At 38.9% G+C, this 144,179-nt stretch overlaps 1 protein-coding gene across 1 annotated transcript; it reads right to left on the reverse strand.

Moving 5' to 3' along the window:
• Nucleotides 1-10,979: 10,979 nt before the first annotated feature.
• LOC149255938 (guard cell S-type anion channel SLAC1-like) lies at nucleotides 10,980-66,015 on the reverse strand. The gene is made up of 6 exons (XM_089455157.1): nucleotides 65,909-66,015; nucleotides 59,483-59,537; nucleotides 56,623-57,396; nucleotides 56,497-56,528; nucleotides 39,406-39,631; nucleotides 10,980-11,180 (listed from the first exon to the last, which is right to left on the reverse strand). Exons 1-6 carry the CDS (start codon nucleotides 66,013-66,015, stop codon nucleotides 10,980-10,982), a joined length of 1,395 nt encoding a protein of 464 aa, XP_089311283.1.
• Between the last annotated feature and the right edge of the window lie 78,164 nt (nucleotides 66,016-144,179).

Here is a 144,179-nt window from a genome sequence, read left to right on the forward strand (position 1 = left end):
GTGGTTGACTCTTCCTCGGGAATATCTCTTTAATGACAGTCCTCTGAATCGAGAGATCATCCAACAGCGATGGGTGAATCCTTATCTTTTTTGTGAGTTGCTTGTGGAGTGTTTTTCGATGTTTGCTTTTCTTCTCGCAAAGTCTCCTAGCTCTGGCCCACAACTCAAGATCTCACACAGGTTCAACCTCATTTCTTTGCAATATTGAAATTTGTTCCAATACATTGTTTTGTCTCTGCCATGATTATGTGTTTATTTGCTAGGCTCGCAGAGGAGGTTTTGATATTTTTCACTTCGAAGGAGCAGCCTTTTGGCTGCAACCCTAGCCAGGTACAGGGTTTCATGGTTTAGCTTTGAATATCATAAATCTATAGTTTTTGTTTTGCTATTGTATTGCTAAACTGTTCTTGTGGTTTGCTAGGTTTCGTCAGAGGTTTTTTACTACTTGAGTATGGTTGTTCGAGAGCGAGGCTTCCTCTCGGAATCCAGTCCTAGGGTCACAAACCTATTCCTCTTCTAGCCTCCGGGTAATGTGGAAACTGTGTTCTGAAATCTCTTGGATAATGGGTCTTCGAACCATCTCGCTATATTGCTCTTAAATGGGTCTAAGTTTATTTTTGATAGGGCGTACTTCTTTTTTGACTGTGTAAGAGATCCTTGAGGCTAAATCCTCTTAGGTTCAGGTCATGGAGCCTCCATGCCTGTCATTTCAGGTTCTAGGTGTGCGATTAAACATGTGTTTGTAATTTTTCCGATATAAACAGTTCCAAACTGATATGATATCGTTTATGAGTTGTAAATGTTTTATATGGAAATTTCCTTCCTATTTTAAGAACTCTGTCTTAAAGATTTTATGTCAGGAATGTTTAATATCTATATGGATTTTCACATAAGGAAGAAGATCGGTTCTTTTTTTCTGCTTTGCACAATTCCAGATTTATATATATACATATTCATTACAGAGATATAATGCCCAGATTTACAGGTTCCTTCCTCTTGTTTTCTTCTTGGAAGGCGTAATCTGACTTTTCCTATTTAGTTGGTTTGATGTATGTTACTGTCATTTTAGTTTTATTCTCTACAAGGAGATATGGGAATTCGACCCGCATCCTTACATGGACTAAACTTGCTTGGTAATATTACTTTGCAGCAATATCTTGCTTGTTGGGGTTTAGAATTTCTGGGTTCGGCTTTCCCTAAATTTTAGTTAGCAATTGTTTTGCATATGTGACAGATTCGTTCTTATTTCATTCTTCGATTCCTTTCTATTTCAAATATTTTAAAGGACATGGTTGGCCTCCGAATTCAGTGTATCTTCCAATGCTTGATTTCCCCTATTTTGTTCATTCTATAATAGTTGTCTGTTAGTATTATTACACAATATTTTTCCAGAACTATAATTCCTCGGGTTGAAGAGTTCCTCGACCGTTCCGGAACAATTCCTATTCTTTTTTTTTTTTTTCTTCCTTCTTAAGGGTTTTCCTGCTTTGTAACCCTAGAAGAAGAATTTCTCCTAAGAACTCTGTTTTCCTAATTAACAGAACATACAGAGTTATTCTTTATAACCTTCAGATTATGAATTTCTTCTAGTGAGCATTTGGCCTTTACTAAACTGGTTCAGTTAACCCTTTTTCAACAGTATACACATTTATGTTCCAACAATACAATTAATCAGCATCATACATGTTTATGTTTCAAGAATACATTTAATCAACTGTAGCATACATATTTTTGTTTCAATAGAACAATTAACCTTTAGGAAGTGATAAATACTTATCTGACTTCGGTAATTAATCATTGTCGACTATTTGGATCAAATCAACTATATGATGCCGAATTTACCTCCCAACCTTGAGACCTGCTTCCAAGCCTGAGTCTCCCCCTAAGTTGTTGCTCACATGCAGTAAGACTAACAGTCTTTTTATCACAGCTATCTGGTCTTAACCAGACTTAGCTTATAAACCTCGTCTGACATCTCAGCACGGAAGCCTTTGTGTCATTCTTTTCTTTTCTTTTGTCTCAGGTATGCATACCCTCTTGATCTCTTCCTTGAGAATAAATCTTCAAGGAAGTAGTTAGGGATAGGTAACTGCCTACCCTAACTACCTAACATGTGAGAGTTACATGTTTGTCATCAAAACATTTGCCTCATGCACAATTAATCAAAATAATAAATATATAAACTTAAATAGTAATATCCAGTTTGTTTAACTGCAGTAATTAAATATTTACAATTACTGGGGACATCACATATTCCCCCCCTAAGATTAAACATCATCCCGATATTTCTCTACTGGAAAAAGATCTAAACAAGTCTCCCTCATAACTTGTTTACCCTCCCAGGTGGCCTCCTCTAGCCCAAAGTGTTGCCATTGCACTTTAACTTGGGTGATAACTCATCTTCGCAGCATTACTTCTCTCTTATCGAGTATAACCAGGGGTTCGACCGAGAACTCGCCTTCCAGTTTGACATACAAAAAAAAAAAATAGTGAGTTCTTTTCCCTTGGCATTTTGCCTTGCCAATATTCATAATACACTATGTCCTTTATTTAAGATCTAATTACATGTATATCTTGCCAATTGATTATATGTTTGGGATCGTATATATATATTTTTAACACAGAAACATGGAAAACATTGTGTACACGTATGTGGCTGGGGAAAGCAAGCTGGTAGGACACCGGTCCGATTCGAGCCAGGATTTGGAAGGGACCGAAAAATCAAGGTGCTAATTTAGCACACCCACTCCAATGAAGGGTACTCTTCTTGGCTTGTACACGAACGTAAACATGATCTCCAACTTGAAACTCCCAAAAACTTCTCTTCTAGTCAGCAAAATTTTTCTACCGATCTTGTGCAGTTTTTAAATTGGAGCACACCTTTTTAACCATGTCTTCCATCTCTTTTAACATGTCAGGACCTAGCATTAGTTTATCCTCTGGTCCACCCCAACTCGAGGGTGTCCTGCACCTACGCCCGTATAACACTTCAAAGGGACTCATTTTCAAGGAGGTATGGTAACTGTTGTTGTAGGAAAATTCCACCAAGTGTATATAATCCTCCCATTTAGAGGGTTGTTGCATTACGTAAGTCCGCAACATATCTTCCACTATTTGATTCACTTGCTTGGTCTGCTCATCCGTCTGAGGATGATAGGTAGTACTAAAGTGCAGTTGTGTGCCTAAACCTCCAAACAAGGCTTTCCAAAAAGTTGATGTAAATTTTACGTCACGGTCAGAAATTATAACCCTTGGTATTGTGTAGTCTAAAGATATTCTGCATGAATATATTAGCAATTTGAACGGCCTTAAAAGTAGATTGTATTGGTACAAAGTGAGTAGACTTGCTCAGCTTGTCTACTACCACCATTATTGAATCATTCTACTTTTTAGACTTAGGTAGCCCCGTAATAAAATCAATGGAAATAGTTTCCCATTTCCATTCCGGAATAGGCAATGGGTGGAGTAATCCGGCTGGGTGTTGGTGTTTTGCTTTCACTTGTTGACACTCTAAATAGCGAGCCAAGTATTCAGCCACTTCTTTCTTCATACCAAGCCAGAAGTAATCCTTTCTGAGTGTGGTGATTAATTTCTGATATCCGGGATGGCCTGCACAAGGGATTTTATGGTATTCGTCTAAAATTATTTGTTTAATATTTTTCTGATTTGGAACATACATTCTCCCCCTGTAAATCAACATCCCTTCTTGATTTACTTCATATCCTAGTTGTTGTTTGTTGTTGTCTGAATTTTTAGCTTGTTGCCATAAAGTTTTATATTCAGGATCTTACATTGTCGCTTCTTTAATCTGCTCTTTAAAAGTGGTATGCACCTCACTAAATGAGACTTCATAAATGCAGTTCACTTTCCGACTTAAGGCATCTGCAACTCGGTTTTCTTTTCCTTTTAAGTGTTTGATGTCAAAGTCAAATTCACTCAGGAAATCGACCCAACAGGCTTGTCTAACATTCATAGTAGGTTGTTTGAAATAGTTAGTTAAACTATGATGATTTGTCATTAATAAAAACTTCTTACCCAATAAGTAATGTCGCCACATTTTTAGTGTGTGGATTACCGCTGTCAGCTCCAAATCGTAAGCCGAATATTTTTGTTCATGCTCTTTAAGTTTCTGAGACTCATAAGCGATAACTCTACCCTCTTGCATTAACACACTGCCAACTCCTTCCTTGCTGGCATCTGTACAAACAATGTATTCCTTATTTGGGTCTGCAATACTTAGAATAGGTGCGGTAGTAAGTAAGTGTTTTAGCTGGTCAAAACTTTTTTGACAGTCCATAGTCCAAATGAAAGTTTTTCCTTTCTTTTGCAATGAGGTAATGGGGTATGCCACCCTGGAGAATCCTTCAACAAATCTCCTATAGTACCCAGCCAGGCCCATGAATGATCTTATATCCACTACATTCTTTGGTACTGGCCATTCCATTATGGTTTTTATTTTCTCTGGGTCCACCGCAATCCCATCCTTGGTAATGATGTGTCCCAAATATTGAATTTGTTCCTTAAAGAAATCACATTTGTTGTACTTGGTGTAAAGTTGATGCTCCCTCAAGGTTTATAAGACAATTCTTCATTAAGCACATAAAATTTTCAGGAGCGTTAGTTAGCCCAAAGGGTATCACAATGAACTCGTAATGCCCATAGCGAGTTCTAAAAGTTGTTTTGGCTATATCTTCCTCCTTTATCCTAATTTGATGGTACCTTGAGCGAAGATCAATTTTCGAAAATACGGTCGCTCCCTTTACCTGGTCAAACAGTTCATCAATACGAGGCAAAGGGTATCTATTCTTAACTGTCATCTTGTTTAGCTATCGGTAATCCATACACATCTGTAAGGTTCCATCTTTATTTTTGACGAAAAGTACAGGAGCTCCCCAAGGTGAGACACTAGGGCGTATATAATTTTTATCAAGCAGTTCTTGTAACTACATTTTCAATTCAGTTAGTTCAGGTACACTCATATGATAAGGGGCTCGGGATACCAAGGCAACCCCAGGGATCAACTCAATAGTGAAGTCTATATTCCTCCTTGGAGGCAGTCCCAGAATCTCTTTGGGAAACACATCTGGAAATTCCTGTACCACAGGTATATTTTCTAAAGTACCATATTTTTCTGTTGAGTTAATATACCCCACCTGTATAGCATAAATATGACATCCTTTTCATATACATTTTGCTAACTGAGAGGTTGTTACAGGTCTTATTTTCAGTGGTCTTCGTATACCTTGTATTTCTTGTCTCATACCCTCTTCATCCATGTAATTAATAGTTTTGTCTTTATAATTAATGAGGGACCAACGCTTCTCTAACCAGTCCATACCTATTAGAACATCATATGATCCTAATGGTAGGACATTCAGATCTACCATAATAGGCTGACCTGCTAGTTTCAGAGGGAAATTGTTGACTTTAGCCAGCACCCTTCTCTTTTCTCTTATGGCAAGTTGTACTAGCCAAGGGTTTTTAAATTTAACAGATTGTAAATGACATTTCTCAACCACTTTTGGGCTTATATAACTCAAAGTAGCTCCCGGATCAATCAAAATAGATATAGTTTGGTCGAAGACCTTACCTTCGAATTCCACCATTGTTGGTTGGTACTCTGCCTGATGATCTTCAAGAGCAGCATTGATTTTAGGAATACTCCTTGCTACTTCTCCCACAGTTGATGCTTCTTGAATCTGCGCCACTTGATCTGTTCCCTTGTGGTATGAACAGTTTTTAACATAATGTGGTCCTCCACATCCCCAACATTGTACTGGTGGTCTAGCTGCTATTTCTACTTCTATTTTTCCAGATTGTTCATTTGTTTTGGACTCACTTGGAAATTTGAATCTGGGTTGATTTTTGTTCATATTTCTGATGGGTTGACCTTTATGGGGTCCTTTGTTAATAGCAATTTTATTTCCCTTGCTGCCAGAAGCAAACTTAATTCCTTTCTTATCAGACCACCTTTTTCCTCCATCACCCTTTGGTCGATTTTTCTGATAGCATATACGAGCCTTTTGTATAACTTCATCCATGGTCTTTGGGTTGTCAAATTCAAGACGTTCTTTCATAAATAGTGGCAAATTGTTGATAAATATTTGCACCTTTTCTTTCTCTTCTCGTATGTAGGGGACATATCGCAACAAGGATGTGAATTTCGTTATAAATTCATCTATAGACAATTGACCCAATCGAAGGTCATGAAACTCTTTTTCCTTCTCATCGTAGAATCTTTCAGTTAAGTATTTTTCCTTAAAATACTTTTGAAACTTCTCCCAAGTTATGTTCTGCTCATTAACTCCACGTACCGTCTTCACCTCTTCCCACCACAAGGTGGCTTTTCCTTGCAACTGATAGATGGCTAAGCGAGCTTTCAGATTGTGATCATATTCATACAACTGAAAATACTTATTCATGTTGATAAGCTAAGCTTCAGCAGCTTCCTCCTGTTCACCATCAAAGAGGGGAGGTTTAATTTTTCGAAACTCTCCTTGCAATTCAATTTTCTATCATTTTTTCTTTTTGTGATCTGATACATTATCAAATTCTTCCTCTCGATTCTCTTTGCCCCCTTCTGTTTTCGAATTTTCATTTCTGAATTCCTACTCTCCAGTCATGTTTCCATGCTCGGGACTGGGAATTGGTTGTCGTTGATTCTGTCTGTCAGACAAACTTTTCATGATTTTCTCATGTTCTTGCATCAACCTTTCGTTGTCTACCCGCAACCTAGCCATTTCATCCTTTAACTCTTGTACAGTTTCAAAGATGGTGGCGTTGGTATTGCGTGATTCCTCTCCCAATTGTACCCATACCTCGGGATTGCCTTCCAGAAAGGATGTTGGTCCTATTTTTGTCACAGGTCTGTGTGGTGTAAGTCCAACCCTTCTCATGCTAGTGGCTTTTCTTCCTCTCTGCACACATCAAAAATATTGTTATTCATTCATTCCAGAGGTCTCAATTTTGCAACCTGAGCGCTCTGATACCACTTGTCACATCTCTAAACATTAATATTGTAAAAATAAAATTAAAAATTACAATGAATATAGTATATTTACACTTATGTAAATATATATGCATCATATTTAATACAATCAATACACTTGTCATATATGCATTGATGGCTTTTACACTGAGTACATAAATTAAGATACATTGATATTCACTTAAGGAATTATTTGATAGTCTTCATTGTACATTAATGCAATAATCCTCTATCTAAGTACAAGGTTATTAAGTTAATTCCTAATACAACGGACCTGGCTACCCGTGAGTTGGCAGGAGTAGGGTTCTAGGTTCTTCTGTTTGCTTTACAGCTATTGACTCCTCCTCGGGAATATCTCTTCATCGACGGTCCTCTGAATCGAGAGATCATCCAATGATGATGGGTGAATCCTTATCTCTTTTGTCAGTTGCTTGTGGAGTGTTTTTTGACGTTTGCTTTTCTTCTGGCAGAGTCTCCTAGCTCTGACCCACAGCTCCAGATTTCACACAGGTTCAACCTCATTTCTTTGCAATACTGAAATTTGTTCCAATACATTGTTTTGCCTCTGCCATGATTATGTGTTTATCTGCTAGGCTCGCAGAGGAGGTTTTGATAGTTTTCTCTTCGAAGGAGTAGCCTTTTGGCCGCAACCCTAGCCAAGTACAGGGTTTCATGGTTTAGCTTTGAATATCATAAATCTATAGTTTTTGTTTTGCTATTGTATTGCTAAATTGTTCTTGTGGTTTGCTAGGTTTCGCCGGAGGTTTCTTACTGCTCGAATATGGTTGTTCAAGAGCGAGGCTTCCTCCTGGAATCCAATCCTAGGGTCGCAGTCCTGTTCCTCTTCCAGCCTCCAGGTAATGTGGAAACCATGTGCTAAAATATCTTGGATATTGGGTCTTCGTGCCATCTCGCTATATTGCTTTTAAATGGATCTAAGTTTATTTATGATAGGGCTTACTTCTTTTTTTTACTATGTAAGAGATCCTTGAGGTAAATCCTCTTAGGTTCAGGTCACGGAGCCTCCATGCATGTCATCTCAAGTTCTGGGTGCACAATTAAACTTGTGTTTGTATTTTTTCTGATATAAACAGTTCCAAACTTATCTGATATTGTTTATGAGTTGTAAATGTTTTATATGGAAATTTCCTTCCTATTTTAAGAACTCTACCTTAAACATTTTATGTCAGGAATGCTTAATACCTATCTGGATTTTCACATAAGGAAGAAGGTCGGTTATTTTTTTTCTTCTTTTTCACAGTTCGAAATTTATATATACATATTCATTACAGAGATATAATGCCCAGATTTATAGTTTCCTTCCTCTTGTTTTTTTCTTGGAAGGCGTAATCCGACTTTTCCTATTCAGTTGGTTTGATGTATGCTACTATCATTTTAGTTTTATTCTCTGCAAGGAGATATGGGAATTTGATCTGCATCCTTACATGGACTAAACTTGCTTGGTAATATTACTTTGCAGCAATATCTTTCTTGTTGGGGTTTAGAATTTCTAGGTTCGACTTTCCCTAAATTTTAGTTAGCAATTTTTTTGCATATGTGACAGATTTGTTCTCATTGCATTCTTAGAGTCCTTTCTATTTCAAATATTTTAAAGGACATGGTTGGCCTTCGAATTTAGTGTATCTTCCAATGCTTGATTTCCCCTATTTTGTTTGTTCTGTAATAGTTGTTTGTTAGTATTATTACACAATACTTTTCCAGAACTGTAATTCCTTGGGTTGAAGAGTTCCTAGACAGTTCCGGAACAATTCCTATTCTTTTTTTTTAATTTTTCTACTTTCTTAAGGGTTTTCCTGCTTTGTAACCCTAGAAGAAGAATTTCTCCTAAGAACTTTTTTTTCCTAATTAACAGAACATACAGAGTTATTCTTTGTAACCTTCAGATTATGAATTTCTTCTAGTGAGCATTTGGCCTTTACTAAACTGGTTCAGTTAACCCTTTTTCAATAGTATACACATTTCTGTTCCAAGAATACAATTAATCAACAACATACATATTTTTGTTTCAAGAATACATTTAATCAACAACATACATATTTATGTTTCAACAGAACAATTAACCTTTAGGAAGTGATAAATACTTATCTGACTTCGGTAATTAATAATTGTCGACTATTTGGATTAAATCAACTATATGTTGTCGAATTTACCTCCCAACCTTGAGACCCGCTTCCAAGCCTGAGTCTCCCCCCGAGTTGTTTCTCACATGCAGTAACACTAACAGTCCTTTTATAAGCCCCGTATGCAGTCAGACTAATAGTCCTTTTATCACAGCTATCTGGTCTTAACCAGTCTTAGCTTATAAACCTCGTCTGACATCACAATACGGAAGCCTTTGTGTCTTTCTTTTCTTTTCTTTTGTCTTAGATATGCATACCCTCTTGATCTCTTCCTTGAGAATACATCTTCAAGGAAGTAGTTAGGGAAAAGTAATCGCCTACCCTAACTACCTGACATGTGAGAGTTACATGTTTGTCATCAAAACATTTGCCTCATGCATAATTTATCAAAATAATAAATATATAAGCTTAAATAGTAATATCCAATTTGTTTAACTGTAGTAATTAAATATTTACAATTACTGGGGATATCACAAAAAGTATCAAAATCATATACATAATCATCATATGCAATCTCAATCCCTAATTTCTTCACATACTCATTGAAGTTTATAAAAATATTCAGTGACTTTGTGAAAAAATTAGAGATTGAGATTGCATATCATAATCATCATATGCAATTTCAATCCCTATTCTTCACGGATTCATTTAATATTTTAAAAATATTCAACGAATCTACCAAGAAGTTAGGGATTGAGATTGCATAAGATGATTACATATATTTCAGAGTAGAAAAGCTAAAGTGAAATAATTATATAAGTAATGACTATATAGGTATTTGAACATACTACAATATAATATTTGAGTAGATATTTTAGAAATTTACAATTGATATAAAAATACAATAAGACATCTTTATCTAGATTAGGAAATTTGGAAATATCTCGCGTTGTTATCTTGTAAATTTGATCCAGCTCGTCGTCACTTTCTTCATAGTCGCGGACTGGTTTAGTATAGTGTGCTCCTTCTGCAGGATCCAGTGGCACTATAACCCGAAGCGATTTTATTTCAAATGACATTGTCCTTTTCTTCAAATTAATGATGACATTCATATCAATAGCCCAGTCGATTCCTAGGAGCGCGGGGTAAGGATTACTGTCATCGACAATTTCTATAACTTCAAAGTCTACTACTGCACTCACACCTTCAATATCAACTATTACTCCATATAACCGTCCCATGGGGATGATTTTCTGTTGATTCTCCATCCTGAGCTAAATCGGAGACCACTACAACATATGTCTCCCCATCCTTTCCCATGTCTGTTTCAGTAGAATATTTGCATCGGACCAAAGATCCAAAATGACCTGATCCATTTCACAATCACCTATCTGCGCTGTTAGCCGCATCTCTCGCCCTGTTTGTGCCTTATGCTTACCAATCTTTCTGACTGCACGGTGTTCATCAAGGGCATTTTCTTTACTGGTGCATTTATTTATTAATTCCTATAGTCCTTCCACGGCCTTTCTATCGCGCAGCAGCTTCATGCAGGTATCTAAAAAACGTAGTGAGTACAGAAGGATCAACCTCTGTTGGTGCACTGATTTCTTACATCTTGACCTAACTTCCTAAGCTAGAGACCTCATTGAAGCTCTTGTTGGCTTTCATAAATGTTTCCTTAGTGTGATTCAGATCAAAGTCGGCTTATTTCTCTAAAGCTTTGCGGACCCATCCATCTTCTTCAGGTTGTTTACCTTTATCAATGCTAGTCGGCATTCCACTTCTCAGTGCAATATTAACGCTTTGATCTTCCTCGTAGGGCTTCGCCCTCGTCATTTGTAAATTCTACGCGAGTTACTGAGGTTGTGTCTTCGTCTCTTGCATCTTAGCTACTAACACCAGACATTCTTCTATGGTATGGTCGAACTGTCTGCAATACTTATATGACAGGTGCGTAGGATTCTGGCAATCTCACGCAAAGTGCCCCGGCTGTCCGTAGATGTAGCAGATAATCTGATTGCGACCTCTGTCAGGTCCTCCTCCTTGGCCCCATCCCCGATGGTAAAAACCTCCGCACGCTCCTCCGGCACCTTGATCTGGAGGTCGAGTCTCTGCTTGCATATGGTAAGTAGGGTTTCTTTCCATCATCAACTCATAGCTTCGACAGTGGCGCTCATCGTGGCCCATAGATTTGCAAAAATTACAGAACAACTGTTGAGGTGTTTGAACAAACTTCTGAAGCAAGTGGTAGTTATCTGTCGCATGTTGCCTAGTAACTTGACAAATGGCACACCATAGCATAGCCCCCATACTTGGCCCTGCTGGGGCTTTTGGCTTCAGGGGAATTGGCTCCCCCTATAATTCACGAACATGGGATAATGATCCTTATCATGCCTGTGGCCCTTGCACTTCAAACACCAAACTTTTGTGCGCATGTCAGGCTTAGTCTCCTTGTCTTTCTTCAAACTCTGTAATTCTAGGTGTATGCTTGCTAATTGTGAGTGGATCTACTGCACCCCTAGGTTCATGTCCTGAATAAGTGATGCATGCAACCTCATCGCGATCTCCAAGGCTTCTGCCTGTGTATCTATCTTCTGTTGTGATAGAGAAATTCTCAAATGGGGCAAAAGCGATGCTATAAACTAGTCGTGATGCTAGCTATCTGAGATCTGCATGTTAGCCTGTTTGATCTGGCACTTCAACCTCTGATCAAAATCCCAAGGTGTCTCCTCAACCTTCATCATGATCTCTTTAAATTCAATCACCGATTGTGAGTCAGATTTGGGTTTACTAAACTCTTTGTTCAAAGTCGTCTGAGTTTCTGCTAGCGATGCATGAGGATTGTCAGTACAATACTTAATGTACCAGGTTAGCACGCGATCCTACAAGGCGGTAACCAGTTGAGCCTTCTTTATATTGTCATCGTTGATTTACCGCAGTGTCCATACAGTGTTCACAACAAACCAAAACTGCTCTAGATCTTCACTTCCTATGCCCTTGAAGATCGACATCTTCATTGCATTCGCCATGTTGAATGGTGGCAATGGAGGTGGAGGTGTGGGTGAAGGTGTATGTGGTGGAGGTGGAGGTGGAGGTGGAGTGGATGGATGGTGTGTCCTAGGAATACCCTGAGTTATTATCTAAACAGCACTTCGCAGCATAGTCTGCATCACTCCTTCGTCGTTGCTTGAGGGAGGTCCAACCAATGGGCTATACTCTGGTCCTGATCCTACGCGATTTCTAAAGAATCTTCCACTTCGTGTAGCTCCAAACATCAAGGTAATGGCATTACCCGTTTTTCACATAATAGAATTTTAATCCAAGTATTCAATGATCTTAAATACTTACCTCGCGGTCCTTTGAAGAATCTTCGCTATAGTTGACTGAGGTATCAACTGCAAATTCTGTAACAAATCCTCCCAAAATTCGATCGAGCCAATGATCAACAGCCCACGCGATCTTGTTTTTAGAGGCTTCTAGTCATCGCACTAATTCTGGAGTCCACACTATGGGACTATCGAGCTTCCACCTTCCTTGATTGTCTGTCAATTTAGCTAACCACTTGTACAGTTCAATTGGGAAGGTGTAGAAGAAGATTTCGTGTATCTATGTATACAGATATATATTCAACCAATATTCCTTTGACAGGTGCAGATTCCTGTTTTCTTGCGCCGCGAACTCTTGAACCTTCCAATCCAACCACTTTTCAATTTCTTTCTTGGCCGGGTGCGAATGATTCGACATCATACATCTCTTTTAAGCAGATCTCGATCCGTGCAACAGAACCATTTGTTGTCTTAGGGGGTCCTGACCCAGGTTCAAATTTAGTTGTACCAACCAACAAAACCCCACACTACTGGCCCTTTCGGAAATACCCTACGTAGCGCAAGCTGCAGTCTCACTCGAAGCAGTATAGGGGGATGCAAGAACCAAGTTTCTACATCTAGAGACTAGTGTGATGTCTTCCAGCGCCTTGGATCTGCCTCCGCGCAGATCGCTAAACTTCTAGGGCATGTCACTGAAAATCAATCAAAGTGGCCTTTAAACCTTCGCAAAGGTCTACGATCAGTCCTTGTGGACCTTTAACAGTCAATTTACCTACTTCACGCAGCAAAAAGTAACCCTAGATTGGAGTTCGTGTAGATCTACCTTATTCTTCAAAAAACATAAGAGAAATGATCTGAAACCTCGCAAAAGTGGCTAAGAATTCATTTCATACATTATTAAGACAGATTAAATAAATTCGCTTAGCATTCAATCATTATTTTATAAAACATGTCATTCATCAGTAGCATATAACATAATCAGGTATAAATGGAAATATTCAGTAATTCTTTGGAAAATTGTCTTTATTGATCTTCAATTCACTGATTACATACTCAAACTACCCTGCACACATAGATGCAGGGGTCTGCGCACTTAGTTTTGGACTCTACCTAGGCCTCTGCACACTCAGCTATGGATCCTTCCCTTCTCTACCTAAGCACAAGAAGCAAATCCTTCCTACCTTAGCTCCTGCCCAAAACTCTTTAATGAACCCAATTATCTATCAAACTTTTTTCCTAAGACTCGCTAATACTCGACTATTTATAAACTTTTCCATACAATGCCATGGTCCGCATACCATGGGTGAATCTCAAAACTAACTCAAAACTTTTCTTAAAACAAGGGGTTGAGCCCCTTTGACTCTTGTTCATCTACGTGCTCCGCTTCCATATATCGCGGAGACTTTACATCTTTCACAAAACTGCAAAAAAAATTTGGGTTAACTAACCCCAAGCTGACCCAGGGGACCCCATCCCAACAACCCTAGAGGAGGAAGCATTTGAAGCTTCCACCTTCTTGTCATTTTTCTTATCCCTTTTTGGCACCAACTAGTGTCGATGTAGGCATTGCTTGTTGTGGGGTGTTATTCTGAGGAGGGGATATAGGAATTATGCTTGTGAATGTGATACCTGAGTTTGTCAAAATGGCCTAAGGGGAAAAAACCAAATCGGTATTGGCAGAGTCATATTGGGAAATGTGAGTGTTTCAATGACTTATTGTGAGACAAAACTAGGTGGAGGGAATAGAAGGGTGTTTGGGTGATAGCATATGGTAAGAATGAAGGATCATAAACTACATTGTTGTTGGTATCTGGAACTGGTTCTTGATCTTGATGTGTGTTTGACGAAATCATCATGCACACTGAGGCTCCTGTGGCCAAAGGAGTATCCTCTATCATAGGTGGGTCTCCTGGGTATGTCACAAGGAGCGTTGATGATTTAAATCATCCAGTGTCGAATTCAGTGTAAGTTGTGATCAACTCAAGAGAATATTGATAAAAGGTAACACACCATTAGGGGCATTTAATGTCTTCTTCTCATAGTATGTGATTTGGTCAATTGTAATAATTTTCCCATCATGGGGAACATCATTACCCTGAACACGAAGATGCTACTACTAACATTTCATACATATAACTTTGACCAAGAAGGATATTATAATCAAACTGTGTGTCCAACACTTAGATGTCTATGAGCATAGTTTTATTGGAAAGTTGTACTGGAAAGCCTTGGTATAGGCCTACGGGAATAAAAGGGTGTTCTTCGTATGCTCTAAGCGTGATGTCAGATGGTTTGAGTTCAGGAGATCTAATTTTTTTCCAAATTGTTTTGGACATGATACATGTGGATGCTCCCTCATCAACTATGCAGCAGTGGATGGTGATATTCTGGACTGAGACCGAAATTTGAAAAGTGACAATTGATGGAAGATGTGGGGTGGATTTATCTAAGTCAAATACCATTTAAAAAGAATTAATAGGATTGATCGCTCCTAACGTGGAAAGTAAGCCTTTCCATTAGGTTTGGCATGATTACGAAATTTCCAATGCTGACATAGCTAAAGGAGTTTTAGCTAAGTCATCGACTATGTTATTGTTAGAAAAATATTATATATGACAGAGAAATGCAAGACATATAATATTCGGAAAAACACAAACACGTAAACTAGAGAGACACAAATATACGTGGTTCACCCAGTTTGGGCTATGTCCACCCCGAACATCCAGTCCTTCCTTTCTATTATCCAGCAAAATGAAGAGACACATCCTACAGCAGATTTGTAGTAATATCCCATGTTTTCTCTCACAGTGTCACATCTCTGTTTCTTGCTCTGACAATACACATCTATATCACAGCCTCAATACAATGCCCTCATACAACGAGAGGGTTTTCCTTCTAGGGCAAAAAAAAACCCTAAACTAAACATAAATTCTACCGTCAGATCATCCGCCTAATGAACGGCCCAGATTGACTAGAAATTACTATACTTTTACAAGGCAATTTTACATCTGTTTTTAGCTTCGGGGGCGCTGCCCCCGAAACCCCCGCCGGGGGACCGCTGGCCCTCGGAACCCCACCAGGGGGACAAGTCCCCCCCGCACCCCCCCCCCCGCGTGGAGGGGTGCACAATCTTCCTGGGGTATACATCCGACTGAAACAAAGACCTCTAAATAATCATGCTCCGCACTCAACAATCTCCCACTTGGAGAATGATTGTAGCAACTCCACCGCTACTTCATTTGCTGGACAATGACTCCTCTTTGTACCTGGTTGTTTCTCATCTTCATCGTCATCCTTGAAGACAATTTGAAACTAAGCATATTCTTAGTTTCTCCCAGGTTACAACTTTTGTTAGCATATATGCAGGATTATGTCTAGTGTGTATCTTTTCCAGCTTCAACTCTCCATCTTCCAACACTGATCGTATGAAATGGTACTTGAGCTGTATGTGTTTAGTCCTGGAATGAAATGCTGACTTCTTTGCAAGATGAATGGCACTTTGGCTATCACTGTATAATGTGCCCATACCATGCTTCTTACCCAATTCATCCATAAACCTTTGTAACCAAATCATTTCTTTACTAGCCTCTGTAGTAGCAACATACTCTGCTTCTGTTGTTGAAAGTGAAACAACACTTTGAATTTTTGAAACCCAACTGACAGTTATTCCACCTACAGTAAATACATATCCTATAGTGCTCCTCCTGTTATCTCTGTCACCTGCCATATTTGCATCAACATATCCCTATAGAGAAATGTTTGAACCACCAAGCATAATGCTTGATTTGCAGTACCTCTCAAATATCTGAGAATCCATTTCACTGCCATCCAATGTTCTTTTCCTGGATTGTTCATGTACCTGCTTACAACTCCCACTGTATGTGCAATATCAGGCCTTGTGCAAACCATTGCATACATTAAGCTTCCAACTGCTGATGCATATGGAACTTTAGACATATAATCCCTGTCTTCATGCGTCTTTGGGCACATCTCCTTACTAAGTTTGAAATAGCTAGCAAAAGGTGTACTAACTGGTTTTGCATTGTGCATATTAAATCTTTTCAACACCTTTTGTATGTACTCATTCTGAGACAATGTTAATTTGTGATTTTTCATGTCTCTAGTTATTCTCATACCAAGGATCTGTTTTGCAACTCCCAAATCCTTCATTACAAATGAATTTGCCAATTTTCTTTTGAGAACATTTATTTCCTGCATGTTAGACCCTGCAACAAGCATGTCATCTACATACAATAACAACTCCGACTGTATGTGCAATATCAGGCCTTGTGCAAACCATTGCATACATTAAGCTTCCAACTGTTGATGCATATGGAACTTTAGACATATAATCCCTGTCTTCATGGGTCTTTGGGCACATCTCCTTACTAAGTTTGAAATAGCTAGCAAAAACTGTACTAACTGGTTTTGCATTGTGCATATTAAATCTTTTCAACACCTTTTGTATGTACTCATTCTGAGACAATGTTAATTTGTGATTTTTCTTGTCTCTAGTTATTCTCATACCAAGGATTTGTTTTGCAACTCCCAAAACCTTCTTTGCAAATGAATTTGCCAATTTTCTTTTGAGCACATTTATTTCCTGCATGTTAGACCCTACAACAAGCATGTCATCTACATACAATAATAATATAATATAGCTGCCATCATTTTTCTTTTTCAGATAAACACAATGATCAGAGTGACATCTAGTATAACCTTGTTCAGACATAAACTTGTCAAATTTTAGATACCACTGTCTTGGAGCCTGTTTTAAGCCATACAAGCTCTTCTTCAACCTGCACACTAGTTTTTCCTTCCCTTTTACCTCATATCCTTGTGGTTGTTGCATATATATCTCTTCCTCCAAATCCCCATGGAGAAAGGTTGTCCTTACATCTAACTGCTCAAGATGAAAATCTTCAACTGCTACTAGACTTAAAATAGTTCTGATTGAAGTCATTTTAACAATAGGAGAAAATATTTCATCAAAATCAATACCTTTCTTCTGTGCAAACCCCTTCACCACAAGTCTAGCTTTGCACCTCTATTTTCCTCCATCTTCTTCCTTCAGCTTGTAAACCCATTTATTCTGCATTGTAGTTTCACCTGCAGGCAACCTAACTAAGTCCCAAGTCTGGTTATGCATTAAGGAGTCCATCTCTTCTTCCATGGCTAGCTCCCACTTCTTCCTGCTTTCAACCTGCATTGCTTCTTCATAACATTCGGGTTCACCAGAATCAGCCAATAATAAATAATATAATGAAGGAGTGTCGTTCAGGGGGTATACTTATCTTGGTAGATCTTCTAACACCGCTTTCAGGTGTTTGGGGTGCCTGTTACTGTTGTGGTGGTTGTTATTGTTGTGGTTGTTGATTATTATTATTTCCAGGCACCTTTACTTTTTGAACGATCTCATCAAGAACTGTGTATTCCTTCTTTTCCTTTTCATGTTTCTTTTCCTGCAACGGATTCTTATACAAGACCTTTTCATTGAATATTACATCTCTGCTCCTAATGATTTTGTGATTTTCATAATCATATAAGAAATAACCAAAATCATTAACACCATATCCAACAAAGATACATTTCTTTGATTTTGCCTCAAGCTTTGTTCTATTTTCTTTATTAATATGGAAAAAGGCCTCACAACCAAAAGGCTTTAAAAATGAGTAGTTTACCTTTTTACCTATCCATGCTTCCTCTGGAATGCCACCATCCAAGGAACTTGAAGGCCCTCTATTTATTAGATAAATAGCAGTATCTACATCATCTGCCCAAAATTGTAAAGGCAATCCTGCATGCAATCTCATGCACCTTGCACGCTCCATGATTGTTCTAGTCATCCTTTCTGACACACCATTTTCTTGTGGTGTTCTTGGAACTGTCTTCTCTCTGCGAATTCCATGCTCTGAACAGTACCTATTAAACTCTTGCTGCAATATTCACCTCCATTGTCTGATCTGAGACACTTCTTTCCTGTCTCAATCTCAACCAAAGCTTTCCATTTCTTGAAAGTATCAAATACATCAGATTTATTCTGAATACAATAAATCCAAGTTTTTCTAGTTGCATCATCAATAAAAGTAACATAATAATGAGAGCCACCAAGAGATGATACCTGAGCAGGTCCCCATACATCTGTATGCACAAGCTCTAATTTTTCGCTCTTCTTTTCTTTCCCAACTCTGAGAAATCTAACTCTCTTCTATTTTCCATAAATGCAATTCTCACAGAAGTCCAAATCAACATTCTTCAAACCTAGCAACAAATTCCTTGAGTGAAGAATCTTCATCCCCTTCTCACTCATGTGTCTGAGCCTATGATGCCATAATGTTGCATCTGCTCCTTTGGAAGTTAAAGCATTAACATAGTTAGAAATACCATTGCATAAATACAATGTACCAACCTTTTCACCTTTTTCTATTACCAGGGCTCCTTTGGTGACCTTCCAAGCTTTATCTGTGAAAGTTGTCACACAACCTTCACTGCCTAACTGCCCTGTTGAAATCAGATTTTTCTTCAGATCTGGAACATGCCTTACCTCCATTAGTAGCCATTGGTTTCCATTTTGTTGTTTTACAAGAACCTTACCCATTCCAATAATTTTACAGCATTTATCATCACCCAAAAGGACTTGTCCAAAATCTCCTTAAACATAGCCATGAAAATATTTCTTATCAGTGGCATGGAATGAGGCCCCTGAATCTACCACCCAAGAATCAGTAATATTTTCGAAAGAAAGAATCAAAGCATCTTGTAACACCTCATCTGTCACATTTGCTTCATGATTGTTTTCTTGTTGTGCATCTCCTTCTTTTCCCTTCCAAGATCTATAGTCTTTCTTTAGGTGTCCTTTCTTTCCGCATTTCCAGCACACTATCCCCAATCTGGACTTGGATCTACCTTTCCTTGATTTACTGTGATATCCTGAGCTCTTTCCTCTTTCCATTCTTCTTCCCCTAGACTCTACACTAAAATCATTACCCGATGTCTCACCGGAACTTTTTTGTTGCATTTCCTTGCTACGGATAGCACCGACAACATCATCAAACTTTAAAGTACTAGATCCAGAAACAGAGTTACTAATGGCCATTACTAAACCATTCCAACTTTCTGGCAATGAGCACAAGAATAACAGGGCTCTAACTTCGTCATCAAAGTTTAGCCCTACAGAACTTAACTGACTTGTAACTGTATTAAAATCATTTAAATGGTCGGCAACAGATACACCTTCCGACATCTTCATATTAAATAACCATTTCATAAGAAATACCTTGTTTGAGGCCGAGGGTTTTTCATATAGTTTCGCCAATGCCTGAATCAAACCCTATGTTGTTGTTTACTTCGAAATGTTGAAGGCGACAGACGCTGCGAGGCACAAACGTACTATTCCGAGTGCCTTTCTATCAAGAATGTTCCATTCTGCATCTGTCATAGCCGTCGGCTTCTTTGCTTTTCCGCTCAATGGTAGGTACATATCTTTCTGATACAGATAATATTCCATCTGCATCTTCCACAGCGGGAAGTTTTGGCCGTTAAATTTCTCGACCCTAAACTTACCATCTTCCACCATTTCTCCCACTCGAACGAGGAACCCTTCTTTCCTACGAGTTTATCATCCAAATAGACCTTCAGCTCTGATACCAGTTGTTAGAAAAATATTATATATGACAGAGAAATGCAAGACATATAATATGCAGAAAAACACAAACACATAAAACCAGAGAGACACAGATATACGTGGTTCACCCAGTTTGGGCTACGTCCACCTCGAACAGCTAGTCCTTCCTTTCTATTATCCAGCAAAATGAAGAGACACAACCTACAGCAGATCCATTGTAATATCCTTTGTTTTCTCTCACAGTCTCACCTCTCTGTTTCTCGCTCTGAGAATACACATCTATCTCACAGCCTCAATACAATGCCCTCATACAAAGAGAGGGGTTGCCTTCTAGGGCAAAAAAAAACCCTAAAATAAACATAAATTCTACCATCAGATCATCCGCCTAATGAACGGCCAAATTACTATACTTTTACAAGGTAATTTTACATCTGTTTTTAGCTTCGGGGGTGCTGCCCCCAAAACCCCCGTCAGGGGACCTCTGGCCCCCGAACCCCCACGGGGGGGACAAGTCTCCCCCCCCCCCCCCCCGCACCCCCCCGCATGGAGGGATGTACAATCTTCCTAGGGTATACATCCGGCTGAAACAAAGACCTTTAAATAATCATGCTCCACACCCAACAATCTCCCAGTTGGAGAATGATTGTAGCAACTCCACAGCTGCTTCATTTGCTGGACAATGACTACTCTTTGGACCTATTTGTTTCTCATCTTCATCGTCATCCTTGAAGACCAATTGAAACTGAGCATATTCTCAGTTTCTCCCTGGTTACAACTTTTGTTAGCATATCTGCAAGATTCTGGCTAGTGTGTATCTTTTCTAGCTTCAACTCTCCATCTTCCAACACTGATCGTATGAAATGGTACTTGAGCTGTATGTGTTTAGTCCTGGAATGAAATGTTGAGTTCTTTGCAAGATGAATGGCACTTTGTATATCACTGTATAACGTGCCCATATCATGCTTCTTACCCAATTCATCCATAAATCTTTGTAACCAAATCATTTCTTTACTAGCCTCTGTAGCAGCAACATACTCTGCTTTTGTTGTTGAAAGTGCAACAACACTTTGGATTTTTGAAACCCAACTGACAGTTGTTCCACCTATATTAAATATATATCGTGTAGTGCTCCTCCTGTTATCTCTTTCACCTGCCATATCTGCATCAACATATCCCTGTAGAGAAATGTTTGAACCACCAAAGCCTAATGCTTGATTTGTGGTACCTCTCAAATATCTGAGAATCTATTTCACAACCATCCAATGTTCTTTTTTTGGATTTTTCATGTACCTGCTTACAACTCCCACTGTATGTGCAATATCAGGCCTTGTGCAAACTATTGCATACATTAAGCTTCCAACTGTTGATGCATATGGAACTATAGACATATTATCCCTGTCTTCATGGGTCTTTGGGCACATCTCCTTACTAAGTTTGAAATGGCTAGCAAAAGGTGTACTAACTGGTTTTGCATTGTGCATATTAAATCTTTTCAACACCTTTTGTATGTACTCATTCTGAGACAATGTTAATTTGTGATTTTTCCTGTCTCTAGTTATTCTCATACCAAGGATTTGTTTTGCAACTCCCAAATCCTTCATTGCAAATGAATTTGCCAATTTTCTTTTGAGCACATTTATTTCCTGCATGTTAGACCCTACAACAAGCATGTCATCTACATACAATAACAATATAATATAGCTGCCATCATTTTTCTTTTTCAGATAAACACAATGATCAAAGTGACATCTAGTATAACCTTGTTCACACATTAACTTGTCAAATTTTAGATACCACTGCCTTGGAGCCTGTTTTAAGCCATACAAGCTCTTCTTCAACCTGCACACTATTTTCTCCTTCCCTTTTACCTCATATCCTTGTGGTTGCTGCATATATATCTCTTCCTCCAAATCCCCATGGAGAAAGGTTGTATTTACATCTAACTGTTCAAGATGCAAATATTCAACTGCTACTAGACTTAAAATAGTTTTGATTGAAGTCATTTTAACAACAGGAGAAAATATTTCATCAAAATCAATACCTTTCTTCTGTGCAAACCCCTTCACCACAAGTCTAGCTTTGTACCTCTGTTTTCCTCCATCTTCTTCCTTCAGCCTGTAAACCCATTTATTCTGCGTTGTAGTTTTACTTGCAGGCAACCTGACTAAGTCCCAAGTCTGGTTATGCATTAAGGAGTCCATCTCTTCTTCCATGGCTAGCTCCCACTTCTTCATGCTTTCAACCTGCATTGCTTCTTCATAACATTCGAGTTCACCAGAATCAGTAAATAATAAATAATATAATGAAGGAGAGTATCGTTCAGGGGGTATACTTATCCTAGTAGATCTTCTAACACCACTTTCAGGTGTTTGGGGTGCTTGTTTCTGTTGTGGTCATTGCTATTGTTGTGGTTGTTGATTATTATTATTTTCAAACACCTTTACTTTTTCAGTGATCTCATCAAGAACTGTGTATTCCTTGTTTTCCTTTTCATGTTTCTTTTCCTGCAACTGATTCTTATACAAGACTTTTTCATTGAATATTACATCTCTGCTCCTAATGATTTTGTGATTTTCATAATCATATAAGCGATAACCAAAATCATTAACACCATATCCAATAAAGGTACATTTCTTTGATTTTGCCTCAAGCTTTGTTCTATTTTCTTTATTAATATGGACAAAGGCCTCACAACCAAAAGGCTTTAAAAATGAGTAGTTTACCTTTTTACCTGTCCATGCTTCCTCTGGAATACCACCATCCAAAGAACTTGAAGGCCCTCTTTTTATTAGATAAACAACAGTATCTACAGCATCTGCACAAAATTGTAAAGGCAATCCTGCATGCAATCTCATGCACCTTGCACGCTCCATGATTCTTCTGTTCATCCTTTCTGACACACCATTTTCTTGTGGTGTTCTTGCAACTGTCTTCTCTCTGTGAATTCCTTGCTCTGAACAGTACCTATCAAACTCTTTGCTGCAATATTCACCTTCATTGTCTGATCTGGGACACTTCAATTTCTTTACTGTCTCAATCTCAACCAAAGCTTTCCATTTCTTGAAAGTATCAAATACATCAGATTTATTCTGAATACAATAAATCCAAGTATTTCTAGTTGCATCATCAATAAAAGTAACATAATAATGAGAGCCACCAAGAGATGATACCTGAGAAGGTCCCCATACATCTGTATGCACAAGCTCTAATTTTTCACTCTTCTTTTCTTTCCCAACTCTGAGAAATCTGACTCTCTTCTGTTTTCCATAAATGCAATTCTCACAGAAGTCCAAATCAACATTCGTCAAACCTCGCAACAAATTCCTTGAGTGAAGAATCTTCATCCCCTTCTCACTCATGTGTCCAAGCCTATGATGCCATAATGCTGCATCTACTCCTGTGTAAGTTAAAGCATTAACAGAGTTAGAAATACCATTGCATAAATACAATGTACCAACCTTTTCACCTTTTGCTATTACCAGGGCTCCTTTGGTGACCTTCCAAGCTTTATCTGTGAAAGTTGTCACACAACCTTCACTGCCTAACTGCCCTGTTGAAATCAAATTTTTCTTCAGATCTGGAACATGCCTTACCTCCTTTAGTAGCCATTGGTTTCCATTCTGCTGTTTTACAAGAACCTTACCCATTCCAATAATTTTACAGGGTTTATCATCACCCAAACGGACTTGTCCAAAATCTCCTTGAACATAGTCATGAAAATATTTCTTATCAGGTGTGGCATGGAATGAGGCCCCTGAATCTACCACCCAGAAATCAGTAATATTTTCGAAAGAAAGAATCAAAGCATCTTGTAACACCTCACCTGTCACATTTTCTTCATGATTGTTTTCTTGTTGTGCATCTCCTTCTTTTCCCTTCCGAGATCTACAGTCTTTCTTTAGGTGTCCTTTCTTTCTACATTTCTAGCACACTATCCCCAATCTGGACTTGGATCTACCTTTCCTTGATTTACTGTGATATCCTGAGCTCTTTCCTCTTTCCATTCTTCTTCCCCTAGACTCTACACTAAAATCATTACCCGATGTCTCACCGGAGCTTTTCCATTGCATTTCCTCACTAAGGATAGCACCGACAACATCATCAAACTTTAAAGTACTAGATCCAGAAACAGAGTTACTAATGGACATTACTAAACCATTCCAACTTTCTGGCAATAAGCACAAGAATAACAGGGCTCTAACTTCATCCTCAAAGTTTACCCCTACAAAACTTAACTGACTTGTAATTGTACTAAAATCATTTAAATGATCTGCAACAGATCCACCTTCTGACATCTTCATATTAAATAACCGTTTCATAAGAAATACCTTGTTTGAGGCCGAGGGTTTTTCATATAGTTTCGCCAACGCCTGAATCAAACCCTCTGTCGTTGTTTCCTTCGAAATGTTGAAGGCGACCGACGCTGCGAGGCACAACCGTACTGTTCCGAGTGCCTTTCTATCGAGAATGTTCCATTCTGCATCTGTCATAGCCATCAGCTTCTTTGCTTTTCCGCTCAATGGTAGGTACAGATCTTTCTAATACAGATAATCTTCCATCTGCATCTTCCACAGCGGGAAGTTTTGGCCATTAAATTTCTCGACCCTAAACTTACCATCTTCCGCCATTTCTCCCACTTGAACGAGGAACCCTTCTTTCCTGCGAGTTTATCAGCCAAATAGACCTTCGACTCTAATACTAATTGTTAGAAAAATATTATATATGACAGAGAAATGCAAGACATATAATGTGTGGAAAAACACAAACACATAAAACCAGAGAGACACAAATAGACGTCATTCACCCAGTTTGGGCTACGTCCACCCCGAACAGCCAGTCCTTCCTTTTTATTATCGAGCAAAATGAAGAGACACAACCTACAGTAGATCCGCTGTAATATCCTTTGTTTTCTCTCACAGCCTCACCTCTCTGTTTCTCGCTATGAGAATACACATCTATATCACAGCCTCAATGCAATGCCCTCATACAAAGAGAGGGGTTGCCTTCTAGGGAAAAAAAAACCCTAAACTAAACATAAATTCTACAGTCAGATCATCCACCTAATGAACGGCCCAGATTGACTAGAAATTACTATACTTTTACAAGGAAATTTTACATCTGTTTTTAGCTTCGGGGGTGCTACCCCCGAAACCCCCGCCGAGGGACTGCTGGCCCCCGCACCCCCCGTGTGGAGGGGTGTACAATCTTCCTGGGGTATACATCCGGCTGAAACAAATACCTCTAAATAATCATGCTCCACACCTAAAAGTTATAGCTATGAGAAACATTTTAGTTTTATTCAGCTCATCGTAAAGTACCTTTAACCATCTTTTAGATGTGTTCCATGGTGTATCAAGGGATTGTTAAAGGCGTCGTAGGAGTTGTGGTAGTCAAGGTGGAAGGGTTGGTTTCTGGTGGAGTTTTGTACTCCCAGTTGTGCGTTTGCAAGAGAACTTCTTCTCCTGCCATGAAAATGTTGTGACTTGAGGTACTTTGGGAATTTCCTCCAGGAGTATTTTGATAGTGTTGTTGGGAGGGTTCCTACTAGGTATTTACCACTCCTTGATGGGGGAAGGGATGTTGCATTACTACAGGTTGTTGGTTTTTCCCCCCCTTTCCCCCCACTTTCTTTCATCCTCTTCAACTTAGCGAGTTGTGGGCAATGATGGATGTAATGAACGTATTCCCCGCAAATGGCACAAGCGTGATTAGTATATAGACTGGAGTTCTTATTTTTCCTTGGTGAGTTTTTATTGGTATATCCCTAGTTTTGTTTCCTATTGGGGTTTCCCCCAGCTGGTGCATGTGGAGGTTGTTTTTGATTGTTTCCCCCTTGGCCATGCTCTCCCTTTGGCTTGCTCTTTTATTTTTTCTTAGCATTGTTAGGTGGGTTAGGTGTGTTAAGTTGTTTAAATGATTGTTGTTGTTAAGCGAGAGAGGGTTGCACTAGATTAACCCTTGGATTAGCTTGTGCTAGTGGGTTTTTTTATTGGGGTGTAGGGAAAGGGAAATATTGATTCCCTTGTCCCTGACTGGCATATGAGTTTTGGGAAGGGGGAATTGCTTCCACATTCCTAGAGGGGTATTTATTTCCCTGTGGGGGAGGATATGGGCCACCCTGTGTGGGAGGGTATTGGCCACCCTACATGGGTTGGTATTGGTTGACCTATATAGCAGGATTCTACATAGGCATAGGTTGACCAGTGTAATATCCTGTGTGGTGTGGTGGTGGTGTTGCATGCGTAGCACTGAATGGTTGGTCACTAAAAGTGTATCTAGGGTATTGGAAGGTGTTTTTGGGTTTGTTTTGGGCTATGTTCCGAATCAATCCATCCGCAACATTGGATGCACTTGGTGTCTCTTGTTTATAAGTTTACAGGCGGGGGCATATGGAAGAACATGATAGAGGTATCCAGACTATGTTTATGATCTCTAATTATTGAGCTTTTCCAATGGCCTTTTCCTCATTTTATGGGAATTAATTGGCCACATTTTTTGGGATTTATGATGTGAGGGATCTCAAAAACAGGTCGAGGAGGAGTTTTTCTTCCAAATGTGCTTTGCACAAGCTATAATGTTTCTACCATTCATGGATGTGATCTGATATGTGTGTAGCAGGTGTTTGTTTGAAATGGGTAAGGATTTCCAGGCCCAAGTCCTGATGGACTAGGAGCTGGAATAATGTAAGGAATGTTGTGGCTAGGGAACTAAAGTTCCCATGTGACCCAAAAGGTTGGCCTATGTACCATTTTTCTTCAGGCCCTATGAGGGTGCATTGAAACGGCCGCAATCGAATAGTATCACTTGTGATACTATTGGATGATCACCAAAGGTGAAAGGTCATGACATGATTTCCTAGTTATTCTCCTTGTTTGCCTTCGAATTTTGGAACATCCAAAGGGAGCTTGGTGGGCATGGGTGGCCAATTTTGGTCATGTGCAATAGGGTCATTAGTTAAATTTCTTAAATCGAGGAGATTTAAAGAAGCTAAAAATAGGATTTGTAAGTGGTCCTTCATCGCAAAATGATTTTGAATAGTTGTATTTAAACGGGTTCCCTGATAAGAATGGTTACCTTAGTGAGAATCGAGTGGACTCTTGGGAGGGGAGTTTTGTGGGATCCCCTGAGGGGTTTCATGAGGGGTCCCTTAGGGGTAGTGACTGGGATGCTTTGACGAGGAGGAGTCCCAATAAAAGTTGAACCAATAAAGGAATATCTTATAACGGTGGTTATGTGGTGTCTTTTACGCCTAAATGGTGAGAGACCTAGCACACCTCCTGACGATGGGGGGAGGTTTTGAAAATGTCTAGATTGATGTAGAGCCATGGGGCCCCCTATGGTGTCGAGTAGAGTGTATGTTACTTTTTGTGATTGAGGGAAGTAGATAAATATCAAATCAAGTAAATCACATACATAAAATAAAGTGAAACTAAAATGATTACATTCCCTTTAACTTAGACTATGTGATCAATGAAAAAAATAGTTTTTGCTTGTTTTTTCATATGATAAAAGATCCTATAAATACCTATTCATCCTAGCAACTCTCAAAGTAACTGGGCCTTGTGGATATATCTTCTATTGGGTACTGGGGAAATGTCCCAAAAGAACTAGCAATGCTTTCCAGCAGTCTAAGAATCAACCAAGGTAACGAATGAGGCTTTAGTATTTCCCGCACCTCCACTTATAAGGATGGATTCCCTAATTTTGGCCACCAAAGTACCTTCGTCCCATGTGAGTATTCGAGTCTATATATTCTTGGTATTCAATTACCAGTATCGAGCACTTGATGGGTCGAGTAGCCCTAAATAGTACCACACACACTAGACCTAAGTTGAAACGCCTCTAAATCAGGTCTCTGTTATGCTCGGGTATTCTTTTCCATGGGATGATTAAAGGATTTTAAGCACCCTAAAAGTCAACTTCTATGTTTCAAATATGTAACATGACCATGGTGGCTTATGGGATGCCTACCCCCAATGGTCCTAACCTGAACTATTAATTCTTTTGTGGCCCCTATGGGGAATTTAGTTGGTTCAAGTTATGGTTGCTTTTAAGAGTCTTGATTTTCTTAGGGTGTGATATGTAAGCCAAAACAAGCTAAGTACAAAAAACTTTGGAAATTGGATGCCTTCTTATACAAATCTTATAGAAGCTTAGTGTGTGATGTGTAATTGTGTGCAAGTGGGCAAGTGAACATACAAAGTGTGATAAGATGTGGATATGTGATGATCCTTTTCAATATCCTCCTAATTACACTAAGTTTTGATTGTTCCTTGCATGAAAAAGAAATAATCAATGGACAATGGGCCACTTACTCTTTTTCCTATTACACCATGTGATTTTCACAACGGGATATGGAAACTTAAGTGCTTTAAGAAAGTTTTCATATGCAAGCCTAGGTTCTTCTAGAAGACACAAGGGAAGCAGAGATTACTTACTTTATGTAATAACACTTAATCCTAGTCCCAAAAATGAAGAAAAATGTATGTTTTTCTTAGTAACAAGATTTGTGGATCATGGGCCACTTGCTCCTTTACAAATTAAGTTGTGTAAGAAATGTAAAAAAAAAAACAAAGATAATATAATTCGCCTACTAATTGTGATTAGTAAAGAAATTAAGTAATCTAAAATAACTAGAAAAAAATTGCAAAGGTGAAGGAAATTCACTAAAGACTCCCAATCACCTGAGAAAAGTGAAACTACAATCATTTTTATGCTCTTTGGAAGCTGCACGAGTTTTACTGTGCACAGACACACTTGCACGTCTGCCTGAATAAAAGTAGCATCTGCACGTCTGTCTAAACGAAAGCCACACAGTAGACAAAAAAGAATGAACAGTCAAAATTTTCGGTTGACTACAAGTCCAACAGGTCCTGTAAAAATTCTAAAGAGATGTTGAACGCCCAATGAGGTGATAATGTAGAGAGAGGGTCCTAAAAACACAACTATTAGAGTAAAGAAAAGAAACTAGTGGAGTCACCAATTTTGTATTGTTTTTGTAGAAATGGGGTACCAAAAGACACCTCATTAGTAGTTGGTTGTTCCCTGAAAAGAAATACAGACAGTTTGGTTGTTGTTATAAACTAAAACAAAGAGATAAACACATAAATAATGCTTAATGAATCAATCAAGTCAACAAAATTATGGAAAATGACTCCCTTTATTGACTATTGGTGGTAGAAGATGAATATAATAGTTGAATACTAAACACTAGAAGAGAATTCTTTGAGCTATGGTGCTCAAAAATCCTCAAAAAAGGAGGTTCCTTTCTTCACTTTCTTTGCAATCTTCTCCTCTCTCTCAAGAAGTATCAAGGCTCTCTCAATGGTGAAATCCTCTCCACACTAGAATGATGGACTGCTAAGAAGAAACTCTACCAACATAATAGTGCTCTACTTCTTCTCAACAATGAGATAAATGATTGTTTGAGAACAATTTTTCCAACATAACATTGTCTCCTCTTTGGCTCTCCAATGCCTGTTTATATAGAATTTTTTGAACCCCTCTTCCCATTTTGGTTCATGAATGAAAGTGACTTATGAGTAGGACAAGAAGATTCCTTTGAGGGTTGTGTATCTTCAAGGTGACTCAAATTTGATTGTCCTTGACTGGAACATGTCAGGGAATCATCTTCCAAGTGTGGGAAGTGGTCCTAAAATTGTTGAGTCGAACTTTTCTTTGACCGTGTGACTTTCAAATAAAAATCCACGCAATTGTAATTTATTCCTGAGGGTAAGTTGCGTAGTCCAATTTTACACATAAGACCTTAGGAAAAATTAAATTTTTTGAACTTGATAATGTCTTCAGCTGGAAAATATTCACTTGTACGTTTCGTTGGATGACTTTGGGCGTCTTTTGGATTGTACAAATATGTGTATGATTTTCTGGTGTTAGCAAGTTCCTTTGCATATTCTATTATTAACTAAATAAATAGGTGAAAAAGAGAAAAGTTTCCTATGCAGAGAGGTGAAACAAGCAAATTCACTGGGGTACTGAATAGGCCTACTGGAAGTGAAGCGATGTTTGTGATTCCTTTATGTGGCTCCATTAGGATACTGAACAGGCTCACTGGAAGTAGAGAAACATTGGGGAATGTGCTTAACATCTGATTATGAAAAGCTCGGTACATTATTACCCTTTCTTAATTGCAATATTTGAGGTTTGACAAGTCTTTGAATGTGTTTAAGCCAATCAAGGAATAGGAAAACCCATGTTAAATTGGGTAAGTGGTGAAGCTAGGCTGATCATTACGATGAGTCAATACTTCATAAAGGGCTAGACTCTTTTCTGAAAGGTAGACCTAAACAAAGAAGTTGAAGTTCGTTCAGTGTTTTCGCCAAGTGTTGTCACTACTACAACACCCTCCAAAAAAATTTCTATATCTAAATTTTGGAGCCTACCCTCCATCATGTGAAGTGTCACTTTTGTTATTCAAGTGTCCATGCCCCTTCCTAAGTGTCATGGGATCATTAAGAGTAACTATAGCACATTTTTGAGTCATAGTGCACATGTTAGGCATAAAACGACACTTATGTGTAGCAACTATGCATGCTTTTCTTGTTGCACTTGGAGAATGCTTTTAAACTGGTGTTTTGATGTATATTTCTTAGTAGTGGGTACTTCTTGAGTTGTAGTGATGAGTTGAGAAGATAAAATGATTGATCATACCCCTAACTTATTGCGTTTTTCCATGTTTCACCCTTCGATACTTAGTATTTTTGTTGACTTTGCAACCTTTTCTCTGGGCTAGGAAAAGCGCATTTCACACTTCTAGAGCCTAGCAATTACCCTCCTTGTCAGCTAGAAATTTTCCCTACGCCATTATGAACCTCATTTCTCTCCCCTGCACACTGTGCAATTCTAGTAAGCAAGGCCCCTTTCCTTCTTGCTTACTCTTCCTTCCTACGCTAGTCCTGCCTCTGCATCCTAGTGTAGTGCACTGCACACTTCCAATGAGTAGTGATTCCCCTCTCATGCCTAGGAACTGCGCCCTACACCCTCCTTTTGGCACTATATTTCCTCCCTAGCACATGGCGTAGTCCTAATGAAGAGTCACTGCAGCCTTTCCTCTTGGAATCGCGCCATGTGCTCACCTTGCCTCCTCCTCTTCTAGAGATATGCATGGTGTAGTCTCAGTGGGAATTCCCTACCCCCCCATCTCTTGCAAGTGCTCTCTACACCCAAAAGGCCCCTCTCTCCCCCTTGTGCACTATTGATCCACAGTCAGTACATTGCATAAATCATCATAGAGTAGGAGATTTTCAGCATAATGTTTGTTTTTCTTGAGTAATCCATACTTGCAGCTATTCTCAATAAGCATGGAAAAATATGTTCAAGATATTTTTCAAGAGAAGTTGTCTAGGGAGGCATTTTGAAGACAAAGGCACAAAGGAACCATGTTGCAACAATTGAAGGAATGATGGATTGTGATGATAAAATTGACCCATGAAGACTCCATAATCTCTCTGGGCCCTTTGAACGGTAGAAGGCAACTACAATGCAATATATGTTACAAGTATTGAAGACATAGTGGCAATTTCATCACTTTTCATAGAACTTCATGTTACAAGTCACTAGGGTCCAAGTCATCAATGGAAATGACTTGCCTTGTTATTGTCACATGATGCTGTGGAAATGATGATGTAATTTTGGAAAATATTGTAAATGTAAATATGTGTAAGTCCAAGAGTCACATATGACAAAAGATTCATTAGGAAAAGTCCAAAGGTATTATGGAATTCCAAAGGTCATATTAGAAGTCCAAAAGTCATGAGGGTAGTCCAAACTACATGGGGATATGAAAGGTAATCTCTCTTGTAATAATAGGAGCCTCATTACTCAAGAGAAATTTTCACTTTGGCTTCTCTGACTAGGAATTAGAGAGAATATTGTTCTTTTAAGAAGAAAGTAGTGGCTTAATGCTCCACTATTGGAGCTAGTGGTGCCTCATTGTAACCATGTATCTTGGAACTTTTGCTTAATGATAGAAGCTCATTGAGCCAACATAATTTCATTCATATATCGTGAATGTTGTAAGATTATTCTTAGATTTTTGTGGTACGTGTTTATGTTCTTATGTGCTAAATAAATTGAGCTACTTAATTGGATTTGGTTCTCACCTTGTTGAATGTGTATTGTAATTGTTTTAATGATCGTTATGTCTATGTGAAATAATTCACTAGATGATTAGTGATTATTTCATAAGGATGTGTGTGTGCCTTTATTAGAATAATACTATTACTTTTCTTCTAAAGACTCACTTTCTCTTCCCTTTCGGTGAAAGAACCTTGATACACATTGCAATTGAACATTTCACAAAGACTACTTACTTTCTCAATCGAAAGTACATGAGTGTTGCTTTCTTATGCTAACTATTGAAGCCAAGACAAATCTTTAAGATAATGGTAGCCAAGCCATATTTTGGATGGGGTTCCTACACCAAATGGTGTGAGGTCCGATTGGGACTTCATATCGGGGAGATGCCTTGTGTGTTGACAGTTTCTAGCACCATCAACACAATGGCTACAACCAGACAATCTGATTGTTGTTGTCCTTTTTATTGAATAAATTTTATTATTTTATCTTTTAAAAGGGCTCATTATACTCTTGTTCCTTTTGAGAAAGTGATTTTTAAGAAAATTTCACAAGATATACAAAAACCATCTTCAAGCTAATACCACTCAATTAATTATAAATGATAGGATATATTTACAATTATTTGTTTTAGAATATTATTGATTTCTTGAAAATTTCACGAGATATACAACATCCATCTTCAAGTTAATACCCCTCCATTAATTGTAAATGATGGATAGATTTACAATTATTTGTTATAAACTATTATTGATTTCCTCTAAGATTAAACTAAGGATGTAACAATGACCTTGCAATAGTGGATCACATGATAATAAGCATTGATATTGAAATTATTTCACATCTTCAACACCTTCATTTAAGCTATGAAAATGGATGGCCATCGTTTTCAAATTATTTCAATTCATTATAATTCATAAATAATTAAACAATTTTTTTAAACCTTGTAAATGTTGATATTGAGTGAATTTGTTTCTATTTTATTAGTTTGCATTCACCCTTATTTATTTTTTTGATAACATGAGGAAAAAAAATCCCTTGTCTAGTAAGCGAGTTATGCATATATCACTTGTGCAATATAATTATGCAAATGATAATTCTAATAAGAATTAAATGTATCATATCTTTAAATGGGATATTTTGAATTTATGTATCCATTTTAAATTCAAATTTATAGAAGGTTGAGTAATATGATATTCTATGCTAATCTTGCGATGTGATGTTTCATAAATTAAATCTGTTAGTTTTGATGTGTAGGATATGCCGCTCATCCTCAACAGTAAGAACTCTCATCCACATGTAAGTTCAGAAGGAATATAGAAGCCTTTAAATTTTTGTTATTATCTTTTCGAGCCAATAATAAGATTCGAGTTATGTGTGATTCATCTCAACTTCATTGGTCTTCCTTTTGAAAATTATGTTATGTACTAATATTTTGGATTGAGAACAAATCTTCTAGTGCATGTCATATTAATTGCAAACAATAGAAAAAATGTGATTCTAGTCTAAATTAGAATTGGTATTTTACCATGCCCAAGGACATTACTAGGTCTCCTAGTCAACAGATAACACTGAGGTTTTGTTTTGAAAAATCCTATGGAAGGATATCTTAAATATCATTTCCCTATATATCATCCACTTTCTACTTAATAGCAAACCACTTCTAAGCATCTCACTAAGTGAAATGCTACTTGTTTCTTTCTAATGACTTACTATGATTAATAAACATCAATAAGACTCACTAGTAAGCATAATGAAAGATAGGGAGTATTGACATATTATTCCCATTTGACAGAAGGTTGAACATTACAGGTTGAACCATGACCTTATGTCAAGGTTTAGAAGCTAGATGAATCAAAATAATAGGTGGACTAGAGAAGGCTAAATCGAGCCTCTGCACTGAAATACGAAACAAGGTATAATTGAATTCTAAAGCCACATTTTGATAGAAATGTTTTTTATGAAATTCATTGTCACAACTTTGCTTTTGATTATGCTCGTGCAAACAATTTTGAGTTGTTGATAATCCACATGAACCATGTTAAGGAAATTACCTTTACTTTTGGTCTGTATAAAAAGCATAAAGCATTACAGTGGATCTTTGCAAGAGATTTTCCTCCAAATAACATATGGTATTGTTATATTCCTTATATTATTTAAGGACTCATATGCATATCACTAAAAAACAGGATCTATAGGTACGCACTTACTACCTTTGCAGCCTAAAACCAATTAAAGAAAGTGTTGCACCTATAAAATTTGTGCCTAAATTTTTGTTTCTTCTTCTCTAATATGCAATTTTAGGTATATTTTTCAAATTTCGTTATTGATATGTAAGACAAGTTGATCTATGGAAAGATTTTGCTATCATCTCAATCATTGCTTCAAGAATCAAGAAAAAAATCAAGAATGGGGGACTAGAAAAGCACAAATGAAAATGATTTTGAATGATCGAAAATACATATATTACTTATTCACTGAGTTAAAGTGTTGATTTCAATATTGACATAAGGCAGATTTAGGAATAGGGTTTTGGTGTCAGTAGAGTTAAGAGGAGACCTTGTGAATGCGTGAAGATGAGAACAAACATCAGGCCGAGAATCAGATATAGGTATTGTCATTTTCTTACCATGTGGAATTAACACCAACATATATATCCTATCATGTAATTGTTGTATTTCTAACATCTACATGGCTACATCTATATGTAGGTGTTATCACTTAGATTTAACCCAGACTATGAAAGGGAAAAACTAAGGTAACCTCAAACCACTTTAGAGTCTACAAGCTAGCCCTTCTAAACTCATAGAGGATCTCTCATTAACATCTCAATCAAAATGAAAGGTTGTGTTCTTAGGCTCAAAGGCTAGATCTTCAGTAAAATGGGGGATTTTTAAAAAAGGATTTTGGTTGGAGTATGGGAAAATACCCTTGGGCATGGAATCAAAGATGAATATGATCTAGCAAATCTCAAGACTGGTGGTATGAAATATGTTTTCCAGAGGCGAGACATATAATTCTCCACTTGGACATAGTTTGCAGTGTGGTGATTGTTAGCAACAACACATTAATTAAAACAGAGCCCCAATTATGGTGAATTTTGCAATAATATCATATATACTTATGAAGAAATATGAACACGATGGACAAAGCATCAATGATGAAAAAATTTGTAACCATGGAACCAAAGCATCCAAGAGATGAATTTTGTTTTTATAATGCTCATTCAGATCTAAAAAAATACAAATATAAAATACAAAAAAAAAACAACACTAGAAAAATATCATAACATGAATTTTTGAAGACAATATATCAAAATTTCTACTTGAAACTGCTTCCATTAATATTCATAAAATATTATATAATTGCAGTTTCTCCCTCTATAATTGCAGTTTTCTCCCTCTAGAGACCAACCTCTTCAAATTACAAAATTCTTAAATAATAAAGATAATATCAAACAGTATTCCTAATTTTTCCCGAAATAAAATCTCACCAATCAAACTAATACTAAAAATAAAACACATAAAATCATAAGAGATTAATTTAAATCTGGTTGCAATAGGTGTCGAGTAGCTGAGGTTGATGAATGTCAAATCCTGTGGACTTGAAATGCTAATTAGAAGCCATGAAATCTGGGCTAGATATGATCCTTTGCTGCCTTCAAAAATAGTATTTTCCCGAGTGCTGATGGATAAATGGGTGTGCATCATGTCAATGGATGTTATCCCGGGTGATTGGGAGGGTTTAATAATAACATTTCTATCTGAGTTCAATAACTGTTTCAATATGATTGTTGACGTTAAATGACACAACTATATGTAACATGATGTTAGTTGTAATATGATGTAAATGATGGGACTTATGATCCACACTTCTTCCAAGGGTCGAGTTAATAAAACCCTTTTTAAAAAAAACTGCTTTGCATCATATTGGAGGAAAACTGGGAACTGTTGACGGATTAAATGTCAGTGTTGTCTCAAAACCTAGCAAAATTTGTGCAGACAATTTAACTGTCAGCGCTCATCCAAAATCAAACGAAAATAATGTTGACAGATTAACTCTCCCCACTCGATCAAAATGTTTCCAAAATACCGCGTGAATATACTTGCCATTTATTTGGTTGACTAATGAATTGGCACCATTTTATTGCTTTGTAGGTAATCTCCTCAATTTGGCAGCCCTTTTTTATTTGTTTACATGATATAAATCCCACATTTGCCCTATTAACTATATTTGAAATATTTATAATGAAACGGCTTACAAAGGCAATTTGTCTGTAGAGTAATGGAATTGGCGCCTGTGGACTTTTACTTTGCAACATATGGGGCTTGTCCATTCGACTTGATGTTTGGCCAAACGTGTAGTATCAAGGTTACAACTTGGCAGCTCGTGGATTTGGGGATTTGGCAATGAAACATAAGATTGGGACTCCGGCCTATTAACTTCTAATAAAAATAAACCATGCAATGAAACATAAGATTGGGACTCCGGCCTTTTAATTTTTAATAAAAATAAACCATGCATAAATCCAAGAGCCAAATTGGCTTTAAAAATCAATTCTATTTTTTATTTTGCAAACTCGTATATTATTGCCCCCAAATCCTTTATTGGCAAAATTGGTTTATTTTCCAAACTTGTATATTATTGCCTCCAAATTTTTTATTGGCAAAATTGGTTTATTTTCCAAACTTGTATATTATTGCCTCTAAATTTTTTATTGGCAAAATTGGTTTATTTTCCAAACTTGTATATTATTGACCCAAATTTTACTGGTATATTATTGCTCCCAAATTTTTTATTGGCAAAATTGACTTATTTTCCAAACTTGTATATTATTGACCCAAATTTTATTTAATTTTTATTGGCAAAATTAGCACCAACAACTAGTTTCAAGCACTACAAAATGGCCAAAACTTCAGGGGTTATGAAATAATTTGGCAGCACCAATAAGCTTACATAAATTTTATAATTTTATATAGTACTGACAACAGGCTCAGATAATTTTGAGGTAGATTGAACTCCAAAAGAGATTAAAGCAATTGATGAGCCACTAAAGGATCAACTAGTTCTCTCGCTCAATCGAAGGAATCATTGAATAAGTCTATACGCCTCCCAAAGTCGTTAAATTGTATGCCTCCCGTCACCCCGATAACTCTAGACTATATCCCTTCCTGCTTTTAGCTCAAGTAATTTTTCTTGTTCATCTCATGAAGGCATTTCAGACAACATAATACTTCTATAAATTTTAGTTAACTTCAGTTACTAGAATATAATATAATCTAAAGGCTCTTTATATTTGCAAAACAAAGCCCTAGTTTTTGCAATTCAACTTGATATCACTAAAAGCAATGATCTTTCACTGTGATACCTTAGTTACATATCGAGTTTTCCTTTTTTTTTAATGGGCTAAAAGCCATTTTATTTTTAAATAAATATTTTTTTTAATATTAAGATCATTGAAAAATTATAACGAAATAGATAAAAAAAAATCTTTGATCTCACACCCATATCTACCTACCCCAGACCATAGAGCACTTTGTTTCTTTGGAAAATCACCAACAACCATAACCTTTTAAATGAAATAATCAATTAAATTTTAGAGGGCTCCAAGATGCTAGAAGTCTAATGGATACTCACATTTTTTAGTTTGGCTTGTTGAGTGTGAGGTCGCTTGGCTAGAGGGCATACAACCTCTCTAAGCAATCTTCTCAATAGTATCTCAGTGACTGAGTTCACTTTCCTGGGAAGCAAACTTGCTAAGTTTGAAGGATTCTTGGCTTCCAAGGTTCAAAATGATATTTCCGGGACTTCCCGTCATTTATTAGAGAAGATAAAATCTAGATTGTTAACTTGGGGTGTCTCTTACGGTACAGTATCAATTGTTATGTCTCACCAATAGTACAGCCTCGGTATCCTTATCTTATTCTGGTGTGTTACCAGTAACATATATCGGTGCAATATTATTTGCAAATAGATTTATTCTCTTCAAAGAACCATCAATGCCACCAATGCATCGAAAAAATAATGTTGGGATGTCATCACTTCCAAGAAAGGCAGATCCATCAACGAATGATTACCATAGGTCCATCTACCATAAATCCATCCTTCCTCTTCCTCGCCCCACTTGACTTACTTTTATTTTCAGGGCCTTGCAAAGTTAACAGCTTGCATCCTTTCTCCCTCATTTTGTTTGTTCTACAAGCATTGTCTCTAGTCCAGGTAGTATCCGGCCATCTATCTTAACTGACCAACCTTCCTTTTGTTAAGTTCAAGTCTTCAATTGACATTTACAGAGACATTCTACTTCGCAACTCCTCTTATTAATGCTTTTCTAAAAAACAAAATCTCTTAAACAAATTTCCCAATAATTATGCCCCGAAGCAAACAAATGCAACCTTTGAAAGTGTAGAACATTAAAATTTAAATAATTCGGATGCATTTTTTATAAAACCATTTTCAAATATTTACCAAACCCTTTGAAACAATCAATGGCAATTTCATTGAATGAATATTTATCAAACCTTTAAAATAACGGTTCAATCGAATGTCATTAGAAAGTAACTCATCTAGCGAGAGGAACCCAAGATGAGGACACTCTTTATCAGCGAAGGGTGGCCATGGGAGCTCCGTATAAATAGTGGTAGCTGTTGTCCTCAGCAAAATACAATGAACAACTACTTTCCTTCAGCTAACGACTTAATGGGAGGATCTATACACAAATAAGGTTGCATGTGTTTTCCTTACGACCTCGAATCTAAACTTTTGATCCACATATATTTTTCTTCTTCACGAGTTACTCATACAGTCTTGTTTCTACACTAATACCATATTAAAACTCATAAGCAATAACAATAATGAAACTAATTGAAAACTAATGGGACATTGCATATCCTTCTTACGATTAAATAGAGTTTACAACATAATTTTATAGAATTATCTAGGTGTAATAGTTTCTAAGAGATATCGAGGACTAATAGCTTCTCAATCACTTCTAGTAATACTTTTTTTTTAATATTTATAACTCAATTAATTGCTTAAGCAGCTTAAGTAATAAAGAGATTATTAAGTCGAGATGTTCATTCTATGGCCCAGTATGATGTGTAATTCTGTTCGTCTGTCATCAAAGTTGAAATTTTACTCATGTTGGCCCAAACAAAAATTTAAAAAAATAATAATAATAAACCATACAAAATATTTAAATAACATTGGTTCATAAAAAAAATTGCATGTGAAGAAATTGGATCCCTCTCAGTTCATGTTAGATCTGTATTCAAGATGGATCTATGCTGGTACTTTAACAATTATTGCGATGGCCATGTCGTTGGGGAAGAGAGTTTTCCAAACGAAGGCATGCAAGAGAGTTATGACGAAAATACTGAAGACAGTAATAGAGGAAATTATAGAAAAAAGTATAGCCAAGACATGTGTGAAAAAATGGGGTACTTGCTCTGAGTATCTTATTGTAGCTATTGATGTCAATGTCATGGGATAGGTGTATGCCCACCACGAAATAGAGAACCTACAAAAAGACAACCATGGCATTCATTAGTGCAAATAGAAAAAAGTTTTGCAACACATCAAACAAATAAATTCCAACTAAAAGTGTAGAATCTAAAAGTATTTGAGCAAATGAAACAAAAAAAAGGTTTTGGAATAAATGTAATTAGGATAGATCCATCTTAACCCACTTTTCATTAAGCGTCGAGATAGATGGAATCTCTTGAGGTAAGCAAATCTATTTTAAAGCACAAAGCTTGAAAAAAAGTTTACACTTCAAGGGATTTGACACCTATGGGTGCTTGTATATATATATATATATATATATATATATATATATACCAGGGAAAATTTTAAGAACCCCCCTAAATTTATAAATATAATAAATGGGCGAATCTCCATGGTATATAGGAAACATGGAAGGCGATTTTATCAATAATATAATATGTATATATAATTTTTTGGCGAATCTCTCACGAGGCATGGCGAATATTTTACTCAATTATAAAATCTTGTAAGATCTTGGCAAGTCTTTCACTAAATAATAAAACTTTGTAAAGTCCTAGTGAATCTTAGCATAGGCTACATGCTGGTTTAATTCCCCCATTTAAATAGGCTACATTCCAGGTGAATACCATGGGTCAATACCATGTGCCATTTTGGTGAATACCATGGGTCAATACCATGTGCCATTTTTATTTTTATTAATTCTAATATTAGGGTTAATAATGGTTTTTTGCATGGTATTAATAACAATCTAGTCCATGGTATTTGTCCCATAGTATTTTGGTCATAGGTTTCACCTAAATATAACCCATTTTTTGAGTGTTCGTAAATATAAGGTGACTTATGGAGTAAATATAAAAAAATGTTTTATTTGTTTACCATACCTCTCGTTTATTTATATTTTTATTAATTTACCATACCTCTTTTACAAATATGGTATTTGGCCCATAGGATTCACTTAAATAAAATCTCTTTCTTGAGCCTTCATAAATAGAACGAGGGTTATGGACTAAATATAAAAAGAGGTTTTATTTATTTATGATACGTCTAGTTTATTTATATTTTTATTTATTTACCATACGTTTTGAGTAAGTATAAAAAGATGTTTTATTTATTTACCATACCTCCACTTTACTTATATTTTTATTTGTTTACACCCTTACATGTATATAAGGTGACTTATGGAGTAAATATAAAAAATGTTTTATTTATTTACCATACCTTTCATTTATTTATATTTTTATTAATTTACCATATCTCTTTTATAAATATGGTATTTGGCCCATAGGATTCACTTAAATAAAACCTATTCTTGAAAATGGGCGAATGGATTCACTTAAATAAAACCTATTCTTGAAAATGGGCGAATGGAAGGTTGTAAGTCCTAATTTCAAGGGCTAAATTTACCTTTTTTACCCTCTCCCTTAAAATAAGGTGGGCTATTTGAGGTGATTTGTAAAAATGTACTATGATACAAAATATTCGCCCACTAAAAATTTAAAACCCCTTAATTTCGCCAAAGGGCGAACATTCGCCCCTAAAATTATCCTTGATATATACACATTCCATGATGGGTATATTTATTTTATTTTTTTATTGTTTAAATTGCATTTTTAAATGTACAAACACATTTATCTCTCTAAGAATCCCCTTGAACACTATTGTGTAGATAACATAGCCTAAACATGCAATTCTAACAAATCTATACGAAATTTTGAACAAAATTCACTATGTGGAAAAGGTCAAATTGTATAATAATTAGACTCTTTGAAATATTTTTAATAGTAAAAAAAATAGTGTGTTATGTAATATATAGACTTGAAATTAAAATATTTAAAACAATATAGACATTGAAATATTTTAATTTCAATTTTTATATATAAAAAATCATAATGAAATATTCAACATAAGCATTGAAATATATTATTTATTAATCACATTTTTCACATTAAAACGTCTTTTTATTATTAACATTTATTATTCATAGTAACATTGAAATATTTTTGTAAGTTTGTTTCTATATATACATATATGATGTTGACATTAAAATATATTAGTTAACGTAAATATCTAAATATTTTATTTAAGGTTTCCATTAATTTTTTTCTAAAAAGTAAAATAATAACACATACTCCATATACTAAAAAGTGAAAATATAATTATTATTTTTCAACTCTATGTTCAGTAGGAAGGGAATTACATACCTCTTTTTTTTTAAGTAAAGAATAGCACATACTCTTCACACTAAAAAATGATAATATGATTTTTTTTTTTAACTATATATTAAGCATGAAAGGAATAAAATAAATTATTCAAACTAAAATTATTTAGGTTTTTAAACGCTTTTAATTAAAACTATAATCAAATATGTATACTCATTTTTGTTTTATATTATAACTAATATTTGTTTTTCATTCAATGAAGATTTTTTTTATTTTAAAAGGGACATGTGTCTAATTCTAATTTGAACCTGGAAAAAATCACACTAGAATGCACCTCTCTACACAATAACAAATTAACATTAAAATTTTATAAAAAGAAATATCTCAAGCCATGAAAAAATTAACTTTAGTTAAGCTAAGTTACAACTTATATATGGAGGAGTAAGATACTTAAAAAATGGGGAAAATTAAAATATTTAAAAGGTTTTGGCAAACATGTAGAGAAGGGTAAATAATGTAAAATTATAAAAGTAACATAGTAATATGTAAGAGTGTGGATTATTTTGAGGTGTTCAAACCTCTTTTAAAGTTTATATAGCTCAAGTGATTTGGTCTCTCTTAGCAATTCATACATTAAAATGGATCTACATGGGTTCTTAATTTTAGCAACACTTATACACAAACATATACATATATATCAACTCCACCAGCATGGAAGGAATTGCACATCTCCTTCATTTTAACCAATACACCAATAAAATGTTATAGTGATACAATTCTTAATAAGATTTTAATTTTTGATGTGTAAATTGCATTTTTGAATGCATAAATGGATTTAACTCCTTGAAAATCCCATTGAATATTCAAATTATGTAGACTACTTAGCTTCAACTTGCAATTGCAACAAATTTTCACTAAATTTCAACTAAAAATATATGTGGAAAGGCCAAAGTATAGAAAAGTTCGACTAATAATTTTTAAGGAAATTTTGTATTTTCAATTACTTTGTATAATATATATAGTTGACATTAAAATATTTTAATCAGCAAGCCAATTAAATACTTTATTCATCATGCATTGAAATATTTTATTTATTATTACTAAAATGTCTTGTTATTATTGATATATTTTATTTATAGTTAATATGAAAATATTTTTTTCTCCTGATCAGGATTCAATACGTTGTCAGAGGCGACAGGCTGGGATGTGATATGGGTTGTACAAAGGTCATAACAACCATCGTCCCCCACATGCTCAAGGCAGGGGGTGTAGTGTCCTTTGATATGAATGCATGGACGGTGGGTTGGCAAGGTGGCGGAGGAAGGAATAAGGAAGGGTGGCGAAGAAGGTTAAGGCATTCGACGTGCAGGGTAAGAAAGACCAATAGTGGAGACGGGAGGCAACTTAGAGTTGGGGAGGGGTGAAGGCAAGAAAGAAACCTTGATTGAGGATAAGAAACAGTCTCCTGGTATGTAATTTGGTCCCGCTCCTGTATCAATTCCATGATCTAGTTGGGGTTTTGTTGGGGGAAAGGGAGGGGCAAGATGTCGTCTCAATGGGGAGTAGCGTTGTATGGGAGGAACTGGGGGAGGAAAGGGAGTGCCATGGCCTGGTTCTGTTTTATGTTTTTATCCCATTCGAACCAGAATCTTGGTAATGGCATTGGCAATTGCGGGTTGAGAAGATATGCGGGCCTATATCTAGTTGTTCAGACCAGGGGAATAGGGGATAGTGGGTTTGCCATTCCTGGGGGGTTGGGTGCTAAAGGGAGAGGCACGATAAAGCTGAGGGCAAGGGGCCAGGATTTCAGCCACAACAGTAGAACACTAAGAAAACCCTGGGCAACTAGGCACCTGCATGGCATTAAGAGCATAGCTAGGGACCCTGGGCGGCATTCTAGACAGAGGGGCAAGCAAAACCATGGCTAGCATCTACTGGCTGAGGGTGCTGAAAGCGGGTATAAATGCAAGTGTCGAGCTAGGCTTCGGACGAGCCTGAGGGCTTGGTTCCAGATGAAGCGGGACGACCGGCAATTGAACCATAGTGAGGGGGAGGGGTACTATGAGGAGCCCCAGGAGACGAGTTAGAAACCCAATTCCCTTGGCCACCTGTGGGCTCTAGGCTACCTTAACTCTCAGATGGTGAAGCATGGAAGAGAGGCATTGTATGAACAGCAACGATGGGATGATGCGCACAGGTTGACGGGCCTAACTTTGTTTGACTGTCCATGGGGCATCACTGCTGATCCAGGTGGATGTTGGTGGCCACCCACCTATCCCATTTGGACCCCCACAACTATCTTTTTTAGTTTTTCAGTTTCCTTAATTATAGCGCAGTTTACTATTTTTAGCAGTTTTTCGGGTTCTAAACTTCCGGAGCCGTTTTGAGGCCCTAAATGAAGTTTTTTGGGAAATCTACCGCCAGCGATTCTTTTATTAAAAAATCTTCTTTTCCGTCGTAGTCCTCGGAGAGATCTTTCCAACGGGCTATCATGCGCGTCAAACGGAGATAATATGACCAATTCGCGACCCCGAGAAGTTGGTTGTCCAACTCACCCCAAAACGGGGCCCACAATTTGGCGTTTCATCTTCTAGGGTTAGGTTTTGGAATGTGAAGGTTTTCCATTGTTTCTCAATAATAAATAGGCCTTCGAGCCTCATTGTAACACAGTTCAGAGGTATGTAGCCGCCACATCTCTTCTCAGAGATAAGCTACCATCGCTCTAGTTGGTTTATTTCTATTTCCGGTTGTAAGCATATTTCAGTATTTTCCATTAATGAAATGAAGTATTATTTCCGTTGCATCTTTGTGTATATGGTTATCTCTGTATTTTGTTGCGTCCCTGTTTAAATCCAGATCAGTCGGTTTTAATAAAAAGTTTCTTTGTGATTTTGTTTATTGGGCATTCTCCTATTTTTCTTCTGGCAATTCAAGCTTTCAGATCTTCGGGTCCTTTCCCCCAAGATCCATTGCAAGTTTTCAGATCTTGGGGGTCTCTCCTCCCAAGATCCATTTCAATCTTTTAGATCTTGGGGGCCTCCTCCCAAGATCCGGATCAATTGCACAGATTATGGCTTGAGCAGCGAGAGGGCATGGTCGAGGAAGGAGAGGCCCGACCCATCGGGCAGACAAGGGGTCGAGCACGTCGGAAGCTCGCAGGGGCCATAAACCTGTCGAGCACCTCATAGCAGAGGCAGCAGCGGCATACCGAGATGAGATGGATGTGGGAATTCAGAAGCTGATTGAAGATTGGGAAGCAGAGATAAAGCAGGAAAGTGAACCAGAGGAAGAGATCGACAATTGGAGGACGATGGTCCCAGATCCAGGGAATACCCGTGGTAGAATTATTCAATTTAAACACACCCTTTACTTGTATTTCTTAATGAAAAGTCTTCTTGGCAAAGCAATGGAACAAATCTCTGTGGGGATGGCGGTAACAGTGCAGGGCCTGCCAAGTTATAAAAAAGACATGGAAAAAATCCTCTTTTAGTTGCACAAACAGGACATCAGGATGGATCGAATCGACCGCCACATCCCTTGCATCCTGGAGTTGTATGGAATGTCAGGGGCAACTGCTAAAGATCCTACTCCTGTAGCCTCTGTCTCCGATGAGCAGAAAGAGCAGAAAGACTAGATTCCTCATGCTTAGTTTTTGTTTATGCAGTTAGCTTTTAAGTTTCCTGTTGCATATGCTAGCTTTTACAGTTATGTAGTATTTGGACATGAGATTGAGACTTATCTAGCTTGGCTAGAAAGACTGAAGCAATTAGTTTCCTGTGTCATATGCTAATTTTTACAGTTATGTAGTATTTGGACATGAGATTGAGACTTATCTTGCTTGGCTAAAAACACTGAAGCAATTTTCTTTTTGGATGGCATATAACGCTGACCGATGGCCAACAGACTTGGTTTCCCCTTTGGGCAAGTTGAGGTCATTCGGTCAATCTGTGTGGTGTAAATTTGCCTAATATATAATAGAAAATGGATGGATCTGTCAAGCTTAACAACACCAACAAAAAATATAAAAATATTTTTTTATAAATATGGAATTAATGTTGAAATATATTATTTAAAACTATTAAGATTTACAATTAAATATTTTAAAAATAAAAGAGTAAAAACAAATCAACTATATATTAACTATATAAAAAATTTACACATTCATTTTTAATATGAAAAAAAATTGAAAACAATATTATTAATGTAGTAAAATCATTAAATAAATATTTTAATTTAATTTTAAAAAAGATATTTGTCTATACACTTGAATAGAAAAAATTACCTATCTTCTTCTTATAATAATAATATAAAATATAATTATTTACACAATAAAATCTACAAACAAAATTATAAATCCCTGTTTAAAATAATGTGAAATATACTTATATAACCACACAATAAAATCTATTAACAAAATTACAAATCCCCTCTTAAAATAATGTGAAATGTAATTATGTAATCGCATAATAAAATCTATTAACGCAATAAATCTATTAATATATTTAAGAAAAAAAACACAACAGTGAAGAAATTACATATCCTTTCTTATAATGATACAAAATGTATTCATTCACACAATAAAAACCTATTAATAAAATTACGAATCCCCTCTTAAGATGTACTTATTCGCACAATAAAATTTATTAACAAAAATAAATGGAAGGAAAAGGTAGTTTCACAACATTGAAGTCACTTTTACGTGCACATTGTTTTATTTCGCTTAAAGTATCATATACATTGTATACAGTTTGGGTTGTGTTTATTAGTCCCTGCCATCTGGCAATGGCCAGGGACTATAGTAATTCATATGCGATGCTATAGCATTAATTCGAAGCGCTATGTTATTAATTTACGCGGATTATTGTGCGGTGACCAAAGTTTTCAAATGTGACGGTGTTTGCCATTGTCGGGATAACCAAAGTTTTGAAAAGTGACCATATTTGCCATCTTATTTGGCCTCTTCCCGAGGCGAAAGAGGCTGGACCATAGGTTTACCTTTTGCAGTTGGGGTTACCGTCATAATGAACGTTGGTCGTTGACCTGGAAATAGATGGTTTTGAAATACAATTACCCGATGGTTCCCTACCACTTATCCTTTGAGCATGTAGACCTATCGGAACTCTGTTGATCTGGAGCAGGTGCATTGTAGGTCGTCGGTTTCTCAGATATTTACTGGAGAATTTTCGAAAATTCAAATACTTTATTTATCTATCCATAATCCCACCTTGCATAACCCATCAATAAAAATATCACAAGTGATGCCATTTGAAGCTTCTCTCCATGTTGTTGAAGACTTCCACGACTGATATGCCTTTTGAGTAAGCTTTAAAAGCTGAGAGGAACTAGCTTTGTGGGCATGGGCATTGTTTGACTTGGATTTGCATAAGAATGTTATCAATCGATACTCTTTGGGAAGTGTTCTCATTAAGCATGCTTTACACACAGCTCTTTCATGGGCAGTCACTTTCTTTGCTTCATCCAAAACATTATTAATGTAATGAGAGCCAACACTTTCTTTAACGAGTGGTTTAGCTCTAGCTATCCATTTTGGTCCTTTTTTAATTTTTGAATGTTTTTAGATCTCGTCAAATCCTATAACATAGTTTTTATTTTTCTGGAACTCCCACTAGTCTTTTGGCCATCATATCATGCTCACTTTAGGGCACGTTCACTTTATGATGTTATGTCATGTGATCAATTAATAACAACATAATTCCGCGTTGAATATCGGCTTTAATTCGGATGTTTATCAATTTTTTTACTAGAGGTGCAGCGCTGGAAAAATGCAGATGACTGGGAAATCGGAGATAATAATCCAAGCTTATTCCACCCTTCTTATCTTGTTGCTAGAGTCAAGAACATTCAGAAAGTTTGTTCCATGGCTCTCAAAACAGACTAATTTATGAGTTGTATCTATATAAACTGTTGCAGCGTATAATGTTCTTTTACATGCGTTGAGAGATTGTGGATACTTCTCATACTTCCTGCTCAAGGCAGGGACTAGTACATTTTGCAATTGAGGTTTATCTTTTCAGTACATTTCAATCAATTTTCAAATCCATACAAAAAAAAATTTCGAAACAAGAAGCACCAATGATGTTGTTTCGAAATGTTGTCAGAAGAAAAGAACATGGATCACTACGCACTTGCAAATCCACCTTCATTACAGCCGTCACTTCAAACAGAGTACTTGCAGACCTGAGCAAACTAACTGTGTCAACAACAAAGGTTGTTTCATAGTCCACAAAATATAAATTCTAATTCTTTATTTGTTGTTCTCCTAAATTATGCTCCTTCATTTAACGTCCTCCTAGCATTTTTTATTACATATCTAACGCTAAAATTGTACTGAAACATGAACCAGGTTAAAGGAATGTTGACGATAGCAAATATACGTGCAGAACCTTTTGTTACAATCTGCAACAATTGCTCTCTTCCCGCAGATACATTTGGAACAGTTTTCACGGATCAACTTAATTGTTCCACATGCGAAGAGTTAACCACAGTTTACAATTGCATTGCATTATCCAAACAGAGGCAAATGTTCAGTACAAGTGCATTCTAAAAGACAATTTGCTACTAGAACTTTGTCCATCTTTAACAAATCTGACATATGAAAAATATCTAGAAGACGTTGCTGATGTTGTACAAAGTAGCTTTCTGTTGGATAGTTCGGATGTCATTGTGCATACAGATTGACATATTTTACCCTCTGTAGGATTTGACTTTTTCAGTTTTCATGGTGTATTTCTCTCTAATCTGAAGTACACTCTAGGAGTGCCTCATCTCCTAGATGGCTTCATAAACACAGTTGATGTATAGAGTGACTTTCAGATGCACATTTAAGGGTTACAACTAATGTTCTTGTTCTTGTAATAATTAGGCTCTCTTGTAAAGATGTTTTACTGGCAGCAACTTTGTTTTCACTATCAAAAGACAAACTAGGTGAATGGTAGCAATGACTTGATTGTTGCATTGTTGAGATATCATGCTGTGAGGGTCATGGTAAAATTCCCTTGTTACAGTTGCATGTTTTCGTTTTGATTCCTGTAGCTGAAACCATAAGGGATAGGTAAACAAGAAATCACAGGCATATAATCATCATTTGGTTGAATGACTTAGTAGTTAATTAATTGATTCGACAAAAAGGCAGGAGAAGCAAGGGTATATGAACCAGTGGCCCTTTTCATAGCTTAGATAGCCACGTTACCTTTTTGAAAGTGTTTCAATGCAAGATCAAAGCTCTCTTATATCTGAAAAACACTTATATCTTATCTGTGTTACTGGTAGCCTGCTCCATCAACATATGATGAAGTTTCTAAGAACATGTTTGACTACATAGACCGCTTATTTTTAATAGTGAGGCCAAGGAAGCTTTTGTACATGGCAATTGGTAATTGAGTTAGTTACCTTAAGTACTCCACCTTTAATATTTGACATTAAATATTTAATGTTCACATCTTTTGGTAAACTTTTACTGAGCACTGACTTTCTGTAACTGTACATGGTGTTGCACAACGTTTTTGTGTTGCAAAAGATGTAGCTGAAGCAATAAGTTTGTCTGCTATTGAAGAACTACTTCATACCCCTTCAAAGCAAGTTGTCTTAAATAAGATTCAAGTAGAAATTCAACGTTTCTGATTTACATTGTGCATTTTTCAGAGTACAGAAGAAGAAAGATTGAGAAAAGAGTTTGAGGCAGAAGGTAAAGTTATGGCCTTAAAAGAGAAATCAGAAGTCCATGACTCAAATGTCATTACCCCTAGGACAAAATTTATGGCCACACTGTCTATAGCTATGTAGTACTATGTACATTTAAGATTAAACAATGACCTGGGATGGCAGAAAATAAAGGTTTGCATTATCCTTCATTTCCCAAGGCAGTATTGATATGTTACCGCATAATCTTAAAAGTAACTTTCATCTTTTTTAGGAAGCTAGAATTGTTGATGTCTTGTAATCTTGTTTGCCTTTCATGACTAATTCATATAATTGTGATTCGTTTCTACATTTCATCTCTGATGTGTGTTGAACTGCTTTTTTTAATTCAATCTTGAAGGTTATAGTGTCTGATGCAAATGTTCCTGGTGAGGGGGAACACAAAGTCATGTCCTATATTCGTCTCCAAAGAAACCTCCCTGGTTTCAATCCAAATATGTGTCACTGCTTGTATGGATTAGTAAGTGCTCTGATTTCTAAAAAGAATGGCGTTGCTTGAACCTAACATGTGGTATTTTAGGTTAATTGCTTGATATTTTACTAAGACTTATGGTATCTCTTCATTTAGCTAATGATGATTTTATTTGATAACATACATTAACTTTTGTGTATAATCTGTATGATTTTAAAAGTTGCTTTTGCAACTCCAGGACGCAGATTTAATTATGCTGGCATTGGCAACTCATGAAATCCACTTCTCAATTATAAGAGAGGTTGTTGACTTCTTTGCAACACAAACACTGATATTTTGTTTCCGGATATTCTGGGATTACTATGTAAGAGATAGCTCTGCCTCTGAGTATATACCTGTGGTGATGATACAGGTCATCACTTTCCCTGGTCAGCAAGAAAAATGCTACCTTTGTGGTCAGGTTGGTCATTTGACAGCTAATTGTGAAGGAAATCCAGGAGAATTGGATGAGGACGGCAATGAACAGAGTCCTGTTCCTAAAAAACCCTATCAGGTTTACTAGAAAGATTGAAACTTACAAATTGCTATATTTACTATATATTTTGAACAGTAGACATTCTTTCACCCATAGGATAGGGATTTCATTACAGTAAGTCTACTGCCATATGCCATTATGCTAATAATTGAGCAGTTTCTCAACATCTGGACCTTGCGAGAGTACTTGGAGTGTGACATGAAGTTTTTGTGGGGAATGATTTCCTTCCGCACATGCCTACATTAGAAATTCGTGAGGTTTGTACATGATTTCTGGCATTCCTGTAGTGCTTTTCTTTTATTGACAAATCACAAAAAAGCCTTTACTACTGGCTTTGTTATACTGGTGTTTCCCCTTTAACTGGTCATCATTATTTGATTGGGAAATTATATTCCTTGTTATGAAATGAATTTTACAGAAAGTGCTAGTGTGGTTGTATTGTATTAAAGAGGATGCAGTGAAAGACCAGAAATTAATTCAAATTTCTGTCAGGGTGCAATCAACTTGCTGATGGTTGTATGCCAATTTCAGAACCAGTCCCAGCGGCTCTCACATCACTATCTTGCCCGCCCTTCGCTCAGTAAAATATATAGTCCCACTTGACTAAGAAAAGATGGCAGTGGTATTTTGAACTCTGGTATCAAAACTGTGCATTGGATGTTAACTGACATAAGCAGTCTCAGCAGCTCAGTAGACAGTTGCAGTCCCAAAGGTACACACAATCACTTCCTGTTCTATATCCATTTTCATTGTTCAACTTGCTATTATGATTCTGTGACTTGTAGTTGCATTGCATCACTAAACATAATATTGAACTCTGGTATCAAAACTGTGCATTGGATGTTAACTGACAGCTCAGCTCAGTAGACCTTCGCAGTCCCAAAGGTACACATAATCACTTCCTGTTCTATATCCTGTTATAAGTGACAATGGTATTACCAATTTTACAAAGTCTACAAAGTCAAGCACATTCTCTGTTTCACAATTAATTTGTTCTGCAACTCTAAATCTTCACATGATTACAAACAATAACTCTCTGTTTCAAATGACATGCTCTGTTTCAATATCTGATTTATATATGATCATATTCTAACTATGACTTCATAATATGATTTATAGGAATCTCCTTGGATCCTCAAACGATAAGAACACCTGGAGACAATACTTCCTCGTTGAGGAAATACAAAGAAAATTTATATGCCTGAGAAAATTGTTTAAACATTATCCTGTTCAGTCAACCTTCAATCGACTGGGGATAACCATAAAGGCGTTCTCTGCTTGGCAGTGGTATTTTGAAGTCTGGTATCAAAAAAGCTAGCATGCAGGAGTGGCACCTTCACTTTCTCTGCAAAAGTGTTCCCAATTCAGTATGACAGAATATAGTCCCACTTGACTGAGAAAAGTACAGCTCTATTTTATTAAGTCTTTAGAGTCCAAGAAGGCAATGGCAGCAAAAAAACTCCAAGACCTAGCACTTAGTTAGCTACAGTGGTACAGTGGACTGATATTCTTGATCATTAGTTTGATTATGCAGTATTGGGCATTTGGATTGCAGAACTTGGCCATACTTAATATCATAATAACAAGCCTAGGTTAAGTTGTCTTTGATTGGTCAGTGGATTGATATACATTTACAATGACTGATCCTAACGTACAACAGGTTCTTTTTTATCTTGGCAGTGGTATTTTGAACTCTGGTGTCAACACTGTGCATTCGATGTTAACTGACATAAGCAGTCTGAGCAGCTCAGTAGACATATTATGATTCTGTGACTTGTAGTTGCATTGCATCACTAAACATAATATTGCATCGAACACTTAGTCGTCATCATGTTTCCTATGTCTGAGAAATTCTTTTTTATCTTGGCAGTCGTATTTTGAACTCTGGTATCAAAACTGTGCATTGGATGTTAACTGAGCCTACTCAATGCAGGTGCATTCTCAAGTGCATTCTCAGGCTGAACCTACTCAATGCAGGCACTTAAATCTGCTCAGGAAGCAACTGTGGCAAGGCCGGCTAGGTTTTGCATTGGATCTTAACTGAGCCTACTCAATGCAGGTGCATTTGACCGAATGAAAGCACCAGTAGCATCCCCAGGACCAGTCACAAAGCTATCAGCTAGAAGCAACTGTGGCAAGGCCGGCTAGGTTTTACAGGATGACCAATTCAGTTTGACAGAATCAACATCTAGTTCGGTTCTCAATGCAGGGACTTGCTGCCTCGCAGCCTCCCTGGCAAGGCCGGCTAGGTTTTGCAGGATGACCAATTCAGTTTGACAGAATCAGCGTCTAGTTCGGTTCTCAATGCAGGGACTTGCTGCCTCGCAGCCTCCCTTGTTTATGTTTTGTTATTCCTTTAAATTTAGTTTTATAGTTTCATATACATAATTTGTACATTATTCTTCAAATCGCACCCTAGGGTGAAAAAAAAAAAACGTAGAGGGATGATTTAAGGGTAATGTGTAAAGCCAAGTAAATTTATGACAAAGTATAGATTTAGTATTTTTTCAGTGAAAAGATTGTTGGAAGGCTAGCTTTTTTCTTCCGAAGGTGGCAAAACCTATCAAACTCAGGTGTCAAACCAACAGTGAGGACAACCATCTCTCGCTGCTATCCGCGAATGTCGATTTGACTCATCACCGTTATCAAGGAAAACCACGCCACCTGTAATAACCCGCTGGTGGTCCGTAAGGGAGCAGGCTTTCACTCCTGCCAGATGCCTCTGGGTCTTGGGCCGTTAACCTGTTTCCTTACGTCCGAGGAAGACGAGCTCTTAGCCAAGCAGAAGCAGTTTTACGTTTGGAAGGCTAGCTTATTATCAATTTAACTCAGGAAAAAATTAAATTATAAAAAAAATTGAAAACAGAAAACTAATAATTTCATAGACTATTTTATTCTCATAAACTTTAAAATATCATTTCATTTTACCATTCTACTGTAATATGCAGAGCCAGATAAATTAATGACCAAGCACAGAGATATCATTTCATTTTACCATTCTACTGTAATATGCAGAGCCAGATAAATTAATGACAAAGCACAGAGATATTTTAGACACTATTTTTCATATCGTTTTAATTCCGAGAAAAGTAGTGATCAAGTACAGCCAGCTGTCGTGGTGATCCAGCACAGCCAGCTGACGTAGTAATCAAGCACACGCCATATTTTTATCCTGGAATATACTCGAAGATAGCATCAACATTTAACATAGTGTAAAGAACAATATTAAAATAATTGATCCCTTTGAATTTAAGAAAAATTGAAAATAAGAAATTATATTTTATTCCAAATTTGTTGACTTATCTTAAAGTCTTTGCAGAATTGTGACTATTTTGTTTTTCTTGATGGTCATGCATTCATATAAATTAAATACAGTTGGTAAATGTGTATAATTATTGATTCATAATAAATATTAATTAATTAATTAACAATATTTTAATTATGTATATCAATTTTTTTATTATAAATATTTTTAATTTATAAATCAATTTTTACTATGGAATATTATTACTATAATTTATTTATGTGTACTACTAAAAATATTATTAAAAAAAATGGGTAAAATCACTCTTCAAAAATAAACATACTTATTCAAATAATAAAAACCCAACTTATGTGTACTACTAAAAATATTATTAAAAAAAATAGGTAAAATCACTCTTCAAAAATAAACATACTTATTCAAATAATAAAAACCCAACTTATTCAAATAATAAAACCCAACTTCTTGCTGGAAAAAAAAATAAAACCCAACTTTAATAACTCAAGGAATGTTGAAAATGGCAGGCATGAAGAGTCTCATCATTTTTAGCTTTCACAGAATAAGGTTCGAAGTCGCCACCACAAGGGCCGAAGGATGTTGGTGGCTATACCTGAGGTCCAAATTTCATTAAATGGCAGTCCTGCTAATGTCTTTTCATCGCTGCCAGGTTTTTATTTTCGCAGAGGGCAGCTTATCATAGAGGCTGGGAATGATGTTCCGAGGCAGATAGTGGAAGGTGTTCGAATGGAGCTTCACTCATGTTATAACATAGAAGTTCATTAGACTAGTTGTCGAAAAGAATGAACAACCTGTTCATTCCGCGTATGGAAGCTTTTGCGAAGTTGCTCACAAAATGTTTGTAGAATTGTCTGAACAAGATAAGTGCGGTATCAATGGTACTGCTCTAGATTTGTTTGTCAAAATGCATCAATGGGATGAGGAGGGCAGTCCTTCATCTGTCCAACACTTCTTGAGGCCCTCATGTGGAGCTTGGTCCCGCAGAAAGAACTTGTAAATCAAAGAGCTTTGGTTTCATAACCACCTTACTTCTCAATATTTGTAAAATCTTTTTCTCGAGGAACCCTTTGTATCATTATATCTGCTGCTAACTCGGTAGCAATGCTCATTGCCAAAATACAAGAATGTACAAGGAATTCCAACTCTTTTTTCAAGGCTTCTTTACAAATCCAGGAAACTCAAGGAGGATTTCCTTCTAAAAGACTATGGCATTAACAATGAGGGTTCAATCTCCCTCATTGCAGGGCTTAAAGGGGGAGCTAGGGCAGGGTGGGCTCCTTCCGCTACTAAGACCGTATTTTTAAAAGATGTCTTTAAGGTTAAACCCGGCTTCAACTCGCTGCCTGTCAAGGATCTTTCAGCCCTGGGCTTTGTGGTGGAACATACCATGCCTTTTTTGAAGTGATAGATGTTGATACCAATATTAAGGCTGTTGAATTCCTAGAAAAGGCAATCATATGTCGTTTCAATGGACTGTGGCTCTCCTCATTTGCCCTTAGAGATTGGTTTTACAAAACTGGACTCTAAATTTGGAGTTGATATTATGTTCTAAAGGGTTTTTTTTGTCGTGGCCTTCAAAGATCTTAAGGAAATGTAGAGAAACCTTGACTAAGGTCCATGGTTTTGGGGACAGTGGAGTGGGTTTTAGTGGAGTGGGTTCCTAGGCTTTGACCCTTTTACTATGTTGGCAATGTTTATTCCCGTATGGGTAAAGGTTGTCCAACTTTTTCATTCACTTTACCCATTCAAAGTTCTGAGAAAAGATGGGTAACTTAATTGGGTGATTCATCAAAATAGAAGGAGAAAGGTTATCACAAGAAATTTTCACCTATGTCTGCATATGTGTTGAATTTGATCTTCGTAAAGGTTTGCCCAATAAAATAGAGCTCTAATGGATGGGAAATGTGTTTTCTTAGCCCCTGTACTATGAAAACACAGCTTTCTGATGTAAGAATTGCCAACAGGCTAGTAACCTTCAGAATGTATGTCCTTTTCCCAAAGGAGCTGCCTCCTCGCAGCTACATAAGAATTTGAGTTGTGGTTGGAGAGATCTTAAAGAAGGACGTGGATTTAAAGAATCTATTGGTCAAAGAAGAGACAAGTTGCAACATCCAAAAACAGCTTCAGGGACACCATCATCCCCAAGGGCACCGCCTCATTCTACAGCAGGGGTGAACCAGATAAGGAAAGATCAGGATAGAGATTCAACCATTGTTGTGGCTAGAACAAGTGGACAGAAAATAACCCATGGTTCGGGTTTTGTGACAGCAACAAAGAAATGACAAACGAGGATGATTCCATGGCATTGGAATTATTTAATGGCAATGAAACCATTGATTCATTGCAGCAAGGTGGGTTGATATAATGGCTTGGATCAATGTTCTATGGAGGAAAAAACAAAAACAAAAAACAAACCAAAAAATTCAGGTAGGATTGCAGGATCAGTAGTTGGTTATACAAGGATTTCTCAGATGAGCATTTTGCTATAGGGCCTCTGAGAACTAGATAATGGGATTTCTATGACGATTTCTGATTGCGATATGAAGCTCTTGGGCATATGGTAATGAAAAATTCACCCTAAAAAGAATTGTATAAAAAGCCATGTATTCTTGTTTTCTGTTGGAATAGAATTGTTAAAATTTATTTTATATATATATATATAAAACCCATCGTCATTTTAATGGATGCACGGACCTATTATAATTGTAACGAAACTGGTTTCTTTTAATTAGTATGGCAGTTTTCATTTTAGTGGCAGCATTGAGATGATTACCTGAAGCCTCGGAACAACTTGATGCGCACAACCTGCATCATAAAACAGAAAAGATAGTTGGCATTTAAGAAGTTTAAACACACATCTAGATTTAGTAACGAAAATGATCTATCTATTTATACTTACCAGAGATGTGTAGATGAAGAGTGCAACAAAATACATGATGCGAGAAACTGTGTCAAATACTCCGAAAATTGTCTCCCAGGCCCAGCTTGCGGTGGCGGGAGCAGCCAAGACCAGAAAGAATACAGGATGAAGTTCCTTGGGCAGCGTTTCACTGGTAGGCAATCTCTGGTAGAGTGTCACGAATAATACTAAGTAATGGGCCAGCCCTACGGCCCACAAGAATATTGCAACCTCCTTCCAGTCCAAGCGAGCCGCTAATAGAGATCCTACAAAGTTTCCCACCACAGACAAGTTTGTAGACGGGTTGGCTACCTTTGATAATCTCTTCTCTCCTCCAGACAGCCATTGACCATATATCTTCAGCTCCAAAATCAGCAAAGGAGCCATGAAAATGCACCACAGCGATGGATGGATGGACTCTGATATTGCTGGAGGTACTGCTATAGTTAGCATCATACAGGCAATCCATGGTGCAAAGAAGAAGTTCACCCTCACTGGATGGCAAAACTCCCTCTTGACAGCCTCGAAATGGTAAATAGTTTTGAAAAAATAAGTGCAGAAAACGATGATGAGTGTGCACACTGCAAGTAACCAGAGAACTAAATTTATCTGCAGTGGGATATGGAGGAACTTAAAACCGGGAGAGGTGGAGAGAGCCTTCCATAACGATGCTTGGGTTGCCAACCCCATGCACATTCCGAAGCATGCATTCGGAAATCTCAGAAGAAAAGGCCATTTTTTATCCACGGGAGGAAGTGCAGCTTTCTCACCGTCCTGAAAGCAAAGAAAGGAAAAACATCAAAATATAACTAGTAACATACCTCTAGGTCACATATAGATCAATAGATGGGTATTCTATCTGATGTTTATATTAATAGGTGGGTTATTCTATCTAATTTCAAGAAATCGGAAATCACGAAATCTACAGAATTGGTGGTCCGGAAATCACGAAATCTACCGAATTGGTGGTGTTTAAAGACAATTGCATGGGATTTTAATGGCTACGAAACACTAATTTACTTGAATATCATGGGACAATATATTGATTTATTATATATCTGGAGCTCGAAAACAGCTAGTAACTTAACTTAGTCAAGATTAAGTGAACCACCCTAACAATCTTCTCCTTAAACTTGACTTGGGAAGATGAACCCTGTTCTAATCATTCATCAACCATCTCACCCTAGAGCATACCAGTACATCTGTCACCTTGGTACCTATCCAAGTGTCCATTCCACAACTTGATGACTCCATGCACCACTACTCTACATGTATGCCTGATCAAAGTCTTAAGACCTTACAACAATGTGTATTCCCCAGCAACATGTATGCCTGAACAACAGGTCTTACAACTTCATAGGAAATACACCTGCCTTGGACCAAAACCCTTAGGTTGTTCACACACCACTGAGGCTCTCATCACACACTCGCTCCCATCACACACCCACTCCTTCACTATCCTCAAATCATTGACTTCATCTTTGTTTTCTCGTCCATAATGACCACTCTCTGGCTACATTTATATATCTATGCCAATCGATACTTTGACTTGGCCTTTATCACAACTCTTGAAATTATTGCACATTTACCTCCTTGATTGCCGAACACACATAGTCTACAAGGCCATCCATGCTCAACTCCAACCCTGATATTCCCCATGCTCTAACACCAGTTATGAGGATCACGAAACCAAGAAAAATGGTGGTGTAAGACATCATTGTTTGCCAATAGTCAATTTGCCTCTAATCTTTCTGCCTTAAATAACTATATTCCATATGAATACCATGGATTATCATAAAAATAGAACTGAAAAAATACTAATAACTTGATCTTATCTTGACCCAAATATATACTAACCACTACCCATGCTTAACACATTGACAAATAAAACTTGAAAATAAGAACTTCTCAATATATAACGCTATACACCTATATAAACATCACTTTCACTTCTCCGGACTCAAATGTACATAATCATCATATGCTATCTCAATCCCTAATCTCTTCAAAGACTCGTTGAAACTCCTCTCGTCGCCTTAGGGAGGTTATCTCATTAATTTCAACATCTGTCAAATGGATTATTTGTGTGAACTTGATGGGTTATTTGTGTGAACTTGAAATACACATAATACCTTCAAATCTGCAGGTTATTTCATAAATTCTAAATATTAGAAGTGGGTTATTTGTATGATCTTGAAAGCTATTTTAGACTCTGCAATTAACTTATCTATTGGATAAAGTAGAATCTTTGTCAACCCCTCATATGAGATGGCTAAAATTCTTAGTGCCACTTTAATTTTTCTATAGATTTCATATCAGGAAACCATATATTCATTAGATTTCATATCATGAAACTATATATTCATTATATAATTGCTCCCTATCCTAGAAGTACAAGATTAATTATCTGTATAAAGCTTAAACATGAGAGCTACATCCTGAAGTTCCATGACCTGCAGGTAGGGATGAGACAAATACTATACATAAACACACAGTGAACCTATATGCAAAGAATTCATAGATCACCTGCTCCATACAAACTGTAGAATGCACTATACTTCTCTAATTTCTAAAATACAATTCAACCTCCTGAAAGTTTTCTATCTCAGCTACACTATTACCTCACAGACAATTACTATGCCAAATATTTCGATATCTCAGGGGCTCTGGATATCTCACAAGAAACTACTACCTCCAAAGATTTTGATACCTAACATCACAAATCAAAATTAAAATAAAGATAAATATCAGAAACATGGATCCTGAACAATTTCTGTATCACTACACAAATAAACAAATATAACCTGAATTTATTGATCTACTAATAATATGATGAAACATATAACCATAGTCTTCTCACCCTTAGAACTTCAAGCCCGGGCCCCTCCAATGCTTCAAAGTATCTCGCTGCAGGATGTTGAAATATTAATTTCAACCGCACGTTTATTGCAGCGTGGTTTGGTAAAACCACCCAGACTTCCCCGCACCACCATTCGCAAAAAGTTGTTTCCGTAAGGAGGGCTCCGACACAATCAGCATGAGACACGCGTCCAGTGTACAACCATGAAACCACCAACTCCCCGGACGTTAAAAGTCGTTTGAGTTGTGTGAGGTTGGTGTGCGAATTGCGTCCGATCAGGTCAACGCATATGGATTCACTCCAACCTGCCAGAACGTTAATTTTACTTTTACCGCTGGCTTTTATTTAATGTATTTAATGCACTGTCATAGTCATAGGTAAAAGTTGGTAAACGTTTTTAATTTTATTGTTTTTTAAATTTACGGAAGTATGGGTAAGGTATCGTAAGTGATATGTTTTGGTTTTGAAGTGTTGACTTGGTAACTTGGAAAAACACACGAGGATGAAGGAGAGTTTCAGCTGCAGCAAATAACAAAACCAGGAGAGCACAGTAGTGCGAACAAAAAAAAGATTGTAAAGCATATGCATTGAAATGATATGTATGGTGCTAGCGCAAATTTTTTTTAATTGAATATGTAATGTGAATGATCAGGCGCTTCAATGTAATGAAAATTTCACACAGGGGTGAATGTGAAGGATTTCTTTTATAGCAGTAAATCCATGTAAATTTATTCTACAGTAGTAAATGTAAAAGCTCCTTTTACAGCAGTAAAAGTGTATGAAGATTTTACACAACAGTGTAAAAATCATTTGTAAAAGAGGCAGAGTATTTATTTTTGGTGAATCCCTCTGAGAGAGAGGAAGAAAATTGTATTAAGCAGTTTATAAATTAATACAAGTTTGTTTTGGCTTAGAAACTCTGTCTTGCTCAATTTTTTTTGGGGGCTTCCCTGTGCAAAAGATCCTGAGGAGAAAAACAGAGCATTGCTCTGTGTTCAGTTTATTTGTGTGTTTTTGGGATTTTATCAGAAAAATCCCCAACAGTGGTATCAGAGCAGGCTTAGGCTCTTTGAAGGTGTTCAAGAAGCTGAAGGGAGGAGTCTTTTGTTGCAGCAGTAAATCTTCTCCAGCAAAGTGAAGTCTCAGGCAAAAGATTCAGGTATTCCTCAAAGTTTTCTTTTTGTTACTGCTGAAACAGTCAGTGTTTTAAATATACAGTCAAGGATTTAGAAGCACATCTGAGAATGCAAGGAATAGCTAGCACCAGCACTAGCATGGGTATGTTTAACACCCAGTTCCCACAGTTTAATGGGAAGAACTATGACTACTGGTCAATAACCATGAGAGCTTTATTTATCTCTCAAGATTTATGGGAATTAGTTGAAAATGGGTTTGAAGAACCAGCAGATGAAAATGAGTTCAATGCATTAACTCAGGGAGAGAGAGATCTGCTGAAGAGCAATAGGAAGAAGGATGCAAAAGCCATTGTATTGTTGTATCAAGCAGTGGACCAGAGTGTGTTTCCAAGGATAGCAGCAGCTAAGACATCCAATGAAGCATGGCAAACCCTGAAAACAGCCTATCAAGGCATGGAGAAAGTAAAGACAGCAAAACTACAATTGCTGAGGAGAGATTTTGAAAATCTGAGCATGAAGGAGTCAGACACCATTGACTCATTTTTCACACATGTAATTGGTCTGGTCACACAGATAAGGACTCAGGGAGAAACCCTTGAAGAAAGGAGGATTGTGGAGAAACTATTGAGGGTCCTACCCTCAAAGTTTGATGTGATTGTCACCACCATAGAAGAGACAAAGGATCTGTCAAACTTTTCAGTTGATGAGCTTCATGCATCACTGATAACACATGAGCAGAGGTTGAGTAGAAATGAAAACTCATCTCTTGAGCAAGCCTTTAAGACCCAGATGTCTTTTGGAAGAGGAAGAGGTCAAGGCAGAGGAAACAAGAGAGGAAGAGGCAGAAGCCAGAATAGAGGTGGAAGGAACAGTCCAGCAAATGCTCAAGGAAGAGGCAGCAATCCAAATCAGAACCAAGGCCAAGGCAGCAGCCAACAAAGAGGACAACATCATGCTCAAGGACAAAGGTATGAAAAATCCAATATCCAATGCTATTATTGTAAAAAATATGGGCATTATGCCAGTGAATGTAGGAAGAAGCAACATGATATGAGTAATAGACAAAATGCAAATGTTACTAGAGAAAACATCAGCCAAGATAATGTGTTGTTAGCTTGTAACATGGCTGAAACAAACAGTGAGGACATATGGTTTTTAGACTCAGGTTGCAGCAACCATATGACAGGAAACATAGCCCTCTTTTCTACCCTAGATAAAAATATGAAATCAGAAGTCACACTAGGAACTGATAGCAAAATTTCTGTTATGGGAAAAGGAGAGGTAAAAATATTTACAAAGCAAGGAGAAAGGAAAACCATAGCAGATGTCTACTATGTCCTTGGAATGAGATGTAATCTCTTGAGTATTGGACAGCTTGTTCAAAATGGTTACAATGTTTTCTTTGAAAATGATGTATGCACCATCATGGATATAGCACCCAGCAAACGATGCATTGCTGAAGTGAAGATGACAAGGAACAGGATGTTCCCTCTCAGAATAAGGGCAGATTTGAAAAACAAAGGAGAAATTGCAGCAGTTACCCAAGAGGCTTTCCAAAGCGTGCCAAAGGATGAAAATTGGTTGTGGCACTTGAGATTTGGACATCTCAATTTTGGAGGTCTAAACTTGTTAAGCAGAAAAGGAATGGTAAGAGGATTACCATTGATAGAGAAACCGGACAGCCTTTGTGAAGGTTGCATTTTGGGGAAACAACATAGAGAAAGTTTTCCATCAGGTAAAAGCATAAGGGCAAAGGCACCCTTAGAGATCATCCACTCAGACTTATGTGGACCAATGCAAAATCTATCATTAGCAGGCAGCCAATATTTCCTAACATTTATTGATGACTTTACAAGAAAAACTTGGGTATATTTTCTTAAAAACAAAAGTGAAGTGTTTGAAAAATTCTGAAATTTCAAAGCACTTGTGGAGAACCAAAGCGGGCTGCATATTAAAGTTTTGAGAACTGACAGAGGAGGTGAGTATATCTCCAAGGAATTCCTACGATTTTGTAGAGAAAATGGAATTCACAAACAGTTTACAGCTAGGTACACCCCACAGCGAAATGGAGTTGCTGAAAGGAAGAATAGGACCATCATGGATATGGCGAGGAGCATGCTGAAGGCAAAGCATTTGCCAAATGATTATTGGGCTGAAGCTGTAAATTGTGCAGTGTATATTTTGAACAGGTGTCCTACAAAAGCAGTGTTGAACAAAGTGCCGGAAGAAGCATGGAGTGGGAGAAAGCAAGGTGTCACCCACTTGAAAGTTTTTGGATGTGTGGCCTATGCACACATTCCGGATCAGCTAAGGAGGAAGTTGGACAGCAAAGGGGAGAAATGTATCTTCATTGGATACAGTGAGGAATCCAAAGCCTACAGGTTGTATATCCCATCCACCAAGAAGTTTTTTGTCAGCAGAGATGTTCAGTTCATTGAGGAGGAAGCTTGTGATGGAAGCATAGAGAAAACAGTGAATGTTAAAAACTGTTTGTCTCATGATGAAGATGATGAGGAGGTGGCTGAAATGCATCCCCAAACAGCAGCGCCAACACAAGGATAGCAAGGGACACCATTGAGGATAAATGAAAGTACTTCTCCAAGCACACCAGAAGGTGGAAATTCAAGTGCATCTTCAAGCACTTGCACACCAAGTGAAAGAGGTAAGAAATTTAGAAATCTAAGTGACATTTATGATGAAGGAATGAATTCCTTATTTGCCTTGTATTGTCATGTTGATGATCCTATTCATTTCGAAGATGCAATTAAAGATAAGAAATGGATAGAAGCTATGGATGAGGAGATGAATGCCATAGAGAGAAACAAAACATGGGATTTGGTAGAGCTACCAAAAGGTAAAGAGGTCATAGGAGTTAAATGGGTTTACAAGACCAAGAGCAATGCTGAAGGTAAAATAGAAAGACATAAGGCAAGGCTGGTTGTCAAAGGGTACAAGCAGCAATATGGGAGAGACTATGAGGAGACTTTCGCACCGGTTGCAAGAATGGAAACCGTGAGAGCAGTGCTGTCCATAGCAGCAAAAAACAAATGGAAATTCTACCAAATGGACGTGAAGTCAGCATTCCTAAATGGAGTGTTAAAGGAAGAGGTTTACATTGAACAACCTCTAGGCTATGAGAAGAAAGGTGAAGAGCACAAAGTGTGCAAATTGAAGAAAGCTCTTTATGGGCTGAAGCAAGCGCCAAGAGCATGGTACAGTAGGATAGATTCCTATCTACTGGAGAATGGATTTGACAAGTGTGAAGGAGAACCCACCGTCTACATCAAAGAAAAGGATGGTAAATTGCTAATTGTTGTCTTATATGTTGATGATGTTATTTTCACAAGTAATGATGATCAGCTCATTGAGAATTTTAAATCAGTCATGAAAGAGGAATTTGAAATGACTGACATGGGTTTCTTGAGATACTTCTTAGGCATAGAAGTAGATCAAAATGAAAAAGGAATTTTTATCTCATAAGCTAGATATGTAAATCAAGTGTTGGGCATATTTAACATGCAAGAATGCAAAGCAGCGATCACTCCCACAGTAATGGGATTAAAACTTAGCAGAGAGGACAGCAGCAAGGATTTTGATCCTAGTTTGTACAAGAGTATTGTTGGCAGCCTTATGTATTTAACAGCAACTAGGCCTGATATAATGTTTGCTGTTAGTTTAATTTCCAGATTCATGGAGAGGCCAAAGGAGGCACATTGGCAGGTAGCAAAAAGAATTTTAAGGTATGCCAAAGGTATGCCAAAGGTACCAAAATGTTTGGAATTTTATATAATGTCTCAGAACATTCAGATTTAATTGGATACACTGATAGTGATTGGGCTGGAAGTGTAGATGATCGGAAAAGCACTTCCGGTTATGTTTTTCATATGGGTTCAGGAGCCATTTCATGGGCTTCTAAAAAGCAGTCCATTGTAGCATTGTCTACAGCAGAGGCTGAATATGTGGCAGCTACAGCAGCAGCATGTCAAGCAGTTTGGATGAGAAGAATGTTGAGGAGCTTAGACCAAGAGCAGGCAAAAGCGACGGTGATTTTTTGTGACAATAGCTCAGCGATTGCATTATCCAAAAATTCGGTGTTTCATAAGAGAACGAAACACATCGACACAAGGTTTCATTACATCAGAGAATTGGTGAGCAATGGAGAAATTGTTCTACAACATTGCAGGACTCAGGAACAGGTTGCAGACATTTTGACCAAGCCACTGGACCAGAAAAGCTTTGAATTTTTGAGAAAGTGTTTGGGTATGAATGATAACCCAGCAGTTTAAATTAAAGGGAAGTGTTGAAATATTAATTTCAACCGCACGTTTATTGCAGCGTGGTTTGGTAAAACCACCCAGACTTCCCCGCACCACCATTCGCAAAAAGTTGTTTCCGTAAGGAGGGCTCCGACACAATCAGCACGAGACACGCGTCCAGTGTACAACCATGAAACCACCAACTCCCCGGACGTTAAAAGTCGTTTGAGTTGTGTGAGGTTGGTGTGCGAATTGCGTTCGATCAGGTCAACGCATATGGATTCACTCCAACCTGCCAGAACGTTAATTTTAGTTTTACCGCTGGCTTTTATTTAATGTATTTAATGCACTGTCATAGTCATAGGTAAAAGTTGGTAAACGTTTTTAATTTTATTGTTTTTTAAATTTACGGAAGTATGGGTAAGGTATCGTAAGTGATATGTTTTGGTTTTGAAGTGTTGACTTGGTAACTTGGAAAAACACACGGGGATGAAGGAGAGTTTCAGCTGCAGCAAATAAAAAAACCAAGAGAGCACAGTAGTGCGAACAAAAAAAAGATTGTAAAGCATATGCATTGAAATGATATGTATGGTGCTAGCGCAAATTTTTTTTAATTGAATATGTAATGTGAATGATCAGGCACTTCAATGTAATGAAAATTTCACACAGGGGTGAATGTGAAGGATTTCTTTTACAGTAGTAAATCCATGTAAATTTATTCTACAGCAGTAAATGTAAAAGCTCCTTTTACAGCAGTAAAAGTGTATGAAGATTTTACACAGCAGTGTAAAAATCATTTGTAAAAGAGGCAGAGTATTTATTTTTGGTGAATCCCTCTGAGAGAGAGGAAGAAAATTGTATTAAGCAATTTATAAATTAATACAAGTTTGTTTTGGCTTAGAAACTCTGTCTTGCTCAATTTTTTTTGGGGCTTCCCTGTGCAAAAGATCCTGAGGAGAAAAACAGAGCATTGCTCTGTGTTCAGTTTATTTGTGTGTTTTTGGGATTTTATCAGAAAAATCCCCAACACAGGAATCTCAACACTGACAAAGTGCAGAAATACAGATCCAGTATCCTGGTGCGCCGATACATATATTCCATCACTTCTCTCCTCATGCGTGAAAGACTTCTGGTTTTCCATTGCAGAGTGCAATATTAAGTGGTAGTTGTCGTCCTCTATGTTGTGAGTTATTGCTCTGTCTCTTCAAACATATAATTTATAGGCTTAGGGCATCCTCTCTGCAAGAATTTGGAAGAGTAACTCTTGAGGATGGAATTGTTGTTACTGCTGATGGGACAGAATTACTTCCATCACCTTACATCAATATTTTCTTTTTCTAAAACTTCAAAACTTTTTGGCATGGAAGGAGACTTGTTTCATGATAGGCAACATAAAAAGAGAAGATGATGGGAAGTTAAATCCTTCATCATCTTGAGATCTTGATATGCATGGAGGTCAACTGCAACAGCAGACTCTCGGCATCAACCTACGAATATGCAGGGAATTCCATGTGATAGAATATGTTAGAATATTCACATGGTCTGACATAGGTTAGACTATTCATATCACAAAGAAGCAGAGAAATTGCATATATGAGCTCTTTTATTTTGTCTTAATGGATTATTTTTATCACCCCAAAGCACAAAATTTTGTCTTTTTAGAGTTCACACTGCACCGGATTTTCCATGCAAAGTTTTGGGTTGCACATCAATCTAGATTTGCAGATTTGCTCTTCTATTTGTGTAACCCGTTTGCCTCTCCTCGGACGTCATGTTTGCATAATTTTATCTATTTATATTATAAGTATATTATAATTTTATTTATATTATTAGTATATTATAATTTTATTTTAAATTATTAGTATTAGTTAAAAAAAATTAATATCACTTAATCATATTTAGTATAGGTTAGAAAAATTTTAACGTATGTATTTATAGGTAAGAAGATTTTTAATAGGGAAATTCATCTTCATTTTATCATGAAAATTCTTAAACTGTATATTAAATCTCTTACAATACTATGATTTAGTAATACCACATGCCCAAAAACAAATTAGATGTTCAATAACATATGTTCATATCACATTTTTTAATTAATCAATTTGATTAAAAAGAAAACAAGAGAATAGCTACTTTTAACATAAATTTTAATGTTCCATCTATGACTCCTATTAAGAAATAGTAAATATTTATAAAACATTTTATTATTTTTTAATTAAATTCATTTGGTTGTTCAAAATGAGAAGTTGGATTTTGTGGTGATCATAAACACGTTTTTGTATTATTTTTCAACATATTATAAAGAACTAAGAATGGAAAGTTAACCTTGAGTGAGGATATTTGTTTTAAATAAAAATTAAAATAAATAAATAAATGCATGTTGTTAACACCCAGGTTGTTCCCTATGACTCCCAGGGAATACGGCCGGGGTAACCACTAACCAATCTTTGGATGACAGTTTCTAGCCAAACTGTAGTCAGAGAGGGCTCTCTCTTTATAATTTATCTCTGTTTGTAATGATTTTAGGCTAGCTATAAGTTCAGGTCTGTTTTAAGTTTTTTGCTTGGATGATAATTTCAGTCAAGGTGCTTATGTATTTTCCAAAGAGTTCTAGTCCATTGGGCTATGGAGTCAGTGGTCTGTTAGTTTGGTGTGCTGATTTACCAAAGTAATGAAATTGTAGAGTTGGGTAACCGTCTGAGAAACGATGCTATGAATTTGTGGTTTAGTGTGATATGCTCAAAATATGAAAGGCACTTAAGGATCTTTCATTAAACTGAAATACTGAAATAGTGATAAAGAGATAATGTTACCTAGAAGCAGTGAAGGATTTCTAAATAGCATTTACAATAAAGATTTAAACAAAACATGAGAATTTAAGAATTCATGTCCATTTAATTCTGAAGAAAACATTTACAGCAAAACAAGATTGAGCACAGGGTGTGAAGGAAACATATCCTGCACTATTCTTTTTCTTTATTGCTAGATTTGATGAAAACATGAGCATGTAACAATATAGGAAAACAAAACAGAGATTTAAGAAAACATATCATTCCACCAGACGGCACAAGAATTCTGCAACAGCACTTAGATCATCAGCAAAACACCATACTTCCAGAAAATCACTGAGCTGAGCTTGCTCTTTGTATTAAACTCTTCTGAAAATATACAGTATACATGCCTTAGAGTGAAAATTCTCAACCCTTATGCGTTACCAAGGGGAGTATATATAGAAAGTTTACACAAGAAAATATCTAAAATGAAGAGTACATGCTGCATTAATATCCTGCCAACTGCTGGAGTGTAGTAGTTGAGAAAGTTAATGCTGTAATAACTTCCTGTCTTTTAGCTGTCAAAATTGGTCAGAGCCTGTTGATCCGGTGGCAGTTGGAGTCGGCTGAGGGTACGCTGTCCAAATTTGCGCAACTCTTTATCTTTTGGCTGGCCGTTGGAGTCTATATGCTGAGTCATCACTCAGATGCTTTCAATGCTGACTTTATCATGCTGTCTGTCTTTAAAGTGACTTTGAGCTGGCAGTGACCAAACAGCTGGAATTACCGTGGCAAAATCTGAAGCATAAACTGCCACCAATCCTCCTTAGGCATTTGATGCCTGCGTATTTTTATCAATGTTTCCTCTGCCTCTGTATGTTTGTAAAGATTGGGAGGGGTCTCAAACAGGTGATTCACCTCATTCTCAATGAAGAACATGCCTTCAAGTTTTTCATATAAACTCTGTCCTGTAGGAGGCCCTGCTGGTTCAGATGTACTGCCAGATGCAATAATCTGATTTTCAATAGTGGTTGCCATTCTGTTGGCCATTTGATCTAGGGAGATCAGCTTTCCTGCACCACTTAGCAAGCTGGGCAGGCCTTTTGCTTGCAGCACTCCCATTTTGGCCTTGTATTCCTCCACATCTGCTTGCATTTCAAAAAATTTCCTCTCTACTGTTTGTATATAGTTTCTTAGAGTTAGTGCCTTCTTGGCAGAGAGGACAGCTTCTGTTCTGTTGGGAATGCCTATGGCTGCCAATTCTTCCCTTTCCTGTCTATTCAGGAAGTCTATCATCCTGTTTGCCTGTTCTGTTTTGTTTCCTAGTACTGTCTTGGCCTTCTGAATTTCCGCTTGTGCTTGGCCCATCAAATCCATCTGCTCATGCATTATTTTTATTGACCTCCACTGTTGTTTGATGGATTGGCCAATTTTAGCCCATAGGATTCTCTTTATGTCAGCCATAGCTGTCTCTAGATTCAGCTCCTTTTCTAAGGCCTTTATCTTGTCTCTTTCGGCCTTTATTTCTCTGCCCTGTTCTGCTACAGTCATTTTGGAGTTGGTATACTTGGAGTCCAGTTCTGCCAATTTTTCCTTGGCCTTCTTTATTTCGTCTGCTTGGAGCTCCATTGCTTTGACGGCCTTGGTCAATTCTTCTATACTTGGACTGGCATCTGGGGCTGCTGCTGTTCCTGCTGCTTCTGCTGTAGGGGGCACTGCTGCCCCTGAAGTTGTTGCTGTTGTTGATGTAGTTGGAGGAGCTTGGGAAGTGGAATCTGCTTGCTTTTCCTGTAATATTCCTTCCAACTCTTTCTCCAGTTCCCTAATCCTTTGGTCTTGCTGCATTAGGAGGTCTAGCTGGTCCTCAACCCGTTTTTGCTTTTGAAGTTCTGCTGTTTGAGGGTGCTCTGTGGGCTGCAGCTTCAACCTCTTCTTTAATGCGTTCAAGTCATCATCTTTTTTCTTCATGAGGGCCTTTACACCCGTTGGATCACTAGGATCATGTCCTAGATCGATGATGATCTCCTCCAGGGACTTTATTCTGTTGTCTTTGGCTTGGGATGACAATCTCTCAAAATCCAACTGGGTGTTGGTGTTTTTTAGGGACTCCTTCAGCTCATGGGCCAAGGTGGCCTTCTCTACTAGGGTTGCATAGACCATCTCTCCAGTTTGCTTGTGGAGTTCAATCTGGTCCATGGGATGTATATCCCTGGCTAGGACCTCCACCCTTGTCTTTATGAAATCTGCAGGTGTCTTAGGCTCCAGCCCCATTGGCTTGAAGTGGCTCAGGAGCAATTTCTCCTGTTGAATGTCATATACCGACAATAGTCTCTCTTGCTGGGCTGCTGTTGCATCTACGAATTAATTGTAGACCTCGGCCCTTAGCAGCTCATTCTGAGCTTTTATCTGTTTGAAAGAAGCCTTGGTGCTTTTGGGCTTCTTGGTCAGCTGGGAAGAGGAGGACACCTCTAAGCCGAGTTGTAAAGTTTGCTCCTGCTGAAAGGAGCTTGTACCTGTGTGTTGACTACCCTCCTTGTCTTTTCTTTCACTCTCCAAGACATCATCAGTAATGTCTTCTACCTCTGGGGAGTCTGCTCTTTGCCTTTTGGCTTCTGGCTGGTGGGAGGATCCACTGAGAGGAGTGGACTCTTCTCTATCTCTTTTAGTTCCCCTTTCCTCATGTGCTGGGGTCTGTAAGATTGGGGCAGTTACTGGCTCTTTTTGTGGAGGTGGAATTTGCAGTGTTGGAGCTGCTGGTAGCTGAGTCTGTGGAGGGACATTTTGCCCTTGCTGCTGTTCTTGTTGCTGCCCTGTTTGCTGCTCTGCTTCAGGGGCAAGCTTTTCTTTTGTTACCTCCTCTTCTGTACCCATTATACCCTTGCCTTTATCTAACACTGGTGCTGATGTAGAAGGTGTCTGTGGTGCAGTCTTTGTAGCCGAGGTCCCTTCTCCTATTGAATAAGGTGGTCTGAAAGGTACCTGCTGCACATAGTCTAGGTCAATAGTCTTTTCAAGCTCCCTCCTACTCTTTAGCATTCTCTCTTCCTCAGTTATATTTTCAACTAGAGTGTCCATCTGCCATTCTTGCAGGTTGGCATATTTTTCAATGTGAGAGTACTGGCAATGTTTAATGCCTATAAGCCTATACTTGTTTCTTCTAGCAGTGATGAAACCTTGAGGGTCATAATGGACCCACCGAAAACTATAGGATAACTTGTATTTATCCTTGAGGATTAGGTCTGCCTCTTCCCACCCTTCTTTTTTGTTCATGATGAAGGGGCCCAACTCGTGTTTGAACTTGAGGTGGGCCTTCTTTTTGGCGCTATGGAAATGGGTGAGGTCTGACTGAATCAACTGCCTGTAATATTCCAAGGCAAATAACCTCATAGGTACATATTTTGGGAGCCTGTATGGACAGAGCTCACAGCCATAGATCCTAATGACAGTATGGTTCTCATATAGGTACCAGTCACCTATTTTATATTTTCTAGAAAGCTGCAGGGCTTTCTTTATCTCATTTGATACTCTGGGAGGAGGGGACTTCCTCAACAGGCAAGAGACTGGGTATACAAATTGGTCAACAAATTCACAGTAGGTATAGGGTGAGTTTGTGACCTTATGAAAGACAGAGGTCCAGAAGATAACAGATCTTCTTTCCCCTTTGTGATCCAGCCTTCTGATATAGCATGGGAAGGCTTCAGAGTGGTAGTACATGAATAGGTGGTAAATATAGGCTGAGTACCTGAAGACCCCCTGCCTGTCCACCTTGCTCAGCTGATCATGAATCTTATTGGCAATGAATTTAGCAAAGTTATATTTCCTGGCAGGGGGTTGGCATGGGCTATATGCAGATAGCAATACCAGCATTGTTTTGTCCACATGCTCACTGTTTTTGTATCCCAGCACATAGGCAATCATGTCCAGTAAAAGCCTGCCTATATCATTGAAATGGATACCCAGGTAGGGAGGTGGCTCTGTAGGCTGGCACTCAGGTCTCATGAAATCTCTGGTGACCTTTTGAATCTCCTCACTGGTCATCTTTTCACCAGTCTCTAGCAAATAGCTCATGGAAAACGGGATTAGCAATTCTGTCTGATCAAAATGTAACATTTTGTTGATAGACTCAACATTAATGTAGAAAAGGATCCTTCCAGATGGAGTGCTAACAGTTCTGTGCTGCACATTATAGTTTTCAGCACATAGGTGAATGATTTCAGGGAATACATTTACAGCTGGGAGACAATACTATGGTAGGTTTGACTCCCATATCCCATGTGTACCATGACCATCCTTATAGTCCTCTCTCAACTGACTGAAGGTCTGCAAGAAGTCCCTGTTGCCCTCAAAGTCTTCAATAAGACAGTCCTTGTCAACAAATGGCAAGGCCTCCAGCTCTCTATTTGTTGGATTCAATGGAGCTACACTGAGGGATGAGGATGCCGAAGCAGCGATTGTAAAACTTGATTTGAAATAAGGTGATGGCAATTGTTTACAAAGTCTTTTTAAAAGCTTGAGTAATAGGACCAATACAGACCAAGTCTGAAGTGTTTTTCTCAGTGAAAATGCAAGCTGGTTTCTGCAGTTTGCTGCAACCTCTCAGGGACGTGAACTGCCAAGGGTAAGTTGCAGAGGTAATGAGGTTTTTTTTTGGTAAAAATGCAGCTAGCCTGTACTCGGCAAAAGGGAACAATGCCGAGCACCTCAAGGACAATTTTATGGTTTCAGCCCGTGGAATGACCGCTCTAATGTCGAATTATAGTTCAGGGGTGGTGCAGGTTGCTTGGGCTTACTTTAGGTAACAAGCAGAGTTGAATTTAGGATTTTTACCAGTTTTTTAATGGTGAATTTACAGAGAATTGGAATGCATGGGCAAAAGTGGGGAAAACTGGTGAAATACCTGGAAAACTAGCTTGGAAGCTTGCGGGCCGGGCTGTGGAGGTTTAATGCCGTCGAATTCTGGACTTGTAGCGGTCGAAATGTTGAATTTGATGGCTGGGACAAATTTCGCGGCAGCTGGTTGACAACGGCTACTTCTTTTGCGCGTGAAAATGACCCAAAACAGCTCATTTGGTCGTTATAACGTTAAATTTGGAAAAAGTATGCATTTGGCGCTTTTCCGCCGATGACGTCAGCATGACGTCATGGCGGGGCCCGGGTACGGAGGTGACGTGGCTGCTGAGGTATGAGCCAGGGTGGCAGGACACGGTGGCGGGTGAATAAGGTGGCAGGAGTACGTGGAGGATCACATGGCGCGGGGGTGGGCGAAAGGTGCTACATCAGGATGACGCAATGATGACATAAGGGACGGCGGTATCGGAATGGTGGTAAGTGGGTTCCCCGCACCGCCTTTGCTGATGAGTGGTATTGGGGAGGGGGGCTCCGAACAACCCCAGCGTTTGACACGCGTCCCTGTACGGGGCGGAAAACCATTTTCCCCGGACGCTAAAGGTCGGCAGGTCGGGGAACAGAAATGACCGCCCACCGTTGGATCATGGGTGGCGGAAGATCGACGGCTGGCGGGCCCTCCGACGGATCGTGCAGGTTTGGGGGGGGGACCCGCTGGCCTATTATAATATTCAATTTAATATTTCGGGCGGGGAACCTTGGGATAGTGGGTTTTTCATGTGTTTTGGGGATTTTTCGGGTTTTTCAAGGGTTTTATAAGAGAAAAGGGGTTTATAGGAGTGATTTTAGCAAGGGAAAAGGGGTTTTTTGTGTTTTTGAGCAGAGGGACGGTGAGGGCTGAGGGAAGAGGTTGCTGCTCATAACCAGAGGTTAGAGCAGCTCCAAGATAGGGTTGACCACAGTCCCAGATGGACTAAAGTCTCCCTTGACCATTTATTTGGCTATAGTGCCAAGAGGAGGATATGTACATAGTGCTGGGATTTATACACCATAGTGTTATTATAGTAGGGAAAGGGGGACATAGGGGATTTAGATAGTAGAGTTAGGGGTTAAGATGTATGAAAGGGTAAATGAAGGGGAAACCACTAAGTTTGTTTGAAACTCACTTAGTTTAGGGAGTAGATCAAAATGAAAAGAACTTTTAGACAAGAAATGTGGCTTCTTAAAAGATTACGAACCACCATGAAACCATAATTCTTCCATGAATCTCAACTGATGAGGGAATGTTAGTAAATGACATGAAAAGGGGAAAAAGGGAGGTTAGACATGCTCCTTTGCTTGCTACAACTTGATGAAGAAGAACACCTTCTCAATTCATTGACTTTGCTTTGGTAAACAAAGTTAACACACCTGCACTGGTAAAGATAACCTTTCTGCAACCCCAACTACTTACCCAGCTACTTGCCTAGCATTTTTTATTTCTTCTTGGAGGGTGCACTTGGACTTGCAGACCCTTACCTGCCTTTTCTTTTCTTTGGCTTTTTCTTTTGTTTTTCTATCTACTTCTACCCTTATTTTCCAAGGTCCCAGATTAAGCTGTTGGGAGCCTTTTCTTCTCTACCTGAACTACTTGTCTGCCAAGATTAAACAGTTTGGACAGACTTCTTTCTCTAATCTACAACTGCAAATTTAAACCATGGAATGATCCAGATTAGACTGTTGGACCATCCATCAAAATTGGGACGCATTAAGCTATTTACACACCTTGTACTCCTTTGGAAATATGTGATCTTTGCATGATCAAAGCAGAGCATATTTGGAACTTCTATAGCCAATCATGAAATATGAAACCTATTGGTATAGGTAGCTAACAGTGGCTCCACATGGGGATGGTTTTTCATTTGAAAGACCAAGAACAGCAGGTCAGATTGCCTTGGCCCTTGACATGTTTTACCCAAAACTTGAAGTGTGCTGCTTTGAAATGCCAAACTTGTGCTTTTCCTTCTTAGTAGATCTCTGAATCTATGTGCCTTTTGCTGACAGTCAATAAACTTGGAAAACTGCATTTTTACAATCTAAACAGAAAATAATATATACATCTGCATATATACAAGGGAACCTCAGGCTGTACTCATGGGTAATAGTCAAAATAATGCTTCAGCATCCTGCCATTCACAGGACCTTCATCCAAGTCAATTTCATTAAGAAATTTTAGGAAGTAAGTGTTGTTACCTTGCACTGCTTGGACAGCAAATGGTCCTCTCCATAAGGAATCAAATTTTCCATGTTTTCCTTTGTCTTCTCTTCTTGCATCCCACTTGAGGACTTTGTCTCCCACACTGAAATCTTCTGCCTTAGTTTTGCGGTCAAAAGCCTTCTTTAGCTTTTCTTGTAACACTTGAACTCTGCTGAAAACTTGATCTCTGGTTTGCTGCAGACATATGATTTGATTGATTCTTCTTTGCATATCATTTGGTTCAGCTTGGCTTTCTTGAAGAAGCTTCATAACAGGCACTCCTAGTGATGAGGGGAATTTGGCCTCTAATCCATAAACCAACTCATATGGGCTGGTCCCAATTGATCTTTTGGTTGTTAGTCTATCTGCCCATAGGGCATTCACAAGCTTCTTATGCCAATTCTTTTTGTTCTCTTCAAGTACTTTCTTTATGATATTTACCAGACTTTTATTTGATGACTCAGCAAGGCCATTTCCTTGGGGATAGTATGCAGTAGAATGGCCCAAAGTGATGTGAAATTTATGGCAGAAGTTCACCATTTTCTTGGATCTGAAAGCAGCAGCATTGTCTGTTATTATCTTGTCAGGACAGCCAAATCTAGCCAATATATTGCTCTCCAAGAACTGAATAATTATTGAATCATTTGCTTGTCTGCATGGGGCAGCTTCAATCCACTTAGTGAAGTAGTCTGTTGCTGTTAAAATCCATCTGTGCTGTCCTGAAGATGAGGGGTGAATTTCCCCAATGAAATCCAAGCCCCATTGTTGAAAAGGTCTCTCTGTTGCAATAGGCCTTAAAGGAAGTGGCAGCAACTGTCTCTTTCCCTCAAACACTTGACATTTATGACATGAGGTGATGAATTTCTTGACATCAGAGAACATGGTGGGCCAGTAATATCCAGCCCTTAGTATCTTGTCCACAGTGGACTTCCAGTACAAGTGCCCACCACAGTCACCTGCATGAAATTCTTTTATGATATTGTCAGTTTCATTTTCAATTAAACAGTGCAGCAATATACCTTCATGGTTTTTCCAAAGCAGATTGCCATCCATCACACAAAATCTTGAGGTTTTCATTTTTAAGAATCTACACTTAGTTCTGGACAGTCCTGGGGGAGCACACAGGTTTTGTAACACATAACAGATATCAGAATACCAGGGGGATTGTTCAAAGGCTACATTGATCTTTGGAGTCGCCAGCTCCGGTTCACTGTCCAGCTGGTTAATGTCTAAGGCTTGGAAATTTGTTTCTGTCATTAATTTGGCCAAGCCTTGCCCTTTTATTAGTTTTGTAGGTTTTATCTCAATGTCAAATTCCAAGATGTTGGCAATCCATTTTCCTCTTCTGCCCTCTAAATTTTCTTGGGTGAGAATGTCTTTGACAATAGGACTTGGCACATATGCTATAACATGGGAATAAAGGATATAAATCCTAAAGTCTTTAATGGCTTTGACTAAAGCATAAGCTTGCTTTTCCATGATTTGATACTTTAAAGGTGCATCTCTAAGAGCTTTGCTAAAGAAAGCAATTGGCTTCTCATTTCCTTGGTCATCTTTTTGCAATAAAACAGCAGCAATAGTATGCTGGGAGGCAAAAGAGAAAATGATAAATTCTCTGTCAAACTGAGGATTGGTCAACACTGGGGTTTGGGTAAGGGCCAATTTTATACCTTCAAAGGCTTGATTGGCTTCAACAGTCCATTTGACTTTTGAATCTTTCTTTAGCATGTTATTTAATAATCTGATTAGTTCTGCTAAGTTTGGGATAAACCTTCTCAAGAAATTGATTTTTCCCAAGAATCCTTGCAACTCTTTGACATTTCTTGGGTGGGGCATTTGTAGGATAGCCTGTATCCTATCTGGGTCAATTCTAATGCCATCTTTAGAAATGATGTGGCCCAATAGCTTACCTTCCTCTAAACCAAACAGGGATTTCTTGGGATTCAAGGAAATTCCATATTTTCTGCATTTTAGGAAGATCTGTCTCAGATGTTTTATATGTTCTTGGTCTGATTTTGAGAAAGGTGTAAGGTCATCTAGGTAAATGACTAAAAAGTCATGAATCTCCTTGGCAAAGGCAATATCCATGGCTCTTTGAAAAGTTGCCCCTGCATTTTTCAATCCAAAAGGCATCTTTACATATTTGAAAGTTCCCCATGGGGTTGTAAATGCAGTTTTGTCTTGGTCATCAGGGTGCACCAAGATTTGATTGAAGCCTGAAAATCCATCCAGTAATGAGATCCTTGAGGCCCCTACCACTCTTTGGAGAATGTGATCCATCTTGGGTAAGGGATAGTTGTCTTTGAGGGATACTTGGTTCAGATTTCTTAGGTCCACACACAGCCTGATTTCCCCAGTCTTCTTTCTTGTAGGGACTAAGTTGGAGATCCATTCAGAGAATCTGATTGGCGCTATGATGCCTGCCTTAAACATTTTCTGTACTTCTTGTTCCATTGCTGGGAGAAGCATAGGATTGATTCTCCTCAATTTTTGTTTAAAGGGCTTTTGATCAGGCTTGAGAGGGATAGTGTGCTGGATTACAGAGGTGTCATAGGACTTTAGGTCCTCATAGCTCCATGCAAAAACATCCTGGAACTCTTTAAAGAGGTCAATGTATTTTGGCTTTTGATCAGGAGGTAAAGATGCAGACAATTTAATTATTTTGGGTTTGTCAATTGTACCTATGTTGCATTCTTCAATGGCTGCATTTAAGGGCTGCATTTTTGGTTTTCTGGGGATGTCATTTGAGTCAAAGATGTCTTCTAGTGGAGTTAGGCCTGTTGGAAGAAAATTGTCTTTCAGCTCTATGATTTCAGCTTCAGCATTGGCTACCTCTTCACAGTTAATTTGTTGAATTTGCTGAATGTTTTCCTTGTTGAAAATGGTTGGATTGAGCATTTGTTTTGCTGTTCTAGGTGATATTGGGTAAACAACCTGTTGAAACTGTAGTTGTGATTGACTTGCTCTGTCAAGTATTTGTGATTGACTTGCTGTATCAAGTATTTGTGATTGACTTGCTGTATCAGTGTCAATATTTAATCCTGCAAATTCTTGTTGCAGAGTTAAAAAATGGTTTATTTGCTTGTCATCCTCAAATACTTGCCAATCATTAACATTGTTCGGGATGGAGGGTCTGTGTTTTACCTCAGCTGTAAAACAATGATGGGGCTCAAAAGGCAGCTTGCAGGTACTTGCAAAGGTGGCTAAACTATGAGCATGTAGATTGTGGGTTCTAGGAATTTTAGTGATTTGAAATTCAGAGAAAAAGTTTAGTACTTCAGCAACAGCAGACCTATAAGTCCTTAGTCTTTTGTCATTGGTGACAAAGTTTCCCTTCACTTGTTGAATAACCAAATCTGAATCACCCATGATTGAAACCCTGGCAGCTTGTAAGAACTTTACTAACTTGAGGCCTAGTAAAAGAGCTTCATATTCTGCCATGTTATTAGTACATCTGAAGTTCAATCTATAGGCTCTGCCTTCTGCATGACTATTCTCTTTATTGTGTACCCAAACTCCAGCTCCTGCCCCTAATTTGTTGACTGAGCCATCAAATTCAAGGAACCATAGAATATCTTGTTGTGGGGGAGATTTGATGATCGGTTCATGGGCTGGCAATGTGAGTAGCAGTTGTGGTTTTTCATCCAGCTTGTCTTCTAGGACAGTTTCATCATTTGATTGGGTATGCTTGATATTTAGAACAGCAGCAGTATCTAGTGTTTGATTGACTGTTGTTTCATGGGTAGTAATTCTTTCATTTGAGTTTTCCTCCTGTATGAGTATCTTGGTTTCAACCTCACCTTTTGAGGGAGTTGTGCTGTCATTGAAGAGAATGTATGAGTCTATGTCTGAATGGATAGCATATATGGGAAGTTTTGAGGCTTTTCTTCACTGCTGACCATATATTTCATAAGTGTTTCTCTGTACAGTCTTTTTGGTTGCCCAAAAACAGAGATGGTGGCATATGACATGTCTAATTGTAGGGAACCTTGGAGTTTAGCTCCCCATGATCTTGATAACAGCATCCCATACTTAGGTGGGATATCAGCAACTACCACATCCATTAGGATTGTCTTGTTTGGGTATTGAACCAGAGACACACATAAGTCTTTTATGAGACCTAAACACTTGACTTGGCTGGAGTCAAAGGAAAACAGGTCCTTGTATGGTCTTGTTATGTCTAGATTCAATCTCTCCATGACCGCTTTTGGCATGAGATTGTGAGAGGCACCTGAGTCAAACATTGCGTTATGTAATATTTTATCATGAATATGTAAACTGACATAAAAAGGTAGTATCCCTGTGACTACTGTTTTTCCATCCACTTCTGGGCCAAACAGGAGTTCTGGGGTGTCATCCAGCACATTGACATCATCTTTGTTGCTAGTGAGTTGAAGGGACTTCTTAATTTGTAGTTTATAGATGTCATGCTTGGCTAGTTCTGAGAGAGGGATTGCTATTTTTAGTTTGCCGATTTCAGTTTCTAGGTCAAAAGGTTTTTCAGATTGGGTTTTGGGGTTATAGATAACAGTCCTTTCCTTGTTCATTAAATCTTCTTCTTGATTTTTATCTTGACTTTGGGACTTGCCTCTTTTACTCATCTCTTGGGGAGTAACATTTAAATTAGGATGAGAAGATGAAGTGGCCAGAGGCTGCTGTCTTAAGGACAGTGGTTCAGTGATCTCTTCAATAATCACTTCTTCTGCAGGTGAATTTGTTTTGTCATTAGGCTCTGTGACTATGACTCTTTCAGGCTGCTGATTGTCCTTTATCTTTTCAGGCTGGTTTACATTCACAGTTCTGCTCCTTAGCTTGTATTGTTTATGGACCTCATAAACAGCAGTGTCATAGCCTTGCTTAAAGTCAAAGGATTCACCTGATTTAGTTTGGAACAGTTTGGTTTCATCATCCTCATGATCTTCTTGTGTTAAGAAAACCTGACTTTCACCATCTAGACCCATTAAATTAATCTCAGGATCTTCATTGGGCTCTGTTGATGTGGAAGTTTCTGCATAATTTTCTTGGAAAGGGGGTCTTATGTCTTGATCAGCACTGGTTTTGCCAATGCCTGGGTTTTGAGTTCTCCTAAAATTTGGATTCCTAGGAGGGTTGTTTTGTGGTGCTTCCCATGATGATTTTCTCTCAACCGATTCCACTCTATCACCCAATCTTTTCATTCCATTGAGTATCGCATCTAGCTTTTGATCAAAGGCAGAGGGTTCTTCTTTGAAAACAGTCCTCTTTTCCAACCTTGCCCTGTTTCTTTTGGCAATTAGGTTGGCTTCCACTGTAACTGCAACCCTTTGGGCCTCTGCAAGGGATTGAGGATCTCTTTCCTTCAACTGATAGGCCATGTCAGGGTCAAAACCATCAGGGAATTTGTACAAAGCTAGATCAGGAGGAGGTCTTAAATTTTGTGGAATCGCGTTATATACATTGTTAAATCTTGCACAATACTCCAAAACAGTCTCTTGGGGACCTCTTTTGATAGTGTCATATTCCCCAAGTATGTGCAGAGGATCTTTCTTCTTTTCCCATCTACTGGTAAAGGCTTGATACAGTTCATCAGGAGTTGTAATGGAGTTTGCATTCAGGGATCTAAACCAAGTTCTTACATCCCCAGTTAGGCTTTGAACAAACATCCTCATTCTGACACTGTCATCATCTATTTCATAGGTCTCAAAATGGTCTTGCATCCTCTTAGCATGCTGGACAGCTGTCAGAGGGCCATTGGAGTCAAAATATGAGATTTTGGTTTGGTAATCTTGGGGTAGAGCTGCAGCATTAGCTGGTATCTGCAAGGGTGCATATCTGTTAGCCATATTTACAGGATTTAGAGGATTAACAGGGGCAGCTGGGATAATAGGAACAGTGGGTACCACAGGGGTAACAAGTAGGGGTGAACCTAGAGTGTTGGTCAAGGGGATATGTGCAGTGGATGAAGATGTGAGAGGAGGACTTTGAGATGTGGATGGTGAACTAGGGGAACTAGGGGTAGACCGGAAAAGGACCTTGCATGGAGTAGGGATGAGGCTGGGATGATCTAAGTCCGAGGTTAAATCAGCAGGCTGCTCCTGCCTTTGCTGCCTCCTGATGTTTCTAGGGATGGTATTTGGATTATCAACAATGATGGGTGGATTAGGGTCAGGATTTGCCCTAGTATGCCGTGGATTTTTCTTGGGAGCCAGCTTCTAACTGTTTTTTAGGATTTTGTAGGAAATTTTTATATCTGTAAGGACTGGATAAAGATTTTGGAATGGCTATATATACTTCAAAGCTGAGATGAAGATTCTCTGAAAGAGCTCTTCCCTAAAACTGTCAATGTTACACAGAAACAATTTTGAAGGCCTCCTGACTTGTTTCAGGCTTGATTTCAGGCTTTGAGGGATGTATAGAAATTGGAAAATCCTAAGAAGTCCCCAGTGGAGTCGCCAATTATGTTAACACCCAGGTTGTTCCCTATGACTCCCAAGGAATACGGCCGGGGTAACCACTAACCAATCTTTGGACGACAGTTTCTAGCCAAACTGTAGTCAGAGAGGGCTCTCTCTTTATAATTTATCTCTGTTTGTAATGATTTTAGGCTAGCTATAAGTTCAGGTCTGTTTTAAGTTTTTTTCTTGGATGATAATTTCAGTCAAGGTGCTTATGTATTTTCCAAAAAGTTCTAGTCCATTGGGCTATGGAGTCAGTGGTCCGTTAGTTTGGTGTGCTGATTTACCAAAGTAATGAAATTGCAGAGCTGGGTAACCGTCTGAGAAATGATGCTATGAATTTGTGGTTTAGTGTGATATGCTCAGAATATGAAAGGCACTTAAGGATCTTTCATTAAACTGAAATACTGAAATAGTGATAAAGAGATAATGTTACCTAGAAGCAGTGAAGGATTTCTAAATAGCATTTACAATAAAGATTTAAACAAAACATGAGCATTTAAGAATTCATGTCCATTTAATTCTGAAGAAAACATTTACAGCAAAACAAGATTGAGCACAGGGTGTGAAGGAAACATATCCTGCACTATTCTTTTTCTTTATTGCTAGATTTGATGAAAACATGAGCATGTAACAATATAGAAAAACAAAACAGAGATTTAAGAAAACATATCATTCCACCAGACGGCACAAGAATTCTGCAACAGCACTTAGATCATCAGCAAAACACCATACTTCCAGAAAATCACTGAGCTGAGCTTGCTCTTTGTATTAAACTCTTCTGAAAATATACAGTATACATGCCTTAGAGTGAAAAATCTCAACCCTTATGCGTTACCAAGGGGAGTATATATAGAAAGTTTACACAAGAAAATATCTAAAATGAAGAGTACATGCTGCATTAATATCCTGCCAACTGTTGGAGTGTAGTAGTTGAGAAAGTTAATGCTGTAATAACTTCCTGTCTTTTAGCTGTCAAAATTGGTCAGAGCCTGTTGATCCGGTGGCAGTTGGAGTCGGCTGAGGGTACGCTGTCCAAATTTGCGCAACTCTTTATCTTTTGGCTGGCCGTTGGAGTCTATATGCTGAGTCATCACTCAGCTGCTTTCAATGCTGACTTTATCATGCTGTCTGTCTTTAAAGTGACTTTGAGCTGGCAGTGACCAAACAGCTGGAATTACCGTGGCAAAATCTGAAGCATAAACTGCCACCAATCCTCCTTAGGCATTTGATGCCTGCGTATTTTTATCAATGTTTCCTCTGCCTCTGTATGTTTGTAAAGATTGGGAGGGGTCTCAAACAGGTGATTCACCTCATTCTCAATGAAGAACATGCCTTCAAGTTTTTCATATAAACTCTGTCCTGTAGGAGGCCCTGCTGGTTCAGATGTACTGCCAGATGCAATAATCTGATTTTCAATAGTGGTTGCCATTCTGTTGGCCATTTGATCTAGGGAGATCAGCTTTCCTGCACCACTTAGCAAGCTGGGCAGGCCTTTTGCTTGCAGCACTCCCATTTTGGCCTTGTATTCCTCCACATCTGCTTGCATTTCAAAAAATTTCCTCTCTACTGTTTGTATATAGTTTCTTAGAGTTAGTGCCTTCTTGGCAGAGAGGACAGCTTCTGTTCTGTTGGGAATGCCTATGGCTGCCAATTCTTCCCTTTCCTGTCTATTCAGGAAGTCTATCATCCTGTTTGCCTGTTCTGTTTTGTTTCCTAGTACTGTCTTGGCCTTCTGAATTTCCGCTTGTGCTTGGCCCATCAAATCCATCTGCTCATGCATTATTTTTATTGACCTCCACTGTTGTTTGATGGATTGGCCAATTTTAGCCCATAGGATTCTCTTTATGTCAGCCATAGCTGTCTCTAGATTCAGCTCCTTTTCTAAGGCCTTTATCTTGTCTCTTTGGGCCTTTATTTCTCTGCCCTGTTCTGCTACAGTCATTTTGGAGTTGGTATACTTGGAGTCCAGTTCTGCCAATTTTTCCTTGGCCTTCTTTATTTCGTCTGCTTGGAGCTCCATTGCTTTGACGGCCTTGGTCAATTCTTCTATACTTGGACTGGCATCTGGGGCTGCTGCTGTTCCTGCTGCTTCTGCTGTAGGGGGCACTGCTGCCCCTGAAGTTGCTGCTGTTGTTGATGTAGTTGGAGGAGCTTGGGAAGTGGAATCTGCTTGTTTTTCCTGTAATATTCCTTCCAGCTCTTTCTCCAGTTCCCTAATCCTTTGGTCTTGCTGCATTAGGAGGTCTAGCTGGTCCTCAGCCCGTTTTTGCTTTTGAAGTTCTGCTGTTTGAGGGTGCTCTGTGGGCTGCAGCTTCAACCTCTTCTTTAATGCGTTCAAGTCATCATCTTTTTTCTTCATGAGGGCCTTTACACCCGTTGGATCACTAGGATCATGTCCTAGATCGATGATGATCTCCTCCAGGGACTTTATTCTGTTGTCTTTGGCTTGGGATGACAATCTCTCAAAATCCAACTGGGTGTTGGTGTTTTTTAGGGACTCCTTCAGCTCATGGGCCAAGGTGGCCTTCTCTACTAGGGTTGCATAGACCATCTCTCCAGTTTGCTTGTGGAGTTCAATCTGGTCCATGGGATGTATATCCCTGGCTAGGACCTCCACCCTTGTCTTTATGAAATCTGCAGGTGTCTTAGGCTCCGGCCCCATTGGCTTGAAGTGGCTCAGGAGCAATTTCTCCTGCTGAATGTCATATACCGACAATAGTCTCTCTTGTTGGGCTGGTGTTGCATCTACGAATTGCTTGTAGACCTCGGCCCTTAGCAGCTCATTCTGAGCTTTTATCTGTTTGAAAGAAGCCTTGGTGCTTTTGGGCTTCTTGGTCAGCTGGGAAGAGGAGGACACCTCTAAGCCGAGTTGTAAAGTTTGCTCCTGCTGAAAGGAGCTTGTACCTGTGTGTTGACTGCCCTCCTTGTCTTTTCTTTCACTCTCCAAGACATCATCAGTAATGTCTTCTACCTCTGGGGAGTCTGCTCTTTGCCTTTTGGCTTCTGGCTGGTGGGAGGATCCACTGAGAGGAGTGGACTCTTCTCTATCTCTTTTAGTTCCCCTTTCCTCATGTGCTGGGGTCTGTAAGATTGGGGCAGTTACTGGCTCTTTTTGTGGAGGTGGAATTTGCAGTGTTGGAGCTGCTGGTAGCTGAGTCTGTGGAGGGACATTTTGCCCTTGCTGCTGTTCTTGTTGCTGCCCTGTTTGCTGCTCTGCTTCAGGGGCAGGCTTTTCTTTTGTTACCTCCTCTTCTGTACCCATTATACCCTTGCCTTTATCTAACACTGGTGCTGATGTAGAAGGTGCCTGTGGTGCAGTCTTTGTAGCCGAGGTCCCTTCTCCTATTGAATAAGGCGGTCTGAAAGGTACCTGCTGCACATAGTCTAGGTCAATAGTCTTTTCAAGCTCCCTCCTACTCTTTAGCATTCTCTCTTCCTCAGTTAGATTTTCAACTAGAGTGTCCATCTGCCATTCTTGCAGGTTGGCATATTTTTCAATGTGAGAGTACTGGCAATGTTTAATGCCTATAAGCCTATACTTGTTTCTTCTAGCAGTGATGAAACCTTGAGGGTCATAATGGACCCACCGAAAACTATAGGATAACTTGTATTTATCCTTGAGGATTAGGTCTGCCTCTTCCCACCCTTCTTTTTTGTTCATGATGAAGGGGCCCAACTCGTGTTTGAACTTGAGGTGGGCCTTCTTTTTGGCGCTGTGGAAATGGGTGAGGTCTGACTGAATCAACTGCCTGTAATATTCCAAGGCAAATAACCTCATAGGTACATATTTTGGGAGCCTGTATGGACAGAGCTCACAGCCATAGATCCTAATGACAGTATGGTTCTCATATAGGTACCAGTCACCTATTTTATTTTCTAGAAAGCTGCAGGGCTTTCTTTATCTCATTTGATACTCTGGGAGGAGGGGACTTCATCAACAGGCAAGAGACTGGGTATACAAATTGGTCAACAAATTCACAGTAGGTATAGGGTGAGTTTGTGACCTTATGAAAGACAGAGGTCCAGAAGATAACAGATCTTCTTTCCCCTTTGTGATCCAGCCTTCTGATGTAGCATGGGAAGGCTTCAGAGTGGTAGTACATGAATAGGTGGTAAATATAGGCTGAGTACCTGAAGACCCCCTGCCTGTCCACCTTGCTCAGCTGATCATGAATCTTATTGGCAATGAATTTAGCAAAGTTATATTTCCTGGCAGGGGGTTGGCGTGGGCTATATGCAGATAGCAATACCAGCATTGTTTTGTCCACATGCTCACTGTTTTTGTATCCCAGCACATAGGCAATCATGTCCAGTAAAAGCCTGCCTATATCATTGAAATGGATACCCAGGTAGGGAGGTGGCTCTGTAGGCTGGCACTCAGGTCTCATGAAATCTCTGGTGACCTTTTGAATCTCCTCACTGGTCATCTTTTCACCAGTCTCTAGCAAATAGCTCATGGAAAACGGGATTAGCAATTCTGTCTGATCAAAATGTAACATTTTGTTGATAGACTCAGCATTAATGTAGAAAAGGATCCTTCCAGATGGAGTGCTAACAGTTCTGTGCTGCACATTATAGTTTTCAGCACATAGGTGAATGATTTCAGGGAAGACATTTACAGCTGGGAGACAATAGTATGGTAGGTTTGACTCCCATATCCCATGTGTACCATGACCATCCTTATAGTCCTCTCTCAACTGACTGAAGGTCTGCAAGAAGTCCCTGTTGCCCTCAAAGTCTTCAATAAGACAGTCCTTGTCAACAAATGGCAAGGCCTCCAGCTCTCTATTTGTTGGATTCAATGGAGCTACACTGAGGGATGAGGATGCAGAAGCAGCCATTGTAAAACTTGATTTGAAATAAGGTGATGGCAATTGTTTACAAAGTCTTTTTAAAAGCTTGAGTAATAGGACCAATACAGACCAAGTCTGAAGTGTTTTTCTCAGTGAAAATGCAAGCTGGTTTCTGCAGTTTGCTGCAACCTCTCAGGGACGTGAACTGCCAAGGGTAAGTTGCAGAGGTAATGAGGTTTTTTTTTTGTAAAAATGCAGCTGGCCTGTACTCGGCAAAAGGGAACAATGCCGAGCACCTCGAGGACAATTTTATGGTTTCAGCCCGTGGAATGACCGCTCTAATGTCGAATTATAGTTCAGGGGTGGTGCAGGTTGCTTGGGCTTACTTTAGGTAACAAGCAGAGTTGAATTTAGGATTTTTAGAAGTTTTTTAATGGTGAATTTACAGAGAATTGGAATGCATGGGCAAAAGTGCGGAAAACTGGTGAAATACCTGGAAAACTAGCTTGGAAGCTTGCGGGCCGGGCTGTGGAGGTTTATTGCCGTCGAATTTTGGACTTGTAGCAGTCGAAATGTTGAATTTGATGGCTGGGGACAAATTTCGCGGCAGCTGGTTGACAACGGCTACTTCTTTTGCGCGTGAAAATGACCCAAAACGGCTCATTTGGTCGTTTATAACGTTAAATTTGGAAAAAGTATGCATTTGGCGCTTTTCCGCCGATGACGTCAGCATGACGTCATGGCGGGGCCCGGGTACGGAGGTGACGTGGCTGCTGAGGTGTGAGCTAGGGTGGCAGGACACGGTGGCGGGTGAATAAGGTGGCAGGAGTACGTGGAGGATCACATGGCGCGGGGGTGGGCGAAAGGTGCTACGTCAGGATGACGCAACGATGACATAAGGGACGGCGGTATCGGAATGGTGGTAAGTGGGTTCCCCGCACCGCCTTTGCTGATGAGTGGTATTGGGGAGGGGGGCTCCGAACAACCCCAGCGTTTGACACGCGTCCCTGTACGGGGCGGAAAACCATTTTCCCCGGACGCTAAAGGTCGGCAGGTCGGGGAACAGAAATGACCGCCCACCGTTGGATCATGGGTGGCGGAAGATCGACGGCTGGCGGGCCCTCCGACGGATCGTGCAGGTTTGGGGGGGGGACCCGCTGGCCTATTATAATATTCAATTTAATATTTCGGGCGGGGAACCTTGGGATAGTGGGTTTTTCATGTGTTTTGGGGATTTTTCGGGTTTTTCAAGGGTTTTATAAGAGAAAGGGGTTTATAGGAGTGATTTTAGCAAGGAAAAAAGGGGTTTTTTGTGTTTTTGAGCAGAGGGATGGTGAGGGCTGAGGGAAGAGGTTGCTGCTCATAACCAGAGGTTAGAGCAGCTCCAAGATAGGGTTGACCACAGTCCCAGATGGACTAAAGTCTCCCTTGACCATTTATTTGGCTATAGTGCCAAGAGGAGGATATGTACATAGTGCTGGGATTTATACACCATAGTGTTATTATAGTAGGGAAAGGGGGACATAGGGGATTTAGATAGTAGAGTTAGGGGTTAAGATGTATGAAAGGGTAAATGAAGGGGAAACCACTAAGTTTGTTTGAAACTCACTTAGTTTAGGGAGTAGATCAAAATGAAAAGAACTTTTAGACAAGAAATGTGGCTTCTTAAAAGATTACGAACCACCATGAAACCATAATTCTTCCATGAATCTCAACTAATGAGGGAATGTTAGTAAATGACATGAAAAGGGGAAAAGGGAGGTTAGACATGCTCCTTTGCTTGCTGCAACTTGATGAAGAAGAACCCCTTCTCAATTCATTGACTTTGCTTTGGTAAACAAAGTTAACACACCTGCACTGGTAAAGATAACCTTTCTGCAACCCCAACTACTTACCCAGCTACTTGCCTAGCATTTTTTATTTCTTCTTGGAGGGTGCACTTGGACTTGCAGACCCTTACCTGCCTTTTCTTTTCTTTGGCTTTTTCTTTTGTTTTTCTATCTACTTCTACCCTTATTTCTTCCAAGGTCCCAGATTAAGCTGTTGGGAGCCTTTTCTTCTCTACCTGAACTACTTGTCTGCCAAGATTAAACAGTTTGGACAGACTTCTTTCTCTAATCTACAACTGCAAATTTAAACCATGGAATGATCCAGATTAGACTGTTGGACCATCCATCAAAATTGGGACGCATTAAGCTATTTACACACCTTGTACTCCTTTGGAAATATGTGATCTTTGCATGATCAAAGCAGAGCATATTTGGAACTTCTATAGCCAATCATGAAATATGAAACCTATTGGTATAGGTAGCTAACAGTGGCTCCACATGGGGATGGTTTTTCATTTGAAAGACCAAGAACAGCGGGTCAGATTGCCTTGGCCCTTGACATGTTTTACCCAAAACTTGAAGTGTGCTGCTTTGAAATGCCAAACTTGTGCTTTTCCTTCTTAGTAGATCTCTGAATCTATGTGCCTTTTGCTGACAGTCAATAAACTTGGAAAACTGCATTTTTACAATCTAAACAGAAAATAATATATACATCTGCATATATACAAGGGAACCTCAGGCTGTACTCATGGGTAATAGTCAAAATAATGCTTCAGCATCCTGCCATTCACAGGACCTTCATCCAAGTCAATTTCATTAAGACTTTTTAGGAAGTAAGTGTTGTTACCTTGCACTACTTGGACAGCAAATGGTCCTCTCCATAAGGAATCAAATTTTCCATGTTTTCATTTTTCTTCTCTTCTTGCATCCCACTTGAGGACTTTGTCTCCCACACTGAAATCTTCTGCCTTAGTTTTGCGGTCAAAAGCCTTCTTTAGCTTTTCTTGTAACACTTGAACTCTGCTGAAAACTTGATCTCTGGTTTGCTGCAGACATATGATTTGATTGATTCTTCTTTGCATATCATTTGGTTCAGCTTGGCTTTCTTGAAGAAGCTTCATAACAGGCACTCCTAGTGATGAGGGGAATTTGGCCTCTAATCCATAAACCAACTCATATGGGCTGGTCCCAATTGATCTTTTGGTTGTTAGTCTATCTACCCATAGGGCATTCACAAGCTTCTTATGCCAATTCTTTTTGTTCTCTTCAAGTACTTTCTTTATGATATTTACCAGACTTTTATTTGATGACTCAGCAAGGCCATTTCCTTGGGGATAGTATGCAGTAGAATGGCCCAAAGTGATGTGAAATTTATGGCAGAAGTTCACCATTTTCTTGGATCTGAAAGCAGCAGCATTGTCTGTTATTATCTTGTCAGGACAGCCAAATCTAGCCAATATATTGCTCTCCAAGAACTGAATAATTATTGAATCATTTGCTTGTCTGCATGGGGCAGCTTCAATCCACTTAGTGAAGTAGTCTGTTGCTGTTAAAATCCATCTGTGTTGTCCTGAAGATGAGGGGTGAATTTCCCCAATGAAATCCAAGCCCCATTGTTGAAAAGGTCTCTCTGTTGCAATAGGCCTTAAAGGAAGTGGCAGCAACTGTCTCTTTCCCTCAAACACTTGACATTTATGACATGAGGTGATGAATTTCTTGACATCAGAGAACATGGTGGGCCAGTAATATCCAGCCCTTAGTATCTTGTCCACAGTGGACTTCCAGTACAAGTGCCCACCACAGTCACCTGCATGAAATTCTTTTATGATATTGTCAGTTTCATTTTCAATTAAACAGTGCAGCAATATACCTTCATGGTTTTTCCACAGCAGATTGCCATCCATCACACAAAATCTTGAGGTTTTCATTTTTAAGAATCTACACTTAGTTTTGGACAGTCCTGGGGGAGCACACAGGTTTTGTAACACATAACAGATATCAGAATACCAGGGGGATTGTTCAAAGGCTACATTGATCTTTGGAGTCGCCAGCTCCGGTTCACTGTCCAGCTAGTTAATGTCTAAGGCTTGGAAATTTGTTTCTGTCATTAATTTGGCCAAGCCTTGCCCTTTTATTAGTTTTGTAGGTTTTATCTCAATGTCAAATTCCAAGATGTTGGCAATCCATTTTCCTCTTCTGCCCTCTAAATTTTCTTGGGTGAGAATGTCTTTGACAATAGGACTTGGCACATATGCTATAACATGGGAATAAAGGATATAAATCCTAAAGTCTTTAATGGCTTTGACTAAAGCATAAGCTTGCTTTTCCATGATTTGATACTTTAAAGGTGCATCTCTAAGAGCTTTGCTAAAGAAAGCAATTGGCTTCTCATTTCCTTGGTCATCTTTTTGCAATAAAACAGCAGCAATAGTATGCTGGGAGGCAAAAGAGAAAATGATAAATTCTCTGTCAAACTGAGGATTGGTCAACACTGGGGTTTGGGTAAGGGCCAATTTTATACCTTCAAAGGCTTGATTGGCTTCAACCGTCCATTTGACTTTTGAATCTTTCTTTAGCATGTTATTTAATAATCTGATTAGTTCTGCTAAGTTTGGGATAAACCTTCTCAAGAAATTGATTTTTCCCAAGAATCCTTGCAACTCTTTGACATTTCTTGGGTGGGGCATTTGTAGGATAGCCTGTATCCTATCTGGGTCAATTCTAATGCCATCTTTAGAAATGATGTGGCCCAATAGCTTACCTTCCTCTAAACCAAACAGGGATTTCTTGGGATTCAAGGAAATTCCATATTTTCTGCATTTTAGGAAGATCTGTCTCAGATGTTTTATATGTTCTTGGTCTGATTTTGAGAAAGGTGTAAGGTCATCTAGGTAAATGACTAAAAAGTCATGAATCTCCTTGGCAAAGGCAATATCCATGGCTCTTTGAAAAGTTTCCCCTGCATTTTTCAATCCAAAAGGCATCTTTACATATTTGAAAGTTCCCCATGGGGTTGTAAATGCAGTTTTGTCTTGGTCATCAGGGTGCACCAAGATTTGATTGAAGCCTGAAAATCCATCCAGTAATGAGATCCTTGAGGCCCCTACCACTCTTTGGAGAATGTGATCCATCTTGGGTAAGGGATAGTTGTCTTTGAGGGATACTTGGTTCAGATTTCTTAGGTCCACACACAGCCTGATTTCCCCAGTCTTCTTTCTTGTAGGGACAAAGTTGGAGATCCATTCAGAGAATCTGATTGGCGCTATGATGCCTGCCTTAAACATTTTCTGTACTTCTTGTTCCATTGCTGGGAGAAGCATAGGATTGATTCTCCTCAATTTTTGTTTAAAGGGCTTTTGATCAGGCTTGAGAGGGATAGTGTGCTGGATTACAGAGGTGTCATAGGACTTTAGGTCCTCATAGCTCCATGCAAAGACATCCTGGAACTCTTTAAAGAGGTCAATGTATTTTGGCTTTTGATCAGGAGGTAAAGATGCAGACAATTTAATTATTTTGGGTTTGTCAATTGTACCTATGTTGCATTCTTCAATGGCTGCATTTAAGGGCTGCATTTTTGGTTTTCTGGGGATGTCATTTGAGTCAAAGATGTCTTCTAGTGGAGTTAGGCCTGTTGGAAGAAAATTGTCTTTCAGCTCTATGATTTCAGCTTCAGCATTGGCTACCTCTTCACAGTTAATTTGTTGAATTTGCTGAATGTTTTCCTTGTTGAAAATGGTTGGATTGAGCATTTGTTTTGCTGTTCTAGGTGATATTGGGTGAACAACCTGTTGAAACTGTAGTTGTGATTGACTTGCTCTGTCAAGTATTTGTGATTGACTTGTTGTATCAAGTATTTGTGATTGACTTGCTCTGTCAGTGTCAATATTTAATCCTGCAAATTCTTGTTGCAGAGTTAAAAAATGGTTTATTTGCTTGTCATCCTCAAATACTTGCCAATCATTAACATTGTTCGGGATGGAGGGTCTGTGTTTTACCTCAGCTGTAAAACAATGATGGGGCTCAAAAGGCAGCTTGCAGGTACTTGCAAAGGTGGCTAAACTATGAGCATGTAGATTGTGGGTTCTAGGAATTTTAGTGATTTGAAATTCAGAGAAAAAGTTTAGTACTTCAGCAACAGCAGACCTATAAGTCCTTAGTCTTTTGTCATTGGTGACAAAGTTTCCCTTCACTTGTTGAATAACCAAATCTGAATCACCCATGATTGAAACCCTGGCAGCTTGTAAGAACTTTACTAACTTGAGGCCTAGTAAAAGAGCTTCATATTCTGCCATGTTATTAGTACATCTGAAGTTCAATCTATAGGCTCTGCCTTCTGCATGACTATTCTCTTTATTGTGTACCCAAACTCCAGCTCCTGCCCCTAATTTGTTGACTGAGCCATCAAATTCAAGGAACCATAGAATATCTTGTTGTGGGGGAGATTTGATGATCGGTTCATGGGCTGGCAATGTGAGTAGCAGTTGTGGTTTTTCATCCAGCTTGTCTTCTAGGACAGTTTCATCATTTGATTGGGTATGCTTGATATTTAGAACAGCAGCAGTATCTAGTGTTTGATTGACTGTTGTTTCATGGGTAGTAATTCTTTCATTTGAGTTTTCCTCCTGTATGAGTATCTTGGTTTCAACCTCACCTTTTGAGGGAGTTGTGCTGTCATTGAAGAGAATGTATGAGTCTATGTCTAAATGGATAGCATATATGGGGAAGTTTTGAGGCTTTTCTTCACTGCTGACCATATATTTCATAAGTGTTTCTCTGTACAGTCTTTTTGGTTGCCCAAAAACAGAGATGGTGGCATATGACATGTCTAATTGTAGGGAACCTTGGAGTTTAGCTCCCCATGATCTTGATAACAGCATCCAATACTTAGGTGCGATATCAGCAACTACCACATCCATTAGGATTGTCTTGTTTGGGTATTGAACCAGAGACACACATAAGTCTTTTATGAGACCTAAACACTTGACTTGGCTGGAGTCAAAGGAAAACAGGTCCTTGTATGGTCTTGTTATGTCTAGATTCAATCTCTCCATGACCGCTTTTGGCATGAGATTGTGAGAGGCACCTGAGTCAAACATTGCGTTATGTAATATTTTATCATGAATATGTAAACTGACATAAAAAGGTAGTATCCCTGTGACTACTGTTTTTCCATCCACTTCTGGGCCAAACAGGAGTTCTGGGGTGTCATCCAGCACATTGACATCATCTTTGTTGCTAGTGAGTTGAAGGGACTTCTTAATTTGTAGTTTATAGATGTCATGCTTGGCTAGTTCTTAGAGAGGGATTGCTATTTTTAGTTTGCCGATTTCAGTTTCTAGGTCAAAAGGTTTTTCAGATTGGGTTTTGGGGTTATAGATAATAGTCCTTTCCTTGTTCATTAAATCTTCTTCTTGATTTTTATCTTGACTTTGGGACTTGCCTCTTTTACTCATCTCTTGGGGAGTAACATTTAAATTAGGATGAGAAGATGAAGTGGCCAGAGGCTGCTGTCTTAAGGACAGTGGTTCAGTGATCTCTTCAATAATCACTTCTTCTGCAGGTGAATTTGTTTTTTCATTAGGCTCTGTGACTATGACTCTTTCAGGCTGTTGATTGTCCTTTATCTTTTCAGGCTGGTTTACATTCACAGTTCTGCTCCTTAGCTTGTATTGTTTATGGACCTCATAGACAGCAGTGTCATAGCCTTGCTTAAAGTCAAAGGATTCACCTGATTTGGTTTGGAACAGTTTGGTTTCATCATCCTCATGATCTTCTTGTGTTAAGAAAACCTGACTTTCACCATCTAGACCCATTAAATTAATCTCAGGATCTTCATTGGGCTTTGTTGATGTGGAAGTTTCTGCATAATTTTCTTGGAAAGGGGGTCTTATGTCTTGATCAGCACTGGTTTTGCCAATGCCTGGGTTTTGAGTTCTCCTAAAATTTGGATTCCTAGGAGGGTTGTTTTGTGGTGCTTCCCATGATGATTTTCTCTCAACCGATTCCACTCTATCACCCAATCTTTTCATTCCATTGAGTATCGCATCTAGCTTTTGATCAAAGGCAGAGGGTTCTTCTTTGAAAACAGTCCTCTTTTCCAACCTTGCCCTGTTTCTTTTGGCAATTAGGTTGGCTTCCACTGTAACTGCAACCCTTTGGGCCTCTGCAAGGGATTGAGGATCTCTTTCCTTCAACTGATAGGCCATGTCAGGGTCAAAACCATCAGGGAATTTGTACAAAGCTAGATCAGGAGGAGGTCTTAAATTTTGTGGAATCGCGTTATATACATTGTTAAATCTTGCACAATACTCCAAAACAGTCTCTTGGGGACCTCTTTTGATAGTGTCATATTCCCCAAGTATGTGCAGAGGATCTTTCTTCTTTTCCCATCTACTGGTAAAGGCTTGATACAGTTCATCAGGAGTTGTAATGGAGTTTGCATTCAGGGATCTAAACCAAGTTCTTACATCCCCAGTTAGGCTTTGAACAAACATCCTCATTCTGACACTGTCATCATCTATTTCATAGGTCTCAAAATGGTCTTGCATCCTCTTAGCATGCTGGACAGCTGTCAGAGGGCCATTGGAGTCAAAATATGAGATTTTGGTTTGGTAATCTTGGGGTAGAGCTACAGCATTAGCTGGTATCTGCAAGGGTGCATATCTGTTAGCCATATTTACAGGATTTAGAGGATTAACAGGGGCAGCTGGGATAATAGGAACAGTGGGTACCACAGGGGTAACAAGTAGGGGTGAACCTAGAGTGTTGGTCAAGGGGATATGTGCAGTGGATGAAGATGTGAGAGGAGGACTTTGAGATGTGGATGGTGAACTAGGGGAACTAGGGGTAGACCGGAAAAGGACCTTGCATGGAGTAGGGATGAGGCTGGGATGATCTAAGTCCGAGGTTAAATTAGCAGGCTGCTCCTGCCTTTGCTGCCTCCTGATGTTTATAGGGATGTTATTTGGATTATCAACAATGATGGGTGGATTAGGGTCAGGATTTGCCCTAGTATGCCGTGGATTTTTCTTGGGAGCCAGCTTCTAACTGTTTTTTAGGATTTTGTAGGAAATTTTTATATCTGTAAGGACTGGATAAAGATTTTGGAATGGCTATATATACTTCAAAGCTGAGATGAGGATTCTCCGAAAGAGCTCTTCCCTAAAACTGTCAATGTTACACAGAAACAATTTTGAAGGCCTCCTGACTTGTTTCAGGCTTGATTTCAGGCTTTGAGGGATGTATAGAAATTGGAAAATCCTAAGAAGTCCCCAGTGGGGTCGCCAATTATGTTAACACCCAGGTTGTTCCCTATGACTCCCAAGGGAATACGGCCGGGGTAACCACTAACCAATCTTTGGACGACAGTTTCTAGCCAAACTGTAGTCAGAGAGGGCTCTCTCTTTATAATTTATCTCTGTTTGTAATGATTTTAGGCTAGCTATAAGTTCAGTTCTGTTTAAAGTATTTTGCTTGGATGATAATTTCAGTCAAGGTGCTTATGTATTTTCCAAAGAGTTCTAGTCCATTGGGCTATGGAGTCAGTGGTCCGTTAGTTTGGTGTGCTGATTTACCAAAGTAATGAAATTGCAGAGCTGGGTAACCGTCTGAGAAACGATGCTATGAATTTGTGGTTTAGTGTGATATGCTCAGAATATGAAAGGCACTTAAGGATCTTTCATTAAACTGAAATACTGAAATAGTGATAAAGAGATAATGTTACCTAGAAGCAGTGAAGGATTTCTAAATAGCATTTACAATAAAGATTTAAACAAAACTTGAGCATTTAAGAATTCATGTCCATTTAATTCTGAAGAAAACATTTACAGCAAAACAAGATTGAGCACAGGGTGTGAAGGAAACATATCCTGCACTATTCTTTTTCTTTATTGCTAGATTTGATGAAAACATGAGCATGTAACAATATAGGAAAACAAAAAAGAGATTTAAGAAAACATATCATTCCACCAGACGGCACAAGAATTCTGCAATAGCACTTAGATCATCAGCAAAACACCATACTTCTAGAAAATCACTGAGCTGAGCTTGCTCTTTGTATTAAACTCTTCTGAAAATATACAGTATACATGCCTTAGAGTGAAAAATATCAACCCTTATGCGTTACCAAGGGGAGTATATATAGAAAGTTTACACAAGAAAATATCTAAAATGAAGAGTACATGCTGCATTAATATCCTGCCAACTGCTGGAGTGTAGTAGTTGAGAAAGTTAATGCTGTAATAACTTCCTGTCTTTTAGCTGTCAAAATTGGTCAGAGCCTGTTGATCCGGTGGCTGTTGGAGTCGGCTGAGGGTACGCTGTCCAAATTTGCGCAACTCTTTATCTTTTGGCTGGCCGTTGGAGTCTATATGCTGAGTCATCACTCAGCTACTTTCAATGCTGACTTTATCATGCTGTCTGTCTTTAAAGTGACTTTGAGCTGGCAGTGACCAAACAGCTGGAATTACCGTGGCAAAATCTGAAGCATAAACTGCCACCAATCCTCCTTAGGCATTTGATGCCTGCGTATTTTTATCAATGTTTCCTCTGCCTCTGTATGTTTGTAAAGATTGGGAGGGGTCTCAAACAGGTGATTCACCTCATTCTCAATGAAGAACATGCCTTCAAGTTTTTCATATAAACTCTGTCCTGTAGGAGGCCCTGCTGGTTCAGATGTACTGCCAGATGCAATAATCTGATTTTCAATAGTGGTTGCCATTCTGTTGGCCATTTGATCTAGGGAGATCAGCTTTCCTGCACCACTTAGCAAGCTGGGCAGGCCTTTTGCTTGCAGCACTCCCATTTTGGCCTTGTATTCCTCCACATCTGCTTGCATTTCAAAAAATTTCCTCTCTACTGTTTGTATATAGTTTCTTAGAGTTAGTGCCTTCTTGGCAGAGAGGACAGCTTCTGTTCTGTTGGGAATGCCTATGGCTGCCAATTCTTCCCTTTCCTGTCTATTCAGGAACTCTAGCTGGGAAAACTAGCTTGGAAGCTTGCGGGCCGGGCTGTGGAGGTTTAATGCCGTCGAATTCTGGACTTGTAGCGGTCGAAATGTTGAATTTGATGGCTGGGGACAAATTTCGCGGCAGCTGGTTGACAACGGCTACTTCTTTTGCACGTGAAAATGACCCAAAACGGCTCATTTGGTCGTTTATAACGTTAAATTTGGAAAAAGTATGCATTTGGCGCTTTTCAGCCGATGACGTCAGCATGACGTCATGGCGGGGCCCGGGTACGGAGGTGACGTGGCTGCTGAGGTGTGAGCCAGGGTGGCAGGACACGGTGGCGGGTGAATAAGGTGGCAGGAGTACGTGGAGGATCACATGGTGCGGGGGTGGGCGAAAGGTGCTACGTCAGGATGACGCAACGATGACATAAGGGACGGCGGTATCGGAATGGTGGTAAGTGGGTTCCCCGCACCGCCTTTGCTGATGAGTGGTATTGGGGAGGGGGGCTCCGAACAACCCCAGCGTTTGACACGCGTCCCTGTACGGGGCGGAAAACCATTTTCCCCGGACGCTAAAGGTCGGCAGGTCGGGGAACAGAAATGACCGCCCACCGTTGGATCATGGGTGGCGGAAGATCGACGGCTGGCGGGCCCTCCGACGGATCGTGCAGGTTTGGGGGGGGGACCCGCTGGCCTATTATAATATTCAATTTAATATTTCGGGTGGGGAACCTTGGGATATTGGGTTTTTCATGTGTTTTGGGGATTTTTCGGGTTTTTCAAGGGTTTTATAAGAGAAAGGGGTTTATAGGAGTGATTTTAGCAAGGAAAAAAGGGGTTTTTTGTGTTTTTGAGCAGAGGGATGGTGAGGGCTGAGGGAAGAGGTTGCTGCTCATAACCAGAGGTTAGAGCAGCTCCAAGATAGGGTTGACCACAGTCCCAGATGGACTAAAGTCTCCCTTGACCATTTATTTGGCTATAGTGCCAAGAGGAGGATATGTACATAGTGCTGGGATTTATACACCATAGTGTTATTATAGTAGGGAAAGGGGGACATAGGGGATTTAGATAGTAGAGTTAGGGGTTAAGATGTATGAAAGGGTAAATGAAGGGGAAACCACTAAGTTTGTTTGAAACTCACTTAGTTTAGGGAGTAGATCAAAATGAAAAGAACTTTTAGACAAGAAATGTGGCTTCTTAAAAGATTACGAACCACCATGAAACCATAATTCTTCCATGAATCTCAACTGATGAGGGAATGTTAGTAAATGACATGAAAAGGGGAAAAAGGGAGGTTAGACATGCTCCTTTGCTTGCTGCAACTTGATGAAGAAGAACACCTTCTCAATTCATTGACTTTGCTTTGGTAAACAAAGTTAACACACCTGCAATGGTAAAGATAACCTTTCTGCAACCCCAACTACTTACCCAGCTACTTGCCTAGCATTTTTTATTTCTTCTTGGAGGGTGCACTTGGACTTGCAGACCCTTACCTGCCTTTTCTTTTCTTTGGCTTTTTCTTTTGTTTTTCTATCTACTTCTACCCTTATTTCTTCCAAGGCCCCAGATTAAGTTGTTGGGAGCCTTTTCTTCTCTACCTGAACTACTTGTCTGCCAAGATTAAACAGTTTGGACAGACTTCTTTCTCTAATCTACAACTGCAAATTTAAACCATGGAATGATCTAGATTAGACTGTTGGACCATCCATCAAAATTGGGACGCATTAAGCTATTTACACACCTTGTACTCCTTTGGAAATATGTGATCTTTGCATGATCAAAGCAGAGCATATTTGGAACTTCTATAGCCAATCATGAAATATGAAACCTATTGGTATAGGTAGCTAACACATGTGATTTTAATATGATGATGATGATTAATGTTTATTAAGACTTATATGGTCTATCAACCTTAAGAAGGTAAAAGATTAATCACAATCTTTTAACATTTTTTATTTCTATGCTGAAAGAGAAGTGAGAGAAGCATTCCCAGATCACCAGAGTTTTGTTGAGTTAAAAGGTCAAGAAGGTTGGTAGTGTGACAAATATTTTGAAAATTACACTGAATATAAGTATAAGATGGACAATTTAAGAGAAATTTATTTTCATCTTCAACCTTCTTAGGATCGCACAAGTGACAAACTCTTCCATCCCATGGCATTTTGGGAATTGACCAATGCTCAATTTCATTAAGAAGCTCATAAGAATTAGTTATAATCTTAGCAATATTCATTTTCTTCTTAACTCTAGTCAAGACAGAGATATCATTTTGGTTTTTTATATTGGGGTTGATCACCTCATTGTAATATCTTAGTTTCTTTTTCCCCTCTAAATTTTTATTTCCCCATAATTTCTCCTTAAATTTGGAAGTAATAATATTTTTAATATTATCTGAATTATGCAAGATGATTCCTCCTTTATTCCCCAATGGTCTAGCCAAGACTAGGCATCCTTATGCCACCCTCACTTGAGTCAAAGGTGAGGAATTTTGCTAAAGTTAGAAGCAATTTTCATAAACATCTTAGTGTCCATGTTGTATAGATTCTTCTTACACATAAGTTACCTAGTCATAGGCATGCTTTCAATGGGGGAAAGGTTTGCTTCAACAAGGGAGATAGGGTAGGGAATATTTTCTTTAATCTTTAGGTTGTAGGTTATAAGCTTCTTTTGAATTTGTCCAGTCATCCTCCATGACTCTTTGGATATACTACAACCCCAAACCTCATAACCATATAAAATTACAAGAGTGACAACAGTCTCAAAGATGAGATTTTTTTATCTCAAATCCAAAGATATGTTGCCTTACATTGTTCTCAAGTCCATATTAATATTTCCAACCTCCACTGATCATTTTCTCAATGCTATAATTCCAATTGAGCTTATGATGGATATCGATTATCAAATATTTGTATGAAGGAATTCCTTAAAGGAGTAGTTATCATAAATAAAAGTATCATTGGTGATATTTTTTTATTTAATTATCGAAACTTTAGTTTTTTTCGTATTTACAGCCATATTCATCTTGGAACGAAAATATTGGAGGATTTTGAGTCGCTTTATAAGATCGTAATGACTCCTTTCCAAAATAATAATATTATCATCATAGAGGAGAAGAATTTTGACAATATCAGTAAGTATGGAGCAGCACAACATGCGTCTTCCAAACAATATTTTAGCCTATCAATATATATGCCAAAAAGGGTATGTTGGCATTGATCTCAACAGGTTCATGGTGTTGCTTGTCATATGCATGTGTGATGGATGTTTGGCTTGGTGGTCCTATTGGTTGGCATTGATGTCAACTTGGTTGTGGCATGATTTCGTGAAGGTGATTTGGAGGTTGAGTAGAGATGGATTCTAGACATGTTGCTACACATGTTGAAGATGTTGTTTATGTAGGTGGTTGGAGTGTTGCTACAATTGTTTCATATGCTTCTACATGTGTTGGAAGAATTGGATATGTTGCTACATATGTTGTAGCTACTTCTGCCAGTGTTGGAAGTAGTTAGATGACATGATGTTGCTACTACAGGAGTTAGAGATGTTCTACCAGTGTTGGAGGCAGTTGGATGACATGATGTTGTTGCTGCAAGAGTTGGAGATGTTGCTACAGGTGTTGAAGGTGTTTAGTCAGGTTGTCATCGTTGCTTTAGGAGTTGGATATGCTGGTCTTGATGAGGAGTTTGGAAAACTAGTGTTTTCACGTCATTGACTTGTTGTAGAGGTTTTTTGCCTATGTCATCAGTTGCAGACTTGTTACAAAGGCTTAGAGGTGTGTTTAGAAGATGATGAAGGTGTCCCTAAAGTTTGGCAGTGATCTGGGCTGAATTGGTTTGATTTTTCCTTATCCTCTGCCCCAGTCGCATGGATGGTGAGTCACGAGAGTGATTGAAACTTTACAGTCGCTGGCAGGCAGGCCTATGGGAGCGACTGAGGAGCTCCAGTCAAGTTTGGCTAGTGTTGTGCGTGTGACCGAGATTTTTCACAAGTTTTTCTCTGCATTCCTCGCACAACTTTGTTAATTTTAGTATTGTGGCGATGTTTTTGATCGAAACTTTTCGGCATATGGTCGGAAAAGTTCATGGGGCCTCTAGAAATTAATCAAAGTTGAAAATATCAAAAGGAAAGTGGACTTAGTGGCTTGATCAAATCAATGAGAAAATTTTGGATCAAATAAAGCATATGAACAGAGTTTTTCCAACTCAGTAGCTCTTGGTAATTATTGAGTTGAGCACCTCAATTCATTTGTATATTGGAGGAAGCTCAATGCTAGTTTGGTTGATTCTCTTGTGTGAAGTGTGTGTGAGTTTGGAGGATTGTATGCAAGATGTGTAAGTTGTGTGATGCAGAATTTTTGAAGTAGTTTGCAGGTGTTGCATCAGATAACCAATGCTTATTTCATCCAGCATATTATGCAGAGAGTGAGGAGATAAACTAATGATTGATTGCAGTTCTATTGGAGATAGGTAGCACGTTGGTGTTGATTCATTGAGATTTTATTCGAGAAAGAAAGTTGTTTTTGTCTTGTGAGGGAGTGTAGTTTGAAATATTCTGAAATGTGGCTCTAGATGATCAATAGATTGAGATAGCTTGGTGAAGAAGGGATGGGTGTTCCTTGTCGATGGTGGTCAGTAGCTTCAGTAGAGGAAGTAATATTCTCATAGTCTAATGGGTGTTGGGCGAGGCTTGTTGGGGATAGAGGTCTCTAGTGGATGGGTGTTCACAAAGTCAATTTAGAGTGAGAAACTTCCTTGTTGGACATATCCAACTATGATGATGTAAAATGATTTGTTGATTAATAAAATTTGAAGCAGAGCAGCAATAAAACAAGGGTGGTTTTTGGCCCAGAGAAGGGTTTTCGACTAGAAATATTTGTGTCTTTTGTGTTAAATGCTTACATGATTTTATTTGTGGATGATGCTCTAATCTTTGGTTATTTGTTTCAGTTTATGCATGGTTTAAAGAATAGTTAATTGGAGAAAAAATTTATAAGTTCCTTCACTACTAATTCACCCCCCTCTCAGTAGCGATCTAGTTCCCAACAATTGGTATCAGAGCGAGGCTCTAAGTTGCAACTTGATCGCTCAAGAGTGGATCTTTGAGTTTTTGGCAGAATTTTTGCAAATTTTCTTAAATGGATCAGCAAGGAATTCCAATACTTCACGAAGGTAAATTTGCAACTTGGAGAGAAAAATTAGATTCATATTTTCTATCTCTTGATGAAACTTTTTTTGTTAGTAGAACATGGAGTTATAGATTAATTTAATGATAAATCTAAAGATATTATTATGCATGGAATTTAAGGATCTAATAAGTTGTATTTGAAGCATTGTGAGACTGCAAAAGAGATGTTGGACAGGTTGCAGAATTTTTATCTTGGAGAAAAATTGCAGATTTCAGAGATGGAGAAAAATGTAAAAGATTCAACACATATTGCAGTGATAAATCAAGTCAGCTCACAAGATGAAGATGAAATTCCTAGTGATAACAATGATGACTCAAGCAATGATCTAGAGGGACAACAACAAGAAATTAGTAGCAAAGATGAATAGCAATCAAAGATAATGGCCTTAGAAGCAAAAATTAAGAGGCTCACAACTAAAAATAAATATCAATGAACGATGTTGCAAATGTTTGATGAAAAGGAGTGTGCATACAAAGAAGAAATTCTAGATTTGAAAACTCAGTTGGAAGAGGGAAGAAAAATTGAAAATGGAATGTGGAAGCAGTATAAGGAGTTGGAGGATGAGTGCCAGAAATTGAAGGATGAAATAATTTCTGCAAGGTAAGAATTAGAGAGGTTTAGATCTAGTGCTCAAGCATCTACAAGCAAATCAGAAATTGTTGGAGTAACTAGTGGTAGCAAGAAAATGGAGAATTATCAGCAAAATCACCATCCATGCAAGAAGAAAAAGAATAAGAATAGAATTGGAAAATGTTACAACTATGGAATATGTGGACACATAGCAGCAATTTTGAGTAATGAAAAGATCAAACCCTCTCATCAAAAGGAGCATCTAAAGGAGAAGCAACCTCAAGCATGCATCAAATAAAATCTCCATCTGTCAGGTATAATAGTCCATTTTATGGTTATTGTTTCTCATGCAATGATTTTGGCCATAGAGTTATTGACTGCATGGCACATGCAAGGAATAAAAATCAAATCAGTAGAAGATATCAAGCTATTCCTCAGTTTTGTGGTCACATTAGATGTTTTGTGTGTGAAAAAATTCGCCATAAGACCAAGGATTTTAAATAGACCATGTGTTACAGGAGATCGAACTAGAGAGAGGAGAATATGCAAGGTCAACCGCACAAGAAGAAGAAGGATCATCAGATAAAAGTTTGGAGGAGAAAAGAGCAGCAAGGAACTCTCATCAAAAAATGAAGGTTGCATGGTCTCAGGGGGAGCATATGGTTGCATCATGAGTTACATTTAGATTCTTGGATGTGCATCCATATATGGAAAAGCACATGAAGATAAATTTGCATATTGTAGGAGATGCATGAGTTCAAGGGGAGTTCATGAGGTTTGAAGTGTATTTTTATTTCTAATATGTTTTCTTCTAGTTTATTTATTAGTTGGATTAGTTATATTGTTAATGATGGTTTTTGGAGCAGTTGCATGCTGAGTTCTTATTAATGTTATTGGAGGTATGGAAACCACATGGTTGTGTTATGCACATGGTTAAGGTATGATGGAGGATCACAGATCCAAGGGGAGCATATGCACTTCCTAATGGATCTGCAGAGTGTTGGCATTGTATTCACTATGGAGGAGCATGTTGTGCATATTTTTGACATTGAATTGATGCAGGGAATAACATTTTGTTGTTGCTGCCATATTGTGCCAAGATCATATGCTTGCATGACATGTTTGTGTATTGTCTTTGATAGAGAAATTTCATGTGTTTTTGGATGGATGAGACATAAGGAGGATGATGGTTGTTGCTCATGATATTTTGATGCATGCTGATGAATGAGATATTGTGTATTTTTGGAGAGAATGAAATCATGTGCTACTCGCAATACTTTATTGTTGGATCTTATGTTGTTGATGTTGATGTATAGTGATGATTTGTCTTCACTATTTTGTTGCTTATATTCATGATATGTTGTTCACCTATGTTAAGGAGAAGATAAGCTTATGTTGTTGATGGTTCTATATTACAAAATATTTTATTATTGTTGTTGGTGCATAGATTAGTGCTTTGTTATTGCTGCTCGATTGCACTGCATGTATTGGTCCATATGCTACAAGTGTTGTTACTGTTGCTTGTTGATTTTTTGCTCAGGATTTATGTTGATGATACTATATGTTGCCTATTGTTGAGCTTCATTGATGCTTAGTACATTGATATTGAGGATGTATATGTTACTTCTATGACATATTTCTATGTTGCTGCTATCAGTTGATTTTTTTGTTGATGCACATGTGAAGCATGGTGGTGGTTTCTACTAGTTATCATGATTTTGTTGCATGATCTTCATTGTTGGGATGGTGATGGCCAAGGTGTTGAGTGGCCATGCATTAGCATATGTGTTTGATAGTACTTTTATTGCTAATACTACATATGGAGCATATATATTTTCTCGTTGATTCCATTTACTCATGTTATTTCATGTTTTGGTCATATATAAAAGAGAGCACCATTGTGTGTAGTTGTAAAATCCATGTATTATGATTGTGTTATATTTTGGGTGTATTGCTCATGGAGAGACCCATGGTGTCTAGTATGTTTGGTCATCAGTTATGTACGGGTCAATGGGTGTCCAACATGTTTTATTTTGTATATCATTGATGTATCCCCACTACATTGGGTGCATGATGTAATATTGGGTCCCATAAAAGTCTTGGTTGATGATAGGTGTAGAGGAGTCATATGTCAATCCCATGTACTTGTCACAACCATGTATTTTTTCCATGAAACATTGTATTTATTGTACTTCATTGTCTATCATTTCACAAAGTCAGTTAGAGTCATGGGTTATGAGTAGTAGTATCTTGCACTTGGCAAGGAGGTTTATTGTAGCAAGAAAATGTGTTTTAGCAGCTAAGAGAGTGTGATTTTAACTTCATTACATGCTTAGGGGAAGCATGTTTAGTTTGAGTGGTTGAATGATATTGGTTATAGGTGTTAGCAGCATAGTTTCTTGTTTCATATGCTTATTTTGCAGGAGATACATCTTTGGGCTGCATCAATATGGTGTTGAGTATGATAGGGGAAGTCCTACTCTCATCCAACATTATTGGAATTGTTATTCAGTGCTGGTATGTCCCGTTTCCATTGATGTCAAAGGAGGAGAGAATTTGGATAGATAGAGATCAGCTTCAAAGTTGCAGCTTCAAATTTGGAGAGTATATGAAGATCAGCCTCAGATGTTGGATTGAGGTTGACATCAATGCCAAAGGTGGAGTTTGTTGACATTGTAGTGTTGGAATTGATGTCAATAGCGTCATGGTGTTGCTTTTAATATGCATGTGTGATGGATGTTTGGCTCGATGGTCCTATTGGTTGGCATTGATGTCAACTTGGTTGTGGCATGACTCAATGAAGGTGATTTGGAGGCTGAGTAAAGGTGGATTCTAGTCATGTTGCTACACATGTTGAATATGTTGTTGCTACAGGTGTTGCATATGCTTCTACATGTGTTGGAAGCATTGGATATGTTGCTACATATGTTAGAGGTGCTTCCACTAGTGTTAGAGGCAGTTGGATGACATGATGTTGTTGCTCCAGGAGTTGGAGATGTTGCTACATGAGTTAGATATGTTCTACCAATGTTGGCGGCAGTTGGATGACATGATTTCATTATTGCAAGAGTTGGAGATGTTGCTACAGGAATTAGAGATGTTTCTATAGGTGTTGAAGGTGTTTAGACAGGTTGTCGTTGCTGCTTTAGGAGGTGGAGATGTTGGTCTTGATGAGGAGTTTGGAAAACTAGTGTATGCATGTCATTGAATTTTTGTAAATGTTCTTGGCCTATGTCATCAGTTGAAAACTTGTTACAGAGGCTTGGAGGTGTGTTTAGAAGATGATGAAGGTGTCCTTGAAGTTTAGCAATGATCTGGGCTGAATTGGTTTGAGTTTTCCTTATCCTCTACCTCAGTCGCATGGATGGTGAGTTGTGGGAGAGACTAAAATTTTACAGTCGCTAGCAAGTAGACCTGTGGGAGCGATTGAGGAGCTCCAATCAAGTTTCACCAGTGTTGTGCATGTGACCAAGACTTTTCACGAGTTTTTCTCTACATTCCTCACGCAACTTAGTTAATTTTGGTATTGTGGCAATGTCCTTGATCAGAACTTTTCGACATATGGTCAGAAACGTTTATGGGGCCTCTAGAAGCTAATCAAAATTGAAAATATCAAAAGGAAAGTAAACTTAGTTGTTTGTTCGAGTCAATGAGCTAAATCCGGATCAAATCAAGCATATGAAAAAAGTTTGTGCAGCTCATTAGTTCTTGGTAATTATTGGGTTGAGCACCTTAGTTCATCTATATATTAGAGGAAGCTCAATGCTAGTTTGGTCGATTCTCTTGTGTGTGAAGTGAGTGTGAATTTGGATAATTGTATACAAGATGTGTAAGTTGTGTGATTCAGAATTTCCGAAGAATTTTGTAGATGTTGCAGCAAATAACCAGTGCTTATTTCAGCCAACATATTATGTTGAGGGTGAGGAGATAAACTAATGATTGGTTGCAGTTCTATTACAGATTGGTAGCACATTGGTGTTGATTCATTGAGAAAGAAAGTTGTTGTTTTCTGAGGGAGTCCAATTTGAAATATTCTGAAATGTGTCTCTAGATGATCAACAGATCGAGATAGCTTGGTGAAGAATGGATGGGTGTTCCTTGCCAATGGTGGCCAGTAGCTTCAGTAGAGGAAGTAATATTCTCATAGTCTAATGGATGTTGGGAAAGGCTTATTGGGGATAGATTTCTCTAGAGGATGGGTGTTCACAAAGTCAATTTAGAGTGAGAAACTTCCTTGTTGGACATAGCCAACTATAATGATGTAAAATGATTTTTTGATTAATAAAATTTGAATCAGAGCAACAACACAAGGGTGGCTTTTTGCCCGGAGAAGGGTTTTTGACCAGAAGTATTTGTGTCTTTTGTGTTAAATTCTTGCATGATTTTATTTGTGGATGATGCTCTAATATTTGCTTATCTGTTTCAGTTTATGCATGGTTTAAAGAATAATTAATTGGAGAAAAATTTTCTAAGTTCCTTCACCACTGATTCACCCCCCCCCCCAATAGTGATCTAGTTTCAAATAATTGGTATCAGAGCAAGGCTCTCAGTTGTATCTTAATCGTTGGAGAGTGGATCTTGGAGTTTTTGGCAGAATTTTTGCAAATTTTCCGAAATGGATCGGTAAGGAATTCTAGTACTTCACGAAGGTAAATTTGCAACTTTGAGAGAAAAAATAGATTCATATTTTCTATCTCTTGATGAAAATATTTTGTTGTCAGTAGAATATGGAGTTAGAGATGAATTTAATGATAAAGCTAAAGAGATTATTATGCATGGAATTTCAAGATCTAATAAGTTGTATGTGAAGCATTGTGAGACTGCAAAAGAGATGTTGGACAGGCTGCAGAATTTGTATCTTAGAGGAAAATTGTAGATTTCAGAGATGGAGAAAAATGCAAAAGATTCAACACATATTGTGTAGAAATTTTGAATAACTAAACACTTATTCACAGAGATTATCCCGATTATACACTATTGCGGGATACATGCACAATACATAACCTCCTCTACGTTGATCATCAATTTAGCAACATTAAAAACAATGAAACATCAATCGCATTAACACAGTATGTAACATGGGGAAAGCATACAGCTGAAAACCCCACACTATCTGTATATTATAATGATAGAGAACATGTAACAATACATAGTACAATACTCCTCACAAGTACTCAGTACTATCTCCACCTGTTACACACAAACTAGCTCAGATCTGATGCCTCAAATCTTCTCCATTGTTTGACTGCCTCCACTGCGCAATCCTGCAAGAGAATCAATCACTCTATGAAATCGAATTCCCTTGGTTATACTACGCAAGCCTCATGGGAAATCTCCATCCATGCATGTGCAAAATCTCATGCACAACTATAGTCACAACTGATAGCAATCTCAACCTCTAACACCTGTCTCCACTGAACTGTACATGCACTGAGTTAACTGATGTATTCTTTAGTTGCTTTATGAGTTAATAATTAGTGAATTAGTTTAACAATTAATTCACATCACTCATCACTAGTCTATTTGCAGTTAAACTAAATACAACTAGTTCAACCAAGTCAAACTGAACACAACTCCATCAACTCCACAATCAACTCCACTGAAACTCAACCACATTAGTTCGAACTGAAGTCCTGCATGCAATAGCTCAACTAACCCACAAGAAAAGTGTATTTCCTTCTGACAGCTGCATGTGCCACATCTGTAGCTCAAACTGAAGTGCTCCAAGAGGATAAGATAATGTTTATAGTCCAAATATTATTATGAGACAATAATATTCGATTGTTCTATTTTTAGCCTGGCAGTCTAAAAATAGAAACCGCCCATATGTCTAAAAATAGAAGTCCATCTATTTTTACCAACATGACCAATCATCCACAAATAGCATCCTGCAACTCATAGACCATGATCCATATGTCTAAAAATAGACTTTGCGCCAAAAATAGCCTACGGGCCCACTTAGTGAAGGCGACTTCTTTCCACTAAGCTCCATCATCTTGTTGCATTCTCAACACTCCCTCTCAACAAGATATGGATTATCAGCAACCCCTATCCTGCCTCGGTGGTATTCGAATTTGCTCCTGGTGAGCGCCTTCGTCAAGATATCAGCATCCTGATCCTCCATTGGAATGTATGAAAGTAACATGATTCTCCGCTACACACAATCTCTGATATGATGGTACTTGATGTCAATGTGCTTAGATCTATCATGAAATACAGAATTAGCCGATAGTTTAATGCAACTCTGGTTATCACAGTAAATCACAGTAGTCTCCAAGTAAGAACCGAACAACCCGACCAGAATCTTCCTCATCCATATAGCCTCGCATGCAGCCAAACTTGCCGCCATATACTCGGCCTCTGCTGAACTGAGTGCCACGGATATCTGCTTCCTGCTGTACCAAGAAACTATTGTCGACCCAATACTGAAGACCCCTCCAGATGTGCTCTTTCTGTCCGTTGGGCTCCCTGCCCAATCTGCATCCATGAAGCCACATAGCTTCACCTCATCCTCCTGTCTGTACCATAATCCATATCCCGATGTGCTTCTAAGATAACGCAATACATGCTTGCCTGCCTTCCAGAATAGCTTGGGTGGCTTAACCATAGCTTGTGAAAGTTGGTTAACAGAATAGCATATATCAGGTTGTGTATTGACCAGATACATATGCGACCCCACCAACTATCGATAAACAGTGGCATCCACTACTTCTGCTGAAGTAGCATCCTCCTTCCTCCAACCTCCAGGAAGAGGAGTATCAACAAGCTTGCAGCCATGCATGTTGAACTTCTCTAGTATCTCCCGAGCATACTTACCCTAAGAAACAAATAGTCCATCACTGCGCTGCCAAATTTCCAATCCCAAGAAATAATGAAGGATGCCCAAGTCCTTCATCTCAAACTCCTTAGCAAGATCATCCCTGCATGAAAGTATCAATAGCTCATCACCTGTTAGAATCAAATCATCTACATAAAGTACAATGATAAGCAACTTACCCTCCACCACAATCTGGTATAGGTTAGGATCCGCCTCACTCTTGGAGAATCCAAGTCCGGTGAAATAACTGTCTATCCATGTGTACCAAGCACGTGGTGCTTGTTTCAACCCATACAGCGCTCTCTTGAGCCTGCACACATGCAACTCGCTGCTAAAGATCTCGAAACCTTCGGGCTGCTCTATGTACACCTCCTCCTCAATGACTCTGTTGAGGAACACAGTCTTCACATCCATCTGATGAATGTGCCACCCCATCTGCGCTAAGAGAGCAAGAATCGTCCATATGGAAGAATACCTTGTGACAGGTGCAAAGGTCTCCTCATAATCGATCCCCTCCATCTGTGAAAAGCCTTAGGCAACAAATCTTGCCTTGTACTTCTCCACACTCCCGTCAGCTGCCTGCTTAACTTTGTAGATCCATCTGAAACCCACCACTGATTTCCCTTCTGGTCTTGGGACAATCTCCCATGCATTGTTTTTGACAATCGAATCATACTCTTCCACCATGGCATCTACCGATGCGGGATCCTCCACAGCTTCCTCGAAAGAGGATGGCTCAGTCACAACACATTTGCTCACAAGAGCCATGTATCCAGTGTACTGATCAGGTGACTTTCTCTGCATGCATTGAGTTGTAGGTGGTCCTACAACCTTCTCTGCATCTTGAGCCAGTCACTCAGCTTCTGTCAAGCGATTTTGCCCTCTGTTGGTTGGCGCTACATGAGTGGTTTCTTCCACTCCATGAACTTCTTCCTGTGGCTGATCCACGTCCTGAATCTCATCCTTAGGAACTAATAGCTCCTCATCTGCATGCAAGTGTGGCTCCCTCTCAAGCGAACACTTCATGGCTTTCTCCTCCTGAAATTTTATATCCCGTCGCACAACAGTCTTGCCACTGTCTGGAAAATACACACGATAGTTGTGGGGCGTATCAGTCTACCCCACAAATATCCCAACCTCTGCAGTCGGCTCCAACTCTTCCTAGCATCCTTCGTCACATGCATGTAATCGTTAGCACCAAAAATCCTCAAATGAGAAATATCAGGCCTCTTACCAGAATAAGCCTCCTCGGGTGTACTCATGCCAAGTATCCTGTGAGGACAACGGTTCTGCACATATACTGCAGTATTGCATGCTTGCACCCACAAGTGAAGGGGTAGGCTCTGATCATGCAACATCGCCCATGCAGCACCCACGATCGTTCTGTTCTTCCGCTCAGCAACCCCATTCTGCTGTGGGTTATGGGGAGTTATGTGTTATGGAGGTAAATCCCCTCTGTGGACAGAGGCGATCCCTACTAGCCCAAATGGGGTCTAGCAACAATCAAACAACGCTAACACGCAGGTTCCCAATTGCAAATCAAAGACCGATGATGAGGTCCTACCTAGATTCCAACGCTAATATTTGTAGAAGATTCGTCGCTCCCATTCCTTTGCTTCGGTCGGTCACAATCCCCACGATCCTCGTGAACGGACACATGTACATGCAAAGAACGACACAAATACAAGCATAAAATCCAATAGATGCAACTATATATCAGTTAGAAAGGATATAACTCAATCATCATTACAAAGACAATAAGAGTGGAACCATAATGATAGTCGTCTATTATTGATAAACAACAAAGAAGAATACAACCATAGTTCTGACGTCAAATCCTCCTTTGGCTGGGTGATTAGCAGCACATGACTTGCAAAGCTTGTTGGGAATGGGGAACAAGCCTCTCTCTCCTTGGTTACTTGGACAAGAATATCCTCACTTTAGATTTAGCTTCATGGGAATGAAGAAGGCTTCTTGTAGCATGAGCTTAGCGATTCTCAGACTTTGGGACTTAGGATTTGGAACTTGGAGACTAACTTGTCAAAGGCAAAAGGACAAGCTTTTATAGATAGAGGAGAAGGAGTTAGGGTCATCCACAAGATTCATGGGATTGGCTTTATCACTAAGAAGCTTCCATGAGAGGTGGAGAACTACTTCCCTTCTATGGAGATTCGAAGCCCAACTGAACTAACTCAAGATGGAATCAGTTCATGAATAGGTTAGGAAGAACCTTCGTAAGTTTGTTTGTTAAAAACTTTACCCAACTGGGCTGGCGCGAGTGCGACTCTGAGACAGAGCGCCAGCTGGCGCGCCCTCTTTGGAGGATTTCCCCAATTGGCGCGAGTGATACATAGTGGAACCGCGCCAATGGAAAAAGGGCTATTTTTATGGGTATTTTGCAGAAGGTGTCTTCAGGGCATATGAAGTACATACTCAAGGGGATACAATGCAAGTGTTTTCAGGTTATGTCACTTCTCACAGGTCCCGGAATAAGTCCTCCAATGTGCGGGAGAAGGGGTAACAGGGACGGTGACAAATTACTGTGTAACAGATGCCCCCTAAAGCATGAAGCCAGAGAGAGAGAGAGGGGTGAAATGCTTTACAAGAACATGGCCAATTGAAAACATTGCCGCCGGAGAACCTGCATGAAGAAGTACAACTGATATCTCAAGTACATGATGTATGTGGTATGGGCACAGCCATCCATAGCAGAGTACATAAAAATCCATATCCAAGGTATGGGCGCAGCCATCTAGTAAGGATCGGTAAGTAGACTCAGGCATGGTCGCAGCGATCCAGTGAATGAGTCATGTAATGATCATAATAATCCACAAAATCGCAACCTGGATCTCTACGGAAAAAATCCAGGGTCTTGCGCTTCATCTTGACCCGAACAAAGTACAAGTTCAAGCATGCGAATATGGGAGTCGAATTCGAACAAGCAAGAACATCGTCTGATTACCAGTCAATGATGAAAACTGTTAACAGATGCGAGAGGTACCACCAATAATGACAATGGTCCTCAAGGTACTATAGGTACAATCTACGGCGTGCGAATCAGTGAGCCGGCATCGAACACCCGTAGAATCATTTGATCGGAGGCCAATGATGAAAACCTCGCGTCAAACACGAAGAACCTGCCATTGAGGCATGCAGGCTCCAAGGCACCTGAAGGGAGTCTCTAGGTCAACTTCCTGGATAATGAGATGAAGTCGACAATAAGTGACCTTGATCGAAGGTGGGCCATAATGTTTCCCACATCATTGACACGAGACAGAGAAGGATAAGATGTTTTGTGTGAGGTATCAAAGGGAGGTTGAGTATTCTGCAGAGGTCAACTTCTCTTGAACATATTGGCGGCATGACAGTGGACTTGGCAGTATTTGACATCAAATGATCAAGGGTCATGGTGACAAGGCAATGAGCAGATTAGACGTCAAACAGGATAACCCAAACCCACGTAAGCAAGTGTAAAAACAAGATGAGATGTCCCCACCCAGACACGAATGTAGACAAGTGCCATGTTTAAGAGCGACATACTACCGACACGATAATAATTGTGGTTCCATTTTCCCCACCATTTCTGGCGAGTACCCCAGTTATTTTTATCAACAAGCTTGACGGGGATAGCATATGCTTGTAAAGCGTCATTTCGACGGAATCCAATGTCATCAAGTTTTAACGAGCCTGACAGAGGAAAAACTCGGCGTCTTTTCATGTTTAGAGAGTTTGAAAAGACAGCAGAAAAGTAAACTCCAGGGGGGTCCTTTTTCGTAAAGTTGTGTCTCTCGAGCCCGAAAAAGTATAAAACAATGCTCGAAAGAACCGCCCGATCATTACGATCAAGGAGTAATTTTCATAAGTAGTGATTTCGATCTGAAAAAGTAAAAAAGCGATCGAAACCACATCGCTTCGTAACCGTTAACGAACCTGAAACGACAAGGGTCCGACAATCTTTTCGTTTTTACACGGTCGGAAAAGAGCTTAAAGCGGACCGCCTCTTATTACCTTTAACGAGTCAAGAGGGACAACTCGAAAATATTTTCGTCTTTAAACGGTCGGAAAAGAGCTGAAAGCAGACCTCCATTTTTATTCTCTTTAACGAGTCAAAAAGGGAAAAATACTCGGCAATCTTTTCATATTTTACGAGTCAGAAAAGAGCTTAAAGGTGACTCGTCCTAGAGGAACGAGTGGTATAAAGGGTAGCAACTGGTTCCGGCAATGGTGGAACTGCTCAAAACATGTAATGGTCAAGAGGCTGGCTAATAAAACCACTCATTGTTGTGGTTCCTCAGGAAAGGAAAACAACCAAGTGAAAGCATATGATTGGCCAAAGAGATGGTGGCAATGGAATGAAACAACCAAGGCTCATCTAGCAGAATTTAGCGGATAAATGGAAATCACGAGATGTGAATCAGGTATGGGTTCATTTTTACACAAGCTTGAACCATGGCAAACTCTGCTTGGATTCAGTTTCATGTTTACACAAGCTTGAAATGAAAAACTATGCTTGTTATAAGTTCGCATGCCCCCAACATAATGACGCAAAACGAGGTACATGCCCCCCAAGCTTCATTGCATTCAACAAAGTGGATGGAATGAAGGTTCACTTTCGAGATCTTGGAAAGACTCGACTTGGATTTTACGAGATCTTAATCAAAGACTCGATTTGGAAAAGGAGGAGTTGTTTCATTTTTTAATGAGGTTGACATAGGAAAAGAACTATCCTCATAACCCTTATTTCATTTTTTAACGAGGTCGACATAAGATCAAAACTATCCTCGTAACCCTTGTTTCATTTTTTAACGAGCTTGACACAAGATCAGGAACTATGCTCGACCAGACCCAGTTTCATTTTTTAAGGAGCTTGACATAGGAAAGTGAACTATGCTCCGACCAGACCAAACCTAGTTTCATTTTTTAAGGAGCTTGACATAGGAAAGGAACTATGCTCCGACCAGACCTAGTTTCATTTTTTAAGGAGCTTGACATAGGAAAGGAACTATGCTCTGCAAAACCTAGTTTCATTTTTTAAGGAGCTTGACACAGGAAAGGAACTATGCTCCGCACGAACTTCATCATAATGAACAGGAAGTCGTTGCTTCCAAGAGTGTCACTCCCGGTGGAAGGAAAACGTCTTGGAAGTCAGGACCCAATGCCCCCAGGACATCATGCACGACGGCATCATCACTAGATATAGGCACAGGATAAGTAGCCACGTAGTTGACCTACGGTGGGGCAGATACAACTGGTGGATAAAAACCAGGAGGGGATGGTAACTGCGCAGGAGGCACCGGGGGACTAAAGAACGATAATTGATCGATAGTCACTATTCTTCCATCGTGTGGAAAACAAACCACATGGAAAAGTGAAGAGACGAGGGCCCCCATGGCATAAACATAGTCATGGCCAAGGAGAAGACTGAAATCTAAAGCACCTTGGGTAACCAGTACGTCTATATAGACGGTTTTGCCTCCCAAAGTAACAGGAAGCTTCGGGAGGATCCCTAAAGGTTGACTGGTTCCTCCGTCAAATGCCAACAGATTCTGTGCGACTGGCACAAGCTGTGGGGAGCCCAAAGCTTGCCAAGTAGTGAAAGGCATGAGACTAACAGATGCACCCTCATCCAAGACAGTGCCAGGTACTGCCTTATCATAGGCATGTACTGTAATCTGGAAAGGCACATGGGATGGAAGGCGGAATGTAGTCAAATGACTCCAGTTGAAGGAAACGACTGAACTACTTGGTGGGGGAATCATATGATTGCCCCCCTACGCTACAGGAGACGAAGAAGGACCCTCTTGATCAGCGAGGATAGGAGGGTCGTTCTGAGACTCAGAATAATTTGACGAGACGAGAAGAACATGAGCAGTAGAATCATGATGCTCCTCTGGAACAAAGTAATCAACAGGTTGTGAACCCAAGTCGATACTCTCTCCGACCAATGGTTGGTTTGGAGCAGGCTTGGCACAGCCAGGTTCGGAAGGAGGAGGGCAAACAAGAGAAGAATCTAAGTCAATCTCTTTGTCTACAAGGAGGGGGTCAGAAGAGAGCCTCTGATAACCAACGGGAAGTTGGGGTGAAGAAGCTGTAAGACTTTCCAAAACAGCGGAAGCTTTATCCATGAGCGGACAAAGGTGAAGGGGATGATTGCCCTCACATAGTCTACAGGGGATTCGAATCTTCCCTTTCTTCTGAATGTTGTCAGTTGATAGGGTGGCATCGCCATGAGCTTTAGAGGACGATGAGGGATGAGCTGGATCGTGAGACCATACTTCAAGGATCCTGGGAATACCAGGACAATCACGAAGAAGATGGTCACCCTTGCACAATTTACAACGAAACCTAACCTTCCGCAGGGGGGCGGGAGGTGTTTCGACCTGGGATGGATTTGGAACAGTAACTGCACTTTTAGCCTCTTGCTTATGAGACATTTTCTTCTTCGTCTTCTTCTTCTTCTTCATAGCCACCTGGTTACTTGAATCCAGACTTTCACCAGGCGAAGTAGAAGACGAGGACGTAGAAACAGGCGAAGAAGGGGAGAGGTCCACCTTGGAATCAACATGATGTTGTTCGGGTGGAGGGACTGATTGACCAGTAGTTGAGACATTAGAGACCACAGAGGTTGAGAACAACAAAACAGGCAACCCGATGGTTAACCCGGGCAAAGACAAAGTTGCCATATACGGAGCACCGGCATTTCCAAAAGAAGGAAATGGACTAGGGTTTCCATCTGGGGGAACACCTTGGCCGGTAGACTCGGGGAAGGTTGCCATCGAAAACGAGAAAGAACCCTACTCAAGCTAACGCAAACAAGATCTAACCGGGTAAATGTGAACGTAGTCGAATAAATTTTAAGACACAAGGACATAACTTGACCTTTTCATCTTTAAAGAGTCGAAAAAAGGACAAAAAGATGACTCTAGTCACCTTCGAATATTTAATGAGCCTGAAGAGACAAGTGCTCAGATGGACCTTTTCTTTTAGGGAGTCCGAAAAGAAACGAAAGTGACTACTCTGGAGAGCTAGGCAAAAGGGTTTACCAAACAAATTCGTAAAACTGCATATACACCTTGGCAGTCATATGAAAACCAAGGACTTTCCGTACGGCAGTCAATCTTCCCGAATGCTGTGTTCGGTGCGTTACGGCTTGTAAGGCAGTAGACACGGCTTCCTATGGATAAAGGATGATAACCTAATGGGGTATCCCCATATACTTGACGGTACGTGGGAGCTCAAATCCGTGCTAGACCACTATTGAGTCACGGAAGGAGGAACCACCCAACCTTGAGTGAAACAAAAGTGACTAGGTTTAACCATGCTGGAGCACGTCTCTAGCCTAGACCTCTAAATGTGTGCGTTATGTTCCAATGCATTGTTAGATTCATTCAGTTCATTTTAAAGTTGATCTTGTATTAGGTTTCAGTTTTCAGGCCTTACCGTATGTAATCTCTCAAAATTCCCTAAATGCAAACTATATGCCAAAATATGTCATTTCATTCGATGAATGCTAGTTACGAGAGGGTTTGAGGGCTTTCACGCAAACGAAATGATCACAACACAACAAAGAACTTCCCTAATGCAGCTAATGGAAATTAACAAACTTTTCTTCGAGATCACTAATCACTAATCAAAATGAAAAGTTCTAATTCTCATTAACTAATACAAAGCAAAAGAGATTTTTTCCTTTTTGATGATGGAAAAATGCACTAAACAACTTTGAGAAATGACAACAAACAAATTCTATTCAATACAAGCACATTCAGTTCCCTAAATCACAAATCAAAACTCCAAAGAACAAGAAAGATCCCAAAGACACCAATGAGTCGTGTAATCTAGGCTCAAAGTGAGACGAAGTGGAATTCAAGTGAAGATAAAGCAAGTCACCCAAATAATGCAACAAAACGATTAACAACCACTAAACGAGTGCAAGGGAGAAATTAGAAAGTTGACTGGACTAATAGAAGACCAAAACTCCTAAGGAAGGCTCGACACACAAAGCCACTAGATGCCCTAGGGCTAGAAATGTGAAATCGATAGAAAATGGCAAACATCCAAAGGGTAAAGGTAATCTATGCACAATTCACTTGAAAAGTATGCAAATGTAATCTATGCACATTCTGAAAATGAGAATTCTAATTATGCAAGTGTGATCTATGCAAGAGAATTCTCAAACACAAGATGATTCTAATGTAATCCAAGAACCAATCAAGTGAAAATCAAGAAAATTGGGTGAGAGTTCCAAAGATCGAAAAATAAAAACACTCAAAGGTGATTAACACTCATACACAATTTAGCCCCCCCAAAGAGGGGGAAATTTTTTTGCAAAAACAAAAGCAAAAAGATGCAAAATTGTGAAAAGACTGGGACAAACCTCCAAGTAATGACCAAAGGAAATCAAATTAAGAATTTCTCAAAAAAGATACTCAAAACCAGTCAAACAAGACTCCAACACACTCAAGTAGTCGAAAAAAGGTACCCAGAACAAAAACCAAGCTCAGGAGGCTCAGAAACAAGCAAACTTCAAAAGTTCCCAGGCCTGGCGCGACTGTCAGGCTGAAAATAGCGCCTTTCAGGTATTGGCGCGGGTTGTCAATGTGCAACTAGCGCCAATTGGCACGACTGTAACGCTATAAAAGAGCGCCAGCCGAGTTTGCTATGGAAAAATAAAAAACAAACGAGCCAAAGCTAAGTCAACAGTACCCAGGTACACCAAGGGGCAAGAAGCAACACAGGGACTCAACCCAGAAAGCTAATCAAGTAGGAGAAACCAAGAAACAACCAAGAAACAAGGCAAGTTCCAAGCCATTCAGCTCGTAAACCAAACCGGAGATGGACTGAAGTGGCGTTGATCTACTTTGCTAATGCGGAGCAATAGCGTTTCGAAGGCTATCTGGTCGTACTTCAGGCTTCGTCTAAAGTTTACAAATCAAACAACAAGACAAAACAAACAACAAGGAAAAAAGCCAACTCCCCAGCGGAGTCGCCAAATTGTTGTGGAGGTAAATCCCCTCTGCGGACAGAGGCGATCCCTACTAGCCCAAATGGGGTCTAGCAACAATCAAACAACGCTAACACGTAGGTTCCTAATTGCAAATCAAAGACCGATGATGAGGGCCTACCTGGATTCCAACGCTAATATTTGTAGAAGAGTCGTCACTCCCATTCCTTTGCTCTGGCCGGTCACAATCCCCACGATCCTCGTGAACGGACACCTGCACATGCAAAGAACGACACAAATACAAGCATAAAATCCAATAGATGCAACTATATATCAGTCAGAAAGGATATAACTCAATCATCATTACAAATACAGTAAGAGTGGAACCATAATGATAGTCGTCTATTATTGATAAACAACAAAGAAGAATACAACCATAGTTCTAACGTCAAATCCTCCTTTGGCTGGGTGATCAGCAGCACATGCCTTGCAAAGCTTGTTGGGAATGGGGAACAAGCCTCTCTCTCCTTGGTTACTTGGACAAGAATCTCATCACTTTAGGTTTAGCTTCATGGGAATGAAGAAGGCTTCTTGTAGCATGAGCTTAGCGATTCTCAGACTTTGGGACTTAGGATTTGGAACTTGGAGACTAACTTGTCAAAGGCAAAAGGACAAGCTTTTATAGATAGAGGAGAAGGAGTTAGGGTCATCCACAAGATTCATGGGATTGGCTTTATCACTAAGAAGCTTCCATGAGAGGTGGAGAACTACTTCCCTTCTATGGAGATTCGAAGCCCAACTGAACTAACTCAAGATGGAATCAGTTCATGAATAGGTTAGGAAGAACCTTCGTAAGTTTGTTTGTTAAAAACTTTACCCAACTGGGCTGGCGCGAGTGCGACTCTGAGACAGAGCGCCAGCTGGCGTGCCCTCTTTGGAGGATTTCCCCAATTGGCGCGAGTGATACACAGTGGAACCGCGCCAATGGAAAAAGGGCTATTTTTATGGGTATTTTGCAGAAGGTGTCTTTAGGGCATATGAAGTACATACTCAAGGGGATACAATGCAAGTGTTTTCAGGTTATGTCACTTCTCACAGGTCCTGGAATAAGTCCTCCAATGTGCGGGAGAAGGGGTAACAGGGACGATGAAAAATTACTGTGTAACACTATGAGCTCTCTTCGAATCCCTTCTGCGCTGCAGAAATCCTTGAACTCGCCAGAGATGTATTCACCACCATTGTTTCTCCTAAGAGCCTTCACCTTCTTCCTCGACTCCTTCTCGACCAGTACTTTGAACTCACAGAACTTTAAGTATGTCTCGCTCTTCTTCTGCATGAAGAAGATCCGGCACTTTCGAGAGAAATCATCAACAAAGATCACATAATACCTGTGCTTCGCTGTCGAAGCTACTGAGAAAGGTCCACACACATCTGTGTGAATTCTCTCAAGGATCGTCGTGGCGTGACTATCCTTCTCGTGAAAAGTGGCTTTCACAAACTTTCCCAAAGTACACCCCTTGCACTGATCTGACTACGCAAGAGTGCCTTTAGGAAGCCCAGTAGTGATCTGCTACAGTATCTTCAAGGCTCCATGGTGAAGGTGACTCAATCTCCTGTGCCACAGCTCGCCATCATCCTGGCTCACCAATCCTTCTGCCTTGCATGCCATTGCTGCGCAGCCATCTACATGCAACTGATAAAGGTTCCTCAGTCAAACCCCTATCTTCCTGGTTTCTCCAGTTGTCTTACTGCGCAGGAAAGCCTTTCCCTCGCTGAAAACAACATCATATCCCTTGTCTTCTAACATCGCCACAGAGATAAGATTCTTCTTCAATCCTGGAACATGCATCACTTCCTTCAATACGAAGGGTTTACCAGACTCCCTCTCAAAGGAAATGGTACTGATACCAGTCGCACTGTATCTACCATCATTGCCCATCTCGATGTGCACTCCAAGATCTTTCTCCTCCAGATCAGAAAACAAATCTCGATCTCCTGTCATGTGAAAAGACGCACCATTTTCCAAGAACCATACCGATCCCATCACACTTGATACCAAGCATGCGATCAATGAAAAATCAAGCTCAAACTGCGAGGCTAAGGCCTCTCCCACTGCAGATCCAGTAGCTTGCTTATTTTTCTTCTTCTGCGGACAATTTGTGGCATAGTGTCTGTGCTGGTGACAGTGAAAGCACTTCACCTTGGACATATCTTGCTTCTTGCCTTCCGCACTGGAATGAGAAGCTTTCTTTTTCTTCCCCTTCTTTGCTTTGGCAGCCAAAGCGCAATTTTCTTCATCAATTCCCTTTGATGAAGATCTGTCCCTGGTATTCCGCCTGATCTCCTCCTGCACAAGATCTGACCAAAGTCTCTCCCATCCTAGCAATTTCTCCCGACCATTGACAAAGTGTTGATAGGAATGCCAACTCTTCGGAAGACCAAGGAGAGCCAAGCTCACCAAGTCCTCATCATCAACAGTCACCCCCACACTTCCCAGCTCATCCCTGCACTGAGTGAACTTCGTGAGATACTTGGGCATACTGTCTCCCTTCTCGCACTTAATGTTTCTGAGTTTATCCTTGAGCGCCAGCTTCCTCTGATCGCTCTTGCTTTGGAATAGATTTGTCAACGCTTTCCACATCAAGTATGGAGAAGCCTTTCCATGCAGGCTGGACACAATGTGATCCTTCACGCCCTCCAACAGAATCCTTCGACACTTTGTTGTCTTCTTTTGCCAAGCATCAACTTGCGCAGTATCAGTAGGCTTTGGGACCTCAGCCTCTATGAACTCCTTCAGCCCATTATCATCTAACACTGTCTCCATCATGTCCTTCCATGAAATATAGTTTGCGCTGCCCTCAAGAGCATACTCCAATCACAATCCGTTGAAAGACATTGCAACATTGACACCAAGAAAACACTACTCCAAATTCGAATTCCACCAGGTCAAAACTCAACCGCCTCTGATCTAGAATTCGTGAGAACAAAGTATTTCTCATACAGAGATTGACTGTATGGGCTTTTACTGGATATCTCACCTTCCAAAGGAAGGATGAATCCAGAGGCTACCTGGCCCGATTACAGACTCTGCCTAAAGAAATAAAATGTAAACACTTTCTAAATAATAGATCTAATGATCAACAGCTCTGATACCATGTAGAAATTTTGAATAATTAAACACTTATTCACAGAGATTATCCCGATTATACACTATTGCGGAATACATGCACAATACATAACCTCCTCTACGTTGATCATCAATTTAGCAGCATTAAAAACAATGAAACATCAATCGCATGCACACATTAACACAGTATGTAACCCGGGAAAGCATACAGCTGAAAACCCCACACTATCTATAAATTATAATGATAGAGAACATGTAACAATACATAGTACAATACTCCTCACAAGTACTCAGTACTATCTCCACCTGTTACACACAAACTAGCTCAGATCTGATGCCTCAAATCTTCTCCACTGTTTGCCTGCCTCCACTGCGCAATCCTGCAAGAGAATCAATCGCTCTGTGAAATCGAAATCCCTTGGTTATACTACGCAAGTCTCATGGGCAATCTTCATCCATGCATGTGCAAAATCTCATGCACAACTATAGTCACAACTAATAGCAATCTCAACCTCTAACACCTGTCTCCACTGAACTGTACATGCACTGAGTTAACTGATGTATTCTTTAGTTGCTTTATGAGTTAATAATTAGTGAATTAGTTTAACAATTAATTCACATCACTCATCACTAGTCTATTTGCAGTTAAACTAAATACAACTAGTTCAACCAAGTCAAACTGAACACAACTCCATCAACTCCACAATCAACTCCACCGAAACTCAACCACATGAGTTCTAACTGAAGTCCTGCATGCAATAGCTCAACTGACCCACAAGAAAAGCGTATTTCCTTCTGACAGCTGCATGTGCCACATTTGTAGCTCAAACTGAAGTGCTCCAAGAGGATAAGATAATGTTTATAGTCCAAATATTATTATGAGACAATAATATTCGACTGTTCTATTTTTAGCCTGTAGTCTAAAAATAGAAACCGCCCATATGTCTAAAAATAGAATTCCATCTATTTTTACCAACATGACCAATCATCCAAAAATAGCATCCTGAAACTCATAGACCATGATCCATATTTCTAAAAATAGACATAGTCTAAAAATAGACTTTGCGCCAAAAATAGCCTGCGGGCCCACTTAGTGAAGGCGACTTCTTTCCACTAAGCTCCATCATCTTGTTGCATTCTCAACATATTGTAGTGATAAATCAAGCGATCTCACAAGATGAAGATGAAATTCATAATGATAACAATGATGACTCATGCAATGATCTAGAGGGACAACAAGAAGAAATTGGTAGCAAAGATGAAGAGCAATCAAAGATAATGGCCCTAGAAGCAAAAATTAAGAGGCTCGCAACTGAAAATAAAAATCAACGAATGATGTTGCAAATGTTTGATGAAAAGGAATGTGCATACAAAGAAGAAATTTTGGATCTAAAAACTCAGCTAGAAAAGGGAAGAAAAAATAAAAATGGAATGTGGAAGCAGTATAAGGAGTTGGAGGATGAGTGCCAGAAATTGAAGGATGAAGTAATTTATGCAAGGCAAGAATTATAGAGGTTTAGATCTAGTGCTCAAGAATCTACAAGAAAATCATAAATTGTTGGAGTAGCTAGTGGTAGCAGGAAAATGGAGAATTATCAGCAAAATCACCATTCATGCAAGAAGCATAAGAATAAAAGGAGGCCAAAGAATAAGAATTGAATTGGCAAATGTTACAACTGTGGTGTATCTGGACACATAGCAGCGATTTGTAGTAATGAAAAGATCAAACCCTCTCATCAAAAGGAGCATCAAAAGGACAAGAAACCTCAAACATGCATCAAAGAAAATCTCCATCTGTCAGGTATAATAGTCCATTTTATTGTTATTGTTTCTCATGTAATTATTTTGGCCATAGGGTTATTAACTGCAGGCCACATGCAAGGAATAAAAATCAGATCAGTAGAAGATATCAAGTTATTTCTTAATTCCTTGGTCACATTAGATGTTTTTTGTGTGACAATATTGGCCATAAGGCCAAGGACTGTAAATTTCCCATGTCTTACAGGAGATCGAACTAGAGAGAGAAGAATATGCAAGGTCAACTGCACAAGAAGAAGATGGATCAGTGGATAAAAGTTTGGAGGAGAAAAGAGCAAAAAGGAACTCTCATCAAAAAATGAAGGTTGCATGGTCTCAGGGGGAGCATATGGTTGCATCATGAGTTACATGTCGATTCTTGGATGTGCATCCATATATGGAAAAGTACATGAAGATAAACCTGCATATTGTAGGAGATGCATGAGTTCAGGGGGAGTTCATGATGTTTGAAGTGTAATTTTATTTATGATCCATTTTCTTCCAGTTTATTTATCAATTGGATTAGTTATATTGTTACTGATGGTTTTTGGAGCAGCTGCATGTTGAGTTTTTGTTGATGTTATTGAAGGTATGGCAACCACATGGTTGTGTTATGCACATGGTTAAGGTGTGATAGAGGATCACAAATTTAGGGGGATCATATACGCTTCCTAAGGGATCTGCAGAGTGTTGGCATTGTGTTCACTATGAAGGAGCATGTTGTGCATATTTTTGACATTGATTTGATGTAGGGAATAACTTTTTGTATTGTTGCTGCCATATAGTGGCAAGATCATATGCTTGCATGACATGATTTGTGTATTGTCTTTCACAAAGAAATCTCATGTGTTTTTGGATGGATGAAACATAAGGAGGATGATTGTTGTTTCTCATGCTATTTTGATGCATACTGATGGATGAGATATTGTGTATTTATGGAGAGGATGAAATCATGTGCTACTCACAATACTTTATTGTTGGATCTTATGTTGTTGTCGTTGATGTATAGTGATGATTTGTTGCTCACTAATTTGTTGCTTGTGCCTCATTCATGATATGTTGTTCACCTATGTTGAGGAGAAGATGAGCTTATGTTGTTGATGGTGCTATATTGCAAAATATTTTATTGTTGTTGTTGGTGCATAGATTAATGCTTTGTTATTGCTGCTTGATTTCACTGCATTTATTGGTCCATATGCTACAAGTTTTGTTACCATTGCTTGTTGATTTGATGCTCAGGATTTATGTTGATGATACCATATGTTGCCTATTGTTGAGCTTCATTAATGCTTAGTACATTGATATTGAGGATGTATATGTTACTTCTACAACATATTGCTATGTTTCTTCTATCAGTTGATTTTTTTGTTGATGCACATGTGGATCATGGTGGTGGTTGCTACCGGTTATCATGGTTTTTTTGCAGGATATTCATTGTTAGGATGGTGATGGCTAAGGTTTTGAGTGGTCATGCATTAGCATATGTGTTGGATAGTACTTCTATTGTTGCTACTACATATGGAGCATATATCTTTTCTCTTTGATGCCATGTACTCATGGCATTTCATGTTTTGGGCATATATAGAATTTAGCACCATTGTGTGTAGTTGTAAAAGCCATGTACTACCATTGTGTTATATTTTGGGTGTATTGATTATGGATATACCCATGGTGTCTAGTATGTTTGATCATTAGCTATGTATGGGTCAATGGGTGTCCAATATGTTCTATTTTGTATATCATTGATGTATCTCCACTACATTGGGTGCTTGATGTAATATTGGGTCCATAAAAGTCTTGGTTGGTGATAGGTGTAGAGGAGTCATATGTCAATCCTATGTACTTGTCACAACCATGTATTTGCTCCATGAAGCATTGTATGTATTGTACTTCATTGTCTATCATTTCTCAAAGTTAGTTAGAGTCATGGTTCATGAGTAGTAGTCTCTTGCACTTGGAAAGGAAGCTTATTGCAGCAGGAAAATGTGTTTCAGCAGCTGAGAGAGTGTGATTGTAGATTCATTACATGCTTAGGGGGAGAATGTTCAGTTTTAATGGTTGAATGATATTGGTTAGAGGTGATAGCAGTAGAGTTTCTTGTTTCATATTCTTATATTGTAGGAGATACAACTTTGGGTTGCATCAGTATGGTGTTGAGTATGACAAGGGAAGTCCTACTCTCATCTAACATTATTGGCATTGTTCTTCAGTGTTGGTATGGCCCTTTGCCATTGATGTCAAAGGGGGAGAGAATTTGGATGGATAGAGATCAGCTTCAGAGTTGCAGCTTCAGTTTTGGAGAGTGTATGGAGATCAGCCTCAGATGTTGGATTGAGGTTGACATCAATGCCAAAGGGGGAGTTTGTTGGCATTGTAGTGTTGGCATTGATGTCAATAGGGTCATTTTCTTTTTTTTCATATGCATGTGTGATGGATGTTTAGCTTGGTCGTACTATTGGTTGGAATTGATGTCAACTTGGTTGTGGTATGACTCAATGGAGGTGATTTGGAGGCTGAGTAGAGATGGATTCTAGACATGTTGCTACACATGTTGAAGATGTTGTTGCTACATGTGGTTGGAGTGATGCTACAAGTGTTGCATATGCTTCTACATGTGTTGGAAGCATTGGATATGTTTCTACATATGTTGGAGGTGCTTCCATCAGTGTTGGATGCAATTGGATGACATATGTTGATGCTGCAGGAGTTGGAAATGTTTCTACAGGAGTTAGAGATGTTCTACCATTGTTGGAGGTAGTTGGATGACATGATGTTGTTGTTGCAGGAATTGTATATGTTTCTATAAGATTTAGAGATGTTGCTACAGGTGTTGGAGGTGTTTAGACATATTGTCATTTCTACTTGAGGAGTTGGAGGTATTGGTCTTGATGAGGAGTTTGGCAGACTAGTGTCTGCATGTCATTGACTTGTTGCAAATGTTCTTGGCCTATGTTATCAGTTGCAAACTTGTTAAAAAGGCTTGGATTTGTGTTTAGAAGATGATGAAGGTGTCCCTGAAATTGGGTGATTTGGGCTTAGTTGGTTTGATTTTTCCTTATCCTCTGCCCTAGTTGCATGTATGGTGATTCATGGGAGTGACTGAAAATTTACAGTAGCGAGTAGGCAGGCCTTTGGGAGCGAGTGAGGAGATCCAGTTAAGTTTGGCCAGTGTTGTGCGTGTGATCGATATTTTCATGAGTTTTTCTCCGCATTACTTGTGCAACTTAGCTAATTTTGGTATTGTGGTGATGTTCTTGATCGGGACTTTTCAGCATATGGTCAGAAAAGTTTGTGGGGCCTCTAGAAGCTAATCAAAGTTGAAAACATCAAAAGGAAAGTGGATTTAGTGGCTTGATCGAGTCAATAACCTAAATATGGATCAAAACAAGCATATGAAAAAATTTTGTGGAGCTCAGTAGTTCTTGGCAATTATTGAGGTGAGCACCTCAGTTCATCTATATATTGGAGGAAGCTCAATGCTAGTATGGTTGATTCTCTTGTGTGTGAAGTGAGTGTGAGTTTGGAGGCTTGTATGCAAGATGTGTAAGTTGTGCGATGTAGAATTGCTGAAGAAGTTTGAAGGCATTGCAGTATATAACCATTTCTTATTTCAGCCATCATATTATGCAGAGTGAGGAGATAAACTAATGGTTGGTTACGGTTCTATTGGCGATTGGTATCACGTTGGTGTTGATTCATTGAAAGTTCATTGAGAAAGAAAGTTGTTGTTTTTTTATGAGGGAGTCCAGTTTGAAATATTCTAAAGTGTGGCTCTAGATGATCAATAAATTGAGATAGCTTGGTGAAGAAGGAATGGGTGTTCCTTGCCGATGGTGGTCGGTAGCTTTAGTAGAGGAAGTAATATTCTCATAGTCCAATGGGTGTTAGGTGAGGCTTGTTGGGGATAGAGGTCTCTAGTGGATGGGTGTTCACAAAGTCAATTTAGAGTGAGAAAATTCCTTCTTGGACATAGCCAGCTATGATGATGTAAGACGATTTGTTGATTAATAAAATTTGAAGTAGAGCAATAGCAACAACAAGGGTGGTTTTTTTCCCAAAGAAGGGTTTTCGGCCAAAAGTATTTGTGGCTTTCGTGTTAAATGTTTGCATGATTTTATTTGTGGATTATGCTCTAATATTTACTTATGTGCTTTATTTTATGCATGGTTTAAAGAATAATTAATTGGAGAAAAAATTTGTAAGTTCCTTCACTATTGATTCCCCCCCCCCCAAGAAGTGATATAGTTTTCGACAAGGTAGGGGATAAGGGACACCCTTGCTTGACTCCAAATTGCATTTAATTTCTTTTGTCCAACACTCAGTGATCCTAATATTTGCAATAACATTCTCGTACAACCTTGTTATAGCAACCCTCAATTCGAGAAGAACCATTATCTCTTCTAGCTTCTTCCATAGCTTTGTTCTAGTAATAGTGTCAAAAGTGTTTCTAAAGTCAACAAAACAATAAAAGAGATCAGTTTTATTATTGTGGAATTCATCTGCAATTATCCTAAGAGTAACAAGATGGTCCACGATTGAATGATATCTCCTAAACCCAACTTGGCCTTTAGTTTTTTTACCATGGATTTCAAGCCAAAGGCTAATCTTCTTTTCCAAAATAAGCTCGAATAGCTTGGACAAAAGGTGGCTAATCATAATGGTGTTATAATTAGAGGGAATGTTTTTTATTCCCACTCTTAAAGATAAGAACAATAAGGCTTTAAGTCCAAGGCTTAGGGAAAGGTTGCTTCACTAATAAATTAAAGAGCTTATGTGTGTGCAGGATGAGGATATATTCTCCTATTTTAAAAATTTATGTTTGGTATCCTTCAATTTCCTTATATTTTCCATTGGAAATTTGCTTAGCCCCAAACTCAATGACTTCCAAGGAAAATATATCATCCTCCATAGTAGCATTCAAAATGGTGTTCAGTGTGTTAGAGAAATCATAGAGGTTTTTAAGATAAATATTCCAGTTCCTCAAGGAAATTGAATAATTTTATTTAGTCTTGTGAATTACAGTTTTCCTCCAAAACTTTTTAGGATCACACTTAGAGAGGTCTCTTACTTTCTACTTATATAGTATCTCTTTTTTCTTTTAATAAGAGTTTTGCATGTATTTTTCTTATAAAGTTTTAGGGTTTCATTACGAGCATCCCTAGTCGCATTTCTAGAAATTTTACAATCATTATCATACCAAGAGTTGGTAGTTCTTTTATTATTTTTATACAACACCTTGGTGGAGAACTTGCTAATGGTAGTAGAGAGAGTTGTAGTAAAATTATGATATAATTATTCAATAATATCCTTATAAGTTAAGAGGTGTAAATCCCTATTTAAATCCTTTAAGAAGCGATTGAGTTTACTCTTGTAAAAACGGAGGCGCTTTAACTCTTGCAATTCTCATGCATGTGCTTGATTTGCATGGAAAAGTTTAGATTTGGCATTAAAGGTATATGGTGAGAGTTAGGCTCATGGTAACTTAAGAGGTTAAAGTTTACAATTTGGTTGGAGACATGGATATCATATATCAGATAATCCATGATTGCGCAAAGAGGCACTCTCTAGCCCAGTATGGAAGAAATGTTGTAATGTTTTGTTAAGTTATGTTGTGTTATTTTATCTAAACATTTTGACTCGATCAAATTATGTAAAATTAAAAATTAAATTGAATTAAAAATTAAAATATATAATCATAATTATTAATAATTAATAATTAAACTAGCCTAGATCCATTTTAACTTCAGATCTGAGAGGGTTCAAATCTCTCTAGGTGCAAACCTTTCCCAAGTTTTTTGCTAAAAAAAGAGGTTTACACCTTGAGAGATTTGACCTCTCTTGACAGTTGATAGATATGGAGTTAAGATGGATCTAGGATGGTACTACTTTCAAGCCCATGAATAAAAGTCGTCTAGTTGGGGAGAGAAAGCTTAAATAATAATAATAATAATAATAATAATAATAATAATTTTGTTCATAATAAAATATTTCAATGCCCAAAATGAAAAGAAAAGAAATAATAATAATAATAATAATTGAAAGTAGAAAAAAATTGATTACTTCTCAATAAGACGAATATGTGTAATTCATTTCATTTTTAATATAAAATTGATATGTAGCATTTTAAAAATATTAATACTAAAAAAAAGGTTCAATGTGGGACATAAATAAAATATTTCAATATGTAAGGTTAAGTCATATTGACATGTATTTAAAAATATATTAATAACAAAAAAAATAATTTATTATGGACAATATGGTTTGAAAATAATTTATTACAATGTCTACGCTAAATAAAATATCTCAATGTAACTATGTGTGTGTATATCTATATATATATATATATATATATATATATATATATTAACAAAACACACACATACACACACACACATATTGAAATTTTTAAATTCTGATGGTTCAAACATTTCAAGTAGTCTCCACTCGTATATATTTTTTCTTTTGCGGGTATATTTTATAATCAATTTTGTCTAAAATCTAGCAAATATGTGTTGGAATTGCAAGTTTAAGTTGTGTAGTCTACATGATCCAAGTGCATAAGGGGATTTTCAAGACATTGAATTAATTTATGCATTCAAAATATGCAATTTAAACAATGAAAAACTACACACACACACATAATGAGTATAGATCCAGCTTAACCACTTCACCAAGAGTGATCAAATATTTTGAGGTGGAAACCTTTTCCAAGCCAAGTATGAGGGAGATGTATAATTACTTTCATGCTCAACTTGAAGTTGAAACACATTCCTTAAAAAATAAAAATAAAATATTCTTAAATAAAAATAATTCGATTGTAATAAAAACAAAAATTAATTTGCATATTTTATTAGTTTTAACTAAAACCATTTTGAAGCCTCAATAATCTCACTCTCAATAATTTGATTGTTGTGTGGAGAGTCTCATGCTAGCACATAAGAGGGGTGATGGCATGGCTATCCCGCCCCAATACATGTTAACCGCATATAAATCCGTAGCATTAAGATGACATCTCTCATTCCTTCTACAAGCTCCAGGCCTATTTGTCGTGGCTCTGTGTTGTTTTACAGTCCCAACAAAAACTCCCCGCCACAAGTGGGATATTTCCCCCACGACAATAGCTTTGTGAAATCTCTATTGTTTGAATTTTATTTTCCACTAGCAAATGGTATTCACTACACACCCTCTACGTTGGAATATCAAGCATGGAACAAGGAGATAGTTATGGAGGAAGTGAATGTTAGGATGTTGGAAGAGGTTGTAGCGGGGGTCAAAGCCAAAACAAGAATTGGTTGGCGAGGAATAAAGCTTCATCTACATCTTCTCAATTCTCGGTGAGTTAACAGTTGTGGGGTAAATTTTTCTATGTCCAATTTTCATAGAATTCTTAGTCTACTTGTCTATGCAAGATGGAATATGGCTTATAGTTTGCAGGGCATCTTGATGGTGTGGAATCTTATTGGTGTTCCTGCGGTTTTATGGTTGTTGGACCCTACCTGAAGTTACTCTTTGTATGCTCTCCCTCTCTCATGACTTGTTAATTCTAATCACAGACCCATCTAATAGTCTATTGTTAATTATTTTATGATCTTGACCTTCGCCCTATCGACCTATCTCACTAGTTTACCCTTCTATTGGGGACTATCTTTAACTAGGCCTATCCTCTCACTAAATTCCATGCCACACCAACATATGCATTCTCGTTGGGGTTTTGGAGGTTGAGGTTTTGAGGGCAAACATTAGGCCTAAACCCAAGCACAAACTATTGTGACTATATTTCACTCCACCTAATTCGTGAACTGTCGAGGATATTCCATTGGAAAATTCGTCACAACAGATCTAATAATATTATATTAAAACTTTGAAAAGTATACACTATTACAGTTTATTAAACTTTAATATATGTGGATTTAGCTGTAATTATTGCATGCATACGAATGGAAATTATGCAGAAAAGTAGAGAACAAAAAAATAAGCACACACACACACACAAGACACAAGATATGCTCTCTAGGAAACCCTTCCAAGAGAAAACCCAACAGGAAGGTGAGCCTGCTTCGCTCACTTTCTTTGTCTGGAAATATGGTTGCAGGTACAAAGAAGTAATGTATGTGGACTGTGGGATGCTACAGTGCATATATCCTCTCTTTTTGCTCTACCTTCTATCTCTCTTGGCTATCTTTATTCATCGATGGAACAAAATGCTCTTGACTAATGGAATGCCTCTTCCTCCTAGTGGCCCGGTTATAACACAGCCCAATAGCCTACTAGTTGTTAAGTTTGACTACATAAACTCTTAACTAGAGTTACAAAATAGACTCTTCTAGAGTATTTTACATCACAAACACATGGCTAGCCCCTTTTCCATGAATAATGGGGGCTGACTCGACATCCTCCTGAACTATAAGTGTGAAAACATGAAGTTCAACTTCTGAGTGGCATAAATTTGTCGTACAAACTCTGATAGACGTGATTCTTGCACCGTTGGAAAGTTCTTTGTGTGTACAATATCATGAAGAGATGTGGTGCTAGCACAGCTAATTTTTACCCCCAAAAAACGTCGTTTGATGCCTCAAAATGCTCCTAGAAGGTCCAAACCCTGTTTCGCTAAATTGTATCTTGATGATAAAAATGGTCCTGTGAATTGATTCCTCCATTTTTTCCACTCCAAATGCATCGAGATGGATGAAAAAAAATACAATGATCCAATTTAGATCACACCTCCCCATTTTTGGAGGCTTTTGGTCCCCAAAATATTTTACTGAATGAGGTGAGGAAATTCTTCCTCCATCTTCTCTCTAGTGTACCATTTAGCTTTGCCTGGAATTTGTCCCTTCAACCTATTCTGCCAAAGGTCATGAGGCCCCTGTCTTGTAGGTCTAGACCTCTTCTACAAAACTGTGTCTTTTGTCAACTCTTCCTGAGCGTCTGGTGCCAAATCCTCCATAGAAGGTAGGACCTATTCCTCTTCCTGATCTAACATGGAAGGCTCATAGAGTTTCAAATTATCTACATTCACAACTAAGTAAATGTGCATATATGGTGGTAAATTGAGTTGATAGGAATTATCACCCACCTTTTCTAGTATCTCAAAGGGACCATACCTTAGAGCCTTGATTTTCTTACCAGGACCCTGCAGCCTCTCCTTATTCAATTGTAGCCATACTATGTCTCCCACCTTGAATGATTTCTGTATTGTATGTTGATCATGCCTGGCCTTATACTTCTCTTGTGACTTTTACAGTGTTTATTGTACTTGTAGATGGATCTGCCTAATCTTCTCTATAAATTTCTAGCCCTCAAACCATCTCCTATAAGGTATTCCATCACTCCTCCTTGCTTCCCATATGCAATATACAAAGGTGAAGGTGGAAAATATCCAAAACAAGTATCAAATAGGGACTTTCATGTAGAAGTGTGGATTGTTATTTTATAAGAATGTTGTACATATACCAAATTTCATCCCAGATCTTCATATGCTTATGCTTGTATCCCCTCAGAAGTTGCACCAAAGTCATGTTGACTACTTTTGTCTGCCCATCTGTCTGTGGCTGGAATGTTATAGATCTCTTCAACTTTGTGTCCATCTTCTCCCATGATGTATTCCAGAATGAATTGAGAAATATTGTGTCCCTGTCTGAAATGATGCTCCTTGGTATCCCAAAGTGCACCCAGACCTGTCCAAAGAACAAGTTTGTTGTTTCTTGTCCACTGATGGTATTTTTACAGGGCATCAAAATACACATCTTGTTGAATTTGTCAACTACCACCAATAGGTTGTCATGTCCCTTCCTAGTTGTAGGTAAACCTCCTACAAAGTGCACAAAACTTCTTTCCCAAGGACGAGTAAGTAAAGGTAAGGGATGATATAGACCATGTTTCCTGTTGTGAGGCTTTCTAGTACAAAAAATAATGCATCATCTTATGAACCCAGCTACCTTCTCTTGCATCTTGGGCCAGTATACATACCTCTGCAAGTTAGGCACGGTCTTCCCTACACCAAAATGCCATGCAACCTTGGAGGTGTGAACCTCTCTAATCAACTGCAAACAATCACCTTTAAGAACACATAGCTTATCCAGCCTGTAAAGTAACCCATCATGGAGATGGTAGTCAACGATGTTGTCATCATCGTGCACATGACTCTGACTCTCCAACTACTAACACACCTCCTTGAAGCCCTCATATTCTGAATATGCCTCTCTATATGCATCATGGGTGAATGGCTCCATGTGCATAAGAGTCCCCAAAGTTGTAATATTTGATGTGGGTGGCCTTGGAAGCATATTGGCCAACTTGTTTGTGTTTCCCTTCTTATACTTGATCACCAAATGAAATTGTTGTATAAAACCCCACCACTTATAATGCCTAGTCTGTTGTATCTTACTCTAGGCCTGCAAGTACTGTAACGGTTAGTAATCTATGTGGATTATTGTCTTTTTCCCCATCAGATAGTGCTTCCACTTCTTCACATCTTGCACCATGGCATAGAACTCCTTATCATAGGTAGAGTAGTTAAGAACTACCCCATGAAATACTTCAGAATTGTAGCAAACGAGACTTCCTCCTTCCATCAAGATAGCTCCCATAGCATACCCACTTGCTGTTGAAAATATAAATAAGAAATGATAAAAATAGAATCGAGAAATTCCAGTTTAATTTGTCCTTGAATTAAACTGAGCATTAAAATCGAATTGTATTCTCATAGAAACTTGTAATAGTTAACTAGAGTGAGTTGACTTAGTTAACTTTGGAATTTTGAGTTGGAAGTCTTTCTGAAGTCATGTATATGTTCTCCCTATATTATACGGGTCCAGGATGGGTTAAATATGAGTTGTAATTAGTTAACTTAGTTTACTGAGTTAAGTGCAGTTAAATTAGTTCCAAACTGTTTGAGGAACTAATAGTGAGTTACATTCAGTTAATGCATTAGTGCACTCAACTAGTGCTACTCAAGTTAACTAAAGATTCCCTCATCAGAAACTCATGCATGTCGATTCTAAGAAAGACCCAGTTGAGACTAGAGTGCAGGGATAGTGTACTATGTGTTGTATAATTTTTTGAGTTGTACAGATGGTGCATACAATTAAGAACTGAACCTAGAATGGATTTCATAGTTATGGATGAGGAATTTCCCTTTAAATACGGGCTAATTTCTCAGGAATTATGCAAAGAATTAGAAGCTTGGAGGGTTGGAAATTTGGCTAAGTATTCGCCAAAGGAAGTCATCAGGTGGAGGATAGGAAATACTTGTGCAGGTTAAGCTCAAGGTTGAGCAATTGATATTGTATTCATCCAAATTCTTTGACCAAGGGTGCATTGGAATAGAGACTTGGAGAGCTTGTGAAGAGGCTAAGATTTGGCCTTGAGCTTGCTTATGAGTTGGAGATTTAATTTATTGAGTGTTGCGATTGTTCTAGAGAGAACAAGCATTGTAATTTCATCTTGATTTTCTGGATTAATACAAAATAGATAGTTGGGTTTTGAGTTGTGGCTTTCCCAGGATATTTATTGTGTTATGTGCCATTGATGTTCTTCCTCTTGTTGATTATTTTTTTGTTCGACCTTTACGGGCTTTCACTGTAAATAGTAGAAGTATATTTTTGTCTCTTGTTTTAGTAGATTACATGAGCTTGTGAATCTACAGGATTGTCTACATGGTATCGGAGCTGAGAATAGTATACTAGAGGAGACTTTGAAGTTTTGAGTTTTGGGCCTCGATTTTGCAGAGCATATCTGAAAATTTTTGTGCAAAATTTTCATAAACAAATAGCATATTTGGGTTCTTTGTGAAAAAAAAAACCAAATTCAAAAAAACATCGGCAAAATAGGAGTTTGGATGAGGGAGATATCGCTGATTTAAAATGAGATCTTTTTCCAGAAAATTTTGTGACGGTGGGATAGATGAAACAGATTGGTGTGCTAGCCAAGAACCTATATTCTCTTGAGGTCTAAGATGCATGAAAATCCTTGAGGAACAAGGAAAAGTTTAGAGACTTGGTGGTTGAGAGGGGGAGTAAATTACCTCTCAACATGCAGCCCCAAAAGAAACCTCTGAAGCAGCTTCAGGAAGTTGAGGAGCAGCCAAAACTAGATAAGTTGAGAGGAGACCGAGTGGAGAGATCCACTCAAGCAGAGAAGGAGTCTCAGAAGCAATCTTAGACAATTGCGGAGCATCCATAATTGGAGAAGGTGAGTGGAGATCGAGTGGAGGCATCTAGTCATGCAAAGACCTCCAGTAGGGGGAAATTTCGAGCCAAGTGGACAGAGGGATCACATGCATCCATACCTCCAGGTGTGAGGTGGGGTGATGTGAAGTGATAGTCCCAAGAGGGCTAAAATTGGGCAGGGTTCATTGAGTGGTTTTATCTCATGGATCGTACGTCGCTACGGGAGCCCAAAGTACATAGTAGCGGGAGGAATCAATGGGATTGATGCAGTTAGAATGCATTGAGAAACATTGTGTCCCTGTCTAAAATGATGCTCCTTGGTATCCCAAAGTGCACCCAGACCTATCCAAAGAACAAGTTTGTTGCTTCTTGTCCACTAATGGTTTTTTTACAAGGCATCAGAATACATATCTTATTGAATTTGTCAACCACCACAAATAGGTTGTCATGTCCCTTCCTGGTTGTAGGTAAACCTCCCACAAAATCCACAGAAATTATTTCCCAAGGACAAGTAAGTACAGGTAAGGGATGATATAGACCCTGTTTCCTATTGCTAGGCTTTCTAGTACAAAAAATCATGCATCATCTTATGAACCTAGGTACCTTCTCTTGCATCTTGGGCCAATATACATACCTCTACAAGTTAGGCACGGTCTTCCCTACACCAAAGTGCCCTGCAACCTTGGAGGTGTGAACCTCTCTAATCAACTGCAAACGATCACCTTTAGGAACACATATCTTATCCAGCCTGTAAAGTAACCCATCATGGAGATGGTATTCAATGGTGTTGTCTTCATCGTGCATGACTCTGACTCTCCAACTACTAACACACCTCCTTGAAGCCCTCGTCTTCTGAATGTGCCTCTCTATATGCATCATGGGTGAATGGTTCCATGTGCATAAGAGTCCCAAAAGTTGTAATATTTGATGGGGGCGGCCTTGGAAGCATATTGGCCAACTTGTTTGTGTTTCCCTTCTTATACTTGATCACCAAATGAAATTGTTGTAAAAACCCCTGCCGCTTATAATGCCTAGTCTGTTGTATCTTACTCTAGACCATCAAGTATTGCAACAGTTGGTAATCTATGTGGATTATTGTCTCTTTTCCCATCACATAGTGCTTCCACTTCTTCACATCTTTCACCATGGCATAGAACTCCTTATCGTAGGTAGAGTAGATAAGAACTACCACATGAAATACTTCAGAATGGTAGCAACCGAGACTTCCTCCTTGCATCAAGATAGCTCCCATAGCATACCCACTCGCTATTGAAAATAGAAACAAGAAATCATGAAAATAGAATTGAGAAATTCCAATTTAATTTTTCCTTGAATTAAACTAAGAATTAAAATCGAATTGTATTCCCATAGCAACTTGTAATAGTTAACTACAGTGAGTTGACTTAGTTAACTTATGAATTTCGAGTTGGAAGTCTTTCTGAAGTCATGTATATGTTCTCCTTATATTATAGGGTCCAGGATGAGTTAAGTATGAGTGGTAATTAGTTAACTCAGTTTACTGAGTTAAGTCCAGTTAAAGTAGTTGCAAACTGTTCAAGGAACTAATAGTGAGTTAACAGTCAGTTGATGCATTAGTGCACTCAACTAGTGCTACTCGAGTTAACTAAAGATTCCCTCATTATAATCTCATGCATGTCGATTTTGAGAAAGACCCAATTGAGACTAGAGTGCAGGGACAGTCTACTATTTGTTGTATAATTTTCTTAGTTGTACAGATGGTGCACGCAATCAGGAACTGAACCTAGAAGGGATTTCACAGTTATGGATGAGGAATTTCCCTTTAAATATGGGCTAATTCTCTTAGGAATTGTGCAAAGAATTAGAAGCTTGGAGGCTCGTAAATTTGGTTAAGTATTCGCCAAAGGAAGTCATCAGGTGGAGGATAGGAAATACTTGTGCAAGTTAAGCTCAAGGTTGAGCATTTGATATTGTATTCATCCAAATTCTTTGACCAAGGGTGCATTGGAATAGAGACTTGGAGAGCTTGTGAAGAGGCTAAGATTTGGCCTTGAGCTTGCTTATGAGTTGGTGATTGAATTTATTGAGTGTTGGGATTGTTCTAGAGAGAACAAGCATTGTAATTTCATCTTGATTTTTTGGATTAATACAAAACAAATAGTGGGGTTTTGAGTTGTGGCTTTCCCTGGAAATTTATTGTGTTATGTGCCATTGATGTTCTTCCTCTTTTTGATTATTGTTTTGTTCGATCTTTATGGGCTTCTACTGTAAAGAGTAGAAGTAGATTTTTGTCTCTTGTTTTAGTATATTACATGATCTTGTGAATCTACAGGATTTTCTACATGGTATCGGAGCTGAGAATAGTATACTAGAAGAGATTTCAAAGTTTTGAGTTTTGGGCCTCGATTTTGCAAAGCATATCTGAAATTTTTTGTGCAAACTTTTCAGAAACAAGTAGAATATTTGGATTCTTTGTGAAAAAATACCCAAATTCAAAAAAAAACATCGGTCGAATAGGAGTTTGGATGAGGGAGATACCGCTGATTTAAAATCAGCGCTTTTTCTAGAAAATTTCATGACGGTGGGAAAGATGAAACAGGTTGGTGTGCTAGCCAAGAACCTATATTCTCTTGAGGTTTAAGATGCATGAAAATCCTTTAGGAGCAAGGAAAAGGTTAGAGACTTGGTGGTTGAGAGGGGGAGTAAATTACCTCTCAACATGCAGCCCCAAAAGAAGCCTTTGAAGCAGCTTTAGGAAGTTGTCGAGCAGCAAAAACCAGCGAAGCTGAGAGGAGACCGAGTGGAGAGATCCACTCAAGCAGAGAAAGAGTCTCAAAAGCAGTCTCATACAATTGTGGATCATCCACAATTGAAGAAGTTGAGTGGAGACCGAGTGGAGGCATCCAGTCGTGCAAAGACCTCCAGTAGGGGGAAATTTCGAGCCAAGTGGGTAGAGGGATCACATGCATCCATACCTCCAGGTGTGAGGTGGGGTGATGTGAAGTGATAGTGCCAAGAGGGCTGAAATTGGGCAGGGTCCATTGAGTGGTTTTATCTCATGGGTCGTACCACGCTACGAGAGCCCAAAGTACATAGTAACGGGAGGAATCAGTGGGATTGATGCAGTCAGAATGCATTGAGAAATATTGTGTCCCTATCTGAAATGATGCTCCTTGGTATCCCAAAGTGCACCCAGACCTGTCCAAAGAACAAGTTTGTTTCTTCTTGTCCACTGATGGTCTTTTTACAGGGCATCAGAATACACATCTTGTTGAATCTGTCAACTACCACGAATAGGTTGTCATGTCCCTTCCTGGTTGTAGGTAAACCTCCCACAAAGTTCATAGAAATTCTTTCCCAAGGACGAGTAAGTAGAGGTAAGGGATGATATAGACCCTAATTCCTATTGCTAGGCTTTCTAGTACAAAAAATCATGCATCATCTTATGAACCTAGCTATCTTCTCTTGCATCTTAGGCATGGCCTTCCCTACACCAAAGTGCCATGCAACCTTGGAGGTGTGAACCTCTCTAATCAACTGCAAACGATCACCTTTAGGAACACATCTTATCCAGCTTGTAAAGTAACCCATCATGGAGATGGTATTCAATGGTGTTGTCGTCATCGTGCACATGACTCTGACTATCCAACTACTAACACACCTCCTTGAAGCCCTCATCTTCTGAATATGCCTCTCTATATGCATCATGGGTGAATGACTCCATTTGCATAAGAGTCCCCAAAGTTGTAATATTTGATGGGGGCGGCCTTGAAATCATATTGGCCAACTTGTTTGTGTTTCCATTCTTATACTTGATGACCAAATGAAATTGTTGTAAAAACCCCCGCCGCTTATAATGCCTAGTCTGTTGTATCTTACTCTAGGCCTGCAAGTACTGTAAAAGTTGGTAATCTATGTGGATTATTGTCTCTTTTCCCATCAGATAGTGCTTCCACTTCTTCACATCTTGCACCATGGCATAGAACTCCTTATCGTAGGTAGAGTAGTTAAGAAATGCCCCATGAAATACTTCAGAATGGTAGCAAACAAGACTTCCTCCTTGCATCAAGATAGCTCCCATAGCATACCCACTCGCAGTTGAAAATAGAAATAAGAAATGATAAAAATAGAATCGAGAAATTCCAGTTTAATTTGTCCTTGAATTAAACTGAGAATTAAAATCGAATTGTATTCTCGTAGCAACTTGTAATAGTTAACTAGAGTGAGTTGACTTAGTTAACTTAGGAATTTCAAGTTGGAAGTCTTTCTAAAGTCATGTCTATGTTCTCCCTATATTACAGGGTCCAGGATGAGTTAAGTATAAGTGGTAATTAGTTAACTCAGTTTACTGAGTTAAGTACAGTTAAATTAGTTGCAAATTGTTCGAGGAACTAATAGTGAGTTAACATTCAGTTGATGCATTAGTGCACTCAACTAGTGCTACTCGAGTTAATTGAAGATTCCCTCATCAGAAACTCATGCATGTCGATTCTGAGAAAGACCCAGTTGAGACTAGAGTACAGGGACAATGTACTATTTGTTGTATAATTTTCTGAGTTGTACAGATGGTGCATGCAATCCGAAACTGAACCTAGAAGGGATTTCACAGTTATGGATGAGGAATTTCCCTTTAAATACGAGCTAATTCTCTCAAGAATTGTGCAAATAATTAGTGATCCAGGTGGCTCCAGAGAGACACAGGACAATGATGGCTCAAAAATCAAAGTGTTTGGATTGCGCTTGAACTAGGACTAGATTGAAGACCTTGTTGTCCTAATCGTGGAGGTGTGAACGGCTCGTCAAACTGAGCTCGTATGCAAAAGATAGAGCTCTTTAAAGTTTGACATGACAGGGAAAAAGTGGGGCCCACAGTGTGCCACATGGCATTCCAGTAAGTAGGTGGGACCATCATGGCGTCCCATTAGCCCTTGACACTTGGCATTCTCTCATTTGTCTCCTAAATTTGCATAAGAGACAAAATCATGGGAAATGGTTAATAAATAACCATATAACGAAATGTGTCAATATAGTTATTACAATAACTATATAAAAACAATACAACACATGGTTTCAAGATCGGCGGCAACAAACCCTGCCGAACCCTTTAAAACACCCTTATCACAATAAACGCATATATATTTATATATGGGATCGGGATCGGCGGCAATAACCCCCGCTGAACCCTTCTCCACATATCCCGCATATATGTCCAACCATATATCTATATATATGTTGTTTAAAACAATGTATTAATGGGCGGGCGCGGGCCATCGGCGGTGGACCCGGCCCAAACCCCAACAGCCAACCATATATATATATGTGTGTGTGTGTGTGTGTGTGTGTGTGTGTGCTGATTTATATGTTATATGTTGCACAACGTATATCGCCCCGACCTGAAATATATGCCGACCATATAATATCATCGATATGTATATCGGTGAAGCCCCAATAAAAGCACCGATAACAATGTCGCGTAGATCCCAGGAATCGCGCCAATAAATGCAATCAGTGCCCATGTCAGTCGTCGATACCAATCTCCAACCGTCGATTGCGATAAGCATCTAAAGGTGGACCCGATAGGGTTTGAAGGGCCGATTTAAATGTTTTGGAGTGCGGATTTTGGTCGGATTTATCAATTTCTCAGTGTATTTGTCTGTTTAACAAAAAAAAGGCATTCTTGTGATTTTTTTACACCAGCCAATCTTTCCATTCAACAGCATTCTTTTCTTGAAAAAAATCGACCTCCGATTTTTAAGCGCGGCTTTGATCCAAACGTGATATAAAACACGATGGTGATAGAGAGCTGAGGAGGGAGGCGAAAGGCTGCGAAATAGAGGGCGAGAGCAGTGAAACAGAGAGCCCGAGAGACTGCGGGGAGAGGCTGCGTGGAGAGAGGCCCGAGAGCTTGAGTACGCAGAGAAGCATGAAGCCAGAGCAGCGCTTCAAATCCACAGAGCCACAGAGCTACAGAGAAGCATGGAAGCCAGAGGGCGCTTGAAATTCTGGCAGATCACAGAGCTGCAGTGATAAGCCAGAGCGCTATAGGACCAGATCGCCATCGAGTTGCAGAGCGAGAAGTCCAGAGCAGTTATTCTTCTATGATCAATTATTTTTATGATCGATTCTTCTTTGTGTGATCAATTCATCTTTTGATCAATTCTTCTTGATTGATTCTTCTTGCAATCGATGTTGTGAAATCGATATTCAACAAGCTTCAGCACTTTTGATAGCTATGTTTCAGATGTCCACTTTCTTGTGCAAGCAGCCATCTTCATGAAGATCGATGCCTTGAGAGCAATGGTCCGAGCAGCTTCAGCCGTGTGACATCCACTTCTTCAGATGGCCCGTGGTGTGAGGTATATGATTATTGTTCATGTACTTCTTCTTTTACATTATGCTGCATGGATCCTTGATTGATATTGATGCAGGATCTTGTTTATTTCATGTTGTCATGATTCCTTGCTTCATGTTATGCGAAATCTTTCATATGATGTACTTGTTGTCATAACTCTTCATGTTATGCTTTGAGATCCCTTTTTGTATGTTGCTGGGATACTCTTGTTGTCATCATGCATGTGTTTTGTTTTGACATCCCTTTTGTGCCGTGTTGGCAGGATGCTCACCATGCATGTTTTTGTATCATACTGATAGGAGTCTTTTGATTGAGAGTTCTAGTTGTGGAACATCTCTTAGAGCCACTCCTGCGTGAGGGCATTTTTCCTTGTATGATCGAGACATCATCTTTGTGTACATCACCATTATTGACAGCACTTAATGCAGCGGCCTACACCATCTTGACACGGGGCCTGGAGACGTAGTCCCTCCTGGACGAACTCCATTATCAACGTCTTATGTTTTCATGTGCTGATGATTGTTATGTTCCTCTTCTTTTCCGCATACAGATGTATTCGTTAATGTTCTTTTAGAAAGCGATTTTAACACATCACGAAAGTAAGAGGTCTTGGAAGGGTCCTCTTCACACCTAGGCCTGGATCAATTAGAAGCTTGGAGGCTTGGAAATTTGGCCAAGTATTTGCCAAAGGAAGTCATCCGGTGGAGGATAGGAAATACTTATGCAAGTTAATCTCAAGGTTGAGCAGTTGATATTGTATTCATCCAAATTATTTGACCAAGGGTGCATTGGAATAGAGACTTGGAGAGCTTGTGAAGAGGCTAAGATTTGGCCTTGAGCTTGCTTATGAGTTGGAGATTGAATTTGTTGAGTGTTGGGATTGTTCTAGAGAGAACAAGCATTGTAATTTCATCTTGATTTTCTGGATTAATACAAAACAGATAGTGGGGTTTTGAGTTGTGGCTTTCCCCAGATATTTATTGTGTTATGTGCCATTGATGTTCTTCCTCTTGTCAATTATTGTTTTGTTCGATCTTTATGGGCTTCCATTATAAAGAGTAGAAGTAGATTTTTGTCTCTTGTTTTAGTAGATTACATCAGCTTGTGAATCTACGGGATTTTCTACATGGTATCGGAGCTGAGAATAGTATACTAGAGGAGATTTTGAAGTTTTGAGTTTTGGGCCTCGATTTTGCAGAGCATGTCTGAAATTTTTTGTGCAAAATTTTCAGAAACAAATAGCATATTTGGATTCTTTGTGAAAAAATACCTAAATTCAAAAAATAGTATCAGCTGAATAGGAGTTTGGATGAGGGAGATACCACTGATTTAAAGTCAGCTCTTTTTCTATAAAATTTCATGACGGTGGGAAAGATGAAACAGGTTGGTGTGCTAGCCAAGAACATGTATTCTCTTGCGGTTTAAGATGCATGAAAAGCCTTGAGGAGCAAGGAAGAGGTTAGAGACTTGGTGGTTGAGAGGGGGATTAAATTACCTCTCAACATGTAGCCCCAAAAGAAGCCTCTGAAGTAGCTTCAGGAAGTTGTGGAGCAGCCAAAACTAGAGAAGCTGAGAGGAGACCGCATGGAGAGATCCACTCAAGTAGAGAAGGAGTCTCAGAAGTAGTCTCAGGCAATTTTGGAGCATCCACAATTGGAGAAGCTGAGTGGAGACTGAGTGGAGGCATCCAGTCATGCAGAGACTTCCAGTAGGGGGAAATTTTGAGCCAGGTGGGCAGAGGGATCACATGCATCCATACCTCCAAGTGTGAGGTGGGGTGATGTGAAGTGATAGTCACAAGAGGGCTGAAATTGGGCAGGGTCCATTGACTGGTTTTATCTCATGGATTGTACCTTGCTACGGAAGCCCAAAGTACATAGTAGCGGGAGGAATCAGTGGATTGATGCAATCAGAGATCAAAGTGACAAAGGCTACAGTAGTCAGATACTGAAGAAGAAAAGAGAAGGGTTGACAACAGTGCAGAAAGGAAAATTCAATAGAAGCACAGATTTTTCTATTCGCAGAGGCAATAGCAGTCAGAGACTTTAATGACAGAGGCATCATTCTAATTCAGGTTGGACGTTTTTTGTTTCTGGAGTTGTTATGGAAACAACACTAGAGAGAAGTGTTGCATGCAGAAAATTCCAAAGGTTTAGGATCGGGATCGAGTTGAATTCCTTTCTTGTTGAGAGGGAGTGTTGAAAATAGAAACAAGAAATGACAAAAAAATAGAATCTAGAAATTCTAGTTTAATTTGTCCTTGAATTAAACTAAGAATTAAAATCGAATTGTATTCTCATAGCAACTTGTAATAGTTAACTACAGTGATTTGACTTAGTTAACTTAGGAATTTCGAGTTGGAAGTATTTCTGAAGTCATGTATATGTTCTCCCTATATTATAGGGGTCCATGATGAGTTAAGTATGAGTGGTAATTAGTTAACTCAATTTACTAAGTTAAGTCCATTTAAATTAGTTCCCAATTGTTTGAGGAACTAATAGTGAGT

This window comes from Pinus tabuliformis, chromosome 7 (genome assembly GCF_031772625.1).
Source record: "Pinus tabuliformis cultivar Carrire ecotype Pingquan chromosome 7, CPIR1, whole genome shotgun sequence".
Classification (NCBI taxonomy): domain Eukaryota; kingdom Viridiplantae; phylum Streptophyta; class Pinopsida; order Pinales; family Pinaceae; genus Pinus; species Pinus tabuliformis.

Excerpts from the sequence above, each read along its gene's own strand:
- LOC149255938 (XM_089455157.1), bottom strand. The coding sequence starts at position 66,015 with ATGGAAAACCAGAAGTCTTTCACGCATGAGGAGAGAAGTGATGGAATA. Across the intron at positions 56,529-56,622 it reads TCTTCATCTACACATCTCTG|GTTGTGCGCATCAAGTTGTT; the intron begins GTAAGTATAAAT and ends TTTATGATGCAG. Across the intron at positions 11,181-39,405 it reads CCATCGCAATAATTGTTAAA|AGACTCGACCTCCAGATCAA; the intron begins GTACCAGCATAG and ends ATATGCAAGCAG.